The 121,896-nt window shown below is 44.9% G+C and overlaps 2 protein-coding genes across 3 annotated transcripts; both read right to left on the bottom strand.

The window, feature by feature from the left end:
- Positions 1-1,213: 1,213 nt before the first annotated feature.
- Positions 1,214-71,294, bottom strand: LOC142312164 (uncharacterized). The gene is made up of 9 exons (XM_075351066.1): positions 71,252-71,294; positions 61,398-61,518; positions 61,091-61,270; positions 60,885-61,008; positions 60,667-60,801; positions 60,486-60,583; positions 60,200-60,290; positions 55,873-56,947; positions 1,214-2,393 (listed from the first exon to the last, which is right to left on the bottom strand). The coding sequence occupies exons 2-9, from the start codon at positions 61,473-61,475 to the stop codon at positions 1,589-1,591; spliced, it is 2,586 nt and encodes an 861-aa protein (XP_075207181.1). The 5' UTR covers positions 61,476-61,518; positions 71,252-71,294; the 3' UTR covers positions 1,214-1,588.
- A 17,097-nt stretch (positions 71,295-88,391) lies between these two features.
- Positions 88,392-117,769, bottom strand: LOC142312143 (uncharacterized). Of its 2 annotated transcripts, XM_075351040.1 has the most exons (8): positions 117,721-117,769; positions 117,433-117,500; positions 93,158-93,308; positions 92,849-93,028; positions 92,643-92,766; positions 92,468-92,565; positions 92,195-92,285; positions 88,392-89,436 (listed from the first exon to the last, which is right to left on the bottom strand). In XM_075351040.1, exons 3-8 carry the CDS (start codon positions 93,233-93,235, stop codon positions 88,616-88,618), a joined length of 1,392 nt encoding a protein of 463 aa, XP_075207155.1. In that variant the 5' UTR covers positions 93,236-93,308; positions 117,433-117,500; positions 117,721-117,769; the 3' UTR covers positions 88,392-88,615. The 2 variants fall into 2 exon arrangements, with proteins under 2 accessions (XP_075207155.1, XP_075207156.1); XM_075351041.1 differs by lacking the exon at positions 117,433-117,500.
- Positions 117,770-121,896: the final 4,127 nt, after the last annotated feature.

Genomic DNA, 121,896 nt, shown 5'->3' with positions numbered 1-121,896 from the left:
GTGAGGCAGGGGACATTATCCCTGCCCCTCTCCCTCCCCAGCCTGAGAATACCGGCCCGCCGCTGTGTGCTTACCTCGGCTGGAAGGTAAATATGCAGCGGAGCCCACGTTCTTTGTTTTCTATATTTCCGTTTTCTTTCTATGTGTGTTCTATGTGTCTGTGTCTATGTGTTCTATGTGTCTGTGATGTCTGTGATGTGTGTGTGTTTACTCTCTGCACGGCTTCCTCTTCCTGTAATGACATCACTTCCCTGCAAAACCGCAGACAAGCGATGCACATTACCGGAGGTAAACCGCGAAATGCCGCAGGGAATAACGCAGGAAAACGCAGTGAACCGCACAGAATTTGCTGCCTGCGTTATTCCCTGCGGGATTTCATGATTAACATTGGAGTCAATGGAGTGAAATCCCGCAGCGATGTGCGGAAAAGAAGTGACATGCACTTGTTTTTGCTGCGGGATTCCCGCAGCAAAACATGCAGCTGTCAAATTCCGCCCAGTGCGCACAGGATTTTTTTTCTCCATAGGATTTGCTGGTGATTCACTGCAGAGATGTTATGAACATTTTCTGCAGCGAAACATGCAGCAAATCCGTGGAAAATCCGCGGCAAAATCCGGTAAGTGCGCACATAGCCTAAAGGGTCAATATTGAGTTATAGGATTGCTACTTCCAATAGATGGCACTAAAATTCAAGTTCTCCTCGTATCTGAAGGGGCAATTTGCATATTTAATTTTCTAGAGAAGCATTGCATGGCCTATAAGTCTCCTTACATTGGCATGTTACTTTCCCCAAGGAAGAATGTTACTCTGAGATCAAAGTACCGTTAAACCCAGTAATATGTGTATTAGAGTATAGAAAGGTGAATTGGTTCCTAATGATGGTGAAAAACTAGTATACTTAGCACTAAAAGTGATTTATAAAAATGGAACACACCAGATTTTCCTACAAATAAGGAATATAAGGAACTTGATTTTTGGTTTGCACAATCTATTTGTTTTTCCTTGGGAACTGATTATCTTCATTTCTGTGGGTGGAGCAGTAAGCCACGGTTTTCTCCATTATTTGTCTTTACTGTTGTACCTACAATTGCACAACCTCAGGGGAGTCAGGACAAGTATTTCTGTGCGTACCCTATCTTCACTGGAGGAATTACACAGAAGCAATGGATCATATAAGTAAATAGTAATTTGAGATATGAACACATTTATTATTGTAGTATAGAGAAAAGTTACAGAAGTTTGTTAAAACATCGAGATTGTAGATTGTCAGATAGTGTAATGGTAGGCAGATCACGGAGATTGGGAGTTAATAGGGGGAGGAGGAAATGTTGAGTACTTTTGGGGGAGAAGAAAATAGGGTTGCAATACTCTACTCCATGTAGTGAATATATAAATATTTAACAATGTAAACTATTCAATTTTCTGAGAATATTGTTTTTTTAGACAATAGATGCCTATTAATAACTGCATATAGTATTAATTTGAAGGTAAATTCCTTTCTCTTTTACTTGACATCACTTTGACTCTATTTGTTTTTTTTTCTTGTCTACTGTGTGAGCTTTTTGATGATGAAGAATAAATTTGTGGGTTAAACATTTCCCATATTCTGAACATGAAATAGATTCTCACCTGTGTGAGTTCTCTTATGGACTATTAAAATTGATTTTCGATTAAAACATTTTCCACATTCTAAACATGTATATGGCTTCTCTCCTGTGTGAGTTCTCTGGTGAATAATAAGATATGATTTCTGCTTAAAATGTTTCCCACATTCTGAACAAGAAAATGGCTTCTCCCCTGTGTGAGTTCTCTGATGTATTACAAGATGTGTTTTATCTGCAAAACATTTCCCACATTCTGAGCATGAAGATGCCTTCTCCCCTCTGTGTATTTTCTCATGCTTAACAAGGTTTGATTTATCTGCAAAACATTTCCCGCATTCTGAACATGAATGTGGCTTCTCGCCTGTGTGAGTTCTCTGGTGTATAATGAGAGTTGCTTTATCTACAAAACATTTCCCACATTCTGAACAGGAATATGGCTTATTTCCTGTGTGAATTCTCTGGTGTATAACAAGAGTTGATTTATCTACAAAAGATTTCCCACATTCAGAACAAGAAAAAGGCTTCTCTCCTGTGTGTAACTTGTGATGTCTCACAAAATGTGATTTATCTGCAAAACATTTCCCACATTCTGAACACAAATATGGCTTCTCCCCTGTGTGACTTCTCTGGTGTGTAACAAGAGATGATTTATTTACAAAACATTTCACACATTCTGAACATGAATGCGGCTTCTCCCCTGAATAAACTCTGTCACGCCTAGCATGCTCTGATTTTTGGTTAAAATATTTCCCACACTGTGAAGAAGAAAATCTTTTCTTATCTGTGTGAAATGTTTGATCTGTAACAAAAGACATTTTGAGGGACAAACTGTTTCCATAGTCTACACTTGTAAATTGATTATTTGCTGTAACAGAAGATTGATTTTCAATGCCTCGTTTATGACTTATATTTTTCTCAATGGTCTGTGATGAATTTGAAAAAAAGACCTGTTTAAAAACATCAGATGATAGATCTTTAATGTGAAGGGATGTAGGTGTATCTAGAATAATGTCTTTCACTTCAGTTATTTCCTGTTTGAAATCAAAGTCATCTGATATAAAAATTGCAGATGTGAGTTGTCCCTCTGATATCCTGGTACAGTCACCTGCCAAGAATAAAGATTATTAGTTTTGAAAAAAAAAAAGCCTTAAAGGGAACCTGTTACCAGGCTTTTGCTACTTTATCTGAACGCATCATAATGTAGGCAAAAAGATTCTGAAACTAACCATGTTTATCTTAGATTACTGGGTGCAGCTGTTCTGACTTTATCTCAGAATTGAGTGTAGCAGAGCTGGGAGCTGTCCCCGCCCACACCAGGCTTAGTAGATATTGTGTATTGACTGTTAGGCGTCAATTACAGCAGGGGTCATGCCAGTCTACTCTACACAAGGAGAAGTCACACCAGTGCTAAGGTACCGTCACACTAAGCAACGCTCCAGCGATCCCACCAGCAACCTGACCTGGCAGGGATCGCTGGAGCGTCGCTACACAGGTTGCTGGTGAGCTGTCAAACAGGCAGATCTCACCAGCAACCAGTGACCAGCCCCCAGCGACGCGTGGAAGCGATGCTGCGCTTGGTAACTAAGGTAAATATCGTGTAACCAACCCGATATTTACCTTGGTTACCAGCGCATACCGCTTAGTGCTGGCTCCCTGCACTCCTAGCCAGAGTACACATCGGGTTAATTACCCGATGTGTAGTCTGGCTATGTGTGCAGGGAGCAGGGAGCCGGCACTGGCAGCGTGAGAGCGGCGGACGCTGGTAACGAAGGTAAATATCGGGTAACCATGGAAAGGACTTCTTGGTTACCCGATATTCACATTGGTTACCAGCGTCTGTAGAAGCCGGCTCCCTGCTCACTGCACATTCAGTTGTTGCTCTCTCGCTGTCACACACAGCGATGTGTGCTTCACAGCGGGAGAGCAACAACTAAAAAATGGTCCAGGACATTCAGCAACAACCAGCGACCTCACAGCAGGGGCCAGGTTGTTGCTGGATGTCACACACAGCAACATCGCTAGCAACATTGCTGTTGCGTCACAAAAGTCGTGCCTCAGCAGCGATGTTGCTAGCAGACGTGGCCTTTAATCACAGAGCAATAATCTTTTTAGTAAGAGTAAACAATAGCTTGCACACAGATAACAGAAGCACATATTTTTTTTTTAACCCTTCCAGCATACTGTCCCTTTGCATTGCAAATCCTGTTGACAGATTCCCTTTAAAGTGTATTTTTTAAAAAATTCAAAAATATTCATAAAAATTAGAGGTTATGTAGCAAAATTCAATCATTGAGAACGAAAACACTTCACAATCCAGGAGTTGAACTAAGAGCATGAACCAGTGATGTTTGATCCTTTTTGTTTGTTCTGCCTCTGGAGATGAGCGAACCTCAGGCTTGGGGTTCGAGTTTGGAAAATTATGTGAAAATCACCGGGGTGAGTATCGAGCTGTGCTTCTGTCCGATGCCTCGCTTTGTCCGTACTGCTGGAAGGGTTTATTCGTCTCAAATTTGACTTACAATCAGCGTTCCGAGCTGTATTGTTTATGGAGAATTAAAAAAACAACATCGCCCACCCACCTCCAGAAGTGTTTTGCCTTGCGCCAAAAGCAAAACCCTTCCTGAGGTGGGTGGTGTTTGTTTTTTTTTTTGTTTTTTTTTAATTCTACATGAACAATACAGCTTAGAATGCTGACTGTAAATCAAATTTGAGACGAACAAACACTTTCAGCAGCGCGGACAAAGTGGGGCATCAGACAGACAGAAGAACAGCACGATACTCACCACAGGGATTTTCACGTCATTTTCCGTGCCCAAACCCTGAACCTAAGTTTCGCTCATCTCTACTCTTTATGTATTAATCACGGTCCTTTTTTTTATTCTATCTACATTTTAGGAGGCATTGAAAAAGATCATATGATCTAGGCAATTTAGGGTCATCATATTCTAATACCAAGGACAGGATGGATACTCCGGGCTGTAAGCTGTTACCAAAACCAATTAAACTCCAACAGAAGGACTATTAATACCCAAAGTAATAAGGTCAGTTTTGGATGGGGGATCATGTATTTGTGGTAAATTAATTGGGATATGGGGGACTATTTCACTGATAAAGCAACCACAGACGACGATTGAGAAGAATCTGTGACTTCTCTGCATTTAGTGGTTACTACTCACCTGGGCGGTTATCTGTAGGAATCTCACCTTTACACCACTCATCACCCCTCACATATGTCTCTGTAGTATTAATATGGGTCAGATCTTCAGCCTGAAACAAATATTGTGAAAGTCACAGACAGATGTAAAAGTCACATCTATGATCAGCTCTAATCCTGCCATCTCCACCGTTCTCATTACACAAGTTTAAAACATATAATATTGGAGGATAAAACAAGACTGAGCACAAGTCCTTCACAGCCGTCTACACATCATAGGGAGATTTCATGACACCTTCTCTCCATCTACCTGATAATCCTGAGGAACATTGGGATCTTCCTGTTTACAGTCCTGTGGAAGAAGAGGATGGGGGCATCTCTCTGGTTTTGCCCTCTCACTAAATAAAACTGGAGGAAACACATACAGGGACTGAATTCATTCCTTTAAATAAAGATAATTATAGGCCGCGTGTATTTAGTTCTGTCTATTACCTGGTGATGTGAGGGACTTGGGATCCTCCATCATGATTTCCTTGTACAGATCTTGGTGTCCTTCTAAATACTCCCACTCATCCATGGAGAAATAAACGGCAACATCGTGACATCTTATAGGAACCTGACACATACAATGATACCGTCATCCCTCCAATCCCTTAATAGCGTTACTGTATAATATCCCAGCATTCCCAGCAGTGTCACCTCTCCAATCAGCAGCTCAATCATCTTGTAGGTGAGTTCTAGGATCTTCTGGTCATTGATGTCCTCATGTCTCTGGGGGTGAGGTGAAGGCCCTATGATTGGGATCAGGGATCTTCCCCATCCCTCAGACACAGGGTCCAGATAGTGCTCACTAGAGGTCTTCTTCACCACTGTGTAATCCTGGTTATGGAGAGACACATTAATAAATCTCACTACAGACATTTCCAGAGACCTCACCTCTCCAGTTCTTTCCATCTGTTATTCCCATAGATAAGAATGATGTAATGTGACGTCATCAGAATCTCTCACCTCTCCAGTAAGCCGGAAGAGGATCTCTAGGGTGAGCTGTAATATCCTCTGTGCTATCTTGTCCCTGTACTCATCCATACTTGACGGGGCAATCATAAAAAATATATGAAAGATATCCACGAATAAGATTCAATATTGTAGGGACCTGAATGGGTAGAAGATTAGTCTATATAAAATCATAAAGAATTCCAATAATAATAAAATTAAATTATGAACGATAATAAGGAGAACATATAATAAGATGTAATGGGTTGATATATTCATGAATCATATACACTAGAATGTCATGAACACCTCCCACTTGCTGCACTCGTGACTCAGATGTGACTATAAAGGGGGACTCCGCTTCTTACACTAACTCGTTCACTCACCTCCCGCAGTATCACTATGAGCTAAGCGCAGACTACAGCCATTTCACACATCCACTCCACACTTCTTACAGATACCAGTTGGCATTTTGATAGTCCAGTGAGACGCTTGCCCTGTGTGTCACACTTGTACATGTAACTTTCTGAACTGCCTGAAGGTAGTCTTCCTGCACTCTGGCATAAACAGGGTCACACAACCACGTTATTATTTAAATTCTTCATTGTTGTGGGTTCTTTTGGAACAGCAAGGAACAAACTAAATTAAATTTTACATTTAATATACATTGCTTAAAAACACAATGAAAAAATAAAAAGACATACACACAAGGCAAAATGGTACTAAAATAAACTGGTAAAATGTTATGCACATAAGTATTCCAACACCGGTAAAAAGTAAATAACACCTATCTCAATGCAGCCACACCTGCACCCTACTGGTTCCCTTACACACTAATATCCCTAGCTGCACAGCCCCTATGGGTCGTGCACTGGCTGGAATATCCCTAGCCATAGCACTAGAAACCCACAACGTTGACCTATTTGCCTAAAAAGCCATCTACACCGTGTGCAGAAATATTAGGCAAGTTGTATTTTAGAGGATTTTTTTTTTTATTGATCAACAACTATGTTTTCAATCAACCCAAAAGACTCTTAAATATCAAAGCTTAATATTTTTGGAAGTTGGAGTGCTTTTTTTTAGAACTTGTGCAGGTAACTGTTACTGTGCAGAATTATTAGGCAACTTAATAAAAAACAAATATATTTCCATCTCACTTGTTTATTTTCACCAGGTAAACCAATATAACTGCACAAAATTTAGAAATAAACATTTCTGACATGCAAAAACAAAACCCTCAAAAAATTAGTGACCAATATAGCCACCTTTCTTTATGATGACACTCAACAGCCGACCATCCATAGATTCTGTCAGTTGCTTGATCTGTTTATGATGTATTGCGTGCAGCAGCCACCACAGCCTCCCAGGCACTGTTGTGAGAGGTGTACTGTTTTCCCTCCCTGTAGATCTCACATTTTATGAGGAACCACAGGTTTTCTATGGGGTTCAGATCAGGTGAACAAGGAGGCCAGGTCATTATTTTTTCATCTTTTAGATCTTTACTGGCCAGCCACACTGTGGAGTAGTTGGATGCGTGTGATGGAGCATTGTCCTGTATGAAAATCATGTTTTTCTTGAACAATAACGACGTCTTCCTGTACCACTGCTAGAAGAAGTTGTCTTCCAGAAACTGGCAGTAGGTCTGGGAGTTGAGCTTCACTCCATCCTCAACCCGAAAAGGTCCCACAAGTTCATCTTTGATGATACCAGTCCATACCAGTACCCCACCTCCACCTAGCTGGTGTCTGAGTCGTAGTAGAGCTCTCTGCCCTTTACTGATCCAGCCTCTGGCCCATCCATCTGGCCCATCAAGAGTCACTCTCATTTCATCAGTCCATAAAACCTTTGAAAAATCAGTCTTAAAATATTTCTTGGCCCAGTCATGACGTTTTATCTTATGTTTCTTGTTAAAAGGTGGTCGTTTTTCAGCCTTCATTACCTTGGCCATGTCCCCGAGTATGGCACACCTTGTGCTTTTTGATACTCCAGTAACGTTGCAGCTCTCAAATATGGACAAACTGGCGGCAAATGGCATTTTGGCAGCTTCACGCTGATTTTCCCCAATTCATGGGCAGTTATTTTGCGCCTTTTTTGCAACCCTCTTGGCTATTTGCCATGAAACGCTTGATTGTTCAGTGATCATGCTTTAAAGGTTTGGCAATTTCAAGACTGCTGCATCCCTCTGCAAGATTTTGGACTTTTCAGAGCCTGTCAAATCTCTCTTCTGACCCATTTTGCCAAAGGAAAGGAAGTTGCCTAATAATTAAGCACACCTTATATAGGGCGTGGCTGTCATTACACCACACCCTTCCTCATTACAGAGCTACACATCACCTGATTTACTTAATTGGTAGTTGGCTCTCAAGCCTATACAGTTTGGAATAGGACAACATGTATAAAAAGTATCATGTGATCAAAATATTCATTTGCCTAATAATTCTGCACACAGTGTAGTACTTCCACATACTTCCTGAAGAACCACAGGGAAAGTTGTTAAGCACTATAAACCAAGATAGGAGAAGTGCACAGAGATAGGCAAGGTCCCAAGGTGAGGAAACATAAACCATGTGCACAAGCACAAAAAGGAGAAATAATAAATAAAAGCAATGGTAAACATCTAACAATCAAGCTGAAAACAAAAGATAGGTGTAGGAAAGGCAATTGAGTATACAATTAGAAAAGAACACTGGTCTCTGCCTATATCACTTAGCTGCAGGGCTGGAACGCCTTAGCAGTAATCCACTCAGAAATATAGCCAGCAGAGAAGGCTAGTATAAGGACCATATAAATAGACCCACCCAAGATGTGATAGGACAGAGAAAATGAGCAAATGAGAACACCTGATAACCACAAACCAAAAGAATAGATGCAAAGGTAAAAGACAATCAGCATTTAGACAGGGACTGACAAGGCTGTGGTTCAGCAGGAAACTGACCATGCAGCACATGGTCACCAGATCAAGTCCCGAATGTGAGGCATGACATTAAATACAGAACCATCTTAAAGACTAGTCCTGTGAGACAACAGTGGAAATTAAGACAGATCTTAACTTCATGTTGTCTTGCTGAGTTCTGACAATGATTTTTTTGTGGAGGATATAATATAAAGGGTCTCATCCACACCTTCCACCATTCTTTCTGGTCAGATGGATGAGATGGATGGTTAACTATAGGCATGGAAAGATGTGAGTGAGCATGATTCTAAATTATATTTTGTCACACAATTGCCTCCTAGTGAAAGTGAAATAATATGATTACAATATTTCCAACCATACTTGTATCGTCTTAATTACACCAAATACAACTATGATATATCCATAATTGTGATTGATATTACATTTTTGTCATTTTGCAAGGTTGAAAATCCTGGTGCATGATTCCAAAGCAGTTATGTCCCCCCCAATCACACATACAGCAGGTGAAAAGTATTGGATAACGTCATCAATTTTCTAAGAAACTATATGCCTAAAGGTGTTATTAACATCAATTTATTACCAGATGTTAGTAGTAATTAGTGATGGGCAGACCCGGACTGCAACAGTCTCGATGTGCGTGGTTTCAAACGTACCCGAGTGCCATACCCGGGCCCAGAATTCTTAGGAAATTCCGTTAATGATCCGGATCTGGCACTGAGGAAATAAAAAAAAATATTAAAAAAATCAAGGAAAAATAAAGCAAATAAGAATGACTTACCGAGCCTCCGGCACAGCTGTAATGGCTCCCACGGCAACTCATTCTTCTTCCGGGGCCGCTCTTTATTGCTCATCCATATGCAATACTTTCCCTGCCCATGTCCATCCTGGTGTCTGTGATTGGTTGCATGATAATATTGGAAGTACGGCACTCCTGGAGTTATGACTGGTGCCCAGATAGGGTCCATCCACGTAGTATAAGATGCAAAGAATCTGGCATTCAGATGTATTGAAATTAAACAAAAGATTCCCCAGCAATCTGTCGCAATGCCCAGGCATTCCAATAGGCTCATCAGCACAGGAGCCATCACAAGCACTACTGACAGTGTATTTGTGAGAAAGGTCGGGGAGACCGAAACGTCAATTAAATTTGTACACTAGCCATGGTGCAGCCAATTAAAGGGACCTTTTTTCTCATTTTAATACATCTGAGTGCCGGATTCTTTGCATCTTGTGATTGGTTGCAGTCAGAGGCGCCCCCAGCCTATGTGACAGTGCCTGACTGCAACCAATCACACGCGCTGTCTGCGGGTCACTATTGTGGTATAAAAATAAATAAAGAAATTGGCGTAGGGATCCCCATCTTATGATACTTGGCACGGATAAAGCATATGGTTACAGGCTGCAGCCCCAGCCGTATCTTGGCTCTGTAACAAAATCAGAGGAACTGCATGTGGCTTTTTTTAATTATTATTTAAACAAATAATTAAAAAAACAGCTTGCATTCCCCCCCTCCCCCCAATTTTGATACCCAGCATTGATAAAGCCCGACAGCTGGAGACTCCCATAGTTATTGTCCCCCCAACCTAAAAATAGTCTGCAGCAGCCCGAAGTTGTCACATCCATTAGATGCAACAGTCCCGACACTTTACCCGCCTCTTCCTGATTGCCGTGATGCAGTAACAATCAGGGTAATAAGGAGTTAATAACAGCCCACAATTGCCACTAAGCCCTAGATTAGTAATGGGAGGTGTTTATGAGACCTCCCATTACTAATCTGTAAGTGAAAATAAACACAAACACCTAAAAAAAATCCTTTATTTAAAATAAAAGACAAAAAAAGCAACACCTTTCACCATTTTATTAACCCCTAAAACACCTCTGCAGTTCCAACTTCATCCACACGAGTTCCCATAACGCTTCCAGCACTTCTACATCTGAATTCACACTGAGCCTCCATAGAAAATGAGCGCCCGCGGGGAGGTTCAAGCAGTGACTGAAGTGAGCTGCGCGATCAGCAGTGATGTCACTGCCGAGCAACCCGCGAAATCGGCACCGGATCGCACATCACAGGGTCAGGAGAGGCGAGTTCATAATGGAATCGCCTAACTCCGTGACGTCAGTGCCGGGCGACCCAGTCGCAGGTCGCTATATTGCGCGGCAGTGGCGTCACAGAGTCAGGTGAATAAAGTCACTTGACCCCGTGACGTTACTGTCTGACCCTGCAGGTTCTCACACAGACTGTTGTGTGTGTAGTGACGTGGACTGACCTTATAAGGCAGTCATGGCGAACCTTTTACAGGCCGAGTGCCCAAACTGTAGCCCTAAATCCATTTTTTTTCCCGAAGTGCCAACCAATCCTATTATGTAAATAGTTGATTTTAACCTTACCTTTGCAGTCTTCTCCTCAGCAAGGGGCATCACGCCTGTTTACCACACATTGAAGCTGAGCCCCTGCCCTTTCCAGACACAGCAGTTGGATTGATCTTTCTGGAAAAAATTGCAGCAGATTAGACAGAGATTTTAGCATGGAACGCAATCAGATGTCACCCTGTAATCCACATCTACATTTCAAAGTCTGAACATCTTGAAATCCCATAAAGACGTACGAGTTGCCCCCTCCCCTTCATTGTGTAGTTATGTCCCCCTTCCTGGCCACTTCCTGGTAAACATGTCCCCCATCCTGATATATATTTCCTACATTCTGGTATATTTGTCCACATCATTGCCCCATTCCTGGTAAATGTACCCCATTCCTGGTAAATGTACCCCATCATTGTAAATGTATCCCATCCTGGCATGTTCCCCCATGCTGTCAAATGACCCCATCCTGGTAAATGTACCTCATCCAGGCATGTTCCCTTATACTGGTAAATGTCCCCTTTCCTGGTAAATGTACCCCATCCTGATAAATGTCACCCTTTCTGCTAAATGTTCCTCATCCTGGCATGTTCATGTTCCCCCTCCTATCCTGGCATGTTTTCCCCCATCCTTTCATGTTTCCCCCCATTCAGGTAAATGTATCCCCCATACTGGTAAATGTACCCCTTCCTGGCGTGTTCCCCTTCCTGCTAAATGTACCCCATCCTTGCATGTTTCCCCCATCCTTGCATGTTTCCACCATCCTTGCATGTTTCCCCCATCCTTGCATGTTTCCCCCATCCTTGCAGTCATGTTTCCCCCATCCTTGCAGTCATGTTTCCCCCATCCTTGCAGTCATGTTTCCCCCATCCTTGCAGTCATGTTTCCCCCCATCCTTGCAGTCTTGTTTCCCCCCATCCTTGCAGTCTTGTTTCCCCCCCATCCTTGCAGTCTTGTTTCCCCCCCATCCTTGCAGTCTTGTTTCCCCCCCATCCTTGCAGTCTTGTTTCCCCCATCCTTGCAGTCTTGTTTCCCCCATCCTTGCAGTCTTGTTTCCCCCCATCCCTGCAGTCATGTTTCCCCCATCCTTCCAGCCATGTTTCCCCCATCTTTGCACGTTTCTCTCCATCTTTGCACGTTTCCCCCATCCTTGCAGCCATGTTTGCCCCGTGCTCTCCATGTTTGCCCCGTGCTCTCCATGTTTGCCCCGTGCTCTCCATGTTTGCCCCGTGCTCTCCATGTTTGCCCCGTGCTCTCCATGTTTGCTCCGTGCTCTCCATGTTTGCTCCGTGCTCTCCATGTTTGCTCCGTGCTCTCCATGTTTGCTCCGTGCTCTCCATGTTTGCCCCGTGCTCTGTTTGCCCCGTGCTCTGTCTGTATGCCCCGTGCTCTGTCTGTATGCCCCGTGCTCTGTCTGTATGCCCCGTGCTCTGTCTGTATGCCCCGTGCTCTGTCTGTATGCCCCGTGCTCTGTCTGTATGCCCCGTGCTCTGTCTGTATGCCCCGTGCTCTGTCTGTATGCCCCGTGCTCTGTCTGTATGCCCCGTGCTCTGTCAGTATGCCCCGTGCTCTGTCAGTATGCCCCGTGCTCTGTCAGTATGCCCCGTGCTCTGTCAGTATGCCCCGTGTTCTGTCTGCATGCCCCGTGCTCTGTTTGTATGCCCCGTGCTCTGTTTATATGCCCCGTGCTCCCATGTTTCCCCCGTGCGCTCCATGCCCCGTGCTCTCCATGCCCCGTGCTCTCCATGCACCGTGCTCTGTTTATATACCCCGTGCTCTCCATGCCCCGTGCTCTCCATATATACCCCGTGCTCTCCATGCCCCGTGCTCTCCATATATACCCCATGCTCTTCATGTCCCGTGCTCTCTATATACCCCGTGCTCTCCATATATACCCCGTGCTCTCCATATATACCCTGTGCTCTCCATATATACCCCGTGCTCTCCATGCCCCGTGCTCTCCATATATACCCCGTGCTCTCCATACCCTGTGCTCTCCATACCCCGTGCTCTCCATATATACCCCGTGCTCTCCATACCCCGTGCTCTCCATATATACCCCGTGCTCTCCATACCCCGTGCTCTCCATATATACTCCATGCTCTCCATGCCCCGTGCTCTCCATATATACCTCGTGCTCTCCATGCCCTGTGCTCTCCATGCCCCGTGCTCTCCATGCCCGTGCTGTTTATATACCCCGTGCTCTCCATATATACCCCGTGCTCTCCATATATACCCCCGTGCTCTCCATGCCCCGTGCTCTCCATATATACCCCGTGCTCTCCATATATACCCGTGCTCTCCATGCCCATGCTCTCCATATATACCCCGTGCTCTCCATATATACCCCGTGCTCTCCATGCCCCGTGCTCTCCATATATACCCCGTGCTCTCCATGCCCCGTGCTCTCCATATATACCCTGTGCTCTCCATGCCAGTGCTCTCCATGCCCCGTGCTCTCCATATATGCCCCGTGCTCTCCATGCCCCGTGCTCTCCATGCCCGTGCTCTCCATATATACCCCGTGCTCTCCATGCCCCGTGCTCTCCATATATACCCCGTGCTCTCCATGCCCCGTGCTCTCCATATATACCCCGTGCTCTCCATGCCCCGTGCTCTCCATATATGCCCCGTGCTCTCCATATATGCCCCGTGCTCTCCATATATGCCCCGTGCTCTCCATATATGCCCCGTGCTCTCCATATATGCCCCGTGCTCTCCATGCCCCGTGCTCTGTTTATATACCCCGTGCTCTCCATGCCCCGTGCTCTCCATGCCCCGTGCTGGCACTGTCCCCACACCTTGGTACAGCCGCACACAGCAAAATAAAAAAAAAAAACTCACCTTCTAGCAGCAGCTCCACCGTGCGGCCACAAGACACCGGCGCTGCCTACTGAGTGACGCTCCTCCGTCTCCTAGGCAACAAGCCTGCGGCCTAGGAGAGGAGGAGTGTCAGAGGGAGGAAAGATGTCTCCTCTGTTAAACTCCACGTTGAGCTGTCGGCGCGATCATATCGGCAGTTCAATGTGGCTCAGTGTGGCAACAGCGCGCGTGCCAACACAAAGGGCTCTGCGTGCCCAGTGTGGCACGCGTGCCATAGGTTCGCCATCACTGTTATAAGGTGTTCTCAGGTCAAAGCAGGGAAACACACACAGTTATATCGTAAGGGATCGATGTGAACACTCCAGATTTGGATTACGGCGGACCTTGATTAGGGGTTTGACAGGGAATTAAATTGGAAAAGAGAGTGTCTTTTGTGTTTATTTAATTTCTCTTTTTATGTCTTTTCAGGTTGACTTTGGAAAACGTCGGGGGACATCGAAATGAATTACGCTGGACCTTTTGTATTTTAATCATTTTTTTTTAATAAACTGGTCAACGAGGGATGGAGTCGTTTTTTTTTTGTTCTAATAAAATAAATGTATTACTTTCAAATAATGGAATTCGTAATGGGGGTGTCTGCTAAATGCCCACCCATTACTAATAACCAGGGCTTGATGCCAGCTGGGAATTCCCAGCTAGCATCAACCCTATTTCTTACCCTGTTTGCCACTGCACCGGGACAATGGGAAGAAGCGGGTCCAGCGCCAGAATTGGCACATCTAAGGCCCGTTTCACACGTCAGTGAAAAACACTGACGTTTTTCACTGGCGTGTAAAACACGCACATGTCCCTCCGTGTGCCGTGAATCATGGCACATGTGGGTTGTCTAAGTGCAATCCGGGCTGCGTTCTCCGTGGCCCGTGATTGCACTTAGAGATTAACTCACCTGTGCGCGCTCCTGCTCTCCATGGTGCTGATCGCTCCCGCGGTGCAGCATCCGGCCGGCGCTGACCCCTGCAGCAGCTGCTTCCGGGTCGGCTGTGTCGTGCATCATGAATATGCGCGACAGTAATGAGCCGGCTCAGAAGCAGCAAGCTGCACGGGCTGCAGAGGACATCGCTGGAGCCGGGTAAGTAAAAATGATTTTTATTTTAAAAGCACGTTTTTTTCTGGCACGTGTTTCACGGACCACACCACTGCGTGGTCCGTGGGACATCAGTGATGCCAGAAAAAAATGGACATGTCTCTGTGCGGCAATCACGGACACGCGGGTACGCCGCACGGAGACACGTGCAGTGAAAAATCACTGATGTGTGAGCAGACCCATTCATTATAATGGGTCTGCGTATGTCAGTGATTCTGGTACGTAGAAAAAAAAGCACAAACGTACCCGAATCACTGACGTGTGAAACAGGCCTAATGGATGTGCCACTTCTGGGACAGCTGTGGGCTGCTGTTGTTAGGCTGAATAGGGTCAAATAACCATGGCCCTTCCCACCCTAATAACATCAGCCCCTAGTTTTCTGCTGTATCTTGGCTAGTTGTAGAAAAATGGGGGAGAACTAATAATCAAATAATAAAAAAAAAAAGTGGGATTTCCTCTATTTTTCATAACCAGCCAAGGTACAGTAGGCAGCTGAGGGTTGCAGCCCACAGTTGCTGCTGTTCCTGTGCTGGATATGAAAAATGAAGGGCACCCCATGTCATTTTTTTAGTAAAAAAATAATTCAAAAACAGCTGCCCAATCTAGCTATTGCTCTATCTATCGAACTATTCTGTTATTTCATTCTACTCATATATGTTCTTTCTATCTATTCTATATGTTCTTTCTATTTATCTATTCTTTCTATTTTTTCTATCTATCTACCTAGCTAACCATCTATTCTAGCTATCAATTATCCTATCCTATCTTGTTTCTCCTTTAAAAAAACGCATTAACAAAAACGCGGCAAAACACAAGTGTTCTTTCATGCGTTTTTTTGGGGCCACAAGCTGCATTTCTGTGACCACAGGAAAAAAGATGCACTCAAAATGCAAGATGCACTAAAATGCAGCATGCAATAGCCTTAAGCAGTAGGTTTTCTATTATGCATCTTATAATCATTCAAGTGAAGTATAATTGTTTTCTTTATAATGATTTTTTGGTCATTTGACCATTTTAGTAGGTGATTCCTTCCCTTCACTTACCCCTTCTTTCTGTCCCACATCTAGTTAACCAACTGGATTTTCTCCCCATTCAAAATTAATATTGTCCCTCCTTTCCTACTTAATGGGAACCTGTCAGGTCCAATATGCACCCAGAACCACAAGCAGTTCTGCGTCCATATTGCTATTCGCTGCCTAACCGTCCCTGTATCTAGTAGCATAGATAAAGATATCTTTAGAAAAAGTGTTTCTAAAGATCTTTTATTGTATGCTAATGAGCGCGGGACTAGTCCACTGGGCGTTAGTTCACTTGCTAGTCGGCTCCATTAGCATGTTAACACGCCCCTGGGAATGAAAGCGCAGCGTCAGAGGATGATCTCACTGACCTTTCTGCTGCAATCGCTGCCAGACACTAGATTTCGGCTCAGTGCGCATTACCCCGGAGTTTGGGCCATGCGCACTATGAAGCCGGGTGTACGCGTCCTGGCTTCAAACTGAAGTAGTGCGCATGACCCAAACACCGGGGTCATGCGCACTGAGCCAAAATCCAGCGTCGAGTGGCGATGGCAGTGGAGAGGTGAGTGCGACATCCACAGGGGCGCACTAATAGGCTAATGGAGCCGACTAGAAAGGGAAGCAGCGCCCTTGGGGCTAGTCCCCGCACTTAGCATAAAATAAAAGATCTTTAGAAATACTTTTTCTAAATATCTCTTTATCTGTGCTACTAGATACAGGGGCGATTAGGCAGGGATTAGCAGTATGTAACCAGAACTGCTTGTGGTTATGGGTGCATATTGGGCCTGACAGGTTCCCTTTAAAGGGAATCTGTCACCACTTTGACCTTTTTAAACTGGTAATATGGGCATACAGGTTATAGAATGCTGACAATTGTCTTAGGCTGGTTTTACACATCCGGTTTTAGCAGAGCCGGCCAATCCGGCTCTAAAACCTATGCAACGGATGCGGCGACAATACCGCATCCTTTGCATAAGTTTTTGATATGCGGCCAGTCCGGTTTTTGCCGCTTGCGGCAGGCTACTGAGCATGCGCAGTGGAAAAAAACGCATGCGGCGACCGGATGCGGTGTTTGCCGCAGGATGCCGCATATGGCATCCATAGGCATGCATTGCAAATCGCGCCACATCGGCCGGATGCGGCGCAATGCGTTTTTTTTTACCGGACAAAAAAACGTTCCATCCGGCTGCCGCATCGGCTAAATCTGCCGCATGCGGAAAAAAACGGACGGAACGCAAGCCCATGCGGCACAATACGGCACTAATGTAAGTCTATGCAAAAAAACCGCAACCGGCGGCAAAAAAAAAATGGTTGCGTTTTTTCTGCAAAGCGCCAGATTGTGCTGCACAGGAAAAAACGGATGTGTGAAAGCAGCCTTACCGGTCTGTCTCATATTAGATGTCTTCTTGTGGATAAATCATCTCTTATCATTTTATAGAAATGAGCTCTTCTAGGCTATGGGGCGGATGCTGCCTGGAAGATAACTCCACTTCCAGGGATTATTTTACATAAAAAGAGTGTTACCAGTGTGATACAAGTAACTGACACAGAACAGGAGAAATTACATTTTACTTCTTAAAAACGCATTTTTTTTGCAGCTCCCTGAGCTCTGCTTCATTGCAGCAATATTGCAACACTGCCTGCCTGCAAGCTGGAGGCTGAAGCTGAGAGGAACCTGCAGAAGCGTCGGATATAATCACATTCAGCTCTGCAGGAAGAGCACATCATACTGGTAACGCCCCTTTTATCTAACATAATCTCTGGAGGCGGAGTTATCTTCAGGCAGCATCTGCCCCATAGCCTGGAAGAGCTCATTTACATAAAGTGATAAATGATGACTTATCCACAACAAGGCGACTGATATCGCATTACTCATATTTACAGTTTAAAAGGTCAAAGTGGTGATGGATTCCCTTTAAGATTCAGGACAATCAGGTTTGTAAAATGTGTTTTGTTATTTGTTAATACAATAAATATCATTGTTAATGAATATCATCTGCAGCCATCTCCACATACCTCCTCCTGCAGAGCCGCACACTAGATATATGGCTGCTCTGTGCTTACAGGACCTGTGATGATGTCACATGGAGGGGAGGAGTCAGGGGTCACATGATCAGCTCCTCAGTGTATGCAGGACTCTGCTGTGCTGGGTGTCATGGTGCTGGATGAGGGGAAGGTTATGTGTGGGGTCAGGAGGGGTTTACAGTGTGGATGTAGCAGAGCCGCGTGTGTACGAGGTGTACAGAGCAGAGCCGTGTGTGTACGAGGTGTACAGAGCAGAGCCGTGTGTGTACGAGGTGTACGGAGCGGAGCCGCGTGTGTACGAGGTGTACGGAGCGGAGCCACGTGTGTACGAGGTGTACGGAGCGGAGCCGTGTGTGTACGAGGTGTACGGAGCGGAGCCGTGTGTGTACGATGTGTACGAAGCGGAGCTGTGTGTGTACGAAGCGGAGCCGTGTGTGTACGAGGTGTACGGAGCGGAGCCGTGTGTGTACGATGTGTACGAAGCGGAGCTGTGTGTGTACGAAGCAGAGCCGTGTGTGTACGAGGTGTACGGAGCGGAGCCGTGTGTGTACGATGTGTACGAAGCGGAGCTGTGTGTGTACGAAGCGGAGCCGTGTGTGTACGAGGTGTACGAAGCGGAGCCGTGTGTGTATGAGGTGTACGGAGCAGAGCCGTGTGTGTACGAGGTGTACGGAGCAGAGCCGTGTGTGTACGAGGTGTGCGGATCAGAGCCGTGTGTGTACGAGGTGTACAGAGCAGAGCCGTGTGTGTACGAGGTGTACGGAGCAGAGCCGTGTGTGTACGAGGTGTACGGAGCGGAGCCGTGTGTGTACGAGGTGTACGGAGCGGAGCCGTGTGTGTACGAGGTGTACGGAGCGGAGCCGTGTGTGTATGAGGTGTACGGAGCAGAGCCGTGTGTGTACGAGGAGAGCGGAGCCGTGCGTTTACCATGTGTACGAAGTGGAGCCGTGTGTGTTCAAGGTTTACTTAGCGTAGCCGCGTGTGCACGATGTGTACAGAGTGGAGCCGTGTGTGAACAATCTGTATGTAGCAAAGCCGTCTGTGTACGTGTGGTGTGCGTGCGGAGTAGAGCCGTGTGCGTACGACATGTATGGAGCTGAGCCGTATGTGTACGATGTGTGTAAAGCGGAGCCGTGTGTGTTCGAAGTGGAGCCATCTGTGCAGGACGTGTACGGAGAGAAGCTGTGTCTGTAGTACGTGAACAGAGCAGAGCTGTGTGTGTAAGACGTGCGAAGCAGGGCCGCATGTGTACAGAGCGGAGCTGTGTGTGTAGGGAGTGAAGCTGTGTGTGTGTACGGAGCGGAGCGTCCATTAGCGTTACATGTGTGTGGTATGTGTATAGAAATCCCATTGTCCAGTATTTCTCACATGTGTAATGGAAAAATTGAGTCGGCTTTTTGCACTTTTAATGCCCCTAGTTGTTGGTGTTCTCCCCCCACCTCTGGGTTGTAATGTATAACGCCAAAGAAAGGCAAATCCAAGGTGTGAAAAACTCACAGTTCACACAGGATTCAATTTCTTTTCAGAGTAAAATAAGAGTGCGCATGCGTCAGAGGTAATCACAGTTCAAGACCGTGGGAAGCAACTGGAGTACGCATGCGTGAAGTTTAAAAAGGTTCAAACACAGAATAAGACATGAATGTGCATGCGTCAGAAGTAGGAATGAGCGAATGTATTCGGCACTATTCGGTATCTGACGGATAACAGGCTATCCGCACCATTCGGTATCTGATGGGTAAAACAACATCTGCTCCGATACTTTCATTTTCATTTCTGACTTCCTGGCGCCTGTTTTCCAGTCAATGAACACATCTGATTTTTTTTGCAGCAAATGCGGATCCTGTTTTTCCAAAGAGAAACGCATGCAAACGCAAGTGTTATTTTACAGGATCCTTTGAATTGCAGATTATGGGTGGGCATTGGAGTCATGTGATCGGAGGTATGGGTAGGCATTGGAGTCAGAGGAAGGCGACATGACAGCCCGAAACACAGTGTCTGCAAAATGGGATTCTGATCTGGCTTATATATCCTAGGTCAGTGATGGCGAACCTATGGCACGCGTGCCACACTGGGCACGCAGAGCCCTTTGTGTTGGCACGCGCGCTGTCGCCACACTGAGCCACGTTGAACTGCCGATGTGATCTCGTCGGCAGTTCAACGTGGTGTTTAGCAGAGGAGACATCTCTCCTCCCTCTGACACTCCTCCTCTCCTGAGCCGCAGGCCTGTTGCCTAGGAGACGGAGGAGCGTCACTCAGTAGGCGGCGCCTTGTGGCCGCGCGGTGGAGCTGCTGCTAGAAGGTGAGTTTTTTTTTTATTTTTATTTTTAAGCTGTGTGCGGCTGTGCCAAGGTGTGGGGGACAGTGCTGCCAGCACGGGGGAAAACATAGGGAGCACGGGGCATATAAACAGAGCACGGGGTATACAGAGCACGGGGCAAACATGGGGAGCACGGGGCAAACATGGGGAGCACGGGGCAAACATGGGGAGCACGGGGCAAACAGCCAGAGCACGGGGCAAACATCGGGAGCACGGGGCAAACATCGGGAGCACGGGGCAAACATGGGGAGCACGGGGCAAACATGGGAAGCACGGGGCATATAAACAGAGCACGGGCAAACAGCCAGAGCACAGGGCATACAGAGCACGGGGCAAACATGGGGAGCACGGGGCATACAGAGCACGGGGAAAACATGGAGAGCACGGAGTATACAGAGCACAGGGCAAACATGGAGAGCACGGGGCATATAAACAGAGCACGGGGCATACAGAGCACAGGGCAAACAGCCAGAGCACGGGTCAAACAGCCAGAGCACGGGTCAAACATGGGGAGCACGGGGTATACAGAGCACGGGGCATACAGAGCACGGGGCAAACATGGAGAGCATGGGGCATATATACAGAGCACGGGGCAAACAGTCAGAGCACGGGGCAAACAGCCAGAGCACGGGGCAAACATGGAGAGCACGGAGCAAACAAGGAGAGCACGGGGCAAACATGGAGAGCACGGGGCAAACAAGGAGAGCACGGGGCAAACATGGAGAGCACGGGGCAAACAAGGAGAGCACGGGGCAAACATGGAGAGCACGGGGCAAACAGCCAGAGCACGGGGCAAACAGCCAGAGCACGGGGCAAACAGCCAGAGCACGGGGCATACAGCCAGAGCACGGGGCAAACAGCCAGAGCACGGGGCATACAGCCAGAGCACGGGGCATACAGCCAGAGCACGGGGCATACAGCCAGAGCACGGGGCATACAGCCAGAGCACGGGGCATACAGAGCACGGGGCATACAGAGCACGGGGCAAACAGAGCACGGGGCAAACATGGCTGCAAGGATGGGGGAAACGTGCAAAGATGGTGGAAACATGGCTGCAGGGATGGGGAAAGAAAACTGCAGGGATGGGGGGAAAGAAGACTGCAAGGATGGGGGGAAACAAGACTGCAAGGATGGGGGGAAACAAGACTGCAAGGATGGGGGAAACATGCAAAGATGGGGTACATTTAGCAGGAAGGGAAACATGCCAGGAAGGGGTACATTTACCAGTATGGGGGACACATTTACCAGAATGGGGGGAAACATGCCAGGATAGGGGGACTTGAACATGCCAGGATGAGGAACATTTAGCAGGAAGGGTGACATTTATCAGGATGGGGTACATTTACCAGGATAAGGGAACATGCCTGGATGAGGTACATTTACCAGGATGGGGTCATTTGACAGCATGGGGGAACATGCCAGGATGGGATACATTTACAATGATGGGGTACATTTACCAGGATGGGGAATATGCTGGGATGGCGTATATTTGCCAGGACGGGGCCATGATGGGGACAAATATACAAAAATGTAGGAAATATATATCAGGATGGGGGACATGTTTACCAGGAAGTGGCCAGGAAGGGGACATAACTACACAATGAAGTGGGAGGGGAGCAACTCGTACGTCTTTATGGGATTTCAGGATGTTCAGACTTTGAAATGTAGATGTGGATTACAGGGTGAAATATGATTGCATTCATGCTAAAATCTCTGTCTAATATGCTGCAATTTTTCCAGAAAGATCAACTGCTGTGTCTGGAAAGGGCAGGGGCTCGGCTTCAATGTGTGGTAAGCACGAATGAGCGTGATGCCCCCTGCTGAAGAGAAGACTGCAAAGGTAAGGTTACAATCAATTATTTACATGATAGGATTGGTTGGCACTTCGGGGAAAAAATTGGGTTTAGGGCTACAGTTTGGGCACTCGGCCTGTAAAAGGTTCGCCATGACTGTCCTAGGTCATATGCAAAGGATTATTAAAAATCCACATTTGACTTTTAGGATCACTACTTTCAATAGGTGGCACTGCGCTAGAGTTTGTCTCCTTTGCTGGAGAGACAATTTGAATATTCCCCAGAAGGGCGTGGCAGCTATAAGTCCCCTTACTTTACTGGCAGCCAGACTGGCTTGCAAAATCTCCTTAAGGAGAATAGTGTTCCCCCGTGGTCCCCACAAAGCTTCTCATGAGCCAGATCAGACACCCCATACTTTGCACTGACGAGGGGCAAGTACCCTGAAACACCGTGTCTGCAAATTGGGATTCTGATCTGGCTTATATATCCTAGGTCATATGCAAAGGATTGTTAAAAATCCACATTTGACTTTTAGGATCGCTACTTCCAATAGGTGGCGCTGCGCTAGAGTTTGTCTCCTTTGCTGGAGAAACAGCCTGGAAATGTGCACGCCACTGGGGGAGGGGGGGAGAGAGAGACCTGCGTTGTGTTTGTCATAAAAGCGATTTAGTTTGAGAGCTGTTCTGGCGACTATGTAAACGCCGCGTGCTGCTCTGAGCACGTTATTCCAAGACACCAGAAATTCAGTCACACACTAACTACAGGCTGTGCCCCTACTGTTTCTGCCGTTTCCCATCCATTTCAGCCTTTTCCTGTCACCACAGCTCGCCGTTAGGTCCAATGTAAAAATGATTTGAATTTCCTATAGACTTACATTGCGCATCGAATATTCGCGAATAGTCGCATAGTGCCGACTTAATCGTTGGATATTCGCAAAGTCGGATATATTTAGGTATTTGATCATCCCTAGTCAGAAGTAATGGCAGTTCAAGACCGTGGGAACCAACTGCATTACATACAGTCAGGACCAGAAATATTTGGACAGTGACACAAGTTTTGTTATTTTAGCTGTTTACAAAAACATGTTCAGAAATACAATTATATATATAATATGGGCTGAAAGTGCACACTCCCAGCTGCAATATGAGAGTTTTCACATCCAAATCGGAGAAAGGGTTTAGGAATCATAGCTCTGTAATGCATAGCCTCATCTTTTTCAAGGGACCAAAAGTAATTGGACAAGGGACTCTAAGGGCTGCAATTAACTCTGAAGGCATCTCCCTCGTTAACCTGTAATCAATGAAGTAGTTAAAAGGTCTGGGGTTGATTACAGGTGTGTGGTTTTGCATTTGGAAGCTGTTGCTGTGACCAGACAACATGCGGTCTAAGGAACTCTCAATTGAGGTGAAGCAGAACATCCTGAGGCTGAAAAAAAAGAAAAAATCCATCAAAGAGATAGCAGACATGCTTGGACTAGCAAAATCAACAGTCGGGTACATTCTGAGAAAAAAGGAATTGACTGGTGAGCTTGGGAACTCAAAAAGGCCTGGGCGTCCACGGATGACAACAGTGGTGGATGATCGCCGCATACTTTCCTTGGTGAAGAAGAACCCGTTCACAACATCAACTGAAGTCCAGAACACTCTCAGTGAAGTAGGTGTATCTGTCTCTAAGTCAACAGTAAAGAGAAGACTCCATGAAAGTAAATACAAAGGGTTCACATCTAGATGCAAACCATTCATCAATTCCAAAAATAGACAGGCCAGAGTTATATTTGCTGAAAAACACCTCATGAAGCCAGCTCAGTTCTGGAAAAGTATTCTATGGACAGATGAGACAAAGATCAACCTGTACCAGAATGATGGGAAGAAAAAAGTTTGGAGAAGAAAGGGAACGGCACATGATCCAAGGCACACCACATCCTCTGTAAAACATGGTGGAGGCAACGTGATGGCATGGGCATGCATGGCTTTCAATGGCACTGGGTCACTTGTGTTTATTGATGACATAACAGCAGACAAGAGTAGCCGGATAAATTCGGAAGTGTACAGGGATATACTTTCAGCCCAGATTCAGCCAAATGCCGAAAAGTTGATCGGACGGCGCTTCATAGTACAGATGGACAATGACCCCAAGCATACAGCCAAAGCTACCCAGGAGTTCATGAGTGCAAAAAAGTGGAACATTCTGCAATGGCCAAGTCAATCACCAGATCTTAACCCAATTGAGCATGCATTTCACTTGCTCAAATCCAGACTTAAGACGGAAAGACCCACAAACAAGCAAGACCTGAAGGCTGCGGCTGTAAAGGCCTGGCAAAGCATTAAGAAGGAGGAAACCCAGCGTTTGGTGATGTCCATGGATTCCAGACTTAAGGCAGTGATTGCTTCCAAAGGATTCGCAACAAAATATTGAAAATAAAAATATTTTGTTTGGGTTTGGTTTATTTGTCCAATTACTTTTGACCTCCTAAAATGTGGAGTGTTTGTAAAGAAATGTGTACAATTCCTACAATTTCTATCAGATATTTTTGTTCAAACCTTCAAATTAAACGTTACAATCTGCACTTGAATTCTGTTGTAGAGGTTTCATTTCAAATCCAATGTGGTGGCATGCAGAGCCCAACTCGCGAAAATTGTGTCACTGTCCAAATATTTCTGGACCTAACTGTATCCTTGAGGCAGATCCAGCCCACAAAAGAGTTTGTTTGACGCCCTGGCGCCGCCAGGTGGTCACACAGAATAGGTCCCCGCATGACACCTTCCCACACAGGGTTACACTCAGCCAACAATACCCTAGTCACACACCCAGGGTAGGAAAGGCACATCAGTGGGTGGGACCAGGTGGATGGAGAACACCCACCTAGGGGTCTGGAGAACCCGGGGCGGGAAAAGCGTTAGTTGTAATTGAAGAGCAGAGTTGAAAGTTGGAGTTCAAAGAGAAAGGAGCGAGTCTAGTGGAGTGGAGGATTTGAGAGGAGAAAGTGAAGTGCGGAGTCAGAAAGGAAAGGCGTCGGGGTTGGAGCCCCGGCGTACTGGCTAGGTGGCAGATGGTGGTTCATGTCTGTCAGGAGACGGGAAAACGGCTGCCAGAGATCTGAGGTGGACCGGGGCAGGGTTGGAGCCCGCCGTTACCGACACCCGAGAACCGACCCGGAAACAGTGCACAGAGGGGGTACTTGGACCCTGAAGCCTGGACCGGAACCAACGGCCTAGCTAATTAACCAATTGAGAGCAGGATTATAGGTCCTGTCCCAACCAAAGTCCCAAAAGCAGACAACCACACACCGCGGGGGATAGGGCATCCGCCAGGGCCCAGTAGATCCCAAGGGTCAGCATCAGTGGGCACGGCTCCCAACCAAAGTACCGGGAGCGGACTCCCGTGTTTCACACCGGGAAGTCCATCATACCAAAAACTCAGTGCAGAGGAAAGTGAAACAGACAATCAGCCCTGGTGTGGGACCAGAATACACCCGGCCGCGGCGGCCGGCCACCAGCACCTTGGTTTACCATTGGACTTGTGTGATTCATTCAATCGTGAGTAAACTAACATCCCCCGGTCTGACTGGGCGCGCCGGCCACTGCGATCACCACCCTCAGCACAGAAACACTGGGCCCCGGAGCATCCATCCCTACCCACGGAGGGGTTAACATCCAGCTGCCATCCCATCGCCCCCGGGTGCCCCACAACAGCAGCAGTGGTGCCACACTTCACCACACACCGTGGGTGGTGTCACAGACTGTTTACGGCAAATCACGTACAAATACGTCCTCTTTTATTTGAAGTGTCCGCACGACCCCCGGGTCTGGTAGAATCCCTCGAGCCACACTGCGAATCCGGATCCGAGCAGCCCGGCTGCTGTCACGGGGGTGGCACATTAGCTCTCCTATCCCTCGGGAATGTTTCTGCTTCAGAGTTTAGGAGAGGTTTATTAAGACATTTTTTAACAGCTGCCAGAAACCTAATTCCAAGATATTGAAAGCAAACTAGAATCCCATCACGGGATGAATTCATAGCAGAGTGCAACGAGATCCTCAGGATGGAGACCTTGATAGATCAGACACTCGGCAACAAGGACAAAGTTGATGCTACATGGGCCCCGTGGATCATGTTCAGGGACTCACCAGATATGGGTCTATGGATTCACGGGAGGCAGGTATGTAGGTAATTTTCTATTCTCTTATTTCTGTACCTGGAAGGTTAGCCTTGAAAATGTGGTTTTGATATAGGAGGGCGCGTCTATTCGGGTGGGAACCCTTTGTACCCTTCCCCTTTCACCTTACTTTCCCATGTTTCTGTTGTCTTTACTGTCTCTAAATTCTTCTTCCACCTCCTCTTCTTTATCTCTTTATGTTTCAACATGTTCTTCCTATTCCACACAAATACGAATTGTACTTGTTATTTTTGGTCGCCAGTGGTGCAGGTGTAGTCAAGGAACTGTGATGTTTGTAGCAGCTAGCTTGGGATATATACCCTCAGCCTGCGCGCTGTGCAATTGTTTGATTATCTTATTCTATTCTAATAAACTTTGATTTGAACAAAAATAATCAACATTGATTCCTCCGGTGATAGCGCGGCATACACCTGATTCTCTCTACCTTATGTTTGTACCTGCCTTTTTTGGGGGTGCGGCTGTCGCCAATCTCTAAAGCGAAATTAGAAGTTGTAACTGGCAGAACCCTAATAGGTGAGTGCGTTTGCCTTTATTTTCTTCTTACCTTATTTGGTAAGACCCTATTGTGTGCTTGCCTCCACAGTTCATTTTCTCTGTATTGGAAAAGTTGGGCAGAGGGAATGGAGGACAGGTGAGAAAAATGGTTTGGTGTGTGTGTGTGTGTGTGTGTGTGTATGTGAGAGAGATGGCACAATAGGGTACAAGGATTGGACATTGCTATAAAAAAAGGTGAGCTACATGGGCACATTAGTAAAAGGAGAAGTGACGGGCACATTAGTAAAAGAGGACAAGGATGGGGCACATTAGTATAGGATGGGCACATTACTACAGGATGTGGACAAGGATGGACACATTACTACAGGATGGGAACAAGGATGGCCACATTACTACAGGATGGGGACATGGATTGGCATATTACTACAGGGGACAAGGATGAGCACATTACTACAGGATGAGAACCAAGATGAGCACATTACTACAGGATGGGGACCAAGATGGGCACATTACTACATGGGAGGCACGGTGGCTCAGTGGTTAGCACTGCAGTCTTGCAGCGCTGGGGTCCTAGGTTCAAATCCCACCAAGGACACCATCTGCAAGGAGTTTGTATGTTCTCCCCGTGTTTGCGTGGGTTTCCTCCGGGTTCTCCGGTTTCCACCCACACTCCAAAAAACATACTGATAGGGACTCTAGATTGTGAGCCCCAATTGGGACAGTGTTGCCAATGTATGTAAAGCGCTGTGGAATTAATAGCGCTATATAAATGAATAAAATTATTATTATTAATTATTATTATTATTACTACCAGATGGGGACCAGAATGGGAAGATTACTACAGGATGGGACACGGATGAGCACATTACTACAGGATGAGGATCAGGATAGGCACATTACTACAGGATCGGGACCAGGATGGGCACATTACTACAGGATGGGGACCAGGATGGGCACATTACTATAGGATGGGGACCAGGATGGGCACATTACTACAGGAAGGGGACCAGGATGGGAACATTACTAAAAGGATGAGGACCAGGATGAGCATATTGCTACAGGGTGGGGACCAGGATGGGCACATTAATACAAGATGGGGACCATGATGGGGACATTACTACAAGATGGAGACCATGATTCGCACATTATTACAGGATGGGGACCAGGATGGGCACATTACTACAGAATGGGGACAAGGATGGGCACATTACTACAGGGGACAAGGATGGGCACATTACTACAGGATGGGGACAAGGATGGGCACATTACTACAGGGGACAAGGATGGGCACATTACTACAGGATGGGGACAAGGATGGGCACATTACTACAGGGGCGGCATGGTGGCTCAGTGGTTAGCACTGCAGTCTTGCAGCGCTGCAGTCCTGGGTTCAAATCCCACCAAGGACACTATCTGCAAGGAGTTTGTATGTTCTCCCCATGTTTGCGTGGGTTTCCTCCGGGTACTCCGGTTTCCTCCCACACTCCAAAGACATACAGATAGGGACTCTAGATTGTGAGCCCCAATGGGGACAGTATTGCCAATGTATGTAAAGCGCTGTGGAATTAATAGCGCTATATAAATGAATAAAATTATTATTATAATTATACAGGCTGGGGACCAGGATGGGCACATTATTACAGGATGAGGTCCAGGATAGGCACATTACTACAGGATGGGGACAAGGATAGGGCACATTACTACAAATAGACCAGCATGGGCACATTATTACAAGAAGGGGAACAGGATAGTAATAATAATAATTTTATTCATTTATATAGTGCAATTGATTCCACAGCGCTTTACATACATTGGCAATACTGTCCCCATAGGGGCTCACAATCTAGAGTCCCTATCTGTATGTCTTTGGAGTGTGAGAGGAAACCAAGGTACCCGGAGGAAACCCATGCAAACACGGGGAGAACATACAAACTCCTTGCAGATAGTGTCCTTGGTGGGATTTGAACCCAGGACCCTAGCGCTGCAAGACTGCAGTGCTAACCACTGAGCTACCGTGCCGACCTGGATGGGCACATTATTACAAGATGTTATCTAAACTTACACTATGGTGCTATTTGTAAAACTATATTACTTACAAAAAGGGCTAAAGTGTGAAAAAATCAAAGCATGAATTTTTTTTACTAACAAAAATGTTTTTTTTTTAATATATTTAAACAAAAAAGTGCACATTTGTTATAATAAATGAGCAAAAAATGTTCAAAAACAATGATCTAAAGATCTAAAAATATGGTACAAATAAAAATATCACTTTGTTTTGAAAAGAATGTGGCCCTCACAAATTATTTTATTTTCTATTTGCAGTCCATATACCCAGCCAAGTTTGAGACCCTTGTGTTAGATTGTGCTTGTGGCAAGGCCTGGCAGGCCATCGTAGCTGGGTGACCCTAAGGTCATTACTTGGTCTGGGGTCACCAAAGCAATCATTATACCTACCTGATCATTGGGTGCCGATGAGGTTAAGAGGGTGTTGCCTCATCCGAGTAACCAATTAACTGCCACTGTTTCTTTTGTCAGCGAAATCTAAGAAGTTGAATAGCCATTATTGGTACTAGCACCGACCACAGCAGTTATCTTATATAATTGACTTCCGCTGATCATGAAGCAGGCGATTTGCATCATACATGTACAGTAGTTTGTGGGAACACATTGCCAATTGCGCTATAATTGAAAGTCAGATGTCAGGAAGGTGTTAAATAGGTATGTGACGGGGTGTACAGCAGAGCAAGGAGAGACAACAGGCCGAGGAACGATCCAACAGGTTTATTCACAAGAACACTGGAACAGCACACGATAAGTCCACGTAAAACAGATTCGGGGGCCCTTCCCGACAATCCTCGGACCGGATTACAAAGCAATCGTCCTTACAGTAGTCCAAAGAGTTCCACACAATCCCACGGGCCGCCACACAGGCCTAGCTCCGTCCGTGTCCACAGCCACACAGGCTGGAGCTCCTGCTCCCTTCAAGTTTCAGCTCACTCTGCCTGAATCTCCCAGGTAAGCCGAGTTTACACTAGTTGGACTCTAGGCCCACCTCCCCCTACTCCCAGGGATGGAAGTGCCTCAAGAGGATATAACCTTGCATTTTAGGGGGTGATTACCTACAACAATAGAAATGTACACAGAAGTAGTTCAAATAAGACAATGAACCCAGCTTGAAATAGGAATCTGTACAGCATATACAGTGGGAGGGTAAATTACATCTTCACAATCCCTCCCCCTCCCAACTTGTGTACGTACTAGGGACCTCTACAGGTCACTGGTTAAGTACACACAGGCAGAGCGTTACTTACATGTGGCTTCATGCAGCCACGAATTGGCATCGTAGCTCTCCCACATCATTGCCCAGGAGAACAGCTGCAGGCAGACCACCCATCACCCCAACCACACATCGCCTGACCCCAAAACCAAAGCTCAGATCCACAGTGGCTGTGGGAATAGTCCTCCATTGTCCACCAGCCAGTTCAATGACAATCCCAGGTCCTCTATGGATTGCCTCAGGCCGAACCACTCGGGGATCAGCCAGTGTGAGGAAAGCACCCGAGTCACAAAATCCAACAAGTCTCTGTCCATCCAGCACAACCTCCTGCAAGTGCTTACCTCGATGAGCAGAAGTCGTCATAACTGCAGGTCGCACCCCGTAAACTCCTGGTGGTGCAACATGGGCTGAGTCACTAGGCCAGTCCTCACATAGCGGTGCCACATCTTCCTCCATGGCGCTGGGCTGTAAATAATTAACAATCCGATTGGGCGCAGGATCAGTCCTCATTTGAACAGCTGGGCAGGAGACTTGCCGATGCCCTGGCTGTCCACATTGATAGCATCTGAGCTGGGTCTCCCTCCATCCAAGGCGTCCTCTTGGGTAAGGGGTAGGGGAACTTGGAGGCCGACTCCCACCTGAAGGTGCTGTAGGGGTTTGAGGATGATTCCTCCATGGGCTGGGTGGGCATGAGGCCTGCAAATGCCCGGGATGCCTACAAACATAACACCTGCGCTCTGTTACTTCCTCTCCCCGGCGTATGCCAGAAAGTGCAGTAGAAGCAACTGAAGGCACATTAACACGGGTATCAACATGTGGTGGCTTAGAGGAACGGGGAACAATGGGGGCAGAATAACTGGGGGCATCCGGTGTTGTGGAGCTGTTAGGCGTCTCTCCATCCTCCAACAGAACCCTCCACTGAGGCTTGATGGTGAGAGCCTCATCAGCGAGAGCAGCAGCTTCCTCCACTGTCGCTGGTTTTCTCTCACGCACCCATTCCCGGATCTCAGCGGGGCACTGGGCAAAGAATTGTTCTTTTAGGATGACCTGGAGGAAGGTCTGCCAAGTTAAGGCTCCCTCTCCCTCCAGCCAGCGATGGCACACTTGTTTCAGTCTGTGGGCAAACATCTTGAAAGACACTTCTCCATCACAGGCTAATGTACGGAACTTAGTCCTATAAGTATCTGGGGTCACGGCATAATGTTCCAGAATGGTCTGTTTTATCTCCCCATACTCACAATTCCACTGAGGGTCCATAGCTCTATAGGCGTCGGCAGCTCCACCCTCCAAGAGGCCCACCAGGTGTCTGACTCGCTCTCTTTCTGGGACTTCCATTAATCGACACTGATGCTCAAAGTCCTGGAAGAAGCCCTCAATGTCACCAGCAGCCTCATTAAACTGCTTGAAGTCTTTGCGGGACACTCTGGGAAGTTTCCTCATGATGGGTGCTGGGGTTACAGTCTGTCTGGAACCTCTCGCGGCTTCCACAGCGAGCTGCTTATCCAGCAATGCCATCTCCTCCATCCTGCGCTCCTTCTCTTCAGCTCCACGCATGGCCTCCCTCTTATCTTCTATGGTGGCCTCATCTCCAAGCAGTGCCATCTTTTCCTTGTACCACACAACCCATTGACTTTTTTGGGTATTCACCTCCGGCTCCCGTCTTTGCTCCCCTTGCTGTGGAAATTGTTCCTCGGTGCCATCTTGCAGGCAAGCGTGTTCCAATGCCTCAATTAGTTGCTCCTTAGAGAGTCCTTTGTAGCCGACACCTAATTCACGGGCCTTTGTTTGTAGACTCGCCACAGTCCAGTTCCTGTATCCTGAGGTTCTGGTTTCAGACGTCGATTGGCTGTTGTCCTCCATTTCTTCTGCTCTGATCCCGCCGCTGCCACCAGTTTGTGACGGGGTGTACAGCAGAGCAAGGAGAGACAACAGGCCGAGGAACGATCCAACAGGTTTATTCACAAGAACACTGGAACAGCACACGATAAGTCCACGTAAAACAGATTCGGGGGCCCTTCCCGACAATCCTCGGACCGGATTACAAAGCAATCGTCCTTACAGTAGTCCAAAGAGTTCCACACAATCCCACGGGCCGCCACACAGGCCTAGCTCCGTCCGTGTCCACAGCCACACAGGCTGGAGCTCCTGCTCCCTTCAAGTTTCAGCTCACTCTGCCTGAATCTCCCAGGTAAGCCGAGTTTACACTAGTTGGACTCTAGGCCCACCTCCCCCTACTCCCAGGGATGGAAGTGCCTCAAGAGGATATAACCTTGCATTTTAGGGGGTGATTACCTACAACAATAGAAATGTACACAGAAGTAGTTCAAATAAGACAATGAACCCAGCTTGAAATAGGAATCTGTACAGCATATACAGTGGGAGGGTAAATTACATCTTCACAAGGTATTCCGATACCACTTATGTGAGACGTGTGCTTGGTCATCAGGAATTTCTTCATGTCGTAGTCTACTGAGCAGGGAACGGATATGATATCTGCTAATCATGCGCACTCCTCTGCCGTTGGTATGTTGTAGCAACATTTCCAGAATACCCCGTTAACCATTTTTGTTTCACTTGAGTATAGATGCTTTGTTTGTGCTTGAAATTTTCACAATTATCACCCACCAATTCCGCTCCTGTTGACAGGATGGCAATTCTTTCAGGAAGCACTTTTATTCCAGTAATACTCTGCATATTTTGTTCATTTCTTCTGTGCTCGCTTCGTTTTGCTATGATATATCTGAGTTTCTGTGCTCGCGTTGTTCTGCTATGTTTGTCTGGTTTTCTGTTGTGCTTGTCTGGTTTTCTGTGTTGCTTGACCACAGCCAGACTCTACTGTCACCATCTGATTAGTAATTATGGCAATAGTTCCTGCTGTTTACACTGAAATAAGTCGTTTATGAAACATTGTCCTAATACTGACCGTGGATGTCAAGACCAGATGGAGGTCTCCTAACCTGAACTCAGCTACTTCATATACGTCTTTTAGGTTGTTGAGTTTGGATCAAGAGACCGGATGGCAGTGTGGACATGACGGTACATACATGGACTGTTTTCACAGATGTCAGACTTCAGTTTTAAGGTTCCCATTCCGGCCTATCCAGGGTTTGAGCCATTTGGCTTCAGTTACTTGTGATTTCCATTGTGTGCAGATTTGCAACTCTATTTCTGGAAGAGACCTGGCTGGTCCCTGACCACCTTCTTCAGTCTTCTGCCTGCCCTCACTCCATGTCTATGGGACTGGTTTCCATCTCTCTATTTGTTACTGTGAACTGGTGTTCTCTAATGGACATCAGTAGTTGCTCATAGAAACTAGAATAAAGCTAGGCCTTGTATCAGAAATTTTTCTTTCCTCTCTTTTGCAGATGACACATCTGGATAATCTTGTGCCCCATTCTCCATGCTGCCTCATTGATCTGATACGCTACCCAGTAAAAGAAGAATCTAACCTCCCTCATAGATGTTTTTATCAATATAATCAGGTTTGACACACTTTTGATGCAAAAAAAAAAGATTTATTTGTTTTTTTTAATGCAATCAGATCTGATGGTGAGTGTCTGGTATGATATGTGGACTTTATAAAATGCTGCTATCTAACTATTTGGAAAATTATACCCTTAGTATGAATAAATAAGAAAGGGACACTAGGTCCACTTACTAATGTTTAATGAACAAGCCTAAAGGTGGTGTCACACACAGCGACGACGACGACGTCGCTGCTCCGTCACCATTTTCTGTGACGTTGCAGCGACGTCCCGTAACATCCAGCAACGAGCTGGCCCCTGCTGTGAGGTCGTTGCTCATTGCTGAATGTCCTGCTTCATTTTTTCGTCGTCGCTCTCCCGCTGTGAAGCACACATCGCTGTGTGTGACAGCGAGAGAGTGACGAAATGAAGCGAGCAGGGAGCAGGAGCCGGCGTCTGGCAGCTGCGGAAAGCTGTAACCACTGTAAACATCGGGTAACCAAGGGAAGACCTTTCCCTGGTTACCCGATATTTACCTTTGTTACCAGCCTCCGCCGCTCTTGCTGCTAGTGCCGGCTCCTGCTCTGTGCACATGTAGCTGCAGTACGCATCGGGTAATTAACCCTATGTGTACTGTAGCTAGGAGAGCAAGGAGCCAGCGCTAAGCAGTGTGCGCGGCTCCCTGCTCTCTGCACTGTGACATGTAGCTGCAGTACACATCGGGTTAATTAACCCGATGTGTACTGTAGCTAGGAGAGCATGGAGCCAGCGCTAAGCAGTGTGCGCGGCTCCCTGCTCTCTGCACATGTAGCGACGTTATGATCGCTGCTGCGTCGCTGTGTTTGACAGCTAAGCAGCGATCATAACAGCGACTTACAAGGTCGCTGTTATGTCACAGAAAATGGTGACGTAACAGCGATGTCGTTGTCTCTGTCGCTATGTGTGAACCCAGCTTTATTCATTGAAGCAGTTGTCAGATCGAAATCCCCAAGCGTAAAACCTAGGATAAGAGCAAATGAGCAAATACCCTGCAGTAAGGTAGAATATGTAAATAACATAGGATACTTAGTTGGCATTATTTAGATCAAAAGAGCATAAAAGCCATCCCACTGCGATAAGATGTACCCAATTGGGACGGACCCTAACTCTAGTATGTTACCTTGCTATGTATCAGCAGGCTTCAAAATAGATTGGAGCAGAGCATGACCTAGATCTGACTGTTTCACACCTGTCCGTGGAAAGCTATATAGACAAGATGCACAGCTCAAAAAGGGTGAACCATGCACCTATTTAAACTACAAGAAAGCAAAGCAAAACCAAAGAAATGAACTAGCATGCATACCTGTAAATGCAATTTGTAGGAGAACATTTACACCATTATCAGACAAAACCTAAGATAACAACAATGAGCAAAAACCCTGCAGTGAGTAAGTAAATAAATAAATAAATAGTAATAATACATGTAAACATGGGGTATATAGATGACACTATCTTGGTCAAAAAAAAGCATAATAGCCATCCCACCGCTTACAAGGTGTACCTAATCAAGATGGTCCCTAACTCTAGTATTTAACCTCACTATGTGCCAGTGTAGCACCCAGGGGGCAAGGGGTTTTGGTCGTTACCTTGTACTCGTCGCCGGGCCGGTGATGTCTCAGGTCTCTGAGATGTCAAGGGTGGCCTGGCCCAGTTTCGTACCCTGAGGTGTCCACAATAAAAGGGGGATGATGTTGGAGGTGGATGTTGGGAGTTATCGTGACGCCACCTGTGGTACGTGGCCAGGGGTTAGCCGCCGCTACAGGGTTCCTCACTGGGGCAGGTGGTAATGCAGCTAGGATGTTGTCACTCCCCATAGGTGGAGTGGGCCCCAGAGGATGATGATGAGGGCTGGAGTCTCGGGGATAGCGCCAAGGCACGGGGCGCCGGTAATAAGAGGCTGAGGAAGCGGTTGCAGTTCCAGATCTTTTACTCACAAGTTATCCACTGCCCCGGAGGTACCGGTCCTCGCCGTTAAGGGCCTCAGCTGATCCTGGGCAGGTCGGAGGTTAGGTCTGGTATGGCAGTCTGTGGGTCCTTCCTTCCTGCACTCTCTCTGTGTCGGATACCCATGGCCTGAAGCTACTTAGGGACCCCATTATTCGTCTAAAGTCTCAAGTGTCCCGTCCCGTATGCAGGTGGCGTGGATTCTCGCCTTGGGGCCTGGCTACAACCCCGACCCCGGATCCTATGTGTCACTCAGAAAAGTGTGCGCTAAACTAGCTGAGCCTAGCGCTACAGCTCGGTATGACGAAATAACAGATCGGGAGTATACGTCCTCTAAGCATCAGCCATACCGGTTATGCTGGCAACCTGGGGGGCATGGAGTGAATGTTGGACTTGTGGAGTAAAAGGACATATCTCCAGAAATTGCCTGTCACAAGAAAATCAGCAGAGGAGGCAGTTGTTAAATGAATGTGCCCAGCAGTCGAGGAGCAAATCATCGGATTTGATACCTTGACGGATAGGGACGAAGACTCCGAGGATGTAGTTTCTGAGAGACCCACTACGTGTGCCGAGTTCAATGGTCGGAGAATCCATTGATGGACACAGGCTCCCAGGTGACCAGCATGCCTGAAGAATATTTTCAACGACACTTCCCAGAACTTGCCTGCGCTAAAAAGAATCTGCCATACGACTTCTGGCTGCTTAGCACTTACCCAGCTCTGTCACAAGAGTGGTGGGGATGAAGATACGAGTCTGTGGAAAAAAATTGAAATGAAAAGGATCATTAGTGAAAGGCTCCAGCGGAGGTCGACCAGCTGTGACATTTGTTGTTCTGAGACAGGTGGGACATTTTCTGGCAGATGGACAACAAGGACATGGTCACCCTCGAGCGGCACACCGTTATTCATATGAAAAAACATTCCAGCAACTTATGTGGGTCAGTTAATTCCAGAAGCTACTTGCTACTTCCAAACTACTGAGAAAGTGGTGGTGCTATTAGGTCTGTGACTAGGACAAACAGTACTCACGATGTCGGTTCGGGCCCAGATACCATTAGAAGGAATGGAGATACAATTTAAGTCCCCAGGAGAGGGAGATGAGATGCCTGGACACCAGGTTGCTTGTACGCTGGCAGCTGTCAAGGATTGGTGAGGTATGTGAATCTGATTGCGGCAAACTTGCAGCTAATCCCCAAAAAGGAAGATGCCCAAGTTTGTGTAATACCAAAAAATCTTACCCAGTGTGCTGCTATAAAAATTACTCCAATAAAAGGTAATCCATGGGCTCTGGCCGTGACCTTCAAACAGAAACACCAGGGGGATGGAGGGGGGGGGCGGCTAGGTCATTCTGGAGCAGATGAAAACAGACCTGACCTCATTCTCTCCTCATCAAGTGAAGAAAGTCAGAGTTGCTGAATCAGTATCCGGAAGTGTTTACCCAACATAATTACAACTTCAGCTGCACCAGAGCCATTCAATATGAAATTTCAATTGTGAATGCTGACATCATTCGGGAATGGTATCGACAGATTCCACCTCAGATATACCAGGAGGTGAAAGATCTGTTGTCACACATGCTACAAAATGGGGTGCTATGAGAAATCAAGAGTCCCTGGGATGTGCACATAGTACTGGTTCAAAAGAAAGATGAAACATTGAGACTCTGTATAGACTACTGTCGTTTGAAAGCCAGTACAGTTTGGGACTCTTATCCTTTGCTCAAAATTGAAGAGTCATTCGCTCTGGGAAAAGCGAAGTACTTCTCACTAGGTCTGGCTAGCAGCTACTTGCAGGTACCCATGGCCAGACAAGATTGGCCAAAGACGGCTTTCATACTTTCCATGCAATTATTCGAGTTCAGCTAACGCCCCTGGGATATTTCAGCATCTCATGGAAAAGTACCTGGTAGACTGAAACTTTGAAGCAACTTTGATATACACACGTGGTCAAAATTATTGGTAACCCTCGTTTAATTAATTAAAAACCGATAATGGTCACAGGAGTAACTTGAATCTGACAAAAGTAATAAATTAAAAAACTATGAAAATGAAGAAATGAAAGTCAGACATCGCTTTTCTGCTTCACAGAATAAAAAAATAATAAAACTCATGATATAGGCCTGGACAGAATTGATGGTGCCCTTAACTCAATATTTTGTTGCACAACCTTTTGAGGCAATCACACGATTCCTGTAACTGTCAATGAGACTTATCTACCTCTCGACAGGTATTTTGGCCAGTCCTCAAGTGCAAACTTCTCCAGCTGTTTTGTGTTTGAAGGTTGCCTTTTCCTGACTGCATGTTTCAGCTCTTTCCAAAGATGCTCAATAAGATTTAGGTCAGGGATCATGGAAGGCCACTTTAGAATAGTCCAATGTTTTCCTCTTAGCCATTCTTGGGTGTTTTTAGCTGTGTGCTTTGGGTCATTATCCTGTTGCACGACCCATGACCTGCGACTAAGACCAAGCTTTCTTACAATGGGCAATACATTTCTCTCTACAATCCCTTCATAGTCTTGAGATTTCATTGTACGCTGCACAGATTCAAGATACCCTGTGCCAGATGCAGAAAAGCAACCCCAGAACATAACAGAGCATCCTCCATGTTTCACAGTAGGGACAGTGTTCTTTTCTTCATATGCTTCATTTTTCAGTCTGTGAACATAAAGCTGATGTGCCTTGCCAAAAGGTTCCATTTTTGTCTCATCTGTCCATTGGACATTCTCCCAGAAGCTTTGTGGCTTGTCAACATGTAGTTTGGCAAATTCCAGTCTGGCTTTTTTATGATTTTTTTTCAACCATGGTGTTCTCCTTGGTCATCTCTACCATGAAGTCCACTTTGTCTCAGACAGCAACGGATGGTGCAATTTGACAATGATGTTCCTTCAGCTTGAAGTTCACCTTTCATCTCTTTAAAAGTTTTTCTGGGCTCTTTTGTTACCATTCGTATTATCAGTCTCTTTGATTTGTCATCAATTTTTCTCCTGCGGCCACGTCCAGGGGGGTTGGCTACAGTCCCATGGATCTTACATTTCTGAATAATATGTGCAACTGTATTCACAGGAACATCAAACTGCTTGGAGATGGTCTTATAACCGTTACTTATAACATGCTTGTCTATAATTTTCTTTCTAATCTCCTGAGACAACTTTTTCCTTCGCTTCCTCTGGTCCATATTGAGAGTAGTACACACCATGTCACCAAACAGCACAGTGAGTATCTGTAGCCCTATATACAGGCCCACTGACTCATTACAAGATTGTAGACACCTCACATCTTGATTTAACATTTCCCTTTTGTTACATTATTTTCAGGGGTACCATTATTTCTGTCCAGGCCTGTTTATGGAGTTTTATTTTTTTTTTAAATTCTGTGGAAGTATAGTTGAAAAGCAATGTCTGACTTTCATTTGTTCATTTTCATAGATTTTTTTTAATTATTATTACTTTTGTCAGATTCAAGTTAATTTTGTGAGCATTGTGGGTTTTTCTTTCATTAAACGAGGGGTATCAACAATTTTGACCACGTGTGTATCTTGATGACATTATAATCTTTTCTGCTACCTTTGAGAAACATCTTCTCCGGTTCGGGTAGGAGGGATTTCAAAGACTTGGAATGAAGATCAAAACCAGAAGTGCCATCTCTTTCAGAATGAGATTGAGTACCTGGGGCTTACTATCTCTGGTAAGCGGGTGTATCCCACATCAGAGAAGATGGCTGCCATGCAAAGATGTCCCATGCCTAAAACACAGAGCATTGAGAGCATTGCTGGGCTTTTCAGAATATTATCGTCGGGACATTAAAAATGTTACCAAGCCTTGAGCGCCCTTAAATCAATTACTGAGGGGAACAGCTGGAAGTTCAAAAAACGACTGATCCAGTGGGGCCCGAGGCAGGAGGAGGCCTTTGAGGCTCTGAAGATGGCTGTAACTAATTCCCCCATTTTAACCTATGCAGACTTCTTCCATCCCTTTGTCCTGTATAGACATGGAAGCCTCTACTGTCTGATAGCAGTATTGGCTCGGATTCAGGAGGGGCAGGAGTGAGTAATGGTTTATGGGAGTCGATCTCGGAGAGAAACTGAGAAAAATCCCAATAACTTGTTAGCTTTGGTGTGGGCCATGACAGAGACGTTTGTGGAGTACCTGGTGGGGTTGGAATTCCATTTGAGGACTTATAATAATCCTCTTGCCCACTTGAACAATGCAAAATTGGGGGCACTGGATCAGTACTGGGTTGCCCGAATGTCCAAGTATCAGTACAGGATAATATACGAATCAATGGCCGGAAATACGCTAACGAGCTGTTCAGAGTAACTCAAGAGCAACTAAGCCGAGATGTGGAAGAAGAATTGGAAAAGGACAAGATTTGCCATAGCTCTAGTAGCAGCTCAAGAGTTTTGAGAAGATCCCCAGCCAACAAGAGTACTGGGGTGCCTCAGAGTCTAATGGGTTCAGTTACAACTGTCTGACCTTGAACTGGCCAAGCTGCGCAAATGGGTAAAGCCCGCTTTACAAGCTACAATATATCTTACGATGTGTCGGCGGGGTCACGTCGTAAGTGACGCACATCCGGCATCGTAAGGTACATTGTAGTGTGTGACATGTACGTGCGATTGCGATTGAACATTAAAACGTTCATTGCATGCACGTTGTTCAATTCCTAAAAATTGAACATCAGATTGTTCATCGTACCCGGGGCAGCACACATCGCAGTGTGTGACACCCCGGGAACGATGAACAGATCTTACCTGCGTCCTGCAGCTCCCGGCCAGCAATGCGGAAGGAAGGAGGTGGGTGGGATGTTTCCTCTGCTTTTATTGGCCGGCTGCCGCGTGACGTCAATGTGACGCTGAACGTCCCTCCCACTCCAGGAAGTGGACGTTCGCCGCCCACATCGAGGTCGTATGGACAGGTAAGTACGTGTGACGGGGGTTAATCGATTGTGCGGCACATTCAACAAATTGAACGTGCCGCACATACGATGGGGGCGGTTGCGATCGCATACGATATTGTATGCGAAATCGTAATATGTAAAGCAGGCTTAACTCTTGTCAAAAAACTACCAGAGAAGAGAGGGTGGCCTTGTCGGATAGTGCTCTGCCAGTCCTTGGTCAGTTAGATTTTGCTCTACATGAAGAACGGTCTATTATACCAAAGAATACAACTGCCTAAAGAATTCAGGACCACCAGACAGATGGTGATACTGAAAGGAATTATGTTGATCCTGGCCCATGAAAGAGGTGCACATTTTGGGTCCGAAAGAACCTTTCAGTGGCTGCAGAAGCTTGTGTAATGGTCTCAATTACACCCAGTGGTGGAAGAAGCCTGCCAAAGATGCCGACAATGTATTGTTGATTTTTCAGGTTTTTTTGTGGTCCTGAAGAAGAGGTCCTCACCTTGAAACGCTTGTATCTATGGAATAAAATAATCTTTCATTAAATCAACAATTTTTTTTATCATCCTTTGGCGACAGCGTGGCTTTAACCCCTTCTACTCTCCAGCATTGAAGATATCTACACGTGGGGCTGCGTCAGCCGCCATTATCTGTGTGCTTTTTGTGTTGGTTGTGACTTTCACAACCACACTCGGTGAGTGTACAGTAACATACTTTTAATTTAATATCTGGTAAGACACAATTTTGCGCTCTCTTTCTCTTATTTTTTTTTTTTTAAGATGCGGACAATGTCAGTTGACCAAACCACCCGAAACCACCCCATTTGATAGAAATGGTTGGGAAATCACATAGTTAGAACTCAATCATAAAAGTTAGAACTCGATCATAAAGAAGATTGTAGAAGCGCCAACGTCAGTACTTAGGTACGAGAACATTGACATAGTCTATAGACATTGTGGTTAGTGGAGCAGAAATTTTAGGAAATTCATGACCTGGAGGAAACTCCAGTGTAGGATGTGCCTCTTCAACTAGGAGATCAGGTACTTTAACATCAGATGCCTGAAATCCTGAGTGTTCCTGCAGAACCATTTCAGGAGGACCTATGGAGAACTGAGCAAGTCACTGCTTTTGTCCCACCTACTAGATAAGCACTAGATGAATTCATCTGGCAGAGTATTGAGCAGAAGATGCAAGAGTGTGAACAACTGGTGTCCGTGTCGCGGGCGGAGGAGGGGACGCTGCGCTCACCCACTGCTCGGGTCCGGCTGCTGCTCGCTCGGTGGCTCGAGCGGTGGGCCGGATCCCGGGGACTCGAGCGGCGCTCCTCGCCCGTGAGTGAAAGGGGGTGTGTGGTTTGGTTTAGGGATATTGTCCGTGATGCCACCCACGGTTGTGGTGAGGTTGTGACACCACCGCTGCTCTGGACGGGGATCCCGGGAGCAATAACAGGGAGCAGCTTGGATGTTGTTTCTCCCCTCCGTGGGTAGGGGGGTTGGTCATCCCGGGGCCCGGTGAGGGTTAGGGATGGCAGGCGGGCTACGGGGCCTGGTGAGGTGCAGGGTCGCGGGGGCAGCGCTGTGCCACACGGCACGGTGGTACTCACTCAGCCAATGATGAATGCAAAGTCTCCGGTAAAACAAACGGCTGGATGGACGGGTTCCACAGACGGCTGCGGTAGCTCTCCCGGTAGGTTGATGGTGACTGCCTTTCCCTGCACCTGTGTTGTGTTCATGGTTCCAATGGCTTCCCACCGGTAACCCGCTCCCCAGCTTGGATGGATGCTGAGGGAGCCCCTTTTGCCCGCAGGCTCTGGTCCTGGGAACTGTAGCCTTGGCGGTGACTGTATTTCCCTTCACGGTTTGAGTGGTTGCCTTCAATCGGGTCTTGATTGCTGGGAAACCCCGGAGGTTCCCTTCGCTAACGAATTTGACCGGTTTTACGGCGACTCCTAGCCTGGTCGGGGTCCGTAAGCCCTGCCGAATGGAGCTGGCTTCTCTTCGCTCCCCGATCCGGTACCGGCGGGCCACCGCCTGTCCCCGGTCCTTACGGTTCACTTCAATCAACCTCTCCTGCAGACGGTCACCACCGTCTGGAAACCTTGCTGTACGTGCCCGGGCCACGCACCCGGACACGGTCAGTCTCCTCTACTACCACTTCACTCTCCAACTTCCCAACTCCACTCCCTTCCTTTTTCCGCCTCCAGGACTGTGAACTCCACGGTGGGTGGGGCCAACCGCCTGGCCCACCCCCTGGTGTGGACATCAGCCCCTGGAGGGAGGCAACAAGGATTTGTGTTTGACCTAGATGTGCCTAGCCGGGGTGTGGGGTGTGTTGTTGCAGTACCTGTGACGTCCTGGCTTGTCCAGGGCGCCACATCCGCATTAGGACCACTCTCAAAAAGGTCTCCTTGCCCGAGGACTGGCGAGTTAAAAAATGAGGAAAGTTAGTATATTTATATAGTATATAGTTAGGTATTCATAATCCGTTGAACCATGACATTTTGTGGCTCTCAGTTAGTAAACCGTAGCAGATCTGAACCAGATTGTAAGGAGTGTGTTTACACGAAAGATGGATTAGCAAGAATTGCCAGTTCAGCTGACAATTGTGGCATACTTACAAGATATAAAAGGCCCAACTGTCAGCAGGAAGGTGGGGTTGGCACCAATACTAGCTGGGGAAAGGACATACACGCCACTGAGCGGGCCTGTATAATCTGCAGTGGAAGCATCTGGAAGTCTGCTCAGACCAATGAAGAACCAGTCATTCGAGGAACCCATTCCATTGCCAAGGAACCCAGGGACTGAATACCCTATTTCATCTCCGAGGAACCCGAAGACCGAATACCCCATTTCATCTCTGAGGAACCCGAAGACTGAACACCGAATATCATTATCAGAACAAAATCAGACTGCAGTCAAATACTGATGCCAGAATACAGATGACCGGAGAAAGAGAGACGGATATCTTCCCCAGGGAAGCATCTGAGTGAGTTGGGCCACCACTTCTCTCTTTGTTTTATGGTACAGAGAGAATAATTATTTGCTGTAGTGGACCGTTATGTAAAGATTTGTAAAATAACTCAGTCAGTTAGTGAATCGCTAAACTAGACAGATTTACCTAGAGCCTAAGTTTACCTGCTGCTTATTTACTATGACTGTACGTAGGGCATTGCCGACATCCCCCCCGTTAAAAAGATTGGGATTAGGATAACATAAAGGCAATTTGCCTGTTATAACTGTACAGTGGTTGCATGCCATCAATCAGCCTGTTGTAACTCTGAAACATGCCAACTGTAACCTGATTTGTACACTCTGAGTTTATAACTTGATTTCTGGTCACCCATCCTTTATTGTTCCTGTGCAATAAATATAACCTTGTTAAGTCACACTGAGTCGCCTTCTTTGTGCGTTGCATACCTGGGCCAAGTTTGCACATGGACGTCTGATTTAGGCGGGCTTTGCACGTTGCGATCTTGCTAACAATGTTGGTGCGACGCAGATGCGATTCGGCACGCCCCCTCGCAGGTGCGATATCCTTCGGTCCTTCCGTAATTGTTCATTTGAATTTACACCCTTCAACTTACTGAGCGTTTTAAACAACCATACCAGATTGTTCAGATTGTTGTGCGATTACCATTGTGATTTGTCCTTCAACATGTCATTAGTCTATTTTTCCTTTTGTTTGGTTTTTTATTCCCTGCTGTGGCTTACTTTTTAAAGTTTGTCTCTGTCACTTGTATCTCATACATTCCGTTTTTTCCTGCCGCATACAAATTCAGTCCTTGTTTTCAAGAATACTTATCGTGCATCTTGGCTCCTTTCTTTGGATTGGTGTTCGTGTCTTATTTAAGGTGCGACGTTCTGCTCAGCACTTGGTGTTGCCTTTGTTTGTGCGTGAACACGTGTGGTAAGTTTTTTGCTTGTTTTGTTAGTATAATCTTGTACTTTGTAATATTTTTGCTAATACCTACAAATATGATGTTATTGTCTTTAACTTATCAAGTTCAAATCTGATGTATTCATGCTTAAAGTGATTGTTCATTCATGTATAAATAGTTTATAATGGGTAGTCATTTTTTTTTTCTTTCTTTCTTTCTAAATCATAGACTAAACACAAACAGAAAAAATGTCTGGCTCTAATGAAGAGTTCATCAGAGCATTCATAGAGGAATACAGGGCACATCCATGTCTCTGGCAAGTTAAATCCCACGAATACAGTAACAAATTCATGAAAAAAGCTGCGTATAAAAAACTCATTGAAGTGTACAATACCCATCACGAGCCACACAAGGCATCAGAGCTTATTGTGCGAAAAAAACTTCAAGCACTTCGAACGGTATTTAAAAAAGAGCTAAATAAAGTTGCTGAATCCCAAAAATCTGGTTGTGGTTCCGAAGATATTTATACGCCTAAATTGTGGTATTATGATCTACTACTCTTCACTAGGGACCATGAGCTTCCCAGAGCATCAACCACATTAATTCCACCACTTGAAAAAGAACATCAAGTGGATAATCTTGATTCAGCTGTTGAGGCGGTATGTTTTTTTTTTTTTTTTTTAATTTTTGTTCTGGGTAACGATGTTTAATGCCACATGTCAATTCATGTTGTTTTTTTTATGTTTGGGCCAAAATTTTTTATTTTTATTTTTTGTTTTTTGTTTAAATTATAGTAACAATTTAGAAGGCAAAATGATAGTCAATATCAAATATGTGTTTACAAATGCACTATTTTTCTTTTTTAAGCAAATGTATTTGATGTTAAAAAATCATATCCCAAAAAAAACAAAAAAAAAATTTGTCTTTTCAATATATAATTTTTTTTTTCTTTTTTTTAATAAAAATCAACAGAATTCGCAAGAAAGCCAAGATCTAAGCACTCATGAAGGTCCATCAGACACTCAATCTGGCGTGGATGCGATTCCTACGAATACACCATCGACATCCAACGCTGTAGAAGATCCAGAAGCTCGTCCCTCACCTGCTTTGCCTAGAAGAATTTATCCAAGATAAACAACACCAGATCCAATGACTGGTGTTGCACAACTTGTTTCAATAGCGAAAACATTACTTGAAAGGAACAACACCTCCTATTTGCGGAATTGCTTATTTAGTCAATGAAAAGATGAAACAAATTGACCATGAATCGGGTTTACTTGCCGAAAAATGGATTTTGTCGGTATTGAATGCCGCAATCTCTGGAACATTGTCTAAATTAGACCACAAAATCTTTGATGTCACACTTTCCCCTATTTCAGGCACCAATAATCAAGAAGTGCAACTTGATAAATCTGCCGAAATGACTGACAATGAGTTTAATGAAAATGAAATTATACCCATTGTCCGTCATTTGAGACAAAAATCAGCTCGCCATCACCCCTTTAAAAAAGGGTGTGGTAAAAAAGCCCATACAAAGACCCGATAATAGTTTGATAAAACTAAACATTTCTGTTCCAGTTAGCTTAGTAAGCTAATGAAAGTTTACTGTGTATGAGTTTGTATTGTAATGTGATGACATGAAATCACATAAATTCATAAAAATATATAATGATTTATTTTTTATTTTTTTTTTAATGTGACAAACCTATTTTGTGTTTAAAAAATCACTTAGTAGTAAAGTAAAAATTAAAAAAATATAATGATTTATTAATGTGTATTTGGTCCTTATTTTTTTAACTTTAAAATGTGTTTTCTGTTGAAATCTAATGTACAACCGAAGCATTATAAAGCTGCAAAACACCTAATTTTTTTTTAACATTTTTATTATTTAAACATTTTCGCCATGTTATTTAGTCATCATAACATTATTTTCCCATAAATTTGTTTTTTAATTAAAAAAATAATAAAAAAAAAACATATAATGATATTATTATCAGTTACACAGACAAAATATTTATTTTACATTTTGCTGGTTTTTTTTTTTTTTTTTATTGAACATTGTAAAAAAAACCCACAACATTTAAATACACAATAATGCATTGTCAAAACATTATATAGGCATATGACTCTTCAAAAGTTCTAACAACTTCCCCGAGGCCACATGAATCTCCCGAGCACAGTCAAAAATGTCTTGAACATGGTTTCTGTCTGCATTTTTGGGAATAAAATCATGTTAAAAAAAAATAAATAAAATAAAATTAATGTATAATGTTTTAATTTTTAATATCCAAAAACAAATATATAAACTCATAATTACCAATTTGCACAGTTTCATAACTTCCATGATCAGAATTGGAAGGACTTATTGCCCAACCAGATCCAAAACCCACATCTGTAAAATAAAACAACAAAAAAAATAAAATTAAAAAAAAAAAAACCAAAACCTAACAAATAAACAAATACATACTTGCGTCTGATTCTGAAACCAAACTATCCACTGCTGGCGAACCATTTTGGTCGATCAGTACATCCGGGTTCATCAGAGTCTCATCATCATTTTCAGCCATGTCCACATTTATTGGATTGTTATCTGCTAAGCAATGAAATAATAATATGAAAAAATACATTACATACATTCAAAATATGGGACCGGATTAATGCTAATATATCTCATACATTTAAAATCTTGGAAAAAAACATACCAACTGCATTCATTAATTCTGTCCTCACGGCCTGGACTCTAGAAACACATCTATATTTGAGGTCGGCCCACTTCCGTCTGATTTGTATAGATGTTCGGTGCACATCAAATTTCCTCCTCAGGCCATGACGTATTTTTTTTAAGATATGTCTCCTTCTTTTATAGGTAATCTTGACATCAGCTGTCCCTTCGTAGCCCCTTGTATCCATTTGTTCTATGAGGTATTTCACCTCATTCTCTCACCACACTGCAGAACGTGGCATGGTTGCTCTGTTATCAATTTGCAAAGGATTCGGCATCACATACTGTCTGAATGTAGTTTCACTTTCTGTTGTAATGAAGATATTGTCAACAAAGTTTATCGGCTATCTGTCTGTAGGTCTGAGGATCTGACGTGTTTTCGTCATGTGTACACATTTGGCTAAGCCTACATGTATTTTGTTCAAAACATGTATTAAAATCATTTAATTCAAACCAAATGTTTAAGGAAGAAGATGAAAAGTCAGAATTATGATTTTACCAACAAGCTGACATTTAATACACTCTTAATAATTATGGGCGTGAAAATAAGCCATTATTTTTTTGTGGTGGGACGGATAATTTTTATTACAATTGTTAGGAACATAATATGGAATAGATTCCACATTTGTAGATTTTGACATAATAAACTAAAAAAAAACCCTACAATTATTCCCAATTGTGAAGAATGTAGTAACATAATGATAAGCACTTTGTATATTTAATCACAAATTACATTTGATGATGTTTTTTGTTTCGAAAAAACATTATTGAAACATTAGGGTAACACATGCAAACCAAATGCACCAGTTCCATTAAATAAATCACAATACTTGTCTCTGTTTAAAATATTTTCATCCGAAATGCGACCAATTACAACAGGTGGATTTATCGGCGGCAAATGTGGATCATGTTCTCGCCATGATCCTGGAATTACTTCGCCAGTGACGTCGTTAACTGTGTCCACATAGCCAACAGGAATATAGTGTCGGCCCTCCCTTTTCCTCAAAAAATTGTGCAGAACACAGCATGCCAGTACTACTTTATCGATGGTTTCGATTTTTAAATTGATTGGAGTATGAAAAATTCGAAACCGGCTTGCTAGAATGCCAAACGCACTTTCCACAACGCGTCTAGCACGTGAAAGGCGGTAATTAAAGACAGTACGTTGTGCATTTAAGGTATTTTGTGGATAAGGTCGTAATAAATTTTTTCGCAGCGGAAACGCCTCGTCACCCACAAATACAAAATTAAGATTATTGATGGTCTGAGAATTATTGGGTAAATCGCAGCTGCGATCTTAATAGTCGTCTACCAAATTCTGTCTGTTCTAAGGCCCCACCATCGGAGATACGCCCATTCAGACCAACATCTACCATGACAAAATCATAATCTGCATTTGCTACAGCCAGTAAAATAATGCTAAAAAAACCTTTGTAATTATGGTAAAAAGAACCACTGTGGTGGGGTTGGGTTATCCTGATGTGTTTCCCATCAATTGCGCCACCACAGTTAGGGAAATGCCACTGCAGTTGAAATTGTGAGGCTAGCTGCAACCATTCACTTTTCATTTTTAGGGAAAGCCATAAAATCACCGAGATTATCAATTATGGCTTGGCAAGTGTCTGGGATGATACTGCTTAAGGCAGATAATGAAATAGCAGACGAATATTGTAAGTCCGTCAGTGTGCGTCCCGTCGCAAGGAAACGCAGAGTGACACTGAGCCGTTCAACACTGGTCACTGCGGCACGCATGACGGTATTCTGACGGCTAATTTGATGCTCCACACGCTGCAAAAGGAACTTGAATGAATTCTCGGACATTCGCAAGTAATTTTGAAAGTCATTTGGATGTCGCTCTTGAAGTTCGCGTAATAAATTTAAATGCGAAAATCGGTCCCTTTCCAGCAGCCATTCTCTCGCCCAAATGCGCCCAAAACGTGCATTTCTACGATTGGTCCTGTTACATTCAATAACTGCAGTAGACGCAGCGACTGCGATCGCAGCACCACATATGGCAAATTCTATGTCTTGATTCATAATTGCAAATAATAACTTGAAACTCCGTAAGGAAAAAATAATATCTGGAAAAAAATAAAGAAAAAAAAATGAAGGTTTGATACACAATTATGGATTTGACCAAACAAAATAAAAATTTAACAAAATACCTTTCACGTAAACAAGACCAGTCTATTCATCCAAGGCTTTATGTTTCAAGTTGTGACAGGGAAATACCGCAAACATAGGTTCACACAAATTGATATTGCACCTAATATCACACGAAAAACAGAATGCAAGCAAAAAGGGGTCGCATACACAGCCTTTTATAAGGCATGATGAAGAAAGGTAATACGCTGAGCCATTAACCAATTGAGTCGCAGGGAAATAAACCATGTTTTGATTAGTAAATCAGGTCCAGCCAAAAACGTTGCAAACCAGTAAATTAAAACACATGATCACATTTGAACAAACATTGACTTTACACACAACAATTTAGAGACCGACTTGAAAGATAAACCTACGATCGCAGGATTGCATCATCCCAATTATGGAAAAGTCGGAGACTGCAACGATCATGCGATGATGACGATTTTTATGACTCTCATCGCATGTAAAAGCATTTACACACTTCAATCTCGCATGCGATGGCGGAAGTACGTCATTTTCGATTTGACCCCATCGACATCGCACGTGCGATGTTGCTACGTGCAAAGCCCGCCTTAGACGTTAGATGGATTCCTGCTATTTCACTCCTTAAGAAGATTGAAGGACACAGGCAATACTGTATGTTTGGGACCTGTCTTGCTATACCCTACTTCTACTGGAGTTCTACTTTGTGACCATGCATTTGGTATATATTTTTCACCTATGACTTCCCCACTTACAGGACTAGCCTTTCTTTCACATACTCTATTTAGTTTATTGCCTAGATTTCTCAGCATAAATATTTCACACTCGACTCTCATTATACCTATTTCTCATTGTAGCTATTAATGTATTAAACGCCTGCATTTATAATACTCCATATTTTGGGGGAAGGAATTTTTCTAGTTTCACATGGATTTATCTTATGGATTTTCCATTTTTTTCATGTTTTTAATAGTTTGGGCTTTTTTTTTACATTTTTTTTTATAAATAAAACTGTTTAGGTTATCCTTTACTTATACAGTAACAATTGTTTTTGCTTGTTTCTAAATGTGTACTAAGGTGCATGTGGTGATCCCTCCAGGTTGGTACATGGAGGTCTCAACGAAAAAATTAGTTTTTCATCATTTTTTAGTGTACCTTCGAGAGGTCTGTCTTTGCCCTCTACAGCTCTGGTTTTCCTCCCAATGCCTTTCTCTTCCCCCTTTTTTTTCTCTCTTTTTCTTTGGTCCCGGGTTTTTAAACATAAATTGTTTTCAAGCACTTACTATTTTATATCACCATTGGTATATATTTTGTAGTTTCTCATATTATATATTTTTATATCTCTACCAGATCCATTATTGTTTTCTGTGTTTAAGCCATATGTTGCTGTGGAGTGAATATGACAACACTACACTGTCCATACAACACCTCCTGGATGGGAACTTTCATCAAAGATTTCGTTATGTGCAATTAAGACTTTTGGCACTTTGGACTTTATATTGCTTTTTTATCGATACCAGTCTTATATATTTCCATATTGTATTTGTATCGTGGTTGGTTCCCTAGCATAGATTTAGTGATGTGTGCAGGGTTACCTGGCTTTTTTGACACTCTCCTTTTTCTGTTGCTGACATGACTCTACGCATGCCCGGACTGCATATTTACACTGTGCCGGCCACGCATGCGCAGTTCACCCTTGATTCTACCATATTACTACCCTGCCGTCTGTGCACATGCGCGTTTCCTGGCTAGTTTTCCCGGTGTCCATAGGGTCTCTGCGCGTGTCCAGGTGTCATGGCTTTGCCATGCCGCCCGCACATGCGCAGTTGACCCGGACCGTTTGTACGGCACTCAGGTGTTCTAAATGATGTGTTCAGCGCCGGATTTAAAAGCTGCTCACAGCAGTTTCTGGTAGGGGAGCCTGGCTGTGGGATCATTGTGACACTGACTGGTTGGTCCCTGTTTAACCCTTGCGCCACATATACACTGGTAGGTACTATGGGACTTAATTTTCTCCTCCCTTAAACTGGTTTGTGGCTCATGTTTGTAAATTTCCTTAGGAACCACCATTATGATCCTCACCACTTTTGCACTCACTTTTTTAAGGAAGATTTTTTTAGTGCATGCCCTTTACTAGTCTGCATTCTGCTTTTGATGGGCAAAGGTGCAATATCCCATTAATGTGAACTTGTGCATAGGTGTATTGTAGTGTCGGTGTTATCGGCCTTCCCTATATCTCTCTTTTCAGTACCATTGGTATTTTGTCACCTTAGTTGATAAATAAAATCATATTTTGCACGTTATACTCGATTCCTCCTGTTGTTTGTAGCTATTGATGTATTAAACACCTGCATTTACAATTCTCAATATTTTGGGGGAAAGAATTTTTCTAGTTTCACATGGGTTTATCTTATGAGATTCCCCTTGGTTTTTTTTTTCATGTTTTTAATAGTTTGGGGATTTTTACATTTTCTATAAATAAAACTGTTTAGCTTATCCTTTCCTTATACAGAGAGAGAGGGGAGCCAGCACGATCTGAAAATGGCATGCATCATATAAAAAGTGCAAATTCACCGATTTATTCCAACTGTACTGTAATATAAATGAGATTTTTAGCAAATAATTGATCAATTCTTTGAGCCACCCCTGCCAACGTCACGGCAAATCTCAATAGGGGGGTCCTACTCTATATTCTGTATTTCATGTGCCATGCGGCCTCCTAGATAGTTAAAAGCAGAACTATAATGGAGCACACATACCTGTAACCTGTATATATAACCGCTTCTATGTTGCAAAAGAGGCAATTGTGGATAGAGGCCAGCCCAGGTCCCAGCATGTGGAGCAAGCTCTACACATACCAGGACTATATCAGAACTGACCCTCCCAGTGCCAGACAGCAACCATTGATAAAGGCGGACCAGATCCAAGTATGGTGCTTAATTAGCAATGCCTGTGGAAAGGGTGAGGCAACTGAATGTGTACAGCTACCAACAGGAGGAATATATTGCAAACCAAGATCAGGCGTGCATAGCATGGTGGTGACCAGCCACCAGACATTTGTAGCATAACTACAACCAAACAGAGAGAGAGGGGAGCCAGCACGATCTGAAAATGGCATGCATCATATAAAAAGTGCAAATTCACCGATTTATTCCAACTGTACTGTAATATAAATGAGATTTTTAGCAAATAATTGATCAATCCTTTGAGCCACCCCTGCCAACGTCACGGCAAATCTCAATAGGGGGGTCCTACTCTATATTCTGTATTTCATGTGCCATGCGGCCTCCTAGATAAAGTTAAAAGCAGAACCATAATGGAGCACACATACCTGTAACCTGTATATATAACCGCTTCTATGTTGCAAAAGAGGCAATTGTGGATAGAGGCCAGCCCAGGTCCCAGCATGTGGAGCAAGCTCTACACATACCAGGACTATATCAGAACTGACCCTCCCAGTGCCAGACAGCAACCATTGATAAAGGCGGACCAGATCCAAGTATGGTGCTTAATTAGCAATGCCTGTGGAAAGGGTGAGGCAACTGAATGTGTACAGCTACCAACAGGAGGAATATATTGCAAACCAAGATCAGGCGTGCATAGCATGGTGGTGACCAGCCACCAGACATTTGTAGCATAACTACAACCAAACAGAGAGAGAGGGGAGCCAGCACGGTCTGAAAATGGCATGCATCATATAAAAAGTGCAAATTCACCGATTTATTCCAACTGTACTGTAATATAAATGAGATTTTTAGCAAATAATTGATCAATTCTTTGAGCCACCCCTGCCAACGTCACGGCAAATCTCAATAGTGGGGTCCTACTCTATATTCTGTATTTCATGTGCCATGCGGCCTCCTAGATAAAGTTAAAAGCAGAACCATAATGGAGCACACATACCTGTAACCTGTATATATAACCGCTTCTATGTTGCAAAAGAGGCAATTGTGGATAGAGGCCAGCCCAGGTCCCAGCATGTGGAGCAAGCTCTACACATACCAGGACTATATCAGAACTGACCCTCCCAGTGCCAGACAGCAACCATTGATAAAGGCGGACCAGATCCAAGTATGGTGCTTAATTAGCAATGCCTGTGGAAAGGGTGAGGCAACTGAATGTGTACAGCTACCAACAGTAGGAATATATTGCAAACCAAGATCAGGCGTGCATAGCATGGTGGTGACCAGCCACCAGACATTTGTAGCATAACTACAACCAAACAGAGAGAGAGGGGAGCCAGCACGATCTGAAAATGGCATGCATCATATAAAAAGTTCAAATTCACCAATTTATTCCAACTGTACTGTAATATAAATGAGATTTTTAGCAATGAGATTTTTAGCAAATAATTGATCAATTCTTTGAGCCACCCCTGCCAACGTCACGGCAAATCTCAATAGGGGGGTCCTACTCTATATTCTGTATTTCATGTTCCATGCGGCCTCCTAGATAAAGTTAAAAGCAGAACCATAATGGAGCACACATACCTGTAACCTGTATATATAACCGCTTCTATGTTGCAAAAGAGGCAATTGTGGATAGAGGCCAGCCCAGGTCCCAGCATGTGGAGCAAGCTCTACACATACCAGGACTATATCAGAACTGACCCTCCCAGTGCCAGACAGATTAAATACGTAATATAGGTTAGGACCCCCCTATTGAGATTTGCCGTGACGTTGGCAGGGGTGGCTCAAAGAATTGATCAATTATTTGCTAAAAATCTCATTTTTTTTTTATTATAGTACAGTTGGAATAAATCTGTGAATTTTCACTTTTTATATGATGCATGCCAATTTCAGCTCGTGCTGGCTCATTTTTCTCTGTTATGTAAATACGTAATATAGGTTAGGACCCCCCTATTGAGATTTGCCGTGACGTTGGCAGGGGTGGCTCAAAGAATTGATCAATTATTTGCTAAAAATCTCATTTTTTTTTTTATTATAGTACAGTTGGAATAAATCTGTGAATTTCCACTTTTTATATGATGCATGCCAATTTCAGATCGTGCTGGCTCCTTTTTCTCTGTTATGACTGTAGTTATGCTACAATTCTGGTGACTGACCAGCACCATACCATGCACGCCTGATTTTGGGTTTGCAATGTATTCCTCCTGTTGGTAGCTGTTCAGATTCAGTTACCTCACCCCTTTCCACAGGCAATGCTAATTAAGCACCATTCTTGGATCTGGTCCGCCTTTATCAATGGTTGCTGTCTGGCACTGGGAGGGTCAGTTCTGATATAGTCCTGGTATGTGTAGAGCTTGCTCCACATGCTGGAACCTGGGCTGGTCTCTATCCACAATTGCCTTTTTTGCAACATGGAAGCAGCTATATACAGGTTACAGGTATGTGTGCTCCATTATGGTTCTGCTTTTAACTTTATCTAGGAGGCCGCATGGCACATGAAATACGTAATATAGGTTAGGACCCCCCTATTGAGATTTGCCGTGACGTTGGCAGGGGTGGCTCAAAGAATTGATCAATTATTTGCTAAAAATCTCATTTTTTTTTTTTATTATAGTACAGTTGGAATAAATCTGTGAATTTTCACTTTTTATATGATGCATGCCAATTTCAGATCGTGCTGGCTCCTTTTTTCCTTTCCTTATACAGTAAGAATTGTTCTTGTGTGTTTCTATATGTGTACTATGGTGCATGTGGTGATCCCTCCAGGTTGGCAGTGCCCACTCCTTTCTAACTGATAATAAATTTGACGCATCTTATGGCTGCATATTCTTCATTAAGATCGACATATGAAACGCCTTAGACTTTGCTTTAAATACTTATTCAAATGTCTCAATAACCTGTCCTCTAAATATTTACACTTTATCGCATAACTACATTTTTAGACAGCAAAGTTCTGTTAAACCCATATATGTATTGGGGTATACAAAAGGGAATCGGTTCCTAGTGATTCATCAAGTATTTGCTTGTTACCCAATCTTTCCCGGAAGAATCTCAAAGAATGAAGGAATCATCAAGTATGTAACCAGTAATTTCCAAAAATTTTATTACTGTAATATAGAGAAGTTCCAGAAGTTTGTTAATACATGGAGATTGTAGATTGAAGATTCTGTAATGAATGGCAGATCAGTGAGATTGGAAGTTAGAAAGATGAGGAAATGGTGGTTATTTTTAGGGGGAATGAAGGGAGGGTTCAAAATAGTGAATATATAACAATATGAAATAGTTAATACATATTATTGTTTTTAATTAATATGCATTGATTATATAGCGCCATCATATTCTGCAGCACTTTACAGAGATTACCATCACAGTCCCCAATGGAGCTCACAATCTAAATTCCCTAGCAGTTATGTCTTTGGAGTCTGGAAAGAAACCCAAGCAAACAAAGAGAGAACATACAAACTCCTTGGAGATGTTGTTGAGCCAATGTACCACCCTATAGAATATTGCTCTTTGCTTTTTTACATAATAGATTTCTATTAGTAACTGCATATATTAATAATTCTAATGTCTAAATTACTTAGTTGGCATTACTTTGACTCTCTTTGTTATGTGTTTGTTTTTTTTAAAGATCTTCAAGATATATGGTTTCTTCCCATGTAAGATTTTCCCAATATGATTTTCAAGTAAAACATTTCTCCCCTCATAGCTTTTATAATGGCTTCTCCCCATGGGAGATTTTTAATGTTCAGGAAGGATCAGTTTATGGGTAAGACATTTCCAGCATTTTGAAAATTAAATGGAGTGTGAGTTTTCTGATGGGCAACTAAAATTGATTTCCGATTAAAACATTTTCCACATTCTAAACATGAATATGGCTTCTCCCCTGTGTGAGTTCTTCGGTGAATAACAAGATAAGATTTTTGGTTAAAATGTTTCCCACATATTGAACATGAAAATGGCTTCTCCCCTGTGTGAATTCTCTGATGTGTAATAAGATGTGATTTATCTGAAAAACATTTCCCACATTCAGAACATGAACAAGTTTTCTCCCCTGTGTGAATTCTGTGATGCGTAACAAGATTTGATTTCTTTGCAAAACATTTCCCACATTCTGAACATGAATGTGGTTTCTCCCCTGTGTGAATTCTCTGGTGTACAACAAGAGTTGATTTATCTACAAAACATTTCCCACATTCTGAACATGAAAATGGCTTTTCCCCAGTGTGCATTCTCTGGTGTATGATGAAAGTTGATTTATCTACAAAACATTTCCCACATTCTGAACATGTAAAAGGATTTTCCCCTGTATGTAACTTCTGGTGTCTAACAAAATGTGCTTTATTTGCAAAACATTTCCCACATTCTGAACATAAATATGGTTTCTCCCCTGTGTGAGTTCTATGGTGTCTATCAAGTTTTGATTTAGTTGCAAAATATTTACCACATTTTGAACAAAAATATGGCTGCTCCTCTGGAAGAACTCTCTCATTTCTAACAATCTCTGATTTCTCATTAAAATATTTCCCACACTCTGAAGAAGAAAATCTTGTCTCCTCTGTATGAATGTTTTGATTTGTGACAAAAGACATTTTGAGAGAAAAACTGTTTCCATAATCTACACTTGTATATGGATTATTTGCTGAAAGAGATGTTTGATTGTCAGTGCCTCTTTCGTGACTGTTATTTTTCTTAATCATCTGCGACAAATCAGAAGATAAGTCCTGTTTATAAGGATCAAATAATAGATCTTTACTTTGAAGAGCTGATGATATATCTGGAGTAATGACATTCTCATCAATTGTATCTTGTTTGATATTAATGTCATCTGATTTAAAAATTGAAGATGTCAATTGTTCTTCAAAGCTCTTGTCACAGTTATCTGCTAAGAAAGAAAAAATTGAATAAAATATATTTAAACATTATATTTTTACATTTCTAAATGATCCATAGAATTTGCTAATTATGTAGTAAAGTTTAATTATATATTTATACAAAAACAGTTGATATTTTAATAGTACATTTCGGAGCAGGAACCAGTAGAGCATAATGTTTGATCTACTTTGTTTGTTATGACCCCTCGACCCCCAAAAAACATTGTATAATACAACAAAATGATGTAGGCCAAGATAATACCACTTCACATCTCTACTCAACCTGCAAAAACAATGAAAGCCAATCATTTGTCAAGGAAAAAAATAGGAGGGTTTCAACATTACTATTAGCTGAAAGAGAAAAAATAATGTGTCTTCCATAAACCAATCCAGTAAAGTCTTAGGGGTACTTTACACGCTGCGACATCACTACCGATATATCGTCGGGGTTACGTCGTTAGTGATGCACATCCGGCGCTGGTAGCGACATCGCAGCGTGTAACACCAATGAGCGACGATCAACGATCGCAAAATCGTTCCAAAATAGTGATCGTTGACACGTCATTCATTTCCTTAATATCCCTGCTGCCACCAGTAAGATGTTGTTCGTCGTTCCTGCGGCATCACACATCGCTATGTGTAACACCGCGGGAGCGACGAACATCTCCTTACCTGCGTCCACCGGCAATGCAGAAGTAAGGAGGTGGGCGGGATGTTACGTCCTGCTCATCTCCGCCCCTCTGCTTCTATTGGCCGGCCGCTTAGTGACGCCGCAGTGACGTCGCTATGACGCCGAATGCACCTCCCCCTTGAGGGAGGGATTGTTCGGCGGTCACAGTGACATCGCTGAACAGGTATGTGCATGTGACGCTGCCGTAGCGATAATGTTCACTACGGCAGCAAGCACCAAATGTCGCACGAGCGACGGGGGCCGGAGCTATCGCGCACGACATCGCTAGCAATCATTAGCGATGTCGCAGCGTGTAAAAAGTACCCCTTACTGTTACATCTCGTGGCTCTCCTGAGGCAAGGACTGAGGCAGTCTCCCATTCCTTGCCTGCCACGAGCGCTCCTGCTCAGCAGCGCCGAAGGTCTGCCAGACTGCGCAGTGTGCAGGAGATACCTTCTCAGAGAGGAAGCAGAAGGGTGACACCTAGTGGTTCTCCTGTTACAAGGAGTGAAGCGGTCTCCCATTCCTGGCCTGCCGCAGGCCCTCCTGCTCAGCGGCCCCGAAGGTCTACGAGGTTGCGCAATGTGCAGAGGTTTACTGCTCAGGGAAGCAGTGAGACTCCCGTTATCTCTGCACATTGTGAGACCGAGGATCCCGCCTCTATTTCCCAGAGGCAGGAGGGTGAGCATGTGCAATGCGTGGTGGGTTCTGATTCGCCCACTGACATCACACGGCTTGATGACAAGGCTGGTGACGTGGTGAATCCTGACTGGCCAGGCTGGGACGTCGTGGACCCTGATTGGGTCAAGTCCGTCATCTCCGCCTCGCGCCCGCCCTTGTGTGGAACGACACCTCCTTAAAAGCTCCTCCTGCCATCATGGCGGCACTATGTTTGGCTGTCTGGCAGCGTGCTGCCACGCCACTGCTCAGGCATTACTGTCTTTTGTGGGCTTGGCCCTTGCTGCTTAGGCAGTACCTCGTTTGCAGGCCGTGTTCCTGCCTTGCTGCTCCGGCAGTATCCCCTTCAACAGGTCGTGTTCCTGTTCCAGGTGAGCTCCTCAAGTCTCCACCGGACTCACCTGGTTATTGAAAGCACACGTGCGTGGGCACCTCTGTGCTACCCTCGTGCCATATTCTCGTGACTTCCACTGGCACACGTGCGTGGGCACCTCTGTGCTTCCCCGTGCAACAGGTACACCGAGCCGTAAGATCCGTGCCATACAACCCTCACGGGTTAGGGCAGATCGGTGTACATAGATCGTCTGTGACATTCCAGACGATCGCTAGCAGCAACCCGCTCACTCTTCACCCACCATAGCGGCGGTCCCTTACACCGCACAGTGGACCTTGACCGGCGGAAGCTGTCCATTTCCCATCTTGGCATGCTTCCCCGGGTCCCCCTCGTAACACCTTACTCTTATAGCCAAATATCTCCCTCACTTCTGAGCCTTGCAGTGTGCCCAAACACTGTTAGCGTCCATATGTTTGGCATTGCTGCAGCAGGAAGAAACCATTTAAAAAATTACATATTGCGTGTCTCCAGAAGCACAAGCTGGACTCAGTGTATTTGGCACTAAAATGGCATATTTACAATTTTCACTCTGCAACAACCACTGCGTGCTACTTTTCAGAAAGTGCCAGTATAGTTAAAATACCGAATATACGACAAATTTTACCCAAAAAAATGGGAAAACTTATTGACTCGAGTATAAGCCTAGGTTGGGAAAGAAATGCAGCAGCTACTGGTACATTTCAAAAATAAGAATAGATACCAATAAAATTTAAATGTGTCCTCCCTTGTAGTAATGTGCCCGTCCTAGTCCCCTTGTAGCAATAAGCCTATCATGGTCTTCATCCTGTAGTAATGTGCCCCATCCTGCTCCGCTTGTAGTAATGTGCCCCATCCTTGTCCCCTTATAGTAATGTGCCCGTCCTAGTCCCCTTGTAGCAATAAGCCTATCATGGTCTTCATCCTGTAGTAATGTGCCCCATTCTGCTCCGCTTGTAGTAATGTGCCCCATCCTTGTCCCCTTGTAGTAATGTGCCCCATCCTTGTCCCCTAGTAATGTGTTTTAACATCCTAAAAATTATAAAAGGATGTTTGAAAAATGCATCTGATGTAAATTAGAAATAAATAAATGTTATTTATTAACTATTTTGAGTGTTCTCACCACTCACACTCCACAATGGTGGTTCACGTACAAGTTCTTATATAATGGACATTTGTAAAATTCTTAACAAAGAAAATATCTTTCAGGCTCTTGAATTTAAAAATATCCTTTTTTTACTCCCATTAGTTCAGAAGGCATTTATAAAGATCATGTGATCTGGGCAGTCAATGGTTATTAGCATATAATTCCAGGGACTAAAATGGCTACTCTTGGCTGTAAGTTCTTGCCAAATCCAATGCATCTCTAAAAAAAGGACTTTTAATGCCCAAAGTAACTGGGTCAGTTTTGAGTGGAGAAGAACATAATGGTTTAGCAGGAGAATGGGTTCTCAATTTTTTTATTGATTTGCTAACACAGAAATATATATTTTCCTTTATGGAGAAGAATCTGTGACTTCCCTGCATTTAGTGGTTACTACTCACCTAGGGGGTTATCTGAAGGAATCTCCTCTTTATACCACTCATCACTGCTCACATAGGTCCCTGTAGTATTAATGTAGGTCAGATCTTCAGCCTGAAACAAATATTGTAAAAGTCACAGACAGATGGAGAAGTCACATCTATGATCAGCTCTAATCCTGCCATCTCCACCGTTCTCATTACACAAGTATAAACATATAATACTGGAGGATAAAACAAGACTGAGCACAAGACCTTCACAGCCGTCTACACATCATAGGAGATTTCATGACTCCTTCTCTCCATATACCTGATGATCCTGACAAATATTAGGATTTTCTTGTTTACCATCCTGTGGGAGAAGAGGACAGGGACATCTCTCTGGTGTTGTCTTCTTAATGGATAGAACTGGAGGAAACACATACAAGGACTGAATTCATTCTTTGCATACAGATAATTATAGGCCACGTGTATTTAGTCCTGTCTATTACCTGGTGATGTGAGGGGCTGGGGAACCGCCATCATGACCTCCTTGTACAAATCTTTGTGTCCTTCTAAATACTCCAACTCCTGTGAAAGAATAGGACGGGGACATCTCTCTGGTGTTGTCCTCTTACTGGATAGACCTGTAGGAAGTACATGCAGGGACTGAATTCATTCTTTACATACAGATAATTATAGGCAGTGTGTATTTAATCCTGTCTATTACCTGGTGATGTGAGGCGCTGGGGATCCTCCATCATGACCTCCTTGTACAGATCATTGTGTCCTTCTAAATACTCCCACTCCTCCATGGAGAAATAGACGGCAACATCTTGACACTTTATAGGAACCTGACACATACAATGATATCGTCATCCCCCGATCCCTTCATAGCGTTACTGTATAATGTCCCAGCATTCCCAGCAGTGTCACCTCTCCAGTCAGCAGCTCAATCATCTTGTAGGTGAGTTCTACGATCTTCTGGTCATTGATGTCCTCATGTATCAGGTGGTAAGGTGGAGGCCCCGTGATTGGGCTCAGGGGTCTTCCCCATACCTCAGACACAGGGTCTTGACAGCACTCACTAGAGGTCTTCTTCACTACTGTGTAATCCTGGTTATGGAGAGACACATTAATAAATCTCACTACAGACATTTCCAGAGTCCTCACCTCTCCAGTTGTCTATTTGTTATTCCCATAGATAAGAATGATGTAATGTGATGTCATCAGAATCTCTCACCTCTCCAGTAAGCCGGAAGAGGATCTCTAGGGTGAGGTGTAATATCCTCTCCGCTTTCTTGTCCCTGTCTCTATCCATCCTTGATGGGTCAATTAGGAAAATTCTCTTATATAAAAGGGACCTGAATGGGAAGGAGATGAGACAATGCAACATCATAAAGAATGTCATGTAATAATACAATAATATTAATAATAATAATAATAATAATAATACACTTATTGTATGTTTCTCTTATCTCCAGTGTGTTAACGTGTAGATGTTGGATTGTTGGACTGTATATATTGGAATGCAATGAGCATTGTTCACTCGGTGACTCAGATGCTATTGTAAAGGAAGACTCCATTTATCTACTCCCTAGTCCACCTACGTAACGCAATAGGCTCACAATGGGCTGAGTGCACACCACATCCAGTTTACACATTCACACCACATCCAGTTTACACATTCACACCACACTTCTTGATATCACCACCTGCTGTTTTGATAGGCCAGGGAGACACCTAACCTGGGTGATACTCAAGTTTCACAAGCAGATAATATGTATTTTCCTTGCATTCTGGCCTACACAAGGTAACACAACCAGGCTATACTTTCTTTGTTCGGTGATACGTTTACAGCAGCGTTATTACATTTTAGATTTAATACATAATAAATAAGCTACAGTGCTTAAATAGTATAATAATAATAATAAAAAGAGATACACGTAATGCAAAAACATTATAAAAATACCTCTGATGAAGCTTTATGCGCCATACGTGTTGGTGGTAGTAGGCAGTGTGGGTCTGGTTTTGGTTCGTTTACTATGGCTTGTGGTAGGTATAGGTGCTTTTGCATTGCTTCATTTTGCTAGGATCTCTTCGTTTGAGAGGTTATCTTTAAAATTATGATTCCTTAATATATGTATAAAGCAACAGTCGTATAATCATTTTTTTAGCTTCCTTATTATCATTCTTATGTGTATGTGTTGTACCCTTACAGCTTCATTGTTATATTATACAATATATTAACTATTTTAAGAGATGAGTCAAACCGAGGTTCGGTGTTCATACCAAACACAGACTTTAAGGCCAAGACCCATTGACATGTCAATTGTTTTTGCCATTTGCGTTTAGAACTGCAAAGCAGAGTTTTTGCCCAAATTTCTGCCACAAAAAGGCTGCAGTTTGAACTGCATAGTGGGGTTTAGAAACCCAAATTCCCATAGACTAAGCTTGAAAAGCAGAACACATCCATTTTGGCATTAAACGCTGCAGTTGAAAAAGCAGGTAGAAAGCAAAGTGGGGTCTTAGCCTAAAGAAAAAACAGAGTTCGAGAGTAATTTATGCAATTTTACATTACTAACAGCCGTCTATATGAATGTTTCCCCCTTTCCCTGGGATGTTCTTTTCTATCACGTTAGATCTCATGTCTGATTCCCCCACAGAAGCCTGAGGCATTTTTCTAAAATTTTTTGTATACAAAACTACAGGAGTTAGGTCTCATTCAGAAGTCAGTTTGTTTTTTACGTGCAAAAAAAAAATAGATCGAGTTTCATAAGTGATTCCCATTATTTTCACAGTTTTATAAGTTTTTTTTCACTAATGAGAAAATAAATAAAGTTTCACCACGTTCTCCTATCTGTCAGTGAAAAATGGACAGTATACAGATGGTATCAGAGTGCAGTCCAGTTTTTTCCCGTAACCATAGCCTTTCCTTGCTACGTTTTATCTGACATTCTAATCAATACTGGACATGTCTCTACAATTTTTCATGGGCCATTCGGTATGAAAAAGAATCACGGACATGTGAACAGCCTCATAGACTATGAAACATATAAAAAGCCAGTGCTATGCTGGCCCTAGGATGTTGAATGTAAATCTTTTCCTCAGAGATTGGATGCTTTATTTCAGAAATATGTGCAAGTGAAGTTCCGGCAATACACTGCTACTTGATTGACAGGTGCAACAGGAGCGGAATATGGGGTCGGGTCTTGCTATCTATTGCCACCCATGTCTGCCTGTCTGGCCTTCCTCCCCCTGTCGCCGTCATAGACGTTAATTCTGGAGTATGCACACCTCAGTGGTGACATACCATATTGTTAGGAGTGCTTCTACCATGCAATTCCACCCTATCACGTGGATCGCTGCACAGCCATGTTTTAATAGTCTTTATGTGAATTTGTTATGTGTCTCCCCTAGGGTTAAGCATTACTAACATAACATACCCAGTAAGCACATGTACCTCTTGAATATGAATGTATTGTAAACCACTATTTATACCAGCCCAAATGATGTATGGAACAACATCCAGCATCCATCTGAGCCAGAAACTTATCAGTGAGCCTCCTGATGCACCTGCAACTGGTGGAAACGAGATAAGACCTATGATTTTTTTTCTTCTTAAAGGGAACTATAATTTTTTTCTTCTTTTTCAGCTTACTTGCTATTTTTCTTCCACAGTTCATTAGCGAAACGGTTGATAAGTAATTTATATTAAGCATATCTAATGTGAACCTGCTATATCACTAATCATGTATGTGTGTACATTTGATTTTATATGCAGGAACCAGGAGAAAACTGTGGATTAAAACTGCGCGGCTATAGATGAAAGGAAGATCCAAATCACTGAATAGTAGATGAAGGTGCTTCATTCAACGCGTTTCGAAGTATGACCTCACTTCGTCATCAGGAAATGCATCAACTAATCAGGTAATTCTGTGGATTTCCTAATGAGGATGTGAGGTCACACTTTGAAACGTGTTGAATAAAGCACCTTCATCTACTAACTGGCGATTTGGCTTTTCATCTACAGCAGTGCAGTTTTAATCCATGGTTTTCTCCTGGTTCCTCCATACTGCTCCAGCCTCTGGCCTTGTGGACCTCACGGCAGCTGTTTTTCACCTTCACTACTGGCTGTGGGTGACACAACCACATAAAGGGAGCACTTTCTTAACAGAATATTCCCTTTATATTGGGATAAGACCGTATTGCGCTTGTTTGTCCACCATATTTCAGTACATTTGATTTTGACATTGCAAGTAAGGTATAAATAGGCATTACTATCATTTTTTGTGTATTTTTCTACTGGGAAGGTCTGGTAACTTTTTTTTTTTTACAACGAAAGAAAAATATGCACTTACACAAGTAAAAGAAACATTTCACAAGTATGCATACAAATATGATATGTCATAAACATACTGAAAATCAATGGAAGGGTGAATAGAGTTCCATCACATGATAGACCCGGATAAGGGAGAGAATAGAGCCAAGCCCCAGGGACCTGGTGGGGCATTCACACAGCTCCTCAAGCTTGTGTATAACAGGGATACGTTGCCATAAACCCATTTTCGACCACTAATCTGGTAGGTGTCCCCAAGAGCATCCCAGAGAGACCATGTCGCTGTAAACCCATCCATAGTATTATGGAGCTGGGCTGTCAGTTTTTCCATATTTCTAACATCTTTTATCCGAGCATACAGATCAGAGACAGACGGCGGGGCTACCCTCCTCCAAAATAGTGAGATTAGACATTTGCCAGCTGTAAGGATATGGAGTAGAAGCTTTAATTCAGATTTGCTTAATGACGACGGGAGAGCATTTAGCAAGAACACCACCGGGTCTCTGGTCACACTTCTACCCACTAATCTACCCATCAGGGACTCCACCTCCTCCCAGAAACCACTGATGGCCGGGCATGTCCAAAATATATGGTATAAGGATGCCCCTCCAAGGCCGCATCTCCAACACACATCTGGATAAGTACGATTGAACTTGTGTAGGAGTTCTGGAGTGTGGTACCATGTCATAAGGACTTTAACTTGATTCTCCTTGTAGAGAGTGCTAATTGAGGACCGAAATGTCCTAGCCCATATTATTGACCAGAGTGCATCCGATAAAGGGCGTCCAACCCAACCCTCCCATCTCTTCATATATGTGTGCTTCACTGTATCCGAAGTGTCCCCAGTTGTCAATATGTTATAAATGGCTGAGATTAGTCCCCTGGTCCAGGTCCGGCCAGAGCATAGAGTCTCGAATGCTGTTGGGAAACGTACCCCTGTCTGTCCCATAATATCTGTAAAAAAATGTGTTATCTGTTGGTATGAGAAATACAGATGAAAAGGTAATTTATATTGGTATCGTAGGTCTGAAAATGGCTTTAATTTTAGAGTCGATGGGTTGACTATATCCCGAAAACAGTAAAGGCCCGCCCTTGCCCACTGTCCTGTCACCCCCGGACTCATACCCTCCGTCAGATGTGGTGTAAACAAGAAAGGGGTCAACAGAGAAGACTGTGACGCCAGCTGGAACTTCATTCTACACTGCCGCCACATCTCTCTTGTGAATGCAATTGGGCCCAGAAGGTCTCTAGAGGGGGTTTCGCTAGGGCGACCCCAAATTAGAGAGCTTGGATGGAAAGGTGCCATCCAAAGATTCTCTATCTCCGTCCACTTGTTGAAGGCCGGCAGGGTCATCCATGAGGCCAAGCTACGTAAATGTGAGGCGTAATAGTAAAGTTTAAGATTCGGGCACGACAAGCCCCCCTTTGTACGAGGTACACACAGAACTGAATCTGGAATACGGTGCCTTCCTGAGTGCCAAATGAATTGCAGAAATATTGACTGGACTTTTCTCAGCACCCCCAAGGGAACCCTCACCGGGAGTGTTTCAAATAGATATAGGAATTTAGGGATGACCGTCATTTTAATTGTGGCGATTTTACCCAAAAACGAGATCTGTAAGGATGACCATTTTTTTTAGGTTATTTTCAACATCACGTATCAGGGGTGGGAAATTTGCTTGGTATAATGTCTTATAGCTGGGAGTTATTTTAACTCCTAAATATCGCAGGGAATCCGAACGCCAAGAATACTTAAAATTTTGTTTGAGGGACTGTAGTTTAGCTTCTAGGATGTTGAGAGGTAAGGCTTCTGTTTTGTCCGAATTAAGTTTATATCCCGAGAGTTTGGCGTATTGGGCTAGTACTGCATGTAGATTTGGTAGGGAGATGACGGGATTAGTCAGTGACAGTAGGACATCGTCTGCAAACAAGGCCACCTTGAAGGACTTCTCCAGAACCTTGACCCCCATAATATCCGGATTGAGTCGGATCTGTGCCGCCGATGGTTCAATGCTAAGAACATATAGGAGAGGGGACAATGGGCAGCCCTGTCGAGTTCCATTTCGGATAGGCAGGGATTTTGAATGCGTGAGGGAGGCGAATTGTCGCCGCAGGAAGAGAGTACAGACCCCTCAGCGCGGAGACAAATGGCCCCGACAGGCCAAAGTGGCCCAACACAGAAAACATGAAGGACCAGTCCAGCCTGTCGAAAGCCTTCTCCGCATCTAGTCCCAGAAGAAGTGCCTCCACCCCTTCTCTATTCACCAGCTCGCACATTCCATAGGGTCCCTACCTGCTTTGGGAATGATAGTTATATAAGAGTGTAGGAATGTATTTGGAATGTCCTCCCCTTTCATAAAGAGATTGAAGACATGAGTCAGATGGGAAGACAATTCCCCTACAAAGGTTTTATAATATAGGTACGTAAACTCATCCGGGCCCGAGGCTTTATGATTTGGAAGGTCTTTAATGATCTGATGGATCTCATCTGGCAATATTTCCCGATTAAGGTCATCCAGAGCCTCCTGAGACAGTTTTGGAAGGTGACAGTCCGTCAAATAATCATTCACTATTTTTGTTCTGTCTGGGTGGGACATTGACAATGACGGAGGGATAGAGTACAAAAACGTGTAGTATGTATGAAAAAGTTGGGCAATTTTTGTGGGGTCGTAGTGAGGGGTGCCTGAAGTATCCTTTATGGCGCAAGGGGCGGAATTTATTGTTTGATCCCTAAGCTTTCTAGCCAGCATCGTATGCGGTTTATTGCCATATTCATAATATTTCTGGCGAGAGTAGCGTAAGAGCTTCTCTATTTTCCCATGCGAAATTTCTTTTAGTTTAGTTCTCAGGTCTATCACCTTTTTCAGGCTTGACTTGGTGGGATGGGCACGGAATTGTTGCTCTGCTGAACGAAGGTCTATTTCACATTGGCGGTAAAGTTGCTGTGAGTCCTTTTTAAGCTTGGAAGAAAGGTATATTAACAGAGGGGCATGGTCCGACCACGTGATACTGCCTATTTGGGGTTGTTGAAGCGTTCTAAGTGTGAGGACATTACCAAAGAAATAGTCGATTCGACTATGGGGGTGTGAAAAGAAGGTATATTGTCTTGCCGTCGGGTTGTCAATTCTCCACAGGTCAAATAGTTGGTGTTTGTGGATCAGTTTGCGGAAACCAGTAGATAGATGAGATGATCTATGTGGGCCTGCAGGGTGTGAAGGTGCAAGCATTCTATCCGCCCTGTCCGAAAACACCATATTAAAGTCTCCCCCTATGATGTGTATGGCCCCACGAGCCGACGGGAGGCGTGACAAGACCGAGGAAACAAATCTAATTTGATTAGAGTTTGGGGCATAAAGGTTACACAAGATTAGTTGTATCCCATTCAGAGTGCCCTGGACTATGGAGGAAGCGACATGAGGGATCCGCTTCCCACCCACTCACTTGGAGTGGACAGGTGCGAGAAATCAATATAGCCACCCCCGCTTTCTTTTTTGTGTTTGTAGATGAAAAGGATTGGGGAAACCAATGGCGGGCAAAGTTGAAGGAACTTTTTTCTGTGAAGTGTGTCTCTTGCAGAAACACCACTTCCGCCATTGATTTTCGCATCTCCTGGAGAACCAGCCGCCTCTTTACATCAGAATTCAGCCCCTTAACATTAAGGCTCATCAACTTAGCCATCTCAGGACCTCAATGTATGCTAGTGTGGGGGCCAGTGTCTGGCTCCGCCGCTTGGTATGTGTGGCAAATGTACTCAACGGACCCTTCTGAGACAAAGCATGCATACCTTGGTGAATTACATACCCGTGAGTATAACCAGAACATAAAAAAAAACAAACCAAAACATAACTATGTTCTACTGAAAAATTAAAACTAAGTGTATGGTAGTCAGCACCTACCGTCCACTATCCCAGCACCAGAGCCGACTTACGTTCATTCAAAGGGGAGAATGTCAGACTAAATATAACCTGCACTGTAAACCAAAGTGCGAATAAATTGGTACGACTCTGCCAGTGGGTGAGTGACGAAACTCCACAAACCAGACATATGGGGCCTAGACCCCCTCCCGGGATCCTTTAAGGAGGAGAAAATCCCAGAAAAAAAAAAGAAAGCTATATAGATAAGCCAAGTAACCACAAATGAGTTCACCAGATAACCGTAAGTTCACGAGAGGATACGTATAGGTGGGTCCTTCTTCCCTCGCACTCCTGGATCGCCACTTACGCGATGTGGTGGCTGGCTGCCAGGCCTGGGAAAGCTGCGGTATCTGCTGGGGCAAAGTCCAGTCCGGCAGGTCTGGAATAGAGAGGTCACATACCCGACAAAATTGCTCCAAATCTGCGGGGGTCCGAAGGCTGGCCGACGTCTCTCCTCGCCGTGCAGAGAGGCTAAACGGAACCCCCATCTATAAAAGATATTATTGGCCTTCAGGGACGACAGCAGTGGGCGAAGGGCCTTCCGCTGTTGTAACATTATCCATGAGAGATCGTGGAATAGCTGGATCTTGATGCCTCGGTAAATCACTTGTTTTGGTGGTCGTGCTTTCAACATTATTTCCTCTTTAAGTTGGAAGTCAATGATGTGACAAATAATGTCTTTTGGGTTCCCTTTCAGATTTTTGGGGCGCAGGGCCCTGTGCGCTCTATCTATAGGAATTGGGTTGTCAGGAGGGCGCTGAAGGAGTGAGTTGAATATGGTCTGCAGAATTGTTGTAACATCCTCCTTCGCTTGGGCCTCGAGTACGCCTCTGACCCGTATATTATGGCGCCTGCCTCTGTTGTCTAGATCTTCAATATGACGTGGTAGCTCTCTTATGACTTCGGCTTGAGAGGAGGTTTGGGACTGGAGGTGAAGAATGGTTGTTCTAGCTTCATTGTGATCATTCTCCACCTGGTTTATTCTTTTAGAGATAGAGACAACATCCTGACGGACCGCCGCTATTTCAGATCTACAGGTGTCTTTAACTTCAGAGATGAGTGCTTGAAAATCTCTCTTGGTGGGGAGCTGGCGGACAAATTCCCACCACTCTGCTGGAGGGCTCGTAGGCTGCGAGGGTGGGGGTCCGGTGGTCGCATTTTCCGGAGCCTTTTTCCTGATAGTTTCCATATTAGTAGGGCCAGGTGGGAACTTAGGGTGCCCCCCTGCTGAGCTGCTGTACCTGGACCTTGCAACCCCATGTCATTAGATAGTTTATGGGCTCTTTGAGGCCTTGGAGTGAGATTCTCATTTTGTAACATTGGTGGTCCCAGCGGGGAACACAGGAGATCACCTCCATTAGTAATTAGGTTGTACCTTGGGGGCTGGGCGACTCCAGCAGACTGTATGGCCTCATTTCTGTTCTCCTCAGCCTCCTCCAGAGTTTCCATCCCGCCTTCCACCCGGCCTTTCACTCTCTCATATCCATCGCTCCCCCATTCCATATCCACGTCACCCAAGTCTTTATCACCAGCTCCCCTCTGCGTGTTATCAGTAGGGACAGCCGGGCTCCAGCCCCCGCCATGCTCCAGGATCTCTATGGGGGGGAGGAGCGGCATAATCACTACCGTCTCTGTCGGACCGCCGGAGCCCGCATCAAGGGAGAATGTGAATCTACTGCCTGGCCTAGTGGTCCGGGGGCGTACACTCCCACCTGGCTCGCTGCGGTCCTGCTCCTGCCGGCGCTCGGGTGAGTCACCACGCACGCGTCTCCTCCGCTGCCATGTTGCCCACGAGGGAGGCCTTCCGCCCGCCGACATCCAAGGGTACCTCACCTCTCCCTCCGTCTGTGACGCCGACCTCCACAGACCCCTCACCTTTCCCTCCATCTGCGACGCGGGCTGGTGCTCCCTGCTCGGTCTCCCCCACACACACCGCTGCTGCAGCCGTCTGAAGATGGGGGTGATGTAACACTCCAGCCGTCCATGCGTCCTCCTGTTCCTGCACCCCTGGCAGCTCCTTAGTCAGGTAGGAGTCCAGAGTAAGTGATGGTGGGACCCCAGGGTCCTTGGCATTCTTTGGGGTTTTTTTCTTCCCCATTTTGGATTCTCCAAGCTGATGTAAATGGGCTAATTCAATCCCGGGTGGAGGAGCTCAACCCTCAGGTGTCCTGCTCCATGAAGCTCCGGCCACGCCCCCCAGGTCTGGTAACTTTTGTATCACACGCTTCCCTTAATTTTTCAGGGTGCCAACCTCCGTGGCAAGGTAGTACCAGATATTTAGGGTTACCAAGTTTCTCTTCGACCTCTTTTGGTCAATGTTTTGGTCCCTTGTAAACCCTCAATGTTGTTGTAAATCACATTATACCAGACACAAATGATTTATCTGGTTTTTTTTTCGCCTTTTAACGCATATATAATAAAGATTAGCTTTTATCTATATTATAGGGAACTTTTGTATAATAGTAAGCTCCTTCATTTACTTCCCTTGCATATCTTATTTAAGGTTAATGTGACTGAAAAGATGGGAACAAATATAATATGAACTGACGAAGAGACGGGAGGAGTCTGGAAAGCGGCTACTTGTTACCATCTCTACAGTCGGCTATTAAAGGTATCAACTCCCATATCTGCCTTAATAATGGGCCTTAGTGTGGAGGAGCATCATACTATGAGGGAAATGGCGTACTATGGGAACCCTACACTGCGTGGGGTCGTGTGTATCTATCAGAGGGAAGGGAACAAAAGTGTTAGCATTCTAATAAAGCAGAAAAATAAACACTAAAATAGTCCCAGAGCTGAAGGGGTTAATGCCCCCTGCCCCAGTAATGGGGAATCTCCACATACCTCCACCTGCAGAGCCGCACACTGGATATATGGCTGCTCTGTGCTTACAGGACCTGTGATGATGTCACATGGAGGGGAGGAGTCAGGAGTCACATGATCAGCTCCTCAGTGTGTGCAGGACTCTTGTCATGGGGGTGTGTGTGGGGTCAGGAGGGGTTTACAGTGTGGATGTAGCAGAGCCGTGTGTGTATGAGGTGTACGGAGCGGAGCCGTGTGTGTATGAGGTGTACGGAGCAGAGCAGTTTGTGTGCTTGGTGTACTAAGCAGAGCTGTGTGTGCATGACAAGTATGGAGCGGAGTAGTGTGTGTATAAGGTGTACGGAGCAGAGCAGTGTGTGTACGAGGTGTACGGATCAGAGCAGTTTCTGTGCTTGGTGTACTAAGCAGAGCCGTGTGTGTGAACGACGTGTATGGAGCAGAGCCATGTGTGTACGAGGTGTACGGAGCAGAGCAGTTTGTGTGCTTGTACTAAGCAGAGCCGTGTGTGTACGACGTGTATACGATGTGTAGGGAGCGGAGCCGCGTGTGTACGAGGTGTAAGGCGCAGAGCCGCGTGTGTACGAGGTGTAAGGAGCAGAGCCGCGTGTGTACGAGGTGTAAGGAGCAGAGCCGCGTGTGTACGAGGTGTAAGGAGCAGAGCCGCGTGTGTACGAGGTGTAAGGAGCAGAGCCGCGTGTGCACGAGGTGTACGGAACAGAGCCGTGTGTGTACGAGGTGTAAGGAGCAGAGCCGCGTGTGCACGAGGTGTACGGAACAGAGCCGCGTGTGTACGAGGTGTAAGGAGCAGAGCCGTGTGTGTACGAGGTGTACGGAGCAGAGCCGCGTGTGCACGAGGTGTACGGAACAGAGCCGCGTGTGCACGAGGTGTACGGAACAGAGCCGCGTGTGTACGAGGTGTAAGGAGCAGAGCCGTGTGTGTACGAGGTGTACGGAGCAGAGCCGCGTGTGTACGAGGTGTACGGAGCGGAGCCGTGTGTGTACGAGGTGTGCGGAGCAGAGTCGTGTGTAGGGAGCGGAGCCGTGTGTGTATGAGGTGTACGGATTCTGTTATGTTCTGTCGAGGTCGCTATGTTTCTTTACCAAACCACCGGCCTCGCCATAGTATTGCCACCATTCCTCTCCTGTGGCTGAATCGCTTCCTGGTTACCAATTATGATGTCATCAGATCCTGCTGTTAGGCTGAAATAAGATGGTCATGAGCCATTGTCCAAGAACAGACAGTGATGTCCAGACTGGCTGCAAACCTTCGGAGCTGAACTCAACTGCATCAAATATGTCTTTTAGGATGTTGAGTTGGGTCAAGAGACCCCACTGCCAGTCTGGACATGAAGGTTCGTACAGTGGTAGTAATAGCAGTCCAATATGACTAACCAGATTATTCACTGTTTTTGGTATAAATTATAATACCACATGTCAAGCAATTCACCAGTTGGTGCAGTAGATTCTTAGACAATCCCCAGACTTGGCATTCATGATCTGCAGGTTTTTTGAGTCTGCGTATTTGAATAATTAATTGAAAGGGGGTGAAAGGGTGTTCAAAAGAATAGCAGTGATGAGTCATATTAGTGCGGTCAATCATTCTGTGAAGAAACCAGAGTGAATCAGGTGGCCCTTATTTAAGGGAGAAGCCAGCACATGTTGTACATGCATTTCTCCTTGAAAGCCTGAGAAATATGGGTCGTTTGAGACATTGTTCAGACGAACAGCGTACTTTGATTAAAAAGTTGATTGGAGAGGGTAAAACTTATAAATAGGTGCAGACAATGATCGGCTGTTCAGCTACAATGATCTCCAATGCTTTAAAATGGAAATGAAAAACAGAGACACGGAACAGGACCTTTCAAATGGATGGAAGAATAGCTAAAATGGCAAATGCTCACAAAAAGATCAGCTCCAGGATGATCAAAGACAGTCTCAAGTTACCTGTGAGTACTGTGACAGTTAGAAGATGCCTGTGTGAAGCTAATCTATTAGCAAGAAGCCCCCACAAAGTCCCACTGTTAAAAAAAAACCCAAAACATATACTGAAGCAGACACAATTTGCCAAAGAGTGCATCAACTGTGCTAAAGAGAAATGGAGAAACATTTGTGGACTGATGATAGTAAAATTGTTTTTTTGGGGTCCAAGGGCTACAGACAGTCCAATAGACGACCCCCAAACTCTGAATTCAAGCCACAGTGCACTCTGAACACAGTGAAGCATGGTGGTGCAAGCATCATGATATGGACAGGTTTCTCTTACTATGGTGCCGGACTTTTTACCGCATACCGAGGATCATGAAACAGTTTGCATATATTAGAATACTTGAATACTTCGCTGAAGAGGAAATGCCCTAACAATGGGTGTTTCAACAAGACAATGACCCTAAACACACCAGTGAATGAGCAAAATCTTGGTTCCAAAATTGAGGTTATGAAGGGGCCAGCCCAATCCCCTGACCTTATTCTGATAGAACACTTTTGGGGTGACATAAAAAATTCCATTACTGAGGCAAAGCCAACAAATGCTAATAAATTGTGTGTAATCAACGTATCCTGGGCTGCAATTACAGCTGACAGGAGCCAGAAGTTGGTTTACTCTGCACAACATAGATGTGAAGCAGTTCTAAAAAAAAACACCTGTGGTTTTATACAACTAAATATTAATTAGTGATTCACAGGAATGCTAAATCCTAAATAAAAAGAGGACACATTCTGAGTATGTAAAGACAAATGCAGACGCTGCTATTTTTTAGAACAGCCCAATGTTGATTTTTTTATATTTTCTGTTAAGTAGTTAAAAATTATCTACATTTCTCTGCATATTTTGATTTAGAAAACAGTGTGCAACATTCCCAATTGTTGTGCTACCCACAGGCAAGCGCGGTAGTGAACTCACAGGACCACAGAGGACTGTGGCAGGTGACCCCAAAGATGGACTCAGACAAAGCTTGACGGAAAGAAAGGACTTTAATGATCAGAGTGCGACTAGTGCCAAACAATGAAAGGTCCTAAAGTAGAGTCCTGAGTGCAAGTACAGCCAGCACAGGAATAGTCCAAATAGCCATAGGTATGGCCTAGTAGCAATGCACATCAGGTACAACCTGAGTACAAAGGCAAGGAACAGGGACCTGATAGGAAGCACCACCAAACTAAGGGCCAGGAAAACATTGCTTAGGCATCTCCCAGAAGGGGAGGATGCCTTATGGGCCCAGAGCTTCTCTGTGATAGGCCGGGAAGCACTTCCAGGTTAAGGAGTACCGGCCCTTTAAATCACAGCAGGATGCAGCGGGCGTCACCTTAGGAAGGTCCTGAAAGACCTGTTCAGTGCATTCATGTTTCTGGACGAGCAGACCACAGCCAGAGAGGTAGAGGAAGGTCCAGGACTGCGATCTGAGTGAGTATTCTGTATGGAAGGAAAGACAGCAGGATGGGCAGACTGTACGGAGCCACGTGCTGGGCGCCAACCCCCCTACCCAGTAGGGTTAGGACCCGCAGCTGGAGGCATGACACCAATGCATGGAAATAAAAACTATTATAAAGATTTTGGGCTTAACTCATGTTTTTGAACACAATGCTATTATTTTGAACACAACTGTACATTTCATGTGTTTTATGGACATTTGTATTCAAGTTCAAAGTTCCCATTCCCAACTAACCAGGGCCTCAACAGTAGATAATCTGTTATTTCCATTGTGTGCAGAGGTGTTTCTCTATTGTGAGTCATGGTAAAGTCTTGGCTTGTCCCTGACCACATCCTTTAGTCTTCTCCCTTTTCTTACTCTTTGTTTATTTGAACATGTTTTCCATCTCCTGATTTCATACTATGAAATGGTGTTTTCAGACTAATGCGTCAGTTTTCGATCATAGACACAACAATTTAGCTCTGTACTCCATCTGTGGCATCCCATAGTTTCCACTATCCAAGTAGTTCTTGTATCAGACCTTTTCTTTTGGCTATAGATCCCCCATCACTCCACCATACAATAGTTGTTTTACCAATGGACTCCTCAAGTGCTCTTGGTTTAGTGGTGGTACTTTCATTGCTCATGTGGCCATTGATTATTTGCAACAGTCATTTCTTGAAATCACAGGAATAGAAGAATAGACCATTGAGGGATCCAGCCAATATTAAGAAGTAGAGTTGGAGAAGATAGGTGAATATGTGCAGCTCATTATTTTGAAAGCACACACTCGCAAATAAATATGACGGAATATCTCTCCGACTACATAGAAGCAGTGAAGAGTAGAAACCATGGCATCTAAGCAGTTTTCTTTTTCATATATGAATAGTATAAGTAAATATAAGAAACTTAGTAATATATCATCAGAGAAATCAGCTTGTTTTCCCTTCTAATACTGATCATTATTACTTTTGACAGTGATCAATGAGGGGAACAGGCTCCCACATGAGGTAGTCAGTTCCCCTTCAATGGAAGTCTTCAAACAGAAACTGGACAGATATCTGTGTGGTGATGATAGAGTGAATCCTGCTTTGAGTAGGGGGTTGGAGCAGCTGACCCTGTAGATCCGTTCCGACACTACTATACTATGATTCTATGATTTGTCCTCCATTCACAGGTAACATCTATCTTCAGTGCAGACAAATTTTCACATTACTGAGGGAGGAGATAACAACGCTGCTCATATACGAAAGAAGAGAAGGGAAGAAGATGGAGGAGCCAGAGGCCGGCACAGACAGGCTGCTGCAAGTGCACCTGAAAGTGGAGAAAGAGACTCTGCTATAAGATGTCACATGTGCTCTCCTCTGTCAGTCAAGAAGCGGAAGGCGGTGACACCAGATAAATGTGTATTTCACAGATCTCATTTGGAACAGAGGTCACCAGAGACTAAAACTAGAAGTGTTCAAAAGGACAAAAGTGTAGAAAGAAAGAAAAGAGAGCGCCATCCACGCCAATATTGTTTGGGATACACCGGAAAGTTGAGGAATGAGTGCCAATTTCACCAGCTAGTATAGACCCATTGAAGATAAAAAGTATTTTCCTTCACTTCCATTTATAAAATTAATATTTTTTATTAGAAATCAATTTAAAAACAAGAGGGTCCATCATAAGGATAAAACCTTACAAATTTCTCGGGTGTACACTATGCCCTTAGTCATAGGAATATACATAGAATCATAGGAACTCTGTTTGAAACTATGAATAACCAATGACAATGCTTATCACAATGTCACAAATACAATTAAATATGCATGGAAACTGCTGGTAGGGAAGCCCTTATCATAGGAGATCTTAATGGTAACTCACAGCCAAGAGAAAAAGAGGACCATATCAAATTACATCTCTATTTACATTGCAAGTGAAAACTGCATAAAGCAAAACAATCTATCTACAATGGGTTGCCATGGCAGCCAGGGGCCTCCTAATGGCCGCATGGCTGCAATCTTTGTTCTCCTATGAAGCTCAGCCTATGACAAGGCTTTATAGGAGAACATATTTTTTTGTCTGTATACTGCATTACTGTGTCACTAGTGTCAGTGTAAGTTTTAGTCCCCTAAGGCACTAAGAAAAAAGTTAAAATATAAATTAAAAATCGTCTTTTAAAATTTGTAAAAAAAAATAAATCTCAAATCATTCAAATAACCCTCATTACCCCATTAAAAAAATAAAGAAATATACAGTTGAAACCAGAAGTTTCCCTCTGCTCTTTATAAAGACACATCTGCAGGTTTTTCTCACTATCTGACATGAAATCGGAATAAACCTTTCCCATTTTAGGTCAATTAGTAACCAAACTTATTTATATTTGCCAAATGGCAAAATAATGAGAGAGATAATGTTTTAAGGCATTTTTATTACTTTCTGCAAAGTCAAAAGTTTACATACATTTCATTAGTATTTGGTACCTGTATAACTTGGGTCAAACGTTTTGGATATCCTTCCACAAGCTTCTCACAATAGTTGGTAATAATTTTGGCCCATTCCTCCTGACAAAAATTGGTGAAACTGATCCATGTTTGTAGGTCGCCTTGCTTGCATCTATCTTTTTAGCTTTGTCCATTTTAAGAGGATTAACACTAGAAGTCCCAGAGAGGGGTCATTTAACATTTCTACCTTTGGAACCCAGAGACGGGTCGAATGACTTGAAGGATTTTAGCTAACATCCTATAATCACCGTCTTTTGTACTGTAATTAAGGCCATTACTGTTGCACCACAGTAGGTTGTTGTTTTCCAACCTCCTAAGGTGCGACAGTAATGGCCTTAATTACAGTTTGGACTAAGGGTCATTTGACCCTCTTTCGGGACTTCAGGGGGGAGCGCGAAATTTCTGGGACTTCTAGTGCTAAGCTCACGGTTTTGTGATAGCCACTCCAAAACATTGACTTTGTTATCCTTAAGCGACGTTGTAACCACTTTGTCAGTATGCTTCAGTTCATTGTCCATTTGGAAGTGCCATTGGAAATATCTTTCCAAGGTTTTCTAGGTACACTCAAAGCAGTAGACACCCAGACGGACAAAAGTGTGATGGATTAGAATGTGCACAAGTGGTAGAAGCAGACACATAGAAGGCCACATCTCTCTGCATTTTTGGGCCACCAAAAAACAAGATATCCAGTGTACCCTTCAGCCCAGGGTGACTAGCTAACACAGAATCATGATGCCCCCCCCCCCCAAAAAAAAACCTAACGTGAAGATTCAGGGGAGCAAATTACTTGTTCACAGGAATCCCAGATGGTGCCTCATCCTGGGCCTCAGCAATCTTAGACTCAACCTCTGTACTGAGTGCCGACACCAAGACTCCCTTCAGCAGGATGGACACTAGTCCCTCATAAGGTTCTCCACTTGGAAAACATCTGGACAACATATCTGCCTTAGTGTTATATCAAGCAAGATGAAAGGTAATGAGAAAATTAAACCTGTTAAAAAAAAGACCATCAAGCTTGTCTCGGAGACAAGTGCTTTGCTGAATCAAGATACTGGAGATTATTATAGTCCGTAATAACAGTGACAGGGTGAATAGTTCCCTTCAAAAACTGTCGCAACTCCTCAAATGACAATTTGATTGTGAGCAATTTCCTATTACCCATGTCGTAACTACAATCAGCTAGCGACAACTTCTTAGAAAAGAAGGCACATGAGCGAAGTGTACCTAGTGATGGGTCCTGAGACAAAACAGTCCCCACCCCTACCTCAGAAGTGTCAACCTGCACAGTAAACGGAAGTAACACATTGGGCTGTATACTGTAAGTACCAGAGCAGACAAGAAGTATTTTTCAGACAGTCAAACATGTGTAACACACTCTCAGACCAGTCAGAAAAGTCTGTACCTTTCTTAGTAATGTCGGTCAAAAGTCTCGCTCAAGCAGAAAAATTCATAATAAACTTTCTGCAATAATTAGTAAGCCCAAAGAACCATTGTAGTGCCTTAAGATTTTCCAGATGGTCCCATTTTAGAATAGACTGCAATTTGGAGTCATCCATCCTAAGCCCAAAGGCGGAAATAATATAACCCAAAAACAGCAATTCCTGAACAGCAAATACACATTTTTCTAGCTTAGCGAACAGCTTGTTTGCCCTGAGTATCTGCAATAGTTGTTTAACATGTTCCATGTATGACCAGCGGTCTAGAGAGTAAATGAGGATGTCATCCAGATTTACGAGTATAATAGCAAATTTCCCCAACAGGTGAGCAAATACATAATTTATGAAATGTTGAAACACCGCAAGCGCATTGGTTAAACCAACGTGCATTCCGAAATTTTCAAAGTGTCCCTCGGGTGTAGTAAATGCAATTTTCCACTCATCCCCCTGATGGACCCTGATACAATGATAGGCTCCCCAGAGGTTGAGTTTGGGGAACCACTTTGCAGCGGAAATCTGTTAAATAGGTCCAGAATCAGAGGCATAGGATACAGATCCCAAACCGTAATCTGGTTATGCTCCCAGAAATCCAGACACAGACGGAGTCCATCATCTTACAAACAAAAATCCTGCCGCTACCGGGAACAAAGGCGGAATAATGCGACCATTGGTCAAACTCTGTTATGTACTCCTTGAGAGCTTGTTTCTCCAGACCAGACAGATTATACATTCTGCACTTTGACAGCTTGGCCCCAGGCTTCAACGTCATGATGCAGTCATAAGGTTGGTGAGGCGGCAGTTCCTGACTATCCTTTTTAGGCTATGTGTGGACTAGAAAGTGACTTTTTCTTAAGAAAAATCCGGACCCATTTAAAGAATCCTGCACCCGCGGTAAAAAACAGCATCAAAACCGCAGAAAAATCAGTGGTTTACTACGGATTTACCGCAGGTTGGTCCCTGCGGATTTTTACCATTATCTATGGCAAAAACTGCAGGTACCTGCAGAAAAGTGACATGCTCATTAATTCCGCAACGGAAAATCCGTGGGTAAATCCACAGGTACAAAAAACCGCAGTGTGCGTACAGCATTTTTTTAAAACCCATAGGATTTGCTAGGGAATGACTGTGTTAGACACATTTTCTGCAGCAAATCCGCGGCAAAATCCAGGGTAAATCCACAGCGTGCGCACATAGCCTTAGAGAACACATCACTAAACTCTGACAAGGGCTCAGGTAAAACAGATTACGGTGGAGACACAGGTCCCCAAACAGTGTTTCTTACAGTAAAAGCTCCACTGAACAATGTCCTAGGTTTTCCAGTCCACTACCAAATTGTGTAAAGTGAACCATGGGAATCCTAACACTGTTTGTGTTGCGGACGGGGGCCGCCGCCGCTGCTCAGATCCGGGTTCGTTACTGCTTCTCGAGTGGTGACCGGACCCGGGCTCGCACGGCCGTCCGTCCTCACAACCGTAGGAAGGGAGTATTTACAGGGGATTGATTTGTCGGTGACGCCACCCGTGGGTTGCGGTGAGGTATTGGTAGCACCGCCGCTGCCTGGTGATGGGGCGCCCGGGGCTGATGGAGCGGGGCAGCAAGGTGGGATCCCCTCCATGGGTAGGGGAGGTGTAGTCCTGGGGCCCAAGTACACGGGAGTAATGACTGCTGGAGGTGGCGTGCCGGGTTGGACCAGGGATCAATGGTGTACTCAGAGTTCAAAGAATCACACACAAGTCCAGTGGTAAACAAAGTTGCCAGTGACCGGTCGCCTTTGGCGGGTGTATTCGGGTCCCACACCTGGGTGTAGCAAACAGGGGTCCCTTCCTCCTGCACTCACTGTCTGTGTCTTCTCTGGGACAACTCCGCTTGGAACGGGGAAGTCCACTCCTAGAATTGTGTATGTTTGGGAGCTGTGGCCCACGAAATCTGACCCTTGGGATTTCTGTGGGTTCTGACGGACACCCTATCCCCCGCGTTGGGCTTCCGTTTCGCTCTTTGGGCTTCTGTGGAACAAGGCCTGAAACTTTGTCCCCGGCTGGTCAATTAACAAGGGGGCTTGCAACTGTCCTCGTCCTAGGGTCCAGGTACCCGACTGTGCACTGCCTCCAGACCAGATTCCCGCCGTCTGCGGGCTACAACCCTGCCCCTGTCCACTTAATGTCTCCCGTGACCGGATCTCCATCACCTATGGTCCTGCTTGCCATCTGCCACCTAGTCCGGTAATCCAGGGGCCCCAACCCCTGACTCACTTCCACTGTCTGACTTCAACTAGACTCTCCACTTAACTATCAGTACTCAACTTGACTGTTCTGTCGTGTTCCCGCCCCTGACACCTCAGGACGCCTAGGTGGGCACTCCCACCCACTGGTGTGTCCTTATTATCATGAGGGGGTGGCTAGGCTTTAACACTAGAAGTCCCAGAAATTTCGAGCTCTCCCCTGAAGTCCCGAAAGAGGGTCAAATGACCCTTAGTCCAAACTGTAATGAAAGCCATTACTGTCGCACCACAGGAGGTTGGAAAACAACAACCTCCTGTGGTGCGACAGTAATGGCCTTAATTACAGAACAAAAGACGGTGATTATAGGATGTTAGCTAAAATCCTTCAGGTCATTTGACCCGTCTCTGGGTTCCAAAGGTTGAAATGTTAAATGACCCCTCTCTGGGATTTCTAGTGTTAATGGCTGTGTGTTGTACCTGGGAGTGGGTTTTTGTGTTGGAATCAAGGAGGGTGGACTACTTCTGTGACTACCTGGTTTTGCCAGGGCGTCACATTTGCACAAGTAGGTTCTTGAGCACATGGCAAATAATACACTCAGAATAGTTTCCAATGTGGAGTTCCAATCCCTGTACAAACTCCTTGAGGACACCTTGGGAGAGAGGTGACGAGCCAATGGCAAAAATCCGTAAAGGACTTTGTAACTTGTCAACACTTAAAGGGCAGAGGGAGCTGTGATAGGTCTTCAATGACCTGTGACCCTAGCAACAACTCACAGGCTAGCAGGAATTAACTCCTGCCAGACCGATCAACAGCGAACACAAAACTGGTCAATGCCCGACTCTGACCAAGCAATACAGAAGCACCAGGTAGTGTGTCAGACTCTGCAGTGTGAACAGAGTCCAAAGTCGCCATGATGCCAGGTGTGTATAAAGCAGCACACTAGATGACAGGATGCTCCTGAAGATACCACAATGCATTATGAGAAGCGTTGGAAAGGTATTGTACTGACAGGTTTCCACACCACCGACAATGTGGAAGATTATATGAGCAGAGGCATTGGATGGTTAAGCCGGGAAAATACGGTTCTGGCTGCAGAAAAAATGGATGAAAGTTAAATGCAACATGAAAACTATTATTGAAAACTCAGTTGCCCTTAAGTCCTAAATTGATTTACCTTTTTTCTTTGTTATACATTTTCATCTACAAATTATCAATAAAAGCTATGGTTTTTAGTTTGTTTATGGGGAACAAAGTATGAATTTCAAGTAAAATTTTTCTCACCTTCTACATTCATTAATAGAGATTAGCAAACAAGTTCAATGTTTGTACCGAACACAGACTTTACAAAAAAAAACATAAAAAGGCCAAAGCCAGCGAGGGATAGAATAAAAACTTTAGTTTATTTTACATATTAAAATAATCTGCATTGGCACCAACAGAGCTTATGTGTGGAAAAGAAACCAACGCGTTTTGGCAAGTAAATGCCTTATTCATGGAACTGAATGGAACTTTTTGTCTTTTTCTGGATTTACTAGCTCTAGCCTGGGTGTCTCCATGTAAGCGTCACGATAAACTCTGGAGTGAACAGTAGTGGTGAGCTGGCTTTTACTTTTTCTTACTTTACCAAAAACATAGTACGGGTTCGGAGTTCAAGTGCTTTATGTATGCTGACTACTCGAGTGATCATCGCTGTGCTGGGGTACGCTCGGTGCTCAGCCCAGTACAAGTCTCTTGCAGTGTTTTAATGGCTCAAATTTGGGTTAAATCAGCGTGATCAGATGTGGTGTGTACAAAAAAAAAAATGCCAAAACTCCGCCCTCCCCCAGAAGTACTCTGTTTATGGCTGGCTTGTGGGCAGAGACCTTAACTGCCCAATTAGTGACTCCCATTGGGGTTCAGGTCAAGTCCGGGTCCCAAACTGAACTTTATCTAAAGTCCGTTTGAACCAGCCGAACTGAACTTTCATAGGTCTGCTCAACTCTATTCATTGACAAAAGTTTGGAGACCAACATACATTTTAGCTGAATATCAGCTTCTGGGACAAAATTAAGACTGATGGCAACCCATTCCTATTTTATCAATACTTGAAATTTATCACTGTTTCTGTAATTTTGTTTCTCCTCCCATTTTTTGAGAATTTCCACAGGTTCTCAAAGGTATTAAGATCTTTGGAGTTTCCTGGTTATAAACCCAAATTTTAATGTTTATTTATCGAATACTTAGTTATTACTTTTGCCTTGTTAAACTGAAGGAGCCAGCGGGGGCCCTGCCGAGGCTGGGGGTTGTAGTCGTGGTACCCCCAACTGGCTCACTCCATGAAAAAGGGGAAATGTTTGTAGGGGTGGTAGGAGGATGCCGGCTCCCAGGGGTGCTGCAGGGTTTACCTCTGGATTCAGCTTCAGTCCCAATAAAAGAGAGGCAGACTCCACTTTATTCGTTTTGCAAACTTCTCCATTTTCCGGGACAGGGCATGCTTTCTTCACCAGACACAACCACTCCCTCACTGCTCCCATCACCCCGAATGTCAAAGTATTCCATCGGCCTCCTGGTTTACCATTCCCTTTCCCTGCAGATACGGCTGCTGTGGCTATGCTGACCTCCCTCTTCCCAGGAAACTTCAGCAACAAACCTTCCGCCAGACCTCAAACCACAGGGTAGCCTTCTCTACTTCAGAATCCGACTAGCCTCCACTCTGTTACTCTGCAGCCTCCTTCTTCCTTGCCTCCTTCCTTCTGTCCCTCACTTCTGCCCTCCCCTCTCTTTCCTAAACTCTCCCTTCCCCCTCCTGTATCAAACTATGGGGACCCTGTGCCCTCTAGTGGTGAGCTGAGTAACTTCACCCCAACCCACCTTTCTACCATAACAAGAGGCCAGGTGTTAAGTGTTTGGCTCCTGTCACCTCCTTACAACACCAGTTTGCTTCTGGTTCATTGGGAGACTGTTATTGGAGAAGGTTTAGATCTTATTCTTTATTCATAGCAGTGTTCTTAGGCAAAATTGTGAGTTAGTCCAATCCCTCAGTTGAAAAGCAGCCCCACATATGAATGGCCTCAGGATGCTTTACTGTTGGCATGTCAGAGGAGTCATAGTAGCACTCACCTTTTCTTTTTTCGACAACTGTTCTTGCAGATGTCCCAATCAGTCAGAAGGGGACTTCATCAGTGAAAATAACTTTACCCCAATCCTCTGCAATCCATTCTCTGTACTTCTTGCAGAATATCAATCTGTACTTGTTTTTTTCTGGTACAAAAATGACTTTTGATGCCCTTCTTGATACCAGGCCTGCCTGCAAAATACTTTTACCGCACTGTGCATGCCAATTCACTGACAGGTCTGCTGCCATTCCTAAGCAAGCTCTTCACTGGTGTTCAACAGTATATCCATAACTGAATCTTTAAGAAATAAACCTGGCTGTATTTTTCTGGGCATCCTGAAGCTCTCTTCACAGGAATTCAACCTCTTTTTTTAAGTTAAGCAATGTTCTTCCCTTTAAAGTCCTTTTGATGTAAGGCAGTTATTACTGAACATGTTTCCTTTTGGGTAACCATTGTTAACATAAGGCTATGTGCACACAGTGCGTTTTTCGTGGCGTTTTTGTGCGTTTTTCCGGTGCGCTTTTGCTCAGAAAACTGTATGACTTTGCTTCCCCAGCAAAGTCTATGAGTTTTCATTTTTGCTGTCTGCACACAGCATTGTTTTAGCTACATTTTTGTGGTACCCACAAAAACGCAGCATGTCAATTATTTTTGCGTTTTTCACTGCATTTTCCACCCATTGAGTTCAATGAAATGTTCAAAAACACAATGAAAAACGCAAATTGCAAATATAGCTGTGTTTTAGTGCGTTTCTAAGACTAAAAACGCAGCTATAAATACAAGGGGTGGGTAGTAAAGTGACATGTACAGGAAGAGGATTCCTTCTGTTGGTAAACACATAAGCGTGAATCCTCCCGGTACCGCCACCGCTACTTCCACTTCCTGTCCGGCGCCATGTCCACTCCCGTGCGGCGCCATGTCCGGGCGGGAGGTGGAAGCAGCTGCGAAATCAAAAGTTAACAGTAGAAAAAATAAAATCTCATATTCACCTGTCTGCAGGTTCCCGACATATCCGCTCACAGCTCCTCTCCCGGTACCGCCACCCCCGCTCCGGCTGTGTGCAGGCTCCCAGGCACGTCCGATAGCTGCAGGACCTGGCAGTGGATCACCTGATGCGGCACCTGCCGCATCAGCTGATCGGAAGTCTCGCGGTGACGCAGGCTTTTTACCGCCTGGCCGGCTTAAACTATCAGCTGACGCCGTCAGGAGACCGCATCACTGATTACTAGCAGCTCCTGCAGCGATTGGAAGGAAGTCAGCATATACGTGTGTATTTATTTTTTTTGCACTGATGCATCAACTGATTGTATAAATAGCTTTTATACAATCAGCTGATGTGTGATGTGTTTCAGGCCCTTGAACCTGACATCATCCGATCGATTTTCCTTCCAGCAAACCGATCAGATGATATTGGATCTGGATTGGACGGCGTGGGACCATTGACCCAGGATTACTGCGTTGTGTTGTTTTATCTCTACTAAAAATATTTTTCTGTGTATTTTTTTTTTATCATTACTAGAAATTCATGGTGGCCATGTCTAATATTAGCGTGACACCTTGAATTTCGGGCTTAGGGCCAGCTGATAATATACAGTTAGCCACAACCCCATCATTACCCAGCGAGCCACCCGTCACCAGGGCAGCTGGAAGAGTTGGATACAGCGCCAGAAGATGGAGCTTCTTTGAAAGCGCCATTTTCTGGGGTGGCTGCGGACTGCAATTCGCAGGGGGGGTGCCCAGAAAGCTTGGGCACTCTGCACTGTGGATTCCAATCCCCAGCTGCCTTGTTGTACCTGGCTGGACTCAAAAATTGGGTGAAGCCCACGCAATTTTTTTAAATTATTTCATGAAATAATTAAAAAAAAAAGGGCTTCCCTATATTTTTGGTTCCCAGACGGCTACAAATAGGCAGCTGGGAGTTGGGGGCAGCCCGTACTTGCCTGCTGTAGCTGGCTAGCATACAAAAATATGGCGAAGCCCACGTAATTTTTTTGGGGGGGGGGAAACTCCTGCATACAGTCCTGGATGGAGGATGCGGAGCCTTGTAGTTCTGCAGCTGCTGTCTGCTCTCCTGCATACACTATTGGATGAGGTATGCTGAGCCTTGTAGTTCTGCATCTGTCTGCTCTCCTGCATACACTAGTGGATGGAGCATGCTGAGCCTTGTAGTTCTGCAGCTGTCTGCTCTCCTGCATACATTAGTGGAGAATGAAGAACATATTGTAGAAGGAAATGACATCAGACTTTTTTTTTTTTCAACAATCTTTAATGGCATTATTCACTGATAAAAAATGCATAAAAACGCAGTGAGCAAAAACGCAGCAAAACGCAGCAAAAAACGCACAAAAACACAGTAAAAACGCACACGGTTTTTGCCGCAAGTGCGTTTTTTTGCCGCAAAAAACGCAGCGTCAAAAAAACGCAGTGTGTGAACTTACCCTAAGACGACAATGATTTTCAAGCACTAGTTCCCTTTAAAAGCAACCTGTCTGCTCCTACAATTCAATCAGCATGATAGAGTTGTTTCCACATTCTGAACATGAATGGCTTCTTCCCTGTGTGATATCTCTGATGTTTAACAAGATTTGGTGTATTTGCAAAACATTCTGAACCTAGAAAAGCCTCTCCTCTGTCAATTTTTCAACGTGTAACAAGATTTTAAAGAGGTTGTCCACTACTTTTACATTCATAGCGTATCCTTAGGCCTTAAGACACCCCACACTCCGCACCCCTGTCGATCAGCTCCTTTCATAGCTAGCAGTGGCAGCAAGCAGTCAGAAATGTTCAGTTCTGGAGTTGCCCCGTCAACTGATAGTGGCCGCGGCCGGTTACTGCACCTTCTGCCTCCCATAAAATCAATCGGAGGCGGACTTGCAATAACTGACCACGGCCACTATCAGAAGACGGGTCAGCTCTGGAACTGAGGATTTCTGGTTGCCTGCTACCGCTAGCACCGAAAACAGCTGAACAGCAGGGTTGCGGGGTGTCGGACCTTGGCCAATCCGATATTGATGACCTCTCCTAAGTATACAGTTGTGCTCAAAAGTTTACATACTCCGGAAGATTTTTTGCTTTCTTGGCCTTTTTTCAGAGAATATGCATGATAGCACAAAAATGATTTTTCCGCTCATGGTTAGTAGTTGGGTGAAGACATTTATTGTCAAACTACTGTGTTTTCTCTTTTTAAATCATAATGACAACCAAAAACATCCAAATGACCCTGATCAAAAGTTCACATACCCTGTTGATTTTGGCCTGATAACACGCACAGAAGTTGATACAAATGGGTTTAAATGGATAACATCCTCACCTGTGTCCTGTTTGCTTTTAATCAGTGTGTGTGCATAAAAGCTGAGTGAGTTTCTGGGATTCAAACAGACTCTTGCATTTTTCATGCAGCCACTGACGTTTCTGGATTGTGAGTCATGGAGAAATCATAAGAACTGTCAACAGAGCTACGAGAAAGGATAGTCGAATTGTATAAAACAGGAAGGGGTTACAAAAAGATATCCAAGGAATTGACAATGCCAGTCAGCAGTGTTCAAACTGTGATCAACAAATGGAAAATCAGGGGCTATGTAAAAAACAAACTACGATCAGGTAGACAAACAAAAATTTAGCCCACAATTGCCAAGAAAATTGTTCAGTATGCAAAGAAAAACCCACAAATAACATCAGCTGAAATACAGGACTCACTGAAAACTAGCGGCGTGGCTGTTTCAAGATGCACAGTAAGGAGGCACTTGAACAAAAATGGGCTGCATGGTTGAGTCGCCAGAAGAAAGCCATTACTGCGCAAATGCCACAAGTATCCCGCTTACAATATGTAAAACAGCAGAGAGACAAGCCTCCAAACTTCTGGAACAGGGTAATTTGGAGAGATCAGACCAAAAGGAACACCATTCCTACTGTAAAGCACGGAGGTGTCTCGCTGATCATGTGGGGATGTGTGAGCTGCAAAGGCACAGGAAAATTGGTCAAACTTGAAGGAAAGATGAATACAACACATTTTCAGCAAAAAATGGAAGAAAATTTTCATTCATCAGCCCGGAAGCTGTGCATTGAACGTACTTGGATGTTCCAACATGACAACGATCCAAAACACAAGGCAAAGTCGACCTGTCATTGGCTATGGCAGAACAAAGTGATGGTTCTGGAGTGGCCATCTCAGTTTTCTAACCTCAATATCATTAAGCCACTCTGGAGATTCTCTGCAGTTCATGCAAGAAAGTCCAGGAATTTATAGGAACTGGAGGCTTTTTCCCAAGAAGAACGGGCAGCTTTACCATCTAAGAAAATAAAGAGCCTCATCCACAACTAAGACTTCAAGCTGTGATTGATGTTAGAGGGGGAAATACACGGTATTAAGAGCTGGGGTATGTGAACTTTTATCAGGGTCATTTGGATGTTTTTGGTTGTCATTATGATTTAAAAAGAGAAAACACAGTAGTTTGACAATAAATGGCTTCACCCAACTACTAACCATGAGTGGAAAAAAAGTTTGTGTTATCATTCATATTCTCTGAAAAAAAGGCTAACAAAGCAAAAAAATCTGCCATGGTATGTAAACTTTTGAGCACAACTGTAGGCCATCAATGTAAAAATAGTGGACAACCTCTTTAACTTTTTTTTTTTTTATTTATTTGACTTTGTTGACTATGTCTGTAATATGTGTTTTTGAACAATTTGTAAATGCAATATATGCCTTCTCAATGTATATTTTTAAAATAAAACCAAGTAGAACATCATCTCCTACATATGAGAATGGCTTCTCCCCTGTGAGTTCTTTGATGTCGAAGAAGATGTGATTTGTTGGTAAAACATTTCCCACATTCTGAACATGAAAATGGCCTTTCTCCTGTGTGAATTCTCCTATGTCTCACAAGAACTGATTGATCTGTAAAACACTTCCCACATTCTGAACATGAAAATGGTTTCTCCCCTGTGTGAATTCTTTGATGTCTAACAAGATTTGATTTCTCTGAAAAACAACACCCACATTCTGAACAAGAAAATGGCTTCTCGCCTGTGTGAGTTTTAAGATGCCGAACAAGATGAGTTTTGAGATTAAAACATTTCCCACAATCGAAACATGAAAAAAGCTTCTCACGTGTGTGGCTTATCTGAAGATTTGATCTATCTACAAAACATTTTCCACGTTCTGAACATGAGTATGTTTTTTCTTCTGTGTGAGTTTTCTCATGATCAGCAAACTCAGATATCGGATTAAAATATATCCCACACTCTAAACAAGAAAATCTTTTCTCCTCTGTGTCAACTTTTTGATGTGTAATAAAAGAGGTATTGAGGGAAAAAGCTTTTCCATACTCTGAATATGAAAATGGCTTCTTTTCTAAAAGAGCAGTTTGATTTTCAGCGTCTCTTTCATGACTTTTATGTTTCTTAATAGTCTGTGATGAATCAGAAGATAAATGTGTACAATGAAGAGATGATGGTAAATCTAGGATAATGGGATACACTTGACTTGTTTCCTGTGTGAAATGAACATCATCCAATGTAAAAAGAGCAGATATCAGCTGCCCCTCTGATTTCCCGGTACAGTCATCTGCCAAGAATAAAACCAATTATTATTTTTAATAAAATAACTTAAAAATATTTATATTTACAATAAGAATGAATTGTTGTGTCCATATTTTTATTTTACTTAAAGGGAACCTGTCACATACAAAATGTGTTCTGACCTATCAGCAGACGCATGTGTGCCCTAATTACACCTCCCTACCCATCCCTGTGTTGGAATTGTGTAATATGAAAGTAATAAAAAAACTTTTTTTACTTCCATATTTCCTATGTAAATAGCAGAGCTCGTCGCCCCATGGGCGTCGCATCACCCTATGGACGTTTGCATACTTTCCATGGCATCACGCCCCTGTGGGCGTGATACCATGGATTCACATGTGTGACGTCCCCCTTCGCTCCTTCAGAATCCCGCGCGTGCGCACTTACCCCATTCCCGCAGACTTTCCGGGTGCTCGATGTCAGTTTCAGACGCACTCTGCGCATGAACAGAAAATTCTGATCATGCGCTGTGCACGTCTGAAGCCGGCGAATGAACACCCGGAAAAGGCTGCGGGAATGGTAAGTGCAAACATGCGCAAGATTCTGAAGGAGCGATGGGGGACGTCGCACATGTGAATCCATGGTATCATGCCCACAGGGGCGTGATAACATGGAAAGTATGCACACGCCCATGGGGCGACGAGCTCTGCTATTTACATAGGACATATGGAAGTAATAAAACGTTTTTTATTACTTTCATATTACACAATTTTACAACACTGGGATGGGTAGGGAGGTGTAATTAGGGCACACATGCGTCTGCTGATAGGTCAGAATGCATTTTGTATGTGACAGGTTCCCTTTAAATTAAAAAAATTGTCTCAATCAACATTTTATGGTGAGAAAAATTTTCATATTTGTATCCCACTTTTTGTGACTACATGAGAAGCACCTGAAGGGTTAACATACCCGAATGTGGTTTTGGATACTTTGAGGAGTGCAGTTTTCTAAAATATAGGCCCTTTAAAAGTGATTCTCTGATTCCTCCCCCAGCAAAAAATAAGTATTTCATACACTTCTGATTTTGCACGTTTTCCCACCTACAAAGAATAGAGAGGTCTGTAATTTTTATTGTAGATACACTTCATCTGTGACAGACAGAATATACAAAATAAAAATCCCCCAAAAAAAAAAAATCACATTTTATGATTTTTACATAATTAATTAGCATTTTATTTCATGAAAGAAGTATTTGTTCACCTACCAACCTACCAACCAGTAAGAATTCTGCCTCTCACAGACCTGTTATTTTTTCTTTAAGAAGCTCCTACTCTGCACTCATTACTTTTATTAATTGCACCTGATTGAACTTGCTACCTTTATAAGAGGCACCTGTCCACACACTCAATAATGCTCCAACCTTTTCACTATGGCAAAAAAAGAGCTGTCTAAAGACACCAAAGACAAAGTTGTAGACCTACACAAGGTTGGGAAGGGCCCCAGGAAAATAGGCAAGCAGCTTGGTGAGAAGGCAGTAACTGTTGGTGAAATTATTAGAAAATGGAAGGAACTCAAGATGACTGTCAATCTTACTCAGTCTGGAGCTCCATGCAAGATTTCACCTTGTAGGGTAAGTATGATTCTGAGAAAGGTCAGGAATCAGTCCACAACTACACAGGAAACCTGCTCAATGACTTGAATAGAACTGGAACCACAGTCTCAAAGATTACAGTTAGTAACACACTACAAAAATAGAAAATCTTTGGCGGGAGCTGAAACTCAATGTTGCCCAGTGACAGCTCTGAAACCTGAAAGATCTGGAAAAGAGCTGTATGGAGGAGTGGGCCAAAATCCCTGTCGCAGTGTGTGCAAACCTGGTCAAGAACTACAGGAAACGTCTGACCACTGTAATTACAAAGGTTTCTGTAACAAATATTAAGTTCTGTTTTTCTATAGTATCAAACTTATTTCATGCAAAAAAATGCAAATTATTTAAAAATCATACAATGTGATTTTCTGGATTTTTTTGGGGAAGTGTACTTATGATAAAAATTACAGACCTCTTTATTCTTTGAAGGTGGGAAAATTTGCAAAATCGTCAGTCTGGAGATTTTGATGTTCCTTGCCTGTTGTCCTGATGAAGGTAGCTGTGACTCCTGAAACGCGTCGACCTGTGCATGTTATTAAAGAAGCATTAATCTCCTTCTGAATCAATTGAGTCCTTGGCGTGGATGCAAGACCTTTCCTCTATTACTCTCAGATATAAAAAAGCAAAATAAATAAGCCTAAATTTACCAATAAAAAATTATATGTGTAGTGGAATAAAGCTGTTTCAAAATCACTGAACTCAGAAGAAGCCCCAAAGTTATTACCACATAAAGTAACATGTCAGGTTTCATAATATGGGAACTCGTTAGGACCACAAAAACTGGCTGCGGCAGGAAGAGTTAAATCAGGATATCTTGGGCACCAACTAAAGAAGAATTGTGACTATAGACAATAACATATCTGCTAAAATGATTACTGTCCACCTCAAAAGTCTTCATTGTCAATAATAGCTATTGGTGAAACATCTCTGGATAATTAGAGATTGGTTTGATAGCACTTGACAATCCATACTATTGCGAGGGACAATGTCAGATTAGTTTCTTGAAGACATATTAGACATTTAGAGAGTAGCTTTTAACATAGTGCAGAGCTGAGGTGTCTTAAATTTAGGTCTCAGACTTTAGTTAAGGCAATGGAGGCCTTTTGAAACCATAGATGCATCTGTACCTTCTCCCCATTTAGTGGTTACTACTCACCTGGGCGGTTATCTGTAGGAATCTCCTTTTTACTCCGCTCATCACCCCTCCCATATGTCTCTGTAGTATTAATATGAGTCAGATCTTCACCCTGAAACAAATATTGTAAAAGTCACAGACAGATGGAGAAGTCACATCTATGATCAGCGCTAATCCTGCCATCTCCACCGCTCTCATTACACAAGTATAAATCATAATACTGGTGGATAAAACAAGACTGAGCACAAGTCTGCACATCAAAGGGAGATTTCATCACACCTTCTCTCCATCTACCTGATGATGCTGAGGAACATCTGGATTTTCTTGTTTACAGTCTTGTTGGAGAAGAGTACGGGGACATCTCTCTGGTGTTGTCCTCTTACTGGATAGAACTGGAGGAAACACATACAGGGACTGAATTCATTCTTTACATTCAGATAGGCCATGTGTATTTAGTCCTGTCTATTACCTGGTGATGTGAGAGGCTGGGGAATCTTCGTCATGACATCCTTGTACAGATCTTTGTGCTCTTCGAAATACTCCCACTCCTCCATGGAGAAATAGACGGTGACGTCCTGATACCTTATAGGAACCTGATACATACAACGATACCGTCATCCCATGATCCCTTCATAGTGTTACTGTATAATGTCCCAACATTCCCAGCAGTGTCACCTCTCCAGTCAGCAGCTCAATCATCTTGTTGGTGAGCTCTAGGATCTCCTGGTCATTGATGTCCTCATGGTTTAGGTGGTGAGGTGGAGGCCCCATGATTGGGCTCAGGGGTCTTCCCCATCCCTCAAACACAGGGGCCTGACAGCGCTCACTAGAGGTCTTCTTCACTACTGTGTAATCCTGGTTATGGAGAGACACAGTAATAAATCTCACTACAGACATTTCCAGAGTCCTCACCTCTCCAGTTCTGTCCATCTGTTATTCCCATAGATAAGAATGATGTAATGTGACGTCATCAGAATCTCTCACCTCTCCAGTAAGCCGGAAGAGGATCTCTAGGGTGAGGTGTAATATCTTCTCCACCATCTTGTCCCTGTCCCTATCCATCCTTGACGGGTCAAATCAGGAGAATTCTCTTATATAGAAGATCTCCACTGAGAGGATCCAATATTGTATGGACCTGAATGGGGAGAAGATGAGTCGATTTAACATCATAAAGAATCCCTTACTGGAGATAATAAGGGGAAACATTTGAGGAGATAAAAAGTGTAGATGTATTCTCAGATCATATACACTAGAATGTCAAATACAATCCTCTCACTGCACTCCTGAATCGGATTTGATTGTAAAGGGGGAGTGACAATGTGCTAAGTGCAACCCACAGGCAGTTAACACATCTAACCTCACTTCTTGCAGCTATCAGTTTCCATTTTCATATGCCAGCAAGAAGCATACCCTTTGTGTCACACTGGTATACATGCACACCTAACAACTTTCCCAACCATCTGGTAGCTAGTCTTCTTGCACTATGGCATACACAAGGTAACTCAACCGGGCTATACTTTCCCTCTTCTATGCTGTGGGTACATTTGAGGCGACATCGAACAAACTTTTTAAATTTTAGATTTAATATACAAAAAAGAAAGTACAATGCTTAAAAAAAATACAATAAGATAAAATAATAAAAACACAAACAAAAGGTAAAATCAATATAAGAACAAATGGGTTAAATACAGAAACATCTTAGGGATTAAAGGGAACCTGTCATCAGAAATTTAGCTTGAAACCTAAGAGTTTCCCCCTCTGCAGCTCGTGGGCTGCATTCTAGAAAGGTTCCTGTACTTTTTGTGGCGCCATTTAAACCAAATTAAATACTTTATAAACTTGTACCTTTTGCTATGTAAATTTTGTAAATCGTCCATGGGGGCGGGCTCTCTGGTGACCGTTGCTGTTCCTCCAGCACATTGACGCCGTCCCCCCACGCTCCATTTCATCCATCAGGACGCCGCCCACTGCGCCCGAGGTGCCGCCCACGCCAGGATCGCTGGTGACGTGTGTCACAAGCACGAGATTATGGGCGGCGCGGTGATTGCATCGCAAGTGCCCGCCCATAATCTCGTGGACGCGCTGTCCCCACTGCCTCCAGCGTTCTGCGCATGCGCTCGCCGGCCAAATGACCCGACGTCACCTCCTTCCCATCTTACCCTGCAGCAGGGCAAGATGGGAAAGAGGTGACGTCGGGTCATCTGGCCAGCAAGCGCTTGCGCAGAACGCTGGAGGAAGAGGGGAAAGTGCGGTCACGAGGTTATGGGCGGCACTTGCTGATGACACTCACAGCGCCGCCCATAACTTCGTGCCTGCGCAAAACGTCACCAGCGGTCACACGTGCACACAGTGCACAGTACCGCTACAGTCACACAGCGTATGCACGGGACCACGGGCGCCCAGGGGCGGCGTCCTGAGATATGAAATTCAGCGTTGGGGGGCGGCGTAAATTTGCTGGAGGAACAGCAATGGTCACCAGAGAGCCCGCCCCCATGGACGATTTACAAAATTTACATAGCAAAAGGTACAAGTTTATAAAGTATTTAATTTGGTTTAAAAGGGGCCACAAAACGTACAGGAACCTTGCTAGAATGCAGCCCAGGAGCTGCAGAGGGGGAAACTTTTAGGTGTAAAGCAAAATTTCTGATGACAGGTTCCCTTTAAACCTTCTGGTGGAAGTGATCACCTTGGCAATTATGGTAGATCTACAATTCCCGTGGTCTCTCCTGGAATCTGAAGATGAATTTTCCTGGAGGAGATATTATTAACGATCTTATGTGAGAGGAGGATGACTAATTGTATGCACAGAAAGATGGTGCAAGTGTCGGGGGCCAGCTTCCCCGTCGCGGGGGCTGCTCGGGGAGATCATGCTCGGATCCGGTGCCTTCTCCTCGGTGGCTCGAGTGGGCCAGACCCGGGGCTTGAGCAGCGCTCCTCGCCCACGAGTGAAAAGGGGGGAATTCGATTTTTTTTTGGGATATATAGAGTTCGTGACGCCACCCACAGGTTGTGGTGATGGTAGGCACCACTGCTGCTGGTGACTGGGTTCCCGGGAGCGATGGTGGGGAGCAGCTAGGTGTTGACCCCTATGTGGGTAGGGGCTGTTGGTCCCGGGCCCGGTAGGAGGGAGGGTTCCGTAGGATGGGTTTGCAGGGTGCAGTGTTGCGGTGCAGCGCAGCGTGGTGCCGGATGGCACAGGTGTACTCACTCAGACACAGATGGACAGAGTCTCTGGTAAACCAAACGGCTGGATGGACGGGGCCTGCAGCCGGCTGCAGTGTTCTCCCTGGAAGGGTTGATGGTGGCCGTTTCCCTGCACCTGTGTTTTGTATCTTGACTGCGATGCCTGGGCACCGGTAGTCCGCTCCCCGGCGTATACCTGTCGGAGGAGCTCGTTTGCCCGCAGACGCTGGCCCTATGGATCTCTGGCCCTTGGCGGTGGTGCTTATCCGGAACGGTTGGACTGTTGCCTTCAATCGGGACTTGGGTGGGAATGAACCCATGAGGTCCAAACCGCAATCAGTAAATTTGACTAAAGGATGGCTTCAAGCCTAGTCGGGGTCTGAGTACCCTGCCTGGTGCTTGGCTGCAATCGGCTCCCCGGTTCGGTACCGGCGGGCCACCGCCCGACCCCGGTCCTACAGTTCCGCTGACCGTCACCAACTCCTGCAGACGGCCACCACCGTCTGCCAACTTGCTGGAAGTGCCTGGGCTCCAACCCAGACACCAACAGTTTCACTCTTCACTCTCTACAGACCACAACTGGACTGACTACTGTGTTTTTCCCGCCTCCAGGCCTGTGAACTCCTCGGTGGGCGGGGTGAACCGCCTGGCTCCGCCCCACCTGGTGTGGACATCAACCCTGGAGGGTGGCAACAAGGATTTAATGTTTGACTGGTGTGACCTGTCCAGGGAAGGGGGGGTGTATGATGTTGTGTCTGTGACTACCTGGCTAGGCCAGGGCGTCACACAAGGACATGATACTTTCCCAAAGGAACCTCCTAGTGGAATAATAGGACCATCTGATTCCCACACAGATGTTTGAGGCATTTTTAGTTTGCAAAAACACTGCAGACAGGAATTATTTGATGACAAAATTTTGTCTACATTTTAATTATTTATTTTACTCTAGAGTTTATGGTGTTTTTTGTCATTTTCCACTCAGGCTTCCTTTAATTACATGAAAAATAGCAGAAAAAAAGCAGATGTTAAAGGGAACCTGTCACCTAGAATATGCGTTCTGAGCTATCAACAGACGCATGTGTGCCCTAATTACACCTCCCGACCCATCCCTGTGTTATAAAATTGTATAATATGAAAGTAATAAAAAACGTTTTATTACCTTCATATTTCATATGTAAATAGCAGGGGATGTGGTCACAGGGGAGGCGCCTTGCCCTATGGACGTCTCCATACTTTCCGTGGTATCACGCCCCTGTGGGCGTAATACCATTGAGCGACGTCCCCATCGCTCATTCTATCCTGCGAGCATTGCAGCAGGCTTCTCTTCCAGGTTCTCCTTGTCAGTTTCAGAAGCTGAAGCCGGCGATTGAACACCCGGAAACGAAGCCTGCTGCAATGCGCGCAGGATAGAATGAGCGATGGGGACGTCGCTCCATGGTATCACGCCCACAGGGGCGTGATACCACGGAAATATGCAGACGTCCATAGGGGAAGGCGCCGCCCCTGTGACCACATTCCCTGCTATTTACATACGAAATATGAAGGTAATAAAACGTTTTTTAATAATTTCATATTATACAATTTTATAACACAGGGATGGGTCGGGAGGTGTAATTAGGGCACACATGCGTCTGCTGATAGCTCAGAACGCATATTCTAGGTGACAGGTTCCCTTTAAAATGTTACAAAAAAAGATTGGCACCAACAACTTTGGCTAAACACAATGAAAAAGCATAAGACACATACAAGACAGAAAGAGATCATTCCCCATTCCTGATGAAGTCCTCTGCTATTTATTACGTAACTGAAAGACAGCATTGATTTATCTGGGACAGAAAGAAATATTGAGCCTCCCCCATACTGTTTTACAAGAAAAACATATCTTCGTACTGTGCTATCCAGTAGATAAAACTGAGAGTAATCAGTAGTTGATGCTTTTTAATAGCTTACTGAAAAGATGGTAACAATTAGGCACTTTCCAGACTCCTCTGGTCTCTCTTCATCATTTTATATTTGTTCCAATCTGTATAGTGATACCATTAAAGGGGTGGTTCACTACTCTGCAATAGTGGCCGCATCTCTGTAAAACTGATAGGGAAGACTTTTTCTAAATACCTTGTTCAGCCAATTCTGCCTCTGAGTGGTGCCATCGCGGTCCACTCATCCCTATGAAGTGACCCTCAGGCTCCGCGACCTCTGAGATCCGTGATGTCACGTCAACTTCCAGTTGACCCGACATCACCGAGCCTGGCCTCAGTCTTCCTGAGTGACTGGGCTGTGGGCGGAGTTTCACCGCTCATCACAGTCCAGCATCACTCCTGCTTGCAGCGTTCTACAGTGAAGGAGACAGTGCGCGACATGCTGGGCTATGATGAGCAGTGAAACCTTGCACCCAGCCAGGTCATTCAGAAAGACTGGGCAAGGCTTGATGATGTCAGGTCAAATGAAATTCGACTTGACATAATTGGATCTCAGAGGTCACGGATCCTGGGGGGGGGGTGGGTCACTTTATGGGGATGACTGGACCGCAATAGTGGCATTCAGAGGCAGAATTGGCTGAACAAGGTATTTAGAAAAAAGCCTTCCCTATCAGTTTTACAGAGAGGTGGCTACTATTGCAGGTTCATGAACCACCCCTTTAAAAGGCATCAACTACTGAGGATGCCGAATTTTGATTATTTTTCATATTATCTGAGGCAAACAGAGAGAGCAAGGCTTCTGTTGCCCCACAGACACATATTAATAAGAGATGAGCAAACCTGAAGTTTGGTGTTCGGTACAAACTCAGACTTTTCAAGAAAACAAAGTTAGAAGTTTGTGTGCTTTATGAATGCAAGCAACTTGCTCGAGTATTGCTGTGCTCAGGTACACTCGGTGCTCGGCCCAGTGCGAGCCACTTGCAATGTCTGAACGGCTCACACAGGGGGTAACAACAGTGTGATCTGATGTAAGATGCACCACAACAAAAAAAACAAAATATGGGAAAAAAAAAAACCGCTCTCTCTCTGCTGGAAGTGTTCTGTGTATGGCTGGCTGCATGTGGGGGAGACCCGAACTGCCAATCAGTGGCTTCAGATGAAGTTCAGATCAAGTCAGGGTCCAAATCCGAACTTTAAAAAAGTTCAGGTGGACCAGGAGAGCTTGAACTTCCACGAGTCCGCTCATCTCTAATTTTAATATATTGAACCCTAGGATAAAAACAAATGAAAACATATCTACAGTAAGTAGTATAAGCACCCTGTCTGTTTATCTAACAGGTGTGCCGGCCCACTTTTTTCAGTTTTGCTCTACTTATCTGCGCTATGTACATACAGGGGCGTACCTCCCCCTTTTTAGGCTGTACGTCTTGTCTATATAGCTTCCCATGGCCAGGTGTGAAACAGTGAGGTCTGGGTCCTGCTCCATCCTCATCTATTTCGAGGTCTGTTGGCACATGGTGAAATAAAGTAAACGAGTTAGGGACCATCTTGATTAGGTACACCCACACATCCCAACTTTTGAAGAACAAAAAGCGAGGCAATTAATGCAGCACGACTAGGTCGCTGCAACAAATTTTGACCACACTCTATTTGCCATTTCTTTCTACCCTGGCAGAAGGAGATGTCAGGGGGTGGAGCCAGTGAGGGTCATTCAGCAAACGGCTTAGGGTGCTTTCACATCAGCGTTTTTTCAAATGCGGCATGAATATTTTTTTTGCCGCAAAAACGGATCCTTTACAAAATATGTTGTCATTTCAATGCATTTGCAATGGATTCGCGGCAATATGTGGTCACATGCGGCACACACTGGATCCGTTGTTTTGAGGTATTTTACAGTGTTTCAAAAACGTTACTTGTTGCATTTTTGACCGCGGTCAAAATACTTCATCTCACCGGATCCTTCATATTGCGGTGGTACCTGCAATGTAGTTCAATGAGCGCCGGATCCTGCTCCACCAGAAGTCACCGCTTCTGGCAGGATCCTGTTTTCTGTACTGAGCATGCCCAGAAAGTAGTTAGCCCCCGTGTTTTGTGATACAGCAGAGCTAGATCGGTGACAGAAGACCAAGTGTGTCTGTGTATTTATTTCTAATAAAGTATTTTTTCTCTGTGTGATGTCTTTTTTTAACCCTTTATTGGAGATTCTTAATGGCCAGGTCAAACTTGGCCTGACATTAAGACTCTCTGACTTTATATCAGCAGGTAAAACAAAGCTGGTATTAACCCCTTATTACCCAGCGTACCACCCGGCACCAGGGCCGCTGAGGGAGTTGGATACAGCGCCAGAAGATGGTGCTTCTATGAAAGCGCCATTTTCTGGGGCGGCTGCGGACTGCAATTCGCAGCGGGGGGGACTAGAAAGCTTGGGTCACCGTGCGCTGCGGATTCCAATCACAAGCTGCCTAGTTATACCTGGCTGGACACAAACATTGAGTGAAGCCCACGTCTTTTTTTTTTAATTATTTCATGAAATTCATGAAATAATTAAAAAAAGGGCTTCCCTATATTTTTGGTTCCCAGCCGGGTACAAATAGGCAGCTGGGGGTTGGGGGCAGCCTGTTCCTGTCTCCTGTACCTGGCTAGCATACAAAAATATGGCGAAGCCCACGTAATTTTTTTTAGTTTTTGGCCAAAAAACTAAAAAAAATTAAAAAATAAAAAATGGCTTCCCTGGATTTTCCATTGCCAGTTAAGGTAACACCAAGCAGTGGGGGTAAAATAATAATTGCGGATGCATACGTTGCACATTCGATCCACAGGATCCGGTCATATGCGGTTTGCGTTTTTTTGCCTATAGGCAAAAAAACGCAGATATGAAAGCAGCCTTATTCTTCAAGGTAAGACCTAAATCCAGGACTGTCCTGCTGTATCCAGGACGGTTAGAACTAGACATGGGTGGATTGATTCACAGGACTGCAGTCCAGCATCGAAGTCAGTGCTACTGGCTGGGTGGCACAAGAATTTTTTTTAATATCCGGTGTCCCTGGCGCGGCTTTTGAATATCCAGGGCTGGTGTGACATCATCTGTGCGTCCTGATCATCTCTAGTTTTGACCTATGGATTTATTTTTTGTTCATTATTCGTAGGAGCAAGAACATTCTCATTTATATAAAAGCTTCACTATATAACATGTTGCTTTTTGGTGTCTGTAAGGCCGTGTTCACATGTTGCATAAATATTGTCTTTTGTTTTCTCCAGCTGTCTGCACCAAACTACACAATAACAAATCTTCTCTGGTTAGTGCACTTTTACTGCATTTCTTATGCCTTTTGCCCCTTAATGGATGCCTTTTTGGTGCAGATGTGAAACCAAGTTTTTAATGTGATTTTTAAAGTACAGAAATGATTTGATTGAAAAAGTATCTTAAGACTTGCACCAAAAATGAATCAAATAAGGGGAAAAAACACAAAGGAAATGCAGCAAACACGCAATAATCAGAGAAGATTGTTAATGTGTTGTGTGGTGCACCTGCAGAAAACGTACAGAACAAAAGTAGTAAAAAAAAAAACAAAAAACCATCATTTACATGTGAACACGGCCTCAGTGTTACATTTTTATAACCTTTTTATGGGTTTAATGGGGAAAAAAAAACAAATCACAATATTTTTTTACATCATTTACCAATAACCGTAAAGAAGGGAATTTTGTTACTTACCGTAAATTCCTTTTCTTCTAGCTCTTATTGGGAGACCCAGACGATTGGGGTATAGCTACTGCCTCCGGAGGCCACACAAAGCACTACACTAAAAAGTGCAAGGCCCCTCCCCTTCTGGCTATACCCCCCCGTGGTATCACGGGTTCTCCAGTTTTAGTGCCAAAGCAAGAAGGAGGAAAGCCAATAACTGGTTTAAACAAATTAACTCCGAGTAACATCGGAGAACTGAAAAACCGTTCAACATGAACAACATGTGTACCCGCAAACAACAAAAACATCCCGAAGGACAACAGGGCGGGTGCTGGGTCTCCCAATAAGAGCTAGAAGAAAAGGAATTTACGGTAAGTAACAAAATTCCCTTCTTCTTCAGCGCTCTATTGGGAGACCCAGACGATTGGGACGTCCAAAAGCTGTCCCTGGGTGGGTAAAGAAATACCTCATGTTAGGGCTGCAAAACAGCCCTCCCCTACGGGGGTGTCACTGCCGCCTGCAGGACTCTTCTACCTAAGCTGGCATCCGCCGAAGCATAGGTATGCACCTGATAATGCTTGGTGAAAGTGTGCAGACTGGACCAGGTAGCTGCCTGGTACACTTGTTGAGCCGAAGCCTGGTGTCGTAATGCCCAGGACGCACCCACGGCTCTGGTTGAGTGGGCTTTTAGCCCTGAAGGAACCGGAAGCCCCGCAGAACGGTAGGCCTCTAGAATTGGTTCTTTGATCCATCGAGCCAGGGTGGCTTTAGAAGCCTGCAACCCCTTGCGCGGACCAGCGACAAGGACAAAAAGTGCATCGGAACGGCGCATGGGCGCCGTGCGGGAAATGTAGAGTCTGAGTGCTCTCACCAGATCTAACAAACGTAAGTCCTTTTCATACCGGTGAACCGGATGAGGACAAAAGGAAGGCAAGGATATATCCTGATTAAGATGAAATGAGGATACGACCTTAGGGAGAAACTCCGGAATGGGGCGCAGCACTACCTTGTCCTGGTGGAACACCAGGAAGGGAGCCTTGGATGACAGAGCTGCCAGCTCAGACACTCGCCGAAGCGATGTGATCGCAACGAGAAACGCCACCTTCTGTGACAGGCGAGAAAGGAAACTTCCTTCAGAGGCTCGAAAGGCGGCTTCTGGAGAGCAACTAATACCCTGTTGAGATCCCATGGATCTAACGGCCGCTTGTACGGGGGTACGATATGACAGACCCCCTGTAGGAACGTGCGCACCTTAGAAAGACGTGCTAGACGCTTCTGAAAAAACACGGATAGTGCCGAGACTTCCCCCTTAAGGAAGCCGAGCGACAAGCCCTTTTCTAACCCCGATTGCAGGAAGGAAAGAAAAGTAGGCAATGCAAATGGCCAGGGAGACACTCCCTGAGCCGAGCACCAGGTTAAGAAAATCTTCCACGTTCTGTGGTAGATCTTAGCAGAGGTGGACTTCCTAGCCTGTTTCATGGTGGCAACGACCCCTTGGGATAATCCTGAAGACGCTAGGATCCAGGACTCAATGGCCACACAGTCAGGTTCAGGGCCGCAGAATTCCGATGGAAAAACGGCCCTTGGGACAGTAAGTCTGGCCAGCCTGGTAGTGACCACGGTCGGCCGACCGTGAGATGCCACAGATCCGGGTACCACGATCTCCTCGGCCAGTCTGGGGCGACGAGTATGACGCGGCTGCAATCGGATCTGATTTTTTGCGCAGTACTCTGGGCAAGAGTGCCAGAGGTGGAAACACATATGTGAGCCGGAACTGCGACCAATCTTGCACTAAGGCGTCTGCCGCCAGAGCTCTGTGATCGCGCGATCGTGCCATAAATGCCGGGACCTTGTTGTTGTGCCGAGACGCCATTAGGTCGACGTCCGGCACCCCCCAGCGGCGACAGATTTCCTGAAACACGTCCGGGTGAAGGGACCATTCCCCTGCGTCCATACCCTGGCGACTGAGGAAGTCTGCTTCCCAGTTTTCTACGCCCGGGATGTGAACTGCGGATATGGTGGATGCTGTGTCCTCCACCCACATGAGGATTCGCCGGACTTCCTGGAAGGCTTGCCGACTGCGCGTCCCTCCTTGGTGGTTGATGTATGCCACCGCTGTGGAGTTGTCCGACTGGATTCGGATCTGCTCTCTTTCTAGCCACTGCTGGAAAGCTAGTAGGGTAAGATACCCTGCCCCGATTTCCAGAACATTGATCTGAAGGGTGGACTCCTGCTGAGTCCACGTCCCCTGAGCCCTGTGGCGGAGACAAACTGCTCCCCACCCTGACAGACTCGTATCTGTCGTGACCACTGCCCAGGATGGGGGTAGGAAGGATCTTCACTGTGACAATGAGGTGGGAATAAGCCACCATTGCAGAGAGTCCTTGGCCGTCTGGGAAAGGGAGACTTTCCTGTCCAGGGAGGTTGACTGCCCGTCCCATTGGCGGAGAATGTCCCCTTGCAGTTGGCGCAGATGAAACTGCGCAAAGGGAACTGCCTCCATGGCTGCCACCATCTTCCCTAGGAAGTGCATGAGGCGCCTTAAGGGGTGCGACTGGCCTTGAAGGAGAGACTGCACCTCTGTTTGCAGTGAACGCTGCTTGTTCAGCGGAAGCTTCACTATCGCTGATAGAGTGTGAACTCCATGCCGAGATACGTTAGTGATTGAGTCGGTGACCGATTTGACCTTGCCAAATTGATGATCCACCCGAAAGTCTGGAGAGTCTCCAGCGTAACATTCAGGCTGCGTTGTCATGCCTCGAGGGAGGGTGCTTTGACGAGTAGATCGTCCAAGTAAGGGATCACCGGGTGTCCCTGAGAGTGCAAGACTGCTACCACTGCTGCCATGACCTTGGTGAACACCCGCGGGGCTGTCGCCAGACCGAATGGCAGAGCTACGAACTGAAGATGGTCGTCTCCTATCACAAAACGTAGAAAACGTTGGTGCTCCGTAGCAATTGGCACGTGGAGATAGGCATCTTTGATGTCTGTTGAGGCAAGGAAGTCTCCTCGAGACATTGAGGTAATGACGGATCGGAGGGATTCCATCCGGAACCGCCTGGCGTTCGCATGCTTATTGAGCAGTTTTAGGTCCAGAACAGGACGGAAGGAGCCGTCCTTTTTTGGAGCCACAAAGAGATTGGAGTACAAACCCTCGCCCTCGTTCCTGAGGGGGGACAGGGATCACCACTCCTTCTGCTCTTAGAGCGTCCACCGCCTGCAGCAGGGCATCTGCTCGGTGGGGAGGTGGGGCCGTTCTGAAGAATGGAGTCGGAGGACGAGAACAGAACACTGTCCTGTGCACGTGAGCACAATGTCCGTCACCCACCGGTCTGTGACCTGTGGCAGCTAAATGTCGCCAAAGGCGGGGGAGTCTGCCATCAACCGCGGATGCGGAGAGAGAGAGAGAGCTGAGAGTCATGAGGAGACCGCCTTGGTAGCGGTTCCTCCGGCTGCCTTCCTTGTGCGTGATTGAGCCCGGCCGGAATCTGAGCCCGTCTGAGGTTTTGTAGCCCTTTTGCACGAGGACAATTGGGACCTGCCCGAGCTTGGGAAGGACCGAAACCTCGACTGTACTTTTAGGACAGCATTAATAGGGTAAGTCGCAGTGCAGACATTGCGGAGTTACGGACGCCTCTGCGGTACAGATGTACATGTGCTCAAGGCCAGCTGCGCAAGAACAGCTGAAAAGGTTAGGTTGCCTATACGGCTGTGAATGCCGGAGCAACCGACACGCCGATAGCCTCCTAGACAGATTTCAACCAGAGTCCATCTGTCTGTGAATGGCATCTTTAAGTGAAGCCCCATCTCCAGTGCAACTATGGCTCTAGACGCAAGCCTGGAGATTGGAGAATCCACCTTTGGACCCTGGGTCCAGCGCTTGACCACGTCAGGGGAAAAGGGATAACGTGTATCTTAAAAACGTTTGGAGAAGACGCTTATCTGGTAAGCGTGGTGTTTCTGGACTGCTTCTCTGAAGTCAGCGTGGCCAGAAAAATACTCAATATCCGTTTGAGATACTGAAAAGGGACTTCTCCTGCTGTGAAGCTGACTCCTCCACTGGGGGAGCTGAGGGAGAAAGATCCAACCTTCCATTGATGGACGCTATAGGATCATTCCGTATGGCGTTACCATCCGGTGTATCCGGATTGATAGCGATGTCAGGATCAAAGTCCTGGAGAGCTGCCTTATCATACAGAGAGTCCTCCTGGGACCCCCCCGTTCCAAATGAGGTTGGTCAGGAAGATTGCCCATGGCCTGTCTGGACTGCAAGTCTCTATCTTATGACAATATATCTGTCGAAACTGCAACTCCGTCCCTGTCCTTGGACAGGGATGACAGGTGGTTTCTTTGGCCACGACTAGTAGAGACCCCGGCAGACGAAGTGCTAGAGACCCCGGCAGACGAAGTGCTACAGGGGAGCATGCACACAATGGGACGGTGTCATGAACAGCATCCCATGTAGTAAAAACAGCACTGAAAATCTGTGTTGCTTTTTTGCCGCTGCCGACTAGCCATCTAGAAGTATATAGCCAAGATTGGTGACCGTACAGTGCAATGTATAGCATACAAGCATAAAGTACAAATGAACACTGCAGCACAAGCAATACAAGCAGCATAGAAGCCTGTGCCCTGGCACCTCTGCTCTTCTGCTGCTGTAGACTAGTCATCTAGGGGAATATAGCCCAGAAGAGTGACCATACAGTGCAATGTATAGCATACAAGCACAAGTACAAATGCACACTGCAGCCCATGCAATACAAGCAGCATAGAAAAAAACCTGTGCCCCAGCACCCTTGGTTTTCTGCTGCTGTAGTCTAGCCATTCCAGGAGAATATAGCTAAGACTAGCGACTGTACAGTGCAGTGTATAGCATACAAGCATAAACACAAATGAACACTTCAGTACGTGCAATACAAGCAGCCTAGAAAGCCTGTGCCTTAGGACACCTGCTTTCCTGCTGCTGATGTGTCGCTCTCCAAGCGGGCATATAGCGACCTATGCAGTTAAAATACACATGTACACACTGCAGTATATATTGGGGTCAGCACTATGTGTGCCGCTTACCGCCCGCCTATAAGCGGGTGTATGGTCGCCACCGTCCTGCCTGGTTGCCGAAAGTCCGAGCTCGGACTGCAGTAATGGCTGCCGGCGTCTTCCCCAGCTCGTGTGAGGAGGGGCGGGCCGTGGGCGTGCCCCAAGTCAGAGCGGGAATCCGGCGTCCGACAGTGTGCAGTGAGAGGGCTGGAGCATGTAAATAAGGCTCCAGCCCTCGGCGCTGCTGATTGCTCAGCGTCTGTCCCCTTCCCTGAGTGACAGGGAGGGGGCGGGAACGAAGCGGCACTAGGCCGCAGAAGCCGGGGACTGGATTTATAAGCGCCGCCGCCGTAAAAGCGCGGTCGGCGCCCAGTCCCCGGCGAACTACAAGTCCCAGCCGCGCCGCCGCTCCCGGAGCGTCCGGCGCGGTAGTTCCCAATACACAAAGTCACTCAGCAAAGCTGCAGTGACTGTAACCCTTTACTGTCCCCGGCGCACTAGCACACCCAGCAAGTCTGGAGTGTGCTGTGCCTGTGTGTACGGGGACACAGAGTACCTGTAATGGTGCAGGGCCATGTCCCTGAACGGTACTCCAGCTCCGTATCCAGCAGGTTCAAATGGGTCTGTGGATGGAGCCCGGCGTCAGAGCTTTGAGGCCGGCAGGATCCCACTTCCTCAGAGCCCCCCAGGGGGATGTGGAAGGAAAGCAGCATGTGGGCTCCAGCCTCCGTACCAGCAATAGGTACCTCAACCTTACAACACCATCAACGGGTGAGAAGGGAGCATGCTGGGGGCCCTATATGGGCCCTCTTTTCTTCCATCCGAAATAGTCAGCAGCTACTGCTGACTAAAATCTGTGGAGCTATGCATGGATGTCTGACCTCCTTCGCACAAAGCTTGAAAACTGGAGAACCCGTGATACCACGGGGGGGTATAGCCAGAAGGGGAGGGGCCTTGCACTTTTTAGTGTAGTGCTTTGTGTGGCCTCCGGAGGCAGTAGCTATACCCCAATCGTCTGGGTCTCCCAATAGAGCGCTGAAGAAAAAATTAATTGATAATTGTAAAAGGTGGCTCACTACGATTACAGAAGGACCAAATACATCTTTGCTGATTTGTGATGTTCATTTTTTTTTTATTTTACGAACAAAAAAAATCTCTTATTTTCTCCCTAGAAAACAGGGACATAGAAATACGCTGATATGTACAAATGTATCGCTATGTACCAGTATAATCTGTATGTGGAGTCAGTACCTCCAATGCAGATCGAGTATACAAAATGCTCATGGTGATGTCAGCAAAGCCTATGGCACACAGCTTTACCTGTTGCCTGCAATGTTCTGGGTTGTGGGTTCATACCTGGGGAGACTCAAAAATTTTTATTTGTTTATTATTTTTAGTAGTTTGATAGGAACAAAAAAAATCTGACTTATTCTTCATCTTTAGAATACAGGCATAAAGAAATACACTACCACTTATAGATAAATCAAACTGTGGATTCACTGTCTGTAATGCTGCTACAAAACAACCATATTTTTCTATCTTGACCAATTCCACTTCCACCCTCGGTTACTCTCCCCTCTTTTGAGGTGCACTCCGTACGCATCTACTTCCCTTCCAACCTCCATCTGGCTATCATTTACCGCCCTCCAGGGCCAGCAACTGCCTTTTTTGACCATTTCACCACCTGGCTACTAAATTTACTTTCCACCGACATCCCCACCATCATCATGGGTGACTTTAACATCCCCATTGACACTTCTCACTCATCTGTCTGTAAACGTCTAACACTCGCTTCCTCCTTCGGCCTCACTCAATAGTCCTCTGCAGCTACTCACAAAGATGGCCAAACACTGGACCTCATCTTCACTCACCTCTGTTCCCTATCTACCCTCTTTTAACTTGCCTCTCCCCCTGTCTGACCACAACCTACTCACATTCTCTTCCCTCTCTTCTCCAAGTACACAACCCCCCCTCCACAAACTTTCACACCCCTGCAGAAATCTCAATCACCTTGACTTACACTCACTTTCTCAGTCTCTTTTCCCTCTTGTAGACATTGCTTCTTTACACGATGCAGATGCTGCTGCCACTTTACACAACACCACCATCTCTGCAGCTCTCGAATCAGCTGCCCCCTTCACACACACCAAAACCCGCACAGTCAACAGGCAACCCTGGCACACGAGTCAGACTAAAGAATTGAGACAGGCTTACAGAATTGCTGAGCGCAGATGGAAGAGGTCTCATTCCACTGAGCACTTCGTTACATACAAACAGGCTCTCACCACTTTCAAGTCTGCACTCACTGCTGCAAAACAAAACCTACTTCTAATCCCTCAACCCTACACAGCTATTCAACACTTTCAACTCTCTCCTCCGTCCCCCGGCACCACCTCCATCTCCTCTAATCTCAGCTGAAGACTTTGCCTCTTTCTTCAAGCAGAAGATTGACAACATCAGAGCAAGCTTTGGCCCACAATCACCACAGCCACTCCTCACAACTACTCAGTCTTCTTCATACAAATCCAGCTTCTCCACCATGACAGATCATCTTTCCACTCTACTCTCAAGATCACATCTCACAACCTGCCTGCTTGATCCACTCCCATCCCACCTCATCCCCAATCTCACCACAGTCTTCCTCCTGACCCTAACCCATCTCTTCAACCTATCACTAACAACTGGTGTATTCCCTTCATGCTTTAAACATGCCTCCATTACACCCATTCTCAAAAAGCCCTCCATTGACCCTTCCTCTGTGTCAAACTATCGGTCCATATTAATTCTGCCCTATGCCTCAAAACTACTGGAACAGCATGTCCATCTTGAACTGTCCTCACACCTCTCTTCCTGCTCTCTCTTTGACCGCTTACAATCTGGCTTCCGACCCCATCATTCCACTGAAACTGCCCTGACCAAAGTCACTAACGACCTACTAACTGCAAAAGCCAAGTGACACTACTCTGTCCTCCTCCTCCTGGACCTGTCCTCTGCCTTTGACACAGTAGACTACTCCCTTCTACTGCAAATTCTCTCGTCTCTGGGCATCACAGACTTGGCGCTATCTTAGATCTCCTCATACTTAACCAATCGAACTTTCAACGTCTCCCACTCTCACACCACTTCCTCATCTCGCCCCCTATCTGTCGGGGTCCCCAAGGTTCAGTTCTTGGACCCCTGCTGTTCTCCATTTACACCTTCGGCCTGGGACAGCTCATAGAGTCCCACGGCTTTCAGTATCATCTCTATGCTGATGATACGCAGATCTACCTCTCTGGACCTGACATCACCTCCCTACTAACCAGAATCCCACAATGTCTGTCTGCTATTTCATCCTTTTTCTGTGCTCGATTTCTAAAACTGAACATGGACAAAAAAGAATTAATTGTCTTTCCTCCTCCTCACTCAACCCCCCCCACCTGACATATCCATCAATGTCAATGGCTGCTCACTTTCCCCAGTGCCACGTGCTCGCTGCCTGGGACTAATTCTAGACTCTGATCTCTCTTTCAAGCCACACATCCAAGCCCTCTTCACCTCCTGCCGCCTCCAACTCAAAAATATTTCCCGGATCCGTACATTCCTTTCCCAAGAAGCTGCAAAAACCCTAGTACATGCCCTTATTATCTCCCGCCAGGATTATTGCAACCTCCTGCTCTGTGGCCTCCCTTCTAATAGTCTTGCACCCCTACAATCAATTCTAAACTATGCTGCCCGGCTAATCCACCTGTCCCCCCATTACTCCCCGACCTCTCCTCTCTGCCAATCCCTTCACTGGCTTCCCATTGCCCAACGACTCCAGTTCAAAACACTAACCATGACATACAAAGCTATCCACAACCTGTCTCCTCCCTAAATCTGTGACCTAGTCTCCCGGTACATACCTGCACGTAACCTTCGATCCTCACAAGATCTCCTTCTCTATTCCCCTCTCATCTCCTCTTCCCACCATCGCATCCAAAATTTCTCCCGTGCCTCCCCCATACTCTGGAATGCTCTGCCTCAACACATCAGACTCTCGCCTACCTTGACAAGCTTCAAAAGGAACCTAAAGACCCACCTCTTCCGACAAGCCTACAACCTGCCGTAACCCTCAGTCTGATACAGCACCGCACAATCAGCTCTACACTAACCTACTGTATCCTCACCCATCCCTTGTAGACTGTGAGCCATCGCGGACAGGGACCTCTATCCTCCTGTACCGGTCTGTGTCTTGTATTGTTTATGATTATTGTACTTGTCCCTACTATGTACAACCCTTTCACATGTGAAGCGCCATGGAATTGATGGTGCTATAATAATAAATAAATAATAATCTTCATCATTGTGGGCTCATAGCTAGAGCTACTGTCTAAAAACTTGGATGTCGTGAGTTTGATTCTCTGGGATATCAGCTCACAAGATAAGTTGGGAATTTTTTATTTAATTTATGTACTAGAGATGCAGCTCCTGAGAAGGAGGAGCTACGGGGGCCACAAAGAGAGCTGAGTGGAAGGCAAGACAGAGCCCTGATATGCTGAAATAGTCCTCCTGAATCCAGGATGGTGGGAATATGGATACACCTTGCCATGATGGGATGGGTTTCACACTCTTTTGATCAAAATATTGTCAACTAAGTACCTTATGTTATCTACAGTTAGGTCCAGAAATATTTGGACAGTGACACAATTTTCGCGAGTTGGGCTCTGCATGCCACCACATTGGATTTGAAATGAAACCTCTACAACAGAATTCAAGTGCAGATTGTAACGTTTAATTTGAAGGTTTGAACAAAAATATCTGATAGAAATTGTAGGAATTGTACATATTTCTTTACAAACACTCCACATTTTAGGAGGTCAAAAGTAATTGGACAAATAAATCAAACCCCCAAAAAAATATTTTTATTCTCAATATTTTGTTGCGAATCCTTTGGAGGCAATCACTGCCTTAAGTCTGGAACCCATGGACATCACCAAACGCTGGGTTTCCTCCTTCTTAATGCTTTGCCAGGCCTTTACAACCGCAGCCTTCAGGTCTTGCTTGTTTGTGGGTCTTTCCGTCTTAAGTCTGGATTTGAGCAAATGAAATGCATGCTCAATTGGGTTAAGATCTGGTGATTGACTTGGCCATTGCAGAATGTTCCACTTTTTTGCACTCATGAACTCCTGGGTAGCTTTGGCTGTATGCTTGGGGTCATTGTCCATCTGTACTATGAAGCGCCGTCCGATCAACTTTGCGGCATTTGGCTGAATCTGGGCTGAAAGTATATCCCGGTACACTTCAGAATTCATTCGGCTACTCTTGTCTGCTGTTATGTCATCAAGAAACACAAGTGACCCAGTGCCATTGAAAGCCATGCATGCCCATGCCATCACGTTGCCTCCACCATGTTTTACAGAGGATGTGGTGTGCCTTGGATCATGTGCCGTTCCCTTTCTTCTCCAAACTTTTTTCTTCCCATCATTCTGGTACAGGTTGATCTTTGTCTCATCTGTCCATAGAATACTTTTCCAGAACTGAGCTGGCTTCATGAGGTGTTTTTTTTAGCAAATTTAACTCTGGCCTGTCTTTTTTTGGAATTGATGAATGGTTTGCATCTAGATGTGAACCCTTTGTATTTACTTTCATGGAGTCTTCTCTTTACTGTTGACTTAGAGACAGATACACCTACTTCACTGAGAGTGTTCTGGACTTTAGTTGATGTTGTGAACGGGTTCTTCTTCACCAAAGAAAGTATGCGGCAATCATCCACCACTGTTGTCATCCGTGGACGCCCAGGCCTTTTTGAGTTCCCAAGCTCACCAGTCAATTCCAGTCAACCAGTCTGCTATCTCTCTGATGGATTTTTTCTTTTTTTTCAGCCTCAGGATGTTCTGCTTCACCTCAATTGAGAGTTCCTTAGACCGCATGTTGTCTGGTCACAGCAACAGCTTCCAAATGCAAAACCACACACCTGTAATCAACCCCAGACCTTTTAACTACTTCATTGATTACAGGTTAACGAGGGAGACGCCTTCAGAGTTAATTTCAGCCCTTAGAGTCCCTTGTCCAATTACTTTTGGTCCCTTGAAAAAGAGGAGGCTATGCATTACAGAGCTATGATTCCTAAACCCTTTCTCCGATTTGGATGTGAAAACTCTCATATTGCAGCTGGGAGTGTGCACTTTCAGCCCATATTATATATATAGTTGTATTTCTGAACATGTTTTTGTAAACAGCTAAAATAACAAAACTTGTGTCACTGTCCAAATATTTCTGGACCTAACTGTACATGTACTATCAATATGTATTTATTACTTACTGCAGAGTACTTGCTCATTTTGTTTTTATCCTAGGTTTTGTCTGTTAATGGCCACAACGTGAATGTGCATCTCCACATTGCACTTATACCAACAGGTGTGGTGGCCCATTTTCTTTGGTTTAGCTCACATTTCAATATACTGTATATCGTTGTGAAAACCAAGGACCTTACATTGGTATCCTAGAATGGTATCATTATAAAGACAACAACAAAGTGAAAATCAAGCTGAAATACATCTGAAGACACTTACGAATTAAGTATACTTCTGGAACAATATGTCCCCAGAATATCTCCATTACAATATATAGCTCATAACGCAGATTACAGCCTCTCATACATCTAAAGCAGGGGTGGGGAACCTTTGGGTCTTGGGTACTTTCTCCCTGTTTTTAAAACCATCAGCTCATTTTTCATTTGACTGTGCTCAAACACATGCAGCGTACACTACTCAACACCTCTGGAATGTGCCATGATTCTGGCACTGTTCTTTGTGAGCAGAGAAAGCGCCCTCTGAACTCCAGTCCTTCTTCTATGATGAAGGCAGCTGTCATTGATATATACAGCAGAGTCACAATCTCGCCTCATAATGTATGAAGCAGCAAAAGTGTCTCTGATGTGATGTATGCAGCAGTGGAAGTGACTTCTATGTTATGCATGTAGTGTGTCTGGTATGTGATGCATATATAGCAGTCTCGATGTCTCCTATATGATGCATATACATCACATTAGTATCAGAGTACCCTATGTGATGTATATACAGTCATTGTGGTGTCTCCTATATGATATAAACAACAGTCTCGGTGTCTCCTTCGTGATGTACCCAGCCGTCTCAGTGTATCATATATAAAGTATACAGCAGTTTTGGTGTCTCCTATGTTTTATATATATATATATATATATATATATATATATAGCGGTGATGAATATGGTGATGTGATGTATATACAGCAGTTTCTGTGCCTCCTATGTGATGTATATACAGCAGTCTCGTTTTTTCCTATGTGCTGTTATACAGCAGTCCCGGTTTCTCCTATGTGATGTATAAACAGCTGTCTATAATCTATGTGATGTATATACTGCAGTCTTGTTATCTCTTATGTGCTGTATATACAGCAGTCATGGTGTCCCCTGTGTGATGTATATACAGCAGTCTCAGTGTCTCCTATGTAATTTATATACAGTAGTCTAGTCTCTCCTATGTGATGTATCCAAGAGTGTTGGAGCCTCCTATGTGATGTACACTGACATGCAAAAGGGTAACAATGTTTTGAACCTTTGAGTTTCAGGCTCCATATCTCACCATCTACTGTAGCTTTAAGTGTGAGCCTACCCTCCCTTTATAGACAATCATCTTCGGTATCTCATATATAAATTTGATTTGCAACTATCTAGTATATGATTAATTTAGGCTGATTTTTTTGCGTTTATTTTTGAAAATATCGAAAATTTTGAAAATTGCGCAATTTTCAAAATTTGAAATTTTATGCCCTTAAATTTGAGAGATATGTCACACAAAATAGTTACTAAATAACATTTCCACATGTCTACTTTACACTAACGCAATTTTAGAAACAATTTTTTTTTTCGTTAGGAAGTTATCAGCAATTTCTAATTTTTCCAACATAATTTACAAATAACATTTTTTTAGGGACCACATCACATTTGAAGTGACTTTGAGAGCCCTAGGTGACAGAAAATACACAAAAGTGACCCCATTCTAAAAATTGCACCCTTCATTCTACTCAAAATTATATCCAGGAGGTTTTTTGGAAACTAGACCTCTCATGGAATTTATCTAGATGTTCAGTGAGCACTTTGAACCCCTGGGGGCTTCACAAACGTTTAGAACGTTCAGCTGTGAAAATGAATTTTTTTTTTTTACCACAAAACGGTTGCTTCAACCAGGCAGCTTTTTTTTTTTCACAAGGGTATCAGGAAAAAATACACCATAAAATGTATTGAGCAATTTCTCCTGAGTACGCAGATACCTCCTATGTGGTGGAAATCAATTTTTTAGGCGTGTGGCGGGGCTCAGAAGGGAAGGAGCGCCATTTGAATTTTTGAAAGCAAAATTAGCTGGAATCATTAGCGGATGCTATATCGAGTTTGGAGACCCCTTGAAGTGCCTAAACAGTGGAAACCTCTCACAAGTAACCCCAATTTGGAAACTAGATCCCTCAAGGAACCTATATAGATGCGTACTGAGCACTTTGAACCCCCAGGTGCTTCAGTGAATTTTATAATGTTGTGCCGTGAAAATGAAAAATACATTTTTACCGCAAAATTGTTCTTAGTCTCTATTGTTTTCATTTTCACAAGGGCAACAGGATAAAATGAACCTCAAAATGTGTTGGGAAATTTCTCCTGAGTACGCTGATACCCCATATGTGGGGGGAAACCACCGTTTGGGTGCACAGCAGGGCTCGAGAGCACCATTTGAATTTTCAAACCCAAAACTGCCTGGAATAGTTAGCGGACGCCATGTTGCATTTGAAGAGCCCCTGGTGTCAAAACAGTGGAAATGCCACACATATGACTCCCCCCAAGGAACCTATCTGTGGGACATTGTGTACGGTGTGTGGGGCGTGTAAAAAAACAAAACTGTGTGTGTATGTATATGTGTAAGTATGTATATGTGTATGTATATGTGTGGATATCTATGTGTGTATGTACTGTATATGTACTGTGTATGTATGTGTATGTATATGTGTGTGTATGTATATGTGTATGGCGATCTGATCGATCACAGATTGGAGGCTGCAGGACATACGGACGGATGGGGTGGAAAAAGCAACGTAGGAAAACGGAAAAAAAAAAATTATACTCACAGGACCAGAGTATTTGAAGGAGGGTCACTGAACAGAGGAACTACAGGAGTTATAGCAGGCAGAAAGATGGACGGCTTATTACAGGAGCAGGCAGTAAGAAGACAGCCCTGCAAAGACCCAGAAAGGCCCCAGCAATGGAGGCAGATGCCAACGGATGTCGTACGCAGAAGACCTCGGACGACCAGGTGGCAGCAGGCAGGGGACGTCGGAGGTGGACAGCAGAAGCCGGGGTGAGTAATCGCACCGACCGCAGGAGAAGAGAACGCAGGGGGGCAGATCGGCAGGCGTCTGGGGCAGATCGGCAGGCGTCTGGGGCAGATCGGCGGGCAGCAGGGGCAGATCGGCGGGCAGCAGGGGCAATACTTACAGTGCCAGCAAGATCAGGAAGCGTCGATCGGCGGTGGTATAATACTACAAGTACCATCAAGGAACAGAGCAGACATGTTGAGGGAGGGCTCCCCAGGGGGAGCCTGGAGAGGGCAGTCACAATCAGGTCAGACTGCCCCCCTGCACGCTGATTGGAGACCCGGTCGCCAGCAGAATTCAGGGTGAGGAATCGCATCGAATGCAGGGGGGCAGATCGGCGGGCGGGGGGGGAGGATGGGGGGGAAGTGTCAGATCGGCGGGTGGACTGGGGGGGCAGATCGGCTGGCAGCTGGGGCAGGGTGGCATATCTGGAGCGCGCAGGGGCAGTACTTACAGCGGCAACAAGATCAGGAAGCGGCGGACGGCGGCGTCGGTGTAGTACTACAAGTACCATCAGGGCATGGCGCAGACATCTTGTCAGAGGGCTCCCTTTGGAACCAACCTAATAAAACACTGAGGTATTAAGGAATGTGACAAAAGGTTTTAATTTATAGTATACGGGAAGAAACATTTTTTTTCAAACACCAGGAGCAAAACAGTAACAATGCTAGAATCTGCATAACTAATTACATGTTAAATAGTTGCAAGTCAAATGTATGCAGGAGATAGCCAAGCTAATTGTGTATAAAACGAAGGTAGCCTTACGCTCAAAGATGTATTGGATGGTGAGATATGGAGCCTGAAAGTCAAAAGTTCAAAACATTGTTATCCTTTTGCTCGTGAGTGTATAAAACAGTGTCAGAGTTTCCTACTGTGTTTACCCCGAAAATAGGACCTAATCCCAAAATAAGCCCTAGCATAATTTTCCACTATTTTTGAAGTATACTTGAAACATTAAACCTACTAAATAAATAAAACCCAGTTATAGTCAGGGTCAGTGTTAGGGAAAGTCAAACTGCGCAATTTCTCAGGGTCCCACTCTCTTAGGCACCCCAGCATTTGTATTCCACAATTAAGATTGTTTAAGGAGCTTTGGTGACTTCACAGTCTTGTGACCAAAGGTTTCTTATTTGCAGGAGTCTAAAAGAACTGAAGAGGAAACAGGCTGGTATGCAGGACTGGCATTACAGAGAAGAGAGAGCAGACTGGTCAATTTTACAGGGCCCATATTGTCCTAGGGGCCCCACTGTTTATATCCTGATATGGTAAGACTGCTTAAGAACCTTTGTGACATCACTTCATGTGACTGTGTTGTAACCAAGGGTCACTTAACTGCAGGAGTCTAAAGCTGAAGAGGAGACAGGCTGGTGTATATGTGCTGTATGTGTGGATAGATAGATAAATAGATAGTAGATAAAAGAAAAATAAAATAATACATCTCCTGAAAATAAGCCCTAGATCATCTTTCGAATAAAAAATAATATAACATAAGACACTGTCTTATTTTCTGAGAAACACAGTATGTGACGTATATACAGCAGTCTTGGTGTCTCCTATGTGATACATACAGCAGTCTCGGTGTCTCCTATGTGATGTAAATACAGCAGTCTCGGTGTCTCCTATGTGATGTATATACAGTACAGCAGTCTCGGTGTCTCCTATGTGATGTATATACAGTACAGCAGTCTCGGTGTCTCCTATGTGATGTATAAATCAGTCCTGGTGTCTCCTATGTGATGTATATACAGTACAGCAGTCTCGGTGTCTCCTATGTGATGTATATACAGCAGTCTCGGTGTCTCCTATGTGATGTATATACAGCAGTCTCGGTGTCTCCTATGTGATGTATAGATCAGTCCCGGTGTCTCCTATGTGATGTATATACAGCAGTCTCGGTGTCTCCTATGTGATGAATATACAGCAGTCTCGGTGTCTCCTATGTGATGTATAGATTAGTCCCAGTGTGTCTGATCAATACGGCAGACCACCCACTGCTTGAGATCGATGTTACGTGAGCAGTGATGAATCTCCCACTGTGAGGAGAGCCGCAGTGTAATATACATGTGTTCAGAACTTACTGCTGTGAGCCGTTCTTTACAAAACTTATCATCGCAAAGAGTTGACAGCGCTCCAGACTGACGCAAACCTGGAAAAGCAGTTGTGAGAAGCAACATGATCAATATCATCTAATATCACCACCGCACCAATGAGAAGCAGCTCCGGCCAAAACAGTGAGGGGGAGGGAACTGTTTAAATAAATATAGCCGGATCATTCTGATAGAGGCATAAAAACCCCCACACCAAAATAGTCCCAGAGCTGAAGGGGTTAAAGCCCCCTGCCCCAGTAATGGGGAATCTCCACTCACCTCCTCCTGCAGAGCCGCACACTAGATATATGGCTGCTCTGTGCTTCCAGGACCTGTGATGATGTCACATGGAGGGGAGGAGTCAGGGGTCACATGATCAGCTCCTCAGTGTGTGCAGGACTCTGCTGTGCTGGGTGTCATGGTGCTGGATGAGGGGAAGGTTATGTGTGGGGTCAGGAGGGGTTTACAGTGTGGATGGAGCAGAGCCGTGTGTATACGGAGAGGAGCCGCGTGTGTACGACGTGTACTGAGCAGAGCCGCGTGTGTACGAGGTGTATGGAGAAGAGCCGTGTGTGTGAAGTGATGGCCCAGGGGCACCTCTGGCTGTGTAGTCGTGGCACTGGTTCTGAGGCAGACCCCCGGTTCCACCACTTCTTCAACTTCTGGGACTGACTTGAATGTGCAGGGTGTGACGTCTCTCTCTCCGGCCGATGCATAAAGAGTCTTCAGGCAAAAGTTGAGATGCATAAAAACTGACATTTATTCACACAGAAAATAACACTCCGGTCAGCAGATTCCGGCAATATTGGTGGAGCTGGGGACAACCTGCCCAAACGCGCCCTCTGGTGGGGATATGCCCTAGATACTCCTCTTCTCCGGGCTCCCACTCTCCGGTCAAGCACACACTGGACCCACACCAGCGGAATAGACCCTGAGGTTGCGTCCACCTCCTTTACTCCGGTGTCCCCCGGTGTTCCGCTCACACACTCACACTTGCCGCTGCAGATGTTCACTGTCTGCTGTCCCGGATCCTTCTTCCCCACACACACAGCCCTTCCCTAGATATCCGGCCGACTCCTCCTTCCCCGGTGGCAACAGCCGTCCCACCCGACCACTAGGGGGTGCCCTAACACAACACATACAATAATAAAAATCAACACTTTTAATAATCACAATGCCGGGTAAACTATGCTAAACTAGTAGGGGGTAGGCCCACCCACTACATGTGTACGAGGTGTACGGAGCAGAGCCGTGTGTGTACGAGGTGTACAGAGCGGAGCCGTGTGTGTACGAGGTGTACGGAGCAGAGCCGCGTGTGTACGAGGTATACGGAGCAGAGCCGCGTGTGTACGAGGTGTACGGAGAAGAGCCGTGTGTGTACGAGGTGTACAGAGCGGAGCCGTGTGTGTACGAGGTGTACGGAGCAGAGCCGTGTGTGTACGAGGTGTACAGAGCGGAGCCGTGTGTGTACGAGGTGTACGGAGCAGAGCCGTGTTTGTACGAGGTGTACGGAGCCGAGCCGTGTGTGTGTACGAGGTGTACAGAGCAGAGCCGTGTGTGTACGAGGTGTACGGAGCGGAGCCGTGTGTGTACGAGGTGTATGGAGCGGAGCCGTGTGTGTGCGAGGTGTACGGAGCAGAGCCGTGTGTGTATGAGGTGTACGGAGCAGAGCCGTGTGTGTACGAGGTGTACGGAGCGGAGCCGTGTGTGTACGAGGTGTGCGGAGCGGAGGCGTGTGTGTACGAGGTGTACGGAACGGAGCCGTGTGTGTACGAGGTGTACGGAGCGGAGCCGTGTGTGTACGAGGTGTACGGAGCGGAGCCGTGTGTGTGTACGAGGTGTACAGAGCGGAGCCGTGTGTGTACGAGGTGTACAGAGCGGAGCCGTGTGTGTACGAGGTGTACAGAGCGGAGCCGTGTGTGTATGGAGCGGAGACATGCTTGTATATAGAAGAGCTGCGTGTGTACGATATGGAAAAGTATAATAGAAACAAGTGTGCCACTCCTGCTTTTGGCTTACAAACGTGATTACGGTGGCTCAGTGGTTAGCACTGCAGTCTTGCAGCGCTGGGGTCCTGGGTTCAGATCCCACCAAGGACACCATCTGTAAGGAGTTTGTATGTTCGCCCCGTGTTTGCGTGGGTTTCCTCCGGGTTCTCCGGTTTCCTCCCACACCACAAAGACATACTGAGAGGGAATTTGGATTGCGAGCCCTACAGTGTTCCTGATACATGCAAAAAGAGGGGGAGAGAAGAACGACCAAAGTCCTATTTATTGCAAACACAATTTTATTCATTGACGAGAGACAGGAGATAGACACCACAGTGTACGATTAAAAACAATGAAAAAAGGATTGTGATTGACCATACATATAATAACCATATAGACAGATTCCCGTCATTGGCAGGTAATAATTATAGCCTCATTATACATCACCGGGTCATATTGGGACTGTATGTATAACACTACCATAGCCCGTCATTTACATATACAAAGCTCATAGAAAGGTGGTCAAACCATGATTGGTTATAGCTATAGTCATAAGCTGTACTGGGTATCAACCAATATAGTTATATTGGACCTACACGTAATAAAGGCAGAATATATAATGCAAACACCTGGCAAAGCTTATATGTAGATAAATAGTCATAAATCACACTGGATTATAAACACCAGGTGTCTGCACCAAAAATCCATCCAGCACTCTCAAGTAAGGCCACACAATATGGTATCCACTAATAGAATTATACTGTGATCACCTGGCAATTGATGTAAAATTCATCACAAGCTATAAATAGTTATAGTTAATGTGGCTGCAAGGGGATTACATATAACCATATATTGCTGGGAGGGAAAAAATATCCGACCATCACTCTATATAGTATACGAAATAAAACAATCTCCCAGCAAAGCACATATACTAATGTATAATCCAAAGCCAGCATAGACATCAGCCACACAATATGGTATCCACTCGTAGAATTATACTGTGATCACCTGGCAAATTGATATAAATTCGTCACAAACTACAAATAGTATAGTTAGTGTGGCTACAAGGGGATTGCATATAACATTATATTGCTGGGAGGGAAAGAATTCGACCATTATTCTATATAGTATAAAATACAATCACTCAGCAAAGCACATATATTGATGTGTGATCCAAAGCCAAAATAGATATCGGCCATTATATCCCAGTGGTAGCGGTATATATGACAGATTGAACCACCAGGTGTCAGTATAACACACTATCCCAATATCCCAAGGATTGAGCCAATATACCGTTGTAAATACAATTTACCTGCGCCAGGTAATGATCAACCACATCCAAGGACGCCCTACGCGCGTTTCGGCAATGCCTTCGTCCAGGGGCAAGGATAGAATGGTAACCGCAGTCTTTTATATTCATTCCAGCATATCAGGAAGCGGGCAACTCCCATGGTGACGCATGCGTTGCCATGGCGCCTCCAGACGCTCGCCGGCCGCCGCGTCATGTCGGGGCGGCACCCGATACAATCACATGATCGGAATGACGTCCGTCCATAAAGATACGGCGGCCGGCGAGGGCCAGGGAAACCACCGCACGCATGCGTACTAGGTGCCCGCATACCGATATAATACACAGACACTGCAATTAGCATTAAAGCAGTGTAAGGATAATAGATTACCGCTGCAACATTAAGTACAAATATACATACAGGCAAATATAGTCATCTAAATAGACATTGTGTCAAAAATTCATCTGTTTTAATCAAAGATCAAATAAATAATATAACACCAATTTGTAATTTAATATAATATATCGGCGTGCATAAAGATCTATACAGGGCATCAATTACATCAAACAATAAAATCAACTTCAGATATTCAATTTCCACATATAGATATAATCCAGAAGATGACTGTAGAGTCGATTAATTAACTCCAAACCGATCGAACATAATCGTCACAGCAGTGAAAAGATAAGCCAAATAGATTACCACCCTAAAAAGATAAAATATAAAACCAATTAAAACTACAAAAAACACATAATTACCGATGAGTGAACTCTAATACCTATGCATACATCTACACATATATACCTACATAGATATAATATATACGTGCGTACATCATTCGATGCACACGCATACATGTCAACATTAGATTATAAAATTATAAAAATGGGGCAAAACTAAGATTTTCATTGAGACCAGATGGATATACCGTGGACAACATCCATATCCATCTGGTCTCAAGCTGGGCCAACCGTTTACCCAGATTCCCACCTCAAATCCCCATCTCTATCATATCGATGCCTCGGACCATCAATAGAGCTCCATTTGCCTGATGATGTTGTAAAAAATGCCGGGGAATGGTTTTTAATGTAGATGCATCACTCACGTCGGGTGCCGCCAAAATACCAAGTACATGTTCTCTTACACGAACTTTTAACTGTCTTGTCGTTAACCCAATA

The sequence above is a fragment of the Anomaloglossus baeobatrachus genome, chromosome 5 (genome assembly GCF_048569485.1).
Source record: "Anomaloglossus baeobatrachus isolate aAnoBae1 chromosome 5, aAnoBae1.hap1, whole genome shotgun sequence".
Classification (NCBI taxonomy): domain Eukaryota; kingdom Metazoa; phylum Chordata; class Amphibia; order Anura; family Aromobatidae; genus Anomaloglossus; species Anomaloglossus baeobatrachus.
Note: the sequence above shows the minus strand (reverse complement) of the source record. Positions and strands in the feature narration are given on the sequence as shown.

Excerpts from the sequence above, each read along its gene's own strand:
- LOC142312164 (XM_075351066.1), bottom strand. The coding sequence starts at position 61,475 with ATGGATAGAGACAGGGACAAGAAAGCGGAGAGGATATTACACCTCACC. Across the intron at positions 61,271-61,397 it reads TCTTCCGGCTTACTGGAGAG|GATTACACAGTAGTGAAGAA; the intron begins GTGAGAGATTCT and ends CTCCATAACCAG. Across the intron at positions 56,948-60,199 it reads TCCTTCAGATAACCCCCTAG|CAGATAACTGTGACAAGAGC; the intron begins GTGAGTAGTAAC and ends TTTCTTTCTTAG.
- LOC142312143 (XM_075351040.1), bottom strand. The coding sequence starts at position 93,235 with ATGGATAGGGACAGGGACAAGATGGTGGAGAAGATATTACACCTCACC. Across the intron at positions 92,767-92,848 it reads TTGAGCTGCTGACTGGAGAG|GTTCCTATAAGGTATCAGGA; the intron begins GTGACACTGCTG and ends TGTATGTATCAG. Across the intron at positions 89,437-92,194 it reads TCCTACAGATAACCGCCCAG|ATGACTGTACCGGGAAATCA; the intron begins GTGAGTAGTAAC and ends TATTCTTGGCAG.